Source organism: Orussus abietinus, unplaced genomic scaffold, assembly GCF_000612105.2.
Source record: "Orussus abietinus isolate OABI.00-Male unplaced genomic scaffold, Oabi_2.0 scaffold3, whole genome shotgun sequence".
Classification (NCBI taxonomy): Eukaryota; Metazoa; Arthropoda; class Insecta; order Hymenoptera; family Orussidae; genus Orussus; species Orussus abietinus.
This window is the reverse complement of record NW_019395984.1, coordinates 67,820-189,686: the sequence shown is the minus strand read 5'-3', so window position 1 is coordinate 189,686 and position 121,867 is coordinate 67,820. Positions and strand designations below refer to the sequence as shown.

Sequence of the window (121,867 nt, the reverse complement as noted above, 5' to 3'; positions counted from 1 at the left end):
AGCCTTGTCAGGCCGACATCCGTGGAATTTGACAGCGGCGTAATGTCTCGTTGGCTCGGTAGATGTCGGTGTACTACAAATTAGCGGATTTTCGAGGGCCTCCCAGGGAGACGCGAAATTTATGGTGGATTTACGGCCGCGTTACGGCGGGCCGCACCGACGCCGAGAGCTTACATAAATGATGATCTCTGTCCTCTGGTAGGATTTATGTTAATGGCGGGCCACCTATTATGTATTACCGGAAGAGAAATATCGTCGATCGCGGGAGAGTGAGAGAGAGAGAGAGAGAGCAGGCTAACGATTGACCCGAAGAACTGGGTGACGGATCGCCGATGCTCGGCCCTGTCGACGCATTGAACTGCCACGCATGCGTCGCCTGCACATACGTGCAACTTCCGGGCACGTGCATATTGCAGTGCACGTACGCAAATTTACATATGCGTGCGAACACTCCAGGGTGTGCCGATAAGTGTCCGCTCCTTCAACATCATCACCCGGAAAACCCTAAAAAAAAACAAACAAAAAACAAAATGGCGAATCAGACACGATCTCACCGCAACGCCTGCGCAACGTGCGATGTGATTATTTATTTTCTATTTATTTACAAAGTCGGGAGGAGTCGGCCCTTTTCGGCCCACCTCACACCCCTGTAAGTGGACTTTCGTAAGGGTGGAAAATAATCGCAGGACCAGGGTACATCTCGAATCCACCGCGAATAGCTGAAACGTTCCAGGCTATCGCTCCTTATCGTTAAGCTGGATCATTTCGAAAAGCGTTTCGTTATCAGGAATTTCCGGGGGGGAGGGGGGAAGCTGTCTCGAAAAGTCGCCGACTGGCCGAGTCGCGGAAATGTATTTACGTCACGAGGAAAAATCGATTTTGGGCGGTCGCTCGATGACTTATAATCGTCTGCGCACGCGCCATCTTGGATTGCGAAGTCGGACTCGTCCCCGAATTGGTTCGCCGGGATTTCGGGAATTTCTGGAAGAAGAGGTCGAAGATCCGCCAGCCAATCGGGGAGACTTCCGACTCGAATCGTTTAACACTACCCGGCGCGGAATTAAAATTAATCGTTAACCGAAACTGCCAACTTAATTATTGTTAGAAAGAGGGGATTACACAGCGTAGTTAGTCACGGCGATGGCGGGCGAGTCCGAAATTGGGCGTTCCTCGGGATACATTTCGCGACATTCAACCCCTTACTTCCCGTTCCCATCGGATGGTCAAATGGCGGAGAGCCTGCAGGAGAGATCCCTCGGATTTCGGGGGATTAATCGCCGGCGACAAATGTAACTAGGCTTCGGGAAATCCCCCTAGACCTCCCCTCGTCCCCCACGTGACCGGCGATGCTCGCTCGTCTCGAATTAACAGACTCGTATTAGTAAGCCCCAAGTGCCGTCAGGACGGCCGAAATGGCGCTCTCGATATTAACTTCGAGCGGACTGTCGCGATGAACCTTTTTTATATATTAATTAACCGAGGATATATAAAGAGAAGAAGAAAAAGGAAAAAAAAAGGAAACAGAAGATGAAGCGATCCGAGCGACGCCCCGGAGAAGAGAGGACCTATCGGAAAGCTCGGAAAAGCGGCCGGGCCGACGAGGGGGGTGATTTTTCACGTTTTGCAATAAATTCGACACCCCCGAGCGACAGCCCGCGCATCGTCGAGCGTTGCGACTGGTTAAACAAAAAGCGATAGCAAAAAACCGAGAAAAAAATATGAATGAAAGACATAAGAGAACGTCTGGGAGACCGTGTAAGTACTTGAACCGGGAGTGGACACATTTTCATTCGATTTAAACCTGCCCTGAATAAAAACTAAACGCAACAACTGGCCGGCTTCTCAATAAAATCACTTTAAGCGGTTTCGTGCAATCTCCAGGTACCCAGAAAAGGGGAACTTCGAAATTGCAAAGAAAAATAGAGGAACCGGAAACGCGTTAAATTGCGATTTACCGAGCAGACCGCTACTTCTTGCGTTTAGAGCATTGTGTTCACCGCAAGGTTACTCCGGTTGATTTAATTTCATGGAATTTAAATGTTTCCATCCGCGCACTTAACATTCGTGGTAGTCGGTAAGGACGGGACCTGCCCGTCCTGCAAGAGAAAAATAACTGGCGGCGTTCAAACGGAATAGCGTTAAATCGGCGTAAATCGACGGAGGCGAAAAGGCTCTCCGTCGAAATTGCGGTAATTGCGTAGGATCGCGAGAGAGAGAAAAAAGAGCAAAAATAGCGGAAAAATTCCGCAAGGGGAAAAATCACCCGTTTGAGGCCGGCCAAGAGTAGGCGTCGTTTCTTGAGCCAGGAAAACTAGTAGCTCCACCTGTAACCGTACTTGTACGAGGACTCGATGGACGGTTTAGACCTTAAGTACCTAAATCTCGGAGGAGTCGAGAAAAGAATCTCTGGAGAAGGAGGAGGAAGAGCATCGAGCGTGTCGCACCGAAGATCCACCGACGATCCGCAATACTCGTAATTCTAAGTACTCTAAATATCGTTTGTCACTGGACTAGCCCTCGGGGGTGGTTTTCGCCCCTTCGTTAGCACCCCCGAAAAGCGCCGATCAAGGGGAAATTAATAATCAATTACGAAGATCGATCGCGGGGAGATTTCCCCGCGGTCCAGCGCAGCATCCCGGGGGGTTCGCGTTAAAAGAAAATTGGGGAAAAAAAAATGGGAGACTTCGGTATGCTTCTAATTGACAATTACACAACGACTACCGTCGCAGAGGTCCTTGATTCGGCCGTAGTTCTCGTTAATTCTCGGGAATACGGATACCATGACAGAACAAGGGCCGACTGACACCCGCCATTACGTTTTCCCTGTCTCGACTCTTCGGAACTCGTCCTCTCCTTCGGCCGCGCACCTTTTTAATAATGAAACAACTGTAAACGTAATAGGAGTATGTGAATAAAGTACTGTTACACGACGCTATTACTATTATTACTGGAAACGAGGGAGGGAGTAGAGGGGTGGGTAGGAAAAAGTGGGAGTCATCAGGGGCGAATCGAGACGACATGGATGAGAGGGTGATAGAGACGCAGACAGAGAAGGGACGAGGGATCGAGTCGCGTTTCAAGAGAGTACCAAATTCTAAAATGTATTTAATATTAACCGCATGTAGCGCGTATCGACGTTACCGATATAATGGGCTACCCCCTTAGGCCGCGGGCACCGTCTCGAACAATTATTAAACGTTAGCTTTAAGTCAGCCGAAGCCGACGAGTATCAATTACCGAAGTAATTAAAGGACGTGCGAGAAAGATAAAATCCCGTGCGCGTGAGACTATGTGTGTATGCGAGTTCATGCGAGAGGTTCATTTCTTACGAGGCTCGTTTATCAACGTGTACTAGGGGTTAGGGTTTAGGGGTTAGGTTTAGCGCGAGCGATTCGGAGATTTGCAGCGAGAGAGGCCGTATGTAAGAGTCAGCGAGCGCCTGCGCCTAGGTCCCCATTTTCCGGAAGTTCCACATCCTCAAGGAAAAACTGACCGCACACTTTTGTGGACCGGCCCTCGCCCGAGAGAGGGAAATTATTCCGGAGCCATTCGAATCATCGGATAAAAAATGAAAAATAATCATTTAACGGCTGGTTTTAAAGATGCGCCTCGAAATCGACAAGATCATCCGGGAGATCGACTGGTACCAGAAGACGGAACCAGATTCTTTACGAGGAAAATTAACAAAAGGTCGTGGAACGGCTCGCGAGGTCCGCAAAAGTGTCGTCCGTTCCTCTTAAAGAAAGTAACGAGCTCCGCAAAATGGCCTAGGTGGATTAGAGGAATTAGCCATAGTGATTAATAGCGCACACACGAGTAAAGAGACAAGTACACGGGAGGGCGGATAAGGTGAGAGGGGTAGCTCCTTCGAGGAGCCTAAGCTTTCGGATTTCTCGGAAAACTCAAGGAAAATACGGAGGAAAACCTCCCAAGGAGACCCTTGCACCGCGCCAGACGTTCTCGAGGCCGCCCTCGATATACTCCGCACCATTTTGAATACGCTATTTCCGCTACAGTGCACAATCGCAGCCGACATTCCCAAAGACGATTCACGCTGGAGGGAACCGTGTACCACACGAATCTACACGAGACACACACCCATACAGCCCACACAATATGCGCACATATTCACGTAGGCCCATCGAGATCGTCGCGCAAATGAGAATGAAAGAGACAAACCTGTAGAAAATGCCCTTTCGGTCCGAGTAATCCTGAATTACTTCCTCTAATACCAGAACTGTACATATTAGACTCCTCGGTGACCATAACGCATGTAAAGAGACTCTGGCTCGTCTGGCGCTCGAATAACGCATTTGGCGCGAGACTCAGCCAGCATCCAGCTGACCCCCAAAGTCTCGAGATACGAGCTGTAACTGTTCTCGTCTTCCCTTTCATAACGTTTATTTTTCCATTCCTACTTTTTTAAGTATATAAATAATTTTTAGGATTTCATTTTATATCCCCCTTTCCGTAAAGCTCGATTTTTGCCCCGCGCGGTTTCTCTTTCATTCTCACGCGTGCAATGATCCTTCCCGAGAGAGGCGGTACTTCTCGGGCCTTTTCCTCTGGTTTTCGATGTTTCCAATCGAGAGGAAAACGCCTCGAGGCCGCGAAATGGGCCAGCTCGAAGTCGGGAGCCCGGAAAGAGATATTTCGAGGATCGGCGATCGGCCGGCAAGAAGGGACGGTGATATTTTTATGAAAATCTAGAGAGTAGTCGAAAACTCCGCTATTCCACGAGAGGCTCTGGGAGTGCCTTACCCGGAATATCCCGATTTTATCACGAAGGACTCATTCCTCGGCGAAGTTAACTATTGTAATTCCTATGCGACAGTGAGGCCTCCTACGACGCCCGAAGACGTTGCTCAAATCGCCCTTAGTGGTCGAGTCGACGTGCACCTCGGTATCCCGTGTCGCGATGTCGAATTCGGGCGAGTTCTTTCTTTTTTATTCCCCAGAAAAATCATCCCCAGGAAAGCAACATCCAAAAATCTCGAAAAACATCCCCACGATTTATCTTCATACACCTGACAATGATTCCATAAGAAAAAAAAAAAGAAGAAACAAAGTAATTGGGTCTTCCAATTTTCTCATGATTTTTCGGAGCATCTCCGAAAGACTCGTCGTTCGAGGCGTTCCCTTTGTTCGAGCGTGAGTTGAAAAATCCCTGATAATTCCGTCGTTGTGATAAAATCGCCGCAAAGGACCGCCATGGCGACACCAACGGCGATACCGAGTTGCGCAGTGCGACGAATTAATATCCACCACCGTTACATACCCTAATCTAGTTAAGAGATACAATGTCCAGACTTTCGAGAAGAATTCGATCGCGTAGCTAACTAGCGAGATCCCCGTGAGAGCGGTTTAAGGAAAGAAAAGAGAGAAAAAGAAAAAGCGAAAAAAAAAAAGAAGAAGAAGAAAACGTTTATTCCTCTGCATAAAAAGCACGAGGTACGCGTGGTAGTCCGTAAAGGTACATAACGAGCGTAAAGAGATGCGGGACGCAGAGTCGGATATCTTTTTTCATCCTCCCCGAATTCCGGAGGCAAAAGGGTGCCAGCTTTCACATAAGCTTTCAAAAGCTTAAGCCAGAACGAATCTCCACCACCTATCCCATATTTTGGACCCCCGTTCGTCCATTGTACATACACAAAGCCTACTTTTTCCCTGATGTCGACGAATTCGAATTATCTCTCGTAACTCGCTTCTCTCGATAACCGGAACAATTCCACGACTCGATAAAATATATCTCGACATCTACGGGAAGAGTCTCGCGGAAACAGGCGTCGGAACCGTCGAAAAAAGATATCCCGACGACGTCGGCGAGGAAGCGACAAGCGAAGCCGTTGTAAATAATTCACAGGATGCATTTAAACTATAATAACTATTAAAATTAGAGGTAAACTATAGAGCGCGGTATCGCGAGAGCAGGAAACCTTCGACGAAGCGGGCCAAGAAGCCGGGAGAAGAGAGAAAGATCTATATATATATAAATATAAATATATATATATAAAATATAAATATACTTATGTATATGTACACCACACTGACTGTTAGCGGAAAAGGTTAGGCACGGGAGCGGAGCAACGGTACACTAGTCACTTGCCCATTGAAAATAATATTCTAAATAATACTCGTATAAAGATCGGTGAACACTAAGTACACGTAAGTGTAGGGGTACGACAAGTACGCATACAATGAACGAGTGCGCTGCGCGCCCTAACGTGCGGCCTGGTCCGAGTAAGTGCAGCGACGAGGTTTTCATTTTTTACCGCAAACCCCTTCTTCGAGGACCGTCAAATGAGGTGTACTTAGAGGTGCACGTTCCTTTAACCGGCGCCGTAAATCATCGTTTCTTAATCATTCACATTCGAATTTAATTTCCCCTCCCCAGACTTCAAAGGAATGTCACCCCGTTTGACGGCGCACTGAGGTCTCCGCGCTGCACTTATGGGGTGCACTCTGCACGCGAGTGCGCGCACTTAGGTATACATACATATAAATATACACATGCGTGTAAATACAGCACGCTCCAACATTGTCGCGCACTCCGAGGAGAAGGGAATGGAAGTGATGCCACTCGCAACTCTTGCACCGACGTCTTAACTCGGGTGCATAGACGAGATGCACCGTGCATTCGGGATGAGATTGGAAGGAGCTGCAGGATCCTGTTCTTATGTGCACATGCGTTCTCCCTGGATTCGAATATCTGACCGGCAATTTATCCAGCGAGGGAAATTCACGTGGGTTTACCTGGACAAGTGGAAGGGAATTTTTCTATTATTTTCAAATATTCTTAAATAAGTATTCCGCTAACTAACGAGATGCAGACGCTGCACGTTAGCTCGGAATGGTTCCTTAAAGACTAGAGAATTGAACGAAAAGAAAAAAAAATGAGAAAAGAAAAACTGTCCCCCATTGTTTCTTTCCGTTTCGTGATTTTTAGTGCCAATCGGTGATGGCTTTCGGATATCGGATGCAGCGGGAACAATGTTTAAGGGTATGCAAAAAGGCGAGGCTGCGAGGCACGATCGGACGGTTCGAAACGCAGAATACAAAGAGAATATGTTAGGTAGGTTTACCTAGATCCGACAAAGAGGAGTGTAGGCGACTTAGGGGTTTAGTTAAGAAATAAACACGGAGAGGGGAGTTACGCGTGCGAAGTCTACGGAGAGACATGTCATTTTTATACAAACTAAGGGAGGCGAACCGGCGCTAAATGCGAGTCGCAGATGCGAGGAAAAAAAGAAACAAAAAATAAGGGACGCGCAAATAGCGACGAGCAAGACCGACAAAGAGGAGGATCCTTTAGAGGGGTGTATTTGTAATAACTCTAGCCAAGTCTTGTCGATAAGGTAATCCTCAGAAGTCTATTAAATATACGAACTGTACGTTTTAAGTTCTAACCGATGTATCATAAGACCTCCATTGAGAACGCTAAAAAGATCGTAATCAATTCACTAAGTGTACTTGAATTCCTTCGACGACCCCCACGAAATCCACATCGTCTCTCCGAAATCCGCACTCTGCTCTCTCCCTCGATTTATATCGTTCGGAAGGCCTTTCTTTCGTTTCTGTGATTATTTTTCAGATCGATCTACGACGTGCAGATACGAATTGGACATTTTTCGGTAAGTATGTAAAGGCGCCGGCCTCGAGGACAATGGATCATCTGTATTCTTGATGCATCAAAAGGAGAAGATAATATCGAATAACGTGGAGAATCAGAACAGTGTCGTCTTTGATAGTATTTGGAAACTTACGATTACTAAATAGCTTATATAAATATTCTAACGTGATGTGATTAATACTCGGAATATCGATCTACTCCAACTTCTCTGTTCTCTGCACCGTTTTATCCTTGAAATACTATATATATATACCATATATATAACAATAAATACAGTCTACCACTCGCCAGTACCATGCGGCAGTGACGGTGGTGGCTTACCTACGCTTACCGACACTGCTCGCTTTTGATGGTAAGGGAAGAACACTCGTGGCGCCCTCTTTGACATTACCCTTCACTTACCTTATTTATTTTATCCGCCAACAGGGGGAAAAAACGGTGAAAACTAACGTACGAAACCAGAGGGCAGCACAGGATACGATCGCACGATCCTGCCCGTGAGCAATCTCCCAACTCATCTCTACGAAACTGCAGGTTCCTTCTAAGTGCAATTTTTCTAAATACTTTTGCACATAGTTTGCAGTCGCTAGCACATAGCCTTATTCGTTCTGATTACTGTTAAAAGCTGTAAGGATATTTTATTACATTTTGTCGAGTGAGGCGCAACTCGTCAACGGACCGGCAAGAAACCGTGGTAAGATACCTGTATGTTCGCTGTATCAAGGAACTATGTAGTTTCGCGCGAATATATATATTTTTCGTATTCACGATTCGTTCAGGCATTAAAATCGTAACAAGTTTTTACATGGTTTATACAATTTTTTCTTATATTTCCAATATATGAATTTCAGTTCTACTTCGTCGTCACATGTTTTCCTCTTGGTAACGATGTCACAGGTATTTGTCATTTTATTGTGTAATTTATTCAACGTGTGGATTTGTCCCAAATTATTATACATAATTTTTCTAGACAAGTGAGAAGCGGAATGTTCCTTCGATATTGAGAAGAGTCTTGGCAGTGGATGCTTTTTTAACGGATGTCTTTGCTAATACATTAGAAACGATATTGCCCTTAAGACAACTCAGAATTCATTACAAAGTTCTAGAGGTAAGAATACCAGTGAAAACTTGTAACTCGACTTAATCCATGGTATGATTAAACTTATTCAAGGAACGGGCATGACATCGAACAGAGAATAAATTACTTTTTACTTTATTAGGTATCATGTCATGGAATACCTTGGTTAGCCTGTTGGTTATCGCTTATTTGGATAATGAATAAACGCAGCTGGTACCAGATGCAAACAAATTTTTTAATAGGCAGGTGGTGCTTAATATTATTTTCATACGTTGATCTTTAACGATACACAAATCATTATCTAAATTTAAATTTCAACGTGTACGTTACAGGATTGATCGTTGACATCATCTTCGTAGCCATATTAAAAGCATTTACTCGAAGAAGGCGGCCTCGTAGGAATTCGGATCCATTATTACTAGGTCCAGATAAATACTCCTTTCCATCTGGGCATGCTTCAAGAGCAACATTTATAGTATATTTTTTTCTGAGTATTTGGCCTTTGCATTTTGTTTTCATCCCACCTTTGTTTGCATGGTTAATTTCCATTTGCATCAGTAGAATTTTAATGAAAAGGCACTATCTACTTGACCTCATAAGTGGTGTTTTGTTAGGCATTTTTGAAGGTTTCCTTATAAGCTTAATCTATCTCGATGAAGAAACCTGTATAGGCTTAATTTCTTGGTTAACGGATGAAAAAGTCGAAGGTGGGGATTATCATGTTTGATAGTTACATAATTTTATCTAAACCTCTCTGAGATACTCGTTCGATATGAGCTTATTTTAACTTATCTAATATTTTCGATTGAGTTCATATGGCACGCTAAACTGTTCCTGGAAAGGTATTAATTAACAACTTTAAAACTTGTTTAAATTCATCGTGTATCTTTACCAAAATAAAATGTATACTTTAAAACATGGAGGTATAAATTGAATATAAGTGTTCGACATCGTATCGTGTAAATGCTGGACATCGTTCAACCTACTTTTCCACGCTGTTTCATTGCGATTACATGACCTAATGCATTTAAACATATTTACATTTGAGAACAAGGATGATTGAAGAACTCATCCTCTTACTTCTGTACTATTTATTTCTTCGTTTTACATATTTTTCTGTTAGACTCAATAATTAGACATAAAATGATGCTTTCCACTTGCTAAGGGTAATCGTCAGCGTTCGGTACATCCCAGCCCGGTTCCACAACTCGAGTTAACCGGAGTTTAATAGGCTCACATCTAGTTTAAACCAACCGTAAACCAATTAAACTCCGATTAACTCGAGTTGTAAAACCGGGCCTTAGAGGTCTTGCCTTATACCTTATACCTTTGCTGTGTAACTACTGCTGTTAAGCGTTGTATAAATGCCATTCCAAGTTGATGTTACCGGTAAAATCGCGGTAAATCGGTGTTCACGCCATACTTAACGCCACGAGTTATAAAACCCATTTGAGGTAGCCAGGGTAAATCGGTTTACCAGGTAAAAAGTCTGGCAGTTTAAATTTTAATATGACGTTATTTTTTATAATTTACCTTTTCTTTTTCGTTTTTTTTTTTTTCCTTTACCACAAAGGAGAATGATAAAACTTTAGATCAAGATGACCAGATTCGTTTCCGACCACCTCTTGGGCACAAGACGGTGAAGGTTTCAATTGACTACTGGACCTTTCTACCTCCTCAGCCCGAGGGGGTAACGATTTCATCGGGTTGTTTGTTTTTTCGGCTTCCACGTTAATTGGAACGAAAGATGCATCTTTCTTTGCAGGAATTGTTGAGGTTGGCATCGTGGCCAATTCAGTGGAGCGCTGCTTTCGCTCCTCCTCCGAGTAAAGGCTCAAGGAGCGAGGTCGTTCCAATTTCGGGACAGAAGTCGGAACGTCACTGGAAAATCAAGTCCTTCTCAGTGGGCATTTCTCTAAACATGGCGAGGTAGGGAATAATTCATCGCTTAAATTTTTACTGCAGTAGCGGTTCTACTCCGATCGAAGTAAAAGTGACAACACTGATTGTGCACCTGAATGGTGCTCTGTGGTACGACGGGTAAGAAACTTAGTCGCATCTTTTCCATCGAGAAATTAGAAAAAGGGTGATGGAATAGAGAAAAGGTGTGATCTTGGAAGGTAAACCGCCAAAGCTTAAGAATTTTCTCTTTCAAACGTTCCGGACTAACGGGGTGCCCTAATAAATGTACCTTACAAGTTTAAGAGAGAACCAATGGAATATATTAGAAATGTAAGTACATGTAATTAGAGATTTATCGATTGACATTAGAAAAAGAAAACGAAAGGATGATTACCGATACGTATTGAAAGGATATTCTTAAGCTCGTTTGGGAGCCATGTCGAAACGGAGAAATCAACAGTGAGCGAACAAGGTGATAAAATCATTTTAATAAAATAACGCATACGAATCGATTTACAAATCATAATAATTAACAGTAGAAATAAATAGATCCGCGGCATACTAGTCCAGCTAAGCTCGAGGTATGGGAATGTAGGGCATTATGTGAAATAAATAAATTACACGTGGTCTGGAATGCATCACGACTAAAATTACATCTAGAGATATCTTCGGTTCCTCGACGGACCATTATCACTCTCAAGGGTGCAATTATTGCCTCACGTGATCTTAAATCTTGGGAGACCACTTCGTCCGATAGAATCCTGATTTCTATCGTCAATGGTCACAGCAAAGTTGGCAAGAAATGGTTTGCAAACTGTCCACGAACTACTAGCGAAGCACCTTCTTGTAATAAATTAAACGCCTCCAAACAATGCCATTTGTTCAGCAAAACGTTCAAAGAAACTCTTCATATCAGGGATCAACTAAGAATTCGATAAACGTTCCCTCACGTCAGTTTTACTCACCCGGTACGCTCGGCAGGTTGGCCGAGCATTGCTGTGTTATGAATGATCTAAAAGAAATCATTAACAAAATAGAATTAGTAATAATTAATCCCAATTGATTGTCCCCACCCAAGCTTAAGAAAAGACCGAACCGACTGCCAGTCGTGACTTAATTAAATAATTCCTCAAAAGCCAACAAGTTTTGGTATGCATTAACAGGCATTAATAAACTAATTGATCTCTAAATATTAGGTTGTCCCATAAGTTTCTTCCCTTTTTTCATAGGACATGAATACACGATGCGAAAGGAACTTATGGGACAACCTAATATACCAACAAGCACTTTCAGACCCAGAGAAAAGAAATGTGGACGCGAAACGTAGCAACTTATCTAAGGACATAAAGGACGTTTTAATATCTCCTGTACTCACGTTGGCCATGGAGCAAGGTGGTCGCGATGCTGCGTATCTGCCATAGGAACCGCGAGAAACCGACGCATGTGGAATGCCATTAGCGCTGAAAATGTTATTAATAATGAATGCAATCATTTGGAGACTTCCGCTCGTCCAACACAGGCCCCTTCGTCGTTCACGCACCTACCTGCCTATGTTCTTATTTTGGTTGCCGTTTTTCGATGTGGTGGCATCCAAGGATGCCTTCGGAGGCAGATTGTTATGACTGGTTCTCATGTCGCGGCTCTCTGAAATTCATTGTTTCTATTAACAGTCCGTTATTCGATATACCAAAAGAAAGCATCCCACTAAGGCTAACATGGGATGAATGTCCTCAACCCAGAGTGGATTAAAGTGAAATAAAAGTCCAGACAATGAATGGCTCAAGTATAAAAAGTTTGCCAACCATATAGTAGGTCTGTGAGCCTATCGATCGGACGCGAAGCATTCCGATTATAAGAGCGATATGCCGGCATTTATTTCATAGCCTACCGTCGTCGAAGAACCCTTGAAAGACGACAAACTTGTTGTTCTGGGGAATTACCCTGGAGAGACCGTAGTATTTTTTTAGAAAAGCCAGGAACTTCTCGGAGGGACGGTCGATGGCCAATTTCACAGGTCTGATATTCTCCTCCTGAAAGAAAAAGAAAAGGGTTAAAACAAGATTACTTCCCGTTTCTGGCCGAAACCGCAATGGCCGACTTTGGGTTAATCTCTACTATGGCCAAAGGGTGGATATGCCGCTATCACGCGAGTCGCTCGTTTGTTTCTTCCACTTTTGACCTGTGTCAAATCTTGGAAAACATTCGAGAAACTTACGCAAGGCTTGTCCATTCAGCCGTCAGTCTGAATTCTCCTGGAATGTAGGAGGCGCGTAGATAAAAATGTCACAGAAAAGTTCGTACGAATAAAATAGAAGGAAATTGAATTTTTTAGGATCATAGGTCTCTCTTCTCGAGGTCCCAGCGCCCTCCCTTTTATTGCGCACCCCTTTGCGCGGTAGTTCTTTCCTCTTGGAAAAGATTGACCGCAAACGGAGTACTTCCAATTCGCGATGGCACCCGATGCCGATCAGGAGCACTTAGAAGAAGTACTTAGTTACACGAACGACTTCCTCGCGCACGCGATGCCTTCGTCGTATCCGTTTCCAGTACTTAACTCGCTCTCGTTCGTTAGACAAAGCACTAGTTATCGAGCAGAAGTAGGAAGTACTGTTAAGTTACCGGAAACTTACCGTCAGCATGTGCTGGTACAATACGTTTCCGCAGCCCATGCGTTGCCTGGACTCGTGGACATAAAAGTCCAAGACGCATCGGGGTCTAAGCTGATAATGGACCTCTCTTTCGTCGAACATGAAGAGGTTCTTGGACCCGGTCTTGAGCATCCCTACGACGCATCCGTGACCGCTGCAAATCGGAAAGAGCATGGTCAAATTGTGCCAGGAAGACCGGGGCCTTGTAAAAATGCCTGACTAACGTGGGGTCGGTATTAACTACTTCGGTACGGCACTTACCGGACAGCGGGTTCATATCACGACTGTCGACTAAAGTCGACGCTCGGCTGTGCGCCTTCATATCGCGGCCGTCGACTAAAGTCGACGCTCGGCTGTGCGCGTTCATATCACGGCCGTCGACTAAAGTCGACTCTCGGCTGTGCGCCTTCATATCACGGCCGTCGACTAAAGTCGACGCTCGTACCGAAGTGGTTAAGGGGATGTGAAAGTGGCATCCGAAAGCTCAATCGTTCATAAAACTTTTCTACTAACTGGGTGACGTTTCATACTTTAAAACGTGAATATGGAGACCCTAAGGTAGGTCCTGAAACTCGCAAAATTTCATTTTTTATAAACTATTTTCAAAATACCTGTAAACAAATTTGAAATGAATTGAAATTTCATGAGTTTCAGAACCTTCCTCGTAGTCTCCCTATTTTGGTTGTAAAGTTTCAAACTATTCGGTAAACCGAGTTGGGAGAAAAGTTTTATAAACAAAACCTCTTCGACGCCACTTTAGGGCTACTGCGCGGAACACTATGCATCTCGCATCCCACCGTGCTTCGCAATGTCAGAAACCTTTCTCGAGGCGATCGACCTTCCAAGCGTGAGAAGTTACGTTTTTATTCCACCCCAAAGGAACTTCCGAGTCTTCTCCCTGCTCGTGGGCAAAAGTTCCCATTTGCAAATGGCAAACCCTGGGATTTCACGACTCGGACGAGAACGGTTCCCTCATTGATCCACACCCTCGTGTCGCGGGAAGGCACCCTTCCAGTTCTAGGAAATATCATTTCCTGTGCATTTTGCGCAGTCAACCACACCGCTTCCTGTTCACCCTTCGATAATTACTTGTTACCCTCGCTGTCTACGAGCAGGTACACGATATGGTCGGTATCTCGTAGCTTATGGGCGCTCGTGATGGACTTGTTCAAATCCTGTGCCCTTGCCGAAGCCTCTCCCATCTCGTCCAGGACTTTGGCCAGCTGTCTTTGGCACTCACTGAAACATTTAATGGTAAGAAAGTTAAAAGTTCCTTCTAAGAACCGTCCTGCGATTAGAGAAACCGCGAAGTTATTATCACGGGCTCGTCGAACCACCGTCCGAGCTTTTTGTAAAACCATGAGCCGGCAGTGGCTACGGAGAGAAACGACCTCGGAATCGTGGCATCCGAAAACCCTAGGTTTCAGCTTGTTCACGTTCTATAGAAAACCCCGTCGATTACATAGAATTAATTACCGATCATTTGCGCGACATCGACGCTGACTTTCGCTGCAAGTGGCGTGCACTAAGCATTCATCTACCTACCATCGTTGCACTTGCCAGATAACAGCTCAATGAGAAAAATCCACGTTTCTCCCGCCGATCCGAGTTTGAACAATCGCCCTCTCTGGACTCCTCAACGGGAGAGAACGGTGCCGTTCGTTTTCTCCGCTCTGATAATTTACCCTATCTCAGATAATTCCTAACTGAACGGTCGGCTGATTCGCTTTCTCTCTCTCTCCCTCTCGACACCCGCTAAACGCATTTCTCGCATCTTCATCCAACCCGTTTTCTCGTACTCACTTTCAAATTGATATCGAATCATTTGCCTTACGATTTAAATTCCAATAGCGCGTGCCATAAACAAAAATGTCGGTCTTACGTCGGGCCATTTCACGGTTTGGATGAACGTTCAAAGTCTTCCACGTCTCCCATACGTTTTGTTTACGTTTGCCCCGATTGACGTACCACGTCTCTCACACGTTTTCTTCACGTTTCGCCCGATTGATATACCACGTCTCTTATACGATAGTGTACACTGAGAGACATCAATGCCCTCTCATCCTGCACAGGCGATGCCGTATCTGCAGGGGAGGCATTCATGTCCGCCATTGTACACTGAGAGACATCGATGCCCTCTCATCCTGCACAGGCGATGCCGTATCTGCAGGGGAGGCATTCATGTCCGCCATTCTAGGTGAAGAGGTTAACGGATGCGTCGAGTAAACGGCTACCCGTGCGCGAGTAAGCCGGAGTTGCGTTCCGCGCTGCGGCAGAGCGTGCAGAAGCAATTTACTCGTCCTCGTCATCAGACGCGAACGAGTAAATGGATGCCACCGAGGAGGTGGTTGAACCTTCTTGGTTCTCGGTTCGCCGCGCCTTTCGGCACCTCCGCGAAGAGAGTTTCTTATGTTCCAAGGCGGCTGTGTGAACCTAGAATCCAGTTTGAGGCACAAACAAAATTAACAGACTTATTGGAATGTAGACGTTTGTGTCATGTTGAGTTTTGTTTATGGCATTCTTTTTTTTATTTACAAAAACCAAAGCTGATAAAAAAAACAAATCCCGAAATCGTGGAAATTTGGATTTTTCCACTCTAATGGGTTGACTCTGATGTTAGGAAAATTCAGAGCCTCCCCAAACCTCGAAAACATTAAGATGGTCATTTTCGGAATTTATTTTATTTTTTTAATAGCTCTGATTTTTGTAAAAAAAAATAGCACAAACGTCTACATCACAGAAACATTCCAATAAGCCTGTTAATTTTGCTTGTGCCTCAAACTGAATTCCAAGTTCCCACAGCGACATCCCGAAGACTCGAACACCTCTCCTCCAGCTCGAGTCTTTCGTATCAATTGCTAGGACACTCGACAAGCTCTAATAGTTTACACAATTGTATCTAGATTCCACGGAGAATGGAAATAAATCTCGATAATTTCGTATTCCTAGGGTCCATCGAGGAGAAAGAGAGGGTCACGATCAGACGAGAAATGACTCGAAGGGAGAAAAACGGAGTCTTTTAGAAAGAGACGAAACGAGTAAGGTCATTTTTCGGGTAGAAAGAGAGGGTCACGATCGGACGAGAATGACTCGAGGGTAGAAAAACGGAGTCTTTTAGAAAGAGACGAAACGAGTAAGGTCATTTTTAAACGTAGTAGACCGCTACCCACGTCGGGTCCGACCCGTTCGCCCACGTCCGCAGTTTTGCCGCTCGAAAAGCCGGGAAACCTTCGAAACATGGACGGAATAAGTCCTATCGCCGGTAAGGCTCGGTCGCACGCGATAAAAGACAATAAATTGAAATCCCATTCGATGGGAATTCATAATTCGTTCTAATACGTGGTTTTGGAGCGATCTCGTTTATCCCGATAAGTCGGGGACACTCGCGATGATTCTTTTTTCCTTATCAGGGGCTTCTCATTCGCGGGAGGTCGGAGGACGATAGGTCTGGATAATGACGCACGGTTTCACTTTCGAGCAACCGTGTGTCGAGGACGGAAGTCGATCGAAACGATCGCCGAAGGTGAAAGTCTTACGTGTTCGTTATTCGGATGCACAGACCGATCGTGCACTGGAGGCACTTCTCATTAGTAGTTCCACTCCGCCTGCGTAAACGCAAACCGTAACCACTACTGCCCGGGGTACTCGCGCAAAGAAATTCAAAAGTCCCATAGAAACCCAGATCGCATGTTACCGCTCAATGCTTTAAAAATTGACTAACAAATATTAAATGGGGAGTAAATGAGAGATCGCATGTGTTAGCCAACGAGATATCTCACATACGGGGGAAATAGAGACGCATATAGAAAGGCGAGTATTGTGGGTAAGATAGAGAAAGAGTACAATTCGCTATACATCGCCATAGGATTAATAGAGATGGGGAGATGATTACAGCGCCGTCTGTCGGCCAACGTACGACTTATCGAGCATCGAAGGTCCGTATCCTTCTGGGCTTCTATTGAGACTTCTGAATTCTTTGACTCGCGTTCCGTCGTCGAGACTCTTAAAACCTTCGCGAGGTCGGGATTTAATCGTTGAGGTATTTCTGGAGTCCCCGGGTACAACTAGGCGCCATCCTTGCGGTTTTCCACATTCGAGACGACTCCGTATCGAGTATCTCCGAGTCGGCCCACCTCCAGGACATCCCAAGATGAAACGTTAAACGATCCAAGATTTCCCTAAAGCTCCCTGGCCGGGTCGACGTCTCACAGAGGAAAATGAAACAGGCATTTCGTCCAGTTTCACCCGGGAATGTCCACGGCCTAACCCTCCACCCGGAGCCTCTCCCGGCATCCCTTACCTCAGCTCTCTCCGGTCGCCCTTAAAATCTTCCGGGATGAGTGTATGCGTGACTTTGCTGATCTTCCTCGGAAGGAGCTTGTTAATGCTGAACTTGAACTCCATGTCTCCCGGAAAGCAACTGGCCGAATAATCCCACACCCGCTGCCTAACCTCGTAGCCCCACCCCGATCGAATCGAGCTCCTTCCCGCTCCGATTTCGTTCCACTCCCGGGTGAGCGCCACCTGCGCTCTCGTTATCGGCCCTTGGCACGAAACTCGGCTTCCTCGGTTTCCTCGGCTCTCGGAGGTATATCCCGAATCGCGGCGACGTTCAGGGAGTTCCTCGTCAGCCTTCGTCCAGTCCACGAGTTGGCCCAGGGGTCCGAATCTCGAGTCAATACGGATCTTCCTTCTCGCATACGACTAGATTCGCATGAAAAATCTCGCATACGAGGGTGGTAAGACCAACCCTTGAGGACCTTCGAATTGGCTTAGGGCGAATTACTCATAGGCAATCGTATGCGACCTCGAAGCAACGTTGCCGCTCCTCTGTGAAATGCCCGAACCAATGGAATCTCCTCTTTAGCAATTGTTTCTTTCCTCTCCTCTCATTCCCTATACGGTTATATTGATCTTCGAGCCCTGTATAAAAAGCAATAGTTTTGTATTATTTTCCTATAAAAATCATCTCTCTCTCACGTGCTATATACCCATGTGATGTAATTCACATGGTATTTATTGGAATACGGAACCCCGGTGATTACTCAATATTACCAACTGTTGGAAGTCCTATACGAAAGTGTCAATCTCTTATGCGAAGGTTGATCGTATACAGGCGAGAATCGGGCCCCGTGCTCACGATCGGATCGGCAGGCAAGTTGATTCTCTCTCTCTCTCTACTTGCGGAATCCTCAGGGAAGCGACTCGTTCGGCCGGGCCATGCCCTCGACACGACTCCGAGATGACGGAGATGGCAGCTGATCGTAGAGCGATACTGCGCGGACACTCGCGTTTGGAGTCTGCTAGAGAACTGTAGGGACCGTGGAGAACTGGCCGGGATTGGCCGCAAGCGGTCGTATACTTTTTCACGATGATGCGCGCACCGAGCTGCGCGTAGACACATGGAAAGCCGCGCCATCTCTCCTCGGAACCTACAACTGCGAGTTCGGCCGCGTCGCGATGGCAGCGCCATCTTGCGGTATTCTCCTCAAGGCGGTAGTGAAAACCGTAAATGCGTGACTCTGAAACTGCAGGCCGTATCAAGAAGTGGTAAAAATAAGGAACTTTCGATTTCAAATCGTCCGGTCTGGGTAGAAAATTGAACTACGTATCCGGTTACCCGAACGTTGGACTTCTATCCCCGATAACTGCGGGACATCTTTGAAACGGTTATCGGGAGATCCTCCCGGCGACCGCGATGGCGGCAAGACGTCCGCCATTATGATCGGGGGACCGCGAAAAAGTTGTCGCATAAACTAACAATTGTTTTATACGAAAGCCCTACCGAAGATAAACCAGTGCATTTAAATAACTACACCCAAAACATAAAAGAAAACAATATAAAAACGAATTAAGACCTACACAGAAAAAAAGCACATGGGAGATGTTCTAGTAACGCGCGTCACCACTACTAGCTCCCCATGCCGTTACAACCCATAAAGAAGACGAACTCGAATACAGACCAAAGGAATTACACACAAAACAGTTTAATAGTTGAGTTGGCTACGGTGTCCTAATGGATACTGCAGGCCAAAATAGGTGCTGCAAAGCACCGTCACAGAAAACCAGATCGCGATGGCGGCAAGATGTCCGCCATTATGATCCTCGGGGGACCGCGAAAAATTTGTCGCATAAACTAACAATTGTTTTATACGAAAGACCTACCGAAGATAAACCAGTGCATTTAAGTAACTACACCCAAAACAAAAAAGTTTCCCTGTATTTCTCTCGAAAAAGCTTCGTAATCGTGGATTGGTGTGACGATTGAGCTCGTCCCCGTGATCGTCGAGTACACCGCTTAGACCTGTCGCCAGGTAGCATGTAACGAAGAGAATGTTCGTATAGGACCCTCACCGAGCATAAAATGACACGTGAGGAGTGTGTCAACTACCGAATATTCGAACCCGCGCCCGTTTAGGTGCCCAAGAATCGTTCCGTATAAATGATACCAAAACCTGACGGGAGCTTCAGTCGTTCGTTTTTCCTCGTGCGTCTCATTGCTAGGGGCCATAGGGAGGCTAGGGTGTTCTTACGTACTTTCTCGAGATACGTAAGATTTACCGATTAATCCCCCGGGATTTTCGGCAATAGCTGGATTAGTTCCCATTTTAAACTCACAATATAAATCCCAGTGACTCGAATTAAATGGAGAAATTCGGATTAATGTGATTGAAGGCAGGGCGTATTATAAAACGTGGTATATAAATAATAGGTAGAGAGAATTAACGTTAGGGGTATCGAGAGAAGCCCCTTCGAAAAGTTAGTTAAGTGGCTGGGACATAATAAAGCGGTGATTCAGTTTCCTTTCTCATTAAGGCTTCCGCATTTCCCGAGGCAACTCTAGAAGACGTCAGAGTTTCGGGAAGAAGTCACTCTTTGTTTTGAAAGAAAAAAAAAAAGAAAAAAAGAGGATCTACTTAATTATCCATCGCCGCGCTCTCGGAGATTCGAGGGTTAGTGTTTTGTACCCAAGAAGTACTTAGCATAGCCAACAGCTAACGAGTTGCGCTCAATATTCCCAACGCGTGGCTCAGTCATTTTTCTCCGAGTATTGCGCAAAAGACAAGTTGATGCATTGTTGTTCGCGGAGGCCGTTTTCGGACAATTTAAAAAACGTCCCGCAGCCGAACTGGCATCTGCGTTCCCATCGAGGAGATCCGTCTTACGTTTCGATGGAGATCAAAAAGCTCCTCTACATCCGTCAGCCTTGATGGCTTCTGACCCCTACTTAAATGAAATCGGAGAGGAAAACGGAAGCGATCGAGGCGAGAAACGCCGTGAATTAAATTAACCGGAGTATTTGGAATTCCGCGAAGGAGCGCGACAGGCGGGAACCGATGTGCAATGCCAGTCGTTCAAAGAGCGGTTGCATCTTGAAATGCACGCGCATTAACATTTCCGATTGTCCGGTCGAGTTGGTGGTCCATAAGGATTGACCCACCTTTGGAGGGAGACCGCGGTATAAAAGAGCGCTGTACGAAACTCGCTGAACGTCGTTCGAAAAGCCCAGCATGCATTGAGTGAACTTTCAAGGAAGATCAGCTATGGTGCATACGACGGTGAGTGCAATTAACGTCACCGCAAAAGGCACGGCTGTCGGCTCCACCGACGCGACGGGGAAACGTCCTTTGCGGTTCTCCTCGCAGCCCTTGGTTCACGTGACACTAACAATTAGAGTAGAGTGGTAGAAATACCATCTTCTCGATCGCTATCCATCTCGCCCATTCCGCTTAGTACTTGTGCCTCCGAAAGAATGGCATCGCGTACCGATGGTATACCTTAAAAATCTGAGAATTGACTGATGTCATTCGTAGAACACTCGCCAACGCGAAGAAGGTTTCTCTTTCGTCCGAATTGCTCTCACTGTCGGGATAAAAGGCACTTCGGGTCAAGTAATTCTCACTCGTGGTCTTAGAGCCCTCTTACCTTTGCATACACGCGTCATCTATGATCGCGTGCAAAACGCAGTGCCCGAAGTACCTCCTCTTCTAATGCGAATTAGAGAGAATTCATCTGCACTTCCGACACTTTCTACGTACCCTGGAATACAGCTCGGTAAATTCTAATCCTCTCCTTTCTCGTTCTTCCTTTTGCCCTAGTAATTGTTAAGGAATAATCGATCGTTGGAGGCATCGACCAGTTGGGTCGATTTGCATACACGCGTCATCTATGATCGCGTGCAAAATGCAGTGCCCGAAGTACCTCCTCTTCTAATGCGAATTAGAGAGAATTCATCTGCACTTTCGACACTTTCTACGTACCCAGGAATACAGCTCGGTAAATTCTAATCCTCTCCTTCCTCGTTCTTCCTTCTACCCTAGTAATTGTTAATGAATAATCGATCGTTGGAAGCATCGACTAGTCGGGTCGATTTGCATACACGCGTCATCTATGATCACGTGCAAAACCTTCTCTTCTATTACGAATTAGAGAGAATTCATCTACACTTTCGACACTTTCTACATACCCTGGAATACAGTTCGGTAAATTCTAATCCTCTCCTTCTTCGTTCTTCCTTCTACCCTAGTAATTGTTAATGAATAATCGATCGTTGGAAGCATCGACCAGTCGGGCACTTCGCATCGAGTAATCACCTTAACGTGACGGGTACAATGGACCGTCGAGCTCCTTGCCTCGAAGGCGGCACGGGTGCGGTTACGTTTATCAGCGGGATAGGAAGATTGTTTGTATTTCGAATTCCAGCGGGACGGAGCCATCGGCCACGCGTGGGTCTACTTTGCCGTCCTCGTTGGTGCTTACTTGATTTACCGATTGCGGAATTACATCAGAATAGTGATATTCGTATGGGGCTTGCGCGGACCACCGGCGGTGCCCCTCCTAGGAAATGCAAACGTCTTCTACGACAAGGACGGTACGTCCTCGGTTATGAAATAAACGATAATCTTCGATATGAAATCGATCGTTTGCCCTTAGTGCTCCATAAGATGTCTCACGAGATGCACAGAGACTACGGACGAGTACTCCGAGTATGGATGACTTGCTTCCCTTACGTTATACTGCACGAGCCAGACGACATCCAGATAGTCCTCGGTAATCCTAAGCATACCGAGAAGATCTATCTCTACAGACTGCTGGACAACTTTATCGGTAAAGGTTTGATCACCAGAGAAGCGCGTACTTGGAAGAGACATCGCAGGGTCTTGCAACCAGCTTTTCACCGGAACGTCTTGGAGGGATTCACGGAATCCTTTGGCCGTTCCGCCGCGAGACTGGCAAACAAGTTCCTTGACAGCCACGGAAAGGACGTGAACATTACGTCTTTCGTCAACGACACGGTTTACGACATCCTGAATGGTAAGGGGCACTGGGAAAAAAAAATTCATCAAACGACCGACTTCACGAAAACGGTGGAAATTCGGGGAGCGCTCTCGGGAGATGGGCTTTCCGTTGACGTCCTCGCGTTGGGTCGGCTTATCGCCTCGGGACTTTACCCGGGGAATCTCTTCCCTCGGTCACGAACTATTGATTCGAGGGTAATCGCTCGAGAGGCAGATACGACACGGCCGAATTCTCGGTGGATTGCTGGGAAGGCGGCGACGGGGCCACGCCACTCGTCGCCGGCCTCCTTCGAGAGCACTCCTCGTCCGCGCCGTTTTGTGCATCGGAAAAGGGTCGAGTGGAGAAAGCTTTGGCACTGGCGGAGAGACTCGTTAAAATTTTCGACAAGCCGTTGCCAGTAATGCGCGCTCATATGGCTGCGGACGAGAAAGTTATTACGGACGTCGAGTCCCACTTAGCGGACGCCCGACGTCTCCATCTCGTCCCCGAGCCTAGACCCCTGGGGTCTTCCTGCCGATCGTTCGAAAGGGGGATTTTTCTCAATTTTCCGTCACTTTCAGAGACGGTGCTGGGCCTGACGCGGGAGGGCCGCGAGAAGCAGAGGATAGATGACGCGGACCTACCCTTCAGGAAGTGAGTGGTCGAACCAGCCCGACTGGGCTGTTCCTCGTTAATGGGATTCCCCAGAGCATTTCCTCAGAGAACGTTGACGTGTCTCACAGGGGGCAAGTCTTCATGCCTTACCGCCTGATGCGTCCCTGGCTACTGATCGACTGGGTCTATCGTATGACGGACGTCGGGAAATCGGAGGAAAAACAGCGTGAGAACCTGTTCAGGGCGTGCAAAAGAATGATGGCGATTAAGCGGGAGGTGATGCGCAGCGGCGACGACTCAGAAAGACCCCGGGTATCGTTGGTTGGAAGGGAAACTTCCCTCCTGGAGTACATGGTCGAGATTAACGAGAAGGATCCGAATTTCACGGACGAGGATATCATTGACGAGTGCTGCACCTTCATGCTCGCCGGCCAAGAATCCGTGAGCACTGCCACGGCGTTGACGATGTTCCTTCTGGCCGGTAATCAGGACTGGCAGGAGAAGTGCGTCCAAGAGCTGGAGAAGATTTTCGGTCCCGATTCGAGGGCTCCGAGCATGAGGGACCTCACGGAAATGAGGTGTCTGGAGATGTGTATCAAGGAGACCCTCAGGTTGTACCCTAGTGTCCCGCTGTTTGCGAGGACTTTGGGCGAAGACGTCAAAATAGGTAAGAACATACCGAGTACCTAGTTTCCAAAGTGCTGACTGGATCTTTCATTACGTTCCCCGTGTTTCTTTTTTCCAGAAGATCACGTTATCCCAGCCGGCTGTGGAGTAATCATAATGCCGTACTGTACTCATCGTCTTCCGCACCATTACGACGATCCCCATGCCTTTGACCCTGGTCGCTTCGACGGGGCAAACTCGGAGAGAAGACATCCTTACGCTTATTTACCTTTCAGCGCAGGCCCCAGGAATTGCATAGGTACCGGACATAAATGACCTGGTCAATTCTTTTTTTCGAAGATATCCCAAGATGCCTAAGTGATTACAAAAATGATAAACGCTTTCAGGCTACAAATTCGCATTGTTGGAGATGAAAGCAATGATCAGTGCCGTACTTCGCACCTGGCAATTGGAGCCTGTTCCTGGGAAAAAGGAAGTACAACCCAAATTCAGATTGACTCTAAGAGCTACGGGTGGATTGTGGGTGAAAATGAAAAAGAGGACAGCTACCCAAAACATCCATCCTGTTTAGAGTCCCCGATCCGCGCGTGTAGGGTCCAGGCCCTGAGAAAGCCTCTATCAGAAAATATTATGATTTTCCAGTACACCGATCACCCAACCGTGTTAAAAAAAGAATTTGTATCCTATGTATCTCCCCAGAAAAAAAAAGAAATCCCGACAACGCTCGGCTCAATTTCAATGAAAGGACATTGTCCTTCTGGCTCATGAATAGGCAAATGCGGAAAAAAATCAGCGAAGCCGAGGCAGTCGAGAAGACCCGCCAAAAAAATCACGATCCCCTTGTACTCACCTCGGAAATCGCTTGAAAAGTCGACCAATCAGTTAGCGGGACTTCTAGTCCCGTTTTCGCTAAACGACTACATTGGAGTAAAACAAGTAGAGGAATAAACGGCAGTAGTCTAATCGGCCCTCATACAGTAGACAAGACCGATTCCAAAGTCATTCACCCTAAATCGTCGAAGCTGGTCGCGATCGTATAGTCATGATTCGCTAGAAGGCGTTAATCATGTACGAGTACTCTAGTTCTAAGTAACATCTACACGATAGGGAGGGATCGTCCTCCCTCGAGGGGACATTCGACATGGACCTAGGATAACGAATATTTATTAAATTATCTCGACATACCGCTGTACAGGCTGGCACGAATCGAGGGCGCGGGGAATCGAAAGCGCCGAAACTGTTTTTTTTTTTCTCACACGGGAGCGAAACAGTCGCGCAAATGTCCCGCTTGAGAACGGTTTAACGTCTTGGCATCCTCTCCGTTCCCGGAGGTTTCGCCATTATTTGCACACGAGGTGCCAATTGGTCCCGGGACCGTTTCGCGATTGGAACAACCATCGACCCGGTCGATTCAAATGGAAAATACCCCTCCCCGGCTTTTCGAGCCCTCGCACGGCTTCGTTTATAACTAGGATGTAACGATTGGCGACTCACACGCTAAATTGGCGCACGTGGAAGAATTGGGATAATTTACAAGGGGGGTGCATCATTTCGAACTATCGACTGAGAAGGTAATAAGGGGAGAATCTTAAATCCGAGGGACCGGTTCATCCTCTCGCGATTTTTTCGATCGTCGAGTAGTCCTGGATTCTAAACTCTACGAAAGAAAGGTGGAGCACCTACGCTACGCTGAATCCGCGTTCCCTTTTTCGGGGGAGATGACCTTACGGGGAATGGCCCTTGCCCCCCGCCCCAGGCGACGCGCCCGACGGCACTTCCGGAGACACGCGCGAGGTCTCCGAGTTCGGCGGCCGAGATGGACCCAACTCGCCCCCTTGGGGGCGAGGAGAGGATCCCGGAGTCGACTGCCTCGAAATCTCCCCCGACAGTCCCAATAAATATGGCAACGAGGAAAATCGAAATCCCCCTCCGGGGTGAGGCCGCTCCGTTTCGGGGGGATTCTATGTACAAGGTGAGGGATGCGAACCCCGGGAGTCGTGGGCTTTGATTTCAGCCCTGGTCCTCGGACGGAGCCGTCGGCGACGGGCGCGAGGGGTGTGCGTGGAATAAGATCTCGTATCACAAAGTAAAATGGTGTAAGGCGTCGGCGGACGACGCGAGGACGTCCGCCCGTTTCCCTGGACCGTGTCGACGCGAACCCGGTTCGGGCGGTCGGTCCGACTCGACTCCAGCGAATGTTGGCCCGACCGCGTGTGGTCGGTTTCTCGTTTCACCGAACTCCGATCACCCTCGGGGAGGGTCGCAGTCCCGGTCAGACGTAGACCTCGCCCCTCTTGCCGGCGCCGGCGCCGGAGCTCGGCGCGGCTCCGTTGGGGAGAGCCGGGCTGCTGTAGGAGCCGGTGCTGCTCTTTCTAGGTGCGACGTCCTTCGAGCCCGCCAATCTCAGGGGCTCCTTGCTGACACTGGCGGCCCTGTGCCTCACCTCCTGGAGCGGCCTCTCACGCCGGTCGATCGAGCCCGTCGACCCGAGTCCGGGCACGTCGGGTGCCACCGTCACCGAGGCGGCCCTGCCGCTCCTGTGCGGCAACCCCGGCGAGTGCGGCAGCGACATGCTGCGGTCCTCCTTGGGCAGGGGACCCGGTGGACACGGCAAGGAGGCGCTCCTTTTCCCCCGGGCGTTGAGCGCCTCCGCCCCGCGAGCGGTCAGCACGAAGCCCCCCAGCTTCTCCGAGTCGACCAGGACACGCGACCTGTCGTTGTAGCTGTCGAAGGCTGGGGAGCTACCTTGGCTCGAGCTGCCCACGGGGCTGGCGCGCTCCCCGATCAGGGGAGTGCCCGACGTCGCGGGGGTCGAGCGGCCGTCTCTACGGATCGCGCTCTCGCTGCGACTGCTTCCCCCCGAGCTCTCCTCCTCGCTCGTGTTGACCTCGGTCAGGGTCGCCTGGAGGCCGTGATCCTGGCCCGGCCGCGGCATCGGGGAGGAGGTCGTCGTCACGAGGCCCAGCTGCGTCAGCTGGCCGACAGTGACCGGGGTCAGGGTCATCGGGGCCACCAGCCCCGCGCCGGTCAGGGAAGGCGAGAGCACCGCCTGCGCCAGGGCGGCGGCGCTCGCCTTCCCACCGGCCGACGGCGTCCCCTCGGCCTCTTGGATCGGGGAGAGCACCACCTGGACGACCGTTCCGCAGGCCGGGATCTCCCCGGGGTAGTGGCCGGTCGTCGCCGGGATCACCCCGACCACTCCCGCTCCGATGCTCGCCGCGTTGCTGGCCGACAGGGCGAGCCGCTGCTCGCGGTCGGCCTCCTTCGTCACGTCGGGCGTCGGGATGCGGGGACGATTCTTAAGCGAGACCGGGATCGAGTTCAGCTTGGTCACGGTTCCTAAAAGAGACAGTTTCCGAGGGATTAGGGGACGTGCGTTCGGCGGCAGGGATCGCTTCGAGGGCGCGGCCCAACGACTTACCTTGGCGTCCCATCCGCTGGCTGCGGATGCTCTTCCGACCTATCAGCCTGTCGTAAAGGGACATCTTTACGTTCGGATTGTTGGTTTGGGGCAGTCCTCCGGTTTCCGGACTACTGTAAACGCTGTTGTGCCGATTCCTCGAGAAGAAGCCTCCTCCGCTGCTGTAGGTCGTCGAGGAGCTGCGAACGGACCCCATCCTGGTGATCTGCCGCTGCAGCCAGTTCTTCCGTCGCTCCACCAGGGGTGTGTCCACGCTCTCCTAAGATCGAATAGACCGGTGAAACGTGTCACTCCACTCGATCGGCCAATGATACGCAACGGTCGCCCACTCACATAATCGGCGTACATGTCGTCCTGATGAGTCTTCCGATGCTGGACATGGGGATGGATTTGAGAACTGACCATGACGTTGGCGTAAAGGGCGTCGCTTTCCTTGACTTTGTAATGTTCGGCCGAACCCTTTGGCTCCTCTCGCCTGTACTGTTCACTGGCGACCGTGTAGGGCAAGTCCTTCGGCACGACCTCGTCCCAGTACTGATCCTTCAGAAGCTCGGGGTGTTCCTCGTGCATCTCGTCGACTATCATGTAGCCAGCCTGAAAACGAGGAGTCGATCCTTTCGCTCGATCGGTCCGTTCCTTCCATCCGCCCCGAGGTCTAATTCCACCTACCTTGATGTGCCGATCGATCAGCCAATTGAGCTCGATGTCGTCGTCGTCCTCGCCGAAGGGGTTGATCAGCACTTCCGCTACTTTCAGCCAACCCACGTAGAAGCAAAACTGCGAGCAAATAAAGAAACCGTACCCGCGTAAATATCGGGAGTTCTTTTCCTATGCCTCGAAAATCGTTTCCCTCCCCTGTCCTATCCCAACTTTTCACGTTCTCGAATTAATCAGATATCGTATAAGGCATTCAAACCTGAAGCGCAGTGAAGAAGGGAAAGTACATGTCGGGCTCCTCGTACTTGCCGCTTCCGGTCTCGGACTTGTCGATAAACTGCCTTCCTAGGAGCGCCGAGAAGAAGTAGGCGTACAGAGACAGCGTCACGACCTGCAATCGAACCGATTAAATGCTTTCGGAGAAAATTCGCTCGAGCTCGAAACGCGGATCCTTCTCTCCCTTTCCCTGCCCCGAAGCGGCCCTCCTCGCGCGTGGTAAGCGTCGACGAGTTCCTCTCCCGTTCGAGTGGACTCGGATCGATTGCATCGCCGGGAGAGGGCGATTCGGTTTAATCGGTTTCCGGGAACGTTCCGGCGCGAGCCATTGTTGCACGCGCCCAGGAAATCGCGAATTGTCGCGGGACGCAACGGCGCCGCGATATCGCCGAGTCGCGCGACCGACGAGCTCTTTTCCCCTTTCGCCTTGGAGCCCGCCAGGTTACCAGCCGACCGTTTTCTCTTCCCTTTTCCATCTTCCTTCCCGAGAACGTCGGTACACAGGCACAACGCAAGAAATCGCGAATTTACGCGGGACGCAACGGCGCCGCGATATCGCCGAGTCGCGCGACCGCCGAGCTCTTATCCCCTTTCGTCTCGAATCCCGCCAGGTTACCAGCCGACCGTTTTCTCCTCCCTTTTCCATCTTCCTTCCCGAGAACGTCGGTAGATAGGTAGAACGCCAGAAATCGCGAATTGTCGCGGGACAAAACGGCGCCGCGATATCGCCGAGTCGCGCAATCGACGAACTCTTTTCCCCTTTCGCCTCGAAGCCCGCCAGGTTACCAGCCGACCGTTTTCTCTTCCCTTTTCCATCTTCTTTCCCGAGAACGTCGGTAGACAGGCAGAACGCAAGAAATCGCGAATTGTCGCGGGACATAACGGCGCCGCGATGTCGCCAAGTCGCGCGACCGCCGAGCTCTTTTCCCCTTTCGCCTCGAAGCCCGCCAGGTTACCAGCCGACCGTTTTCTCTTCCCTTTTCCATCTTCCTTCCCGAGAACGTCGGTACACAGGCAGAACGCAAGAAATCGCGAATTTACGCGGGACGCAACGGCGCCGCGATATCGCCAAGTCGCGCGACCGCCGAACTCTTTTCCCTTTCGCCTCGTTTTCTCTTCCCTTTTCCATCTTCCCTTCCCGAGAACGTCGGTACACAGGTAGAACGCAAGAAATCGCGAATTTACGCGGGACGCAACGGCGCCGCGATATCGCCGAGTCGCGCGACCGCCGAGCTCTTTTCCCCTTTCGCCTCGAAGGCCGCCACGTTATCAGCCGACCGTTTTCTCTTCCCTTTTCCATCTTCCTTCCCGAGAATGTCGGTAGACAGGCAGAACGCCCTGGGGGGACGACTTTTCGCGGGTTCGGGTCCCCCGAAAAGGCCACGAGACAGCAATACCATAACGTTCACCAAGGCTGCAACTCCGCCTTCGGCTACCAACCGGCGCCGAAGGCTACCAGGAAATGCGGCAGTCCGCGTTAAAGCCGGTCCGAGCATTACGCAATGCGAGCGTGTCCGGCCTCTGGACCACCGTCGTCGCCGTCGCCGTCGTCGGCCCTTCCGGAGAGACTCCCGGCAGCTTCCGTCGTGTCATTCGACGCCCATTGATTAGTTTATCAGGCCGATACCTCGTCGCGACTCGCGTCCGCAAACCCAAGGATCGTACTTTGAAACGAACGGGTATTCGAGCTGCCGGATGGAGGCCAAATACCGAGAGGCCGATAATTGCGATCGCCGCTTGTAACCCGTTCCGCGATCCGCGAATCGCAGAAATAGCTGCGGCGTCTCTATTTTGCAGGCCGCCGACGAGCGAGTCGAACGAGCGCATCGATACCGATCCGCACTGACTATTTATCGAATGTTAATCGCTGGTCGTCCTTGGGCGATATCGACCGCGATGCACACCCTCAGGCGACGCGTGATAGTCCTGCCGAGCGACGCGCCTCGTGTTAAGGGTTACACGAGTAACACCAGTAACGCCGCAACGTGACTTCCTGCACCGCCTACGTGTCCACGGATCATAAGGTGAAGTGAAACCCCTTTAAATCAGTCAATTTGAATACCACACTTTTTTTTAAGAGTATTCGACCAAACTGTCCGAAACTTTGACACACTTGATCATTTAAGAATTTTCCTGACACATTGAAAATTTGGATTTTTCAAAAAAATTTGTTTAACTCAGCCTAGACCAGAACCAAAATGGCGTCGAGCTCTCATATTTCGATCAATATACAATCATCGAAGGCTCTGATATGAGAATCGAAAAGGTCAGGACAATTTTACGACAATTTAGAACACTCTGGTAGTCGATAAACTCGCATTTGAACGGGATAAAGGCAAAAAAAGTGATGTATGCTCTTCTATGTCAAAACGATGGGAATACGAGATCTCGGAGTGAAAATTTAATTGACCTGGAAGTCACAGATGGCGCAGGGGGTCCCTCCGCAGTCAATTAGGGCCCCAGAAAGCACGAATCCAGAGGATTTCTGGAGTTTTACTTTGATTTCTTTATAATTATTCTACGAAAACGACAGGTGGAGTATGCCATTTGGTACAATACCCAATATAATTCGACACAGCTGTCAATATAAAAACCAACGTCGGCAGCGTAGGCATTTAGAAAAATCTTTTTTATCGACGTCGATCAAGTTCCTCGACGTATTTCACTTCACCTTAACGAGGCGCGGAAACCCTCTCTCGTAGTTTTCAAGCTTCGCGTTCCGGAGCCCGGCCGATCGAACGAGAGAGGCGGAAAAGGCTGAATTACGACAGGCAATTTTCTTTCCTCCGTCTACCCCGCGGTCGGTAATTTTCCTTCGTTGACGTTGCTCCCGGGAACTCCGGGCCGGCCGGTGATCGCAAGGATAACATTATCGGTGAGGAATCGCGCGAAATAAACGGCATACCCGCTACGCGGCAAGACTCGAGGTCGGCGGGATAGAAACGATATGGAAAGACCGGAAACGATTGAACCGCCGCGGAGAGGAACGATCGCCGTGAAGGCGCGAGTCCTTGTCTTTGGTACGTTCTCGCCGTCCCTGAGTTCTCGCGATATTGGTCGACGAAGGGTTGATCCGTTCGGAGCCGTCGACTAGGGGCGAAGGCAACGAAAGGGCGGAATCGCGCCTATCCCCGAGAAGGAAGAGGCAGATCGTCGGGCGTTCGACGAATGCCGTGGAGAGCACCGCGACGCAAGATATGCAAACGATGCCGCGCGCAAAGTGCCTCGTTCTTAACCGGCGTTACGCAACGGCTCGTTCCGGCATCGGACGTAAACGCGGCGTTAACGAGTCTTGTCAGAACGCGACGGAGATGTCGACGGAAAGAACGACTCCTGTCGGCGACGAGCGCCACCGGCCGAGGAGGCGTCCGCTCACCTGGGTGTAAACGAGGGGTACGCAGACGGTGTCGTAGCCGATGAGAGCGCCCAGCCGCTTCCGGATGTCGCTGAGCTCGACGAGGAGCGTCTGGACGACTTGGTCGCTGGTGATCAGGGCCTCCTTCCGGGCCCTGTTGATGATGTTGGTCGCCCAAACGAGCGGCATCCAGTACTTGGACATGGCCGCCTTCTTGTTCATCATCTCGAAGATCTTCTTCTCCGACTCCATCATGAGCCCTAGAAGAGAGGACAAAAGCAGACCGGTTAGGCGGATCGGACGCCCCTGGGGGCTCGGACGTCGTCCGAGGGAGGCCGCGCGTTCGGTCCAGGGCGGCGGGGCCCCGAGTTCGAAGACCTCGGCCTCGGGCAGAGGATCTCGGGGTCGTCGTTCGCGAGGATCCTTGCCCGCTCGGCAAGGTCGCCGCGAAAGTAAAAAATAAGCCAAGCTGCCCACCGGTCCGACCCACGGGGAGAACCAGTCTCCGGGCCGGTTCGGGGGACGCCGGCCCCTTCCCCGCGGACGGACGAACGGACGGCGGACTCGCGGCCGCGGCAAATTCCTCGCTTCCGTTCCCCGCGAGCGACCCGGACCCGCTCGAGGCGCGGTGGATGAGTATGTAGACGGCGTAGCCGCCACGCGCCGCGCCCCGGCGCTCCGGCGCCCCGCCGCCGGAGAAACCGCCCGATTGGGAAACGTGGCCGCGTAATTAGACGCGAGCGAGTTCAAATCGGTCCGCGCGGTCCCCGTGCCGAGCATCGAGAGTCCACCGCGGCCAGGCCGATTTCTCCGCGCAGACGAGAGCGAAAGCGTCCGGGGCCGCTTCGCCCCCGCGACGCTCGCCCCCTGCGGGCTCGCCTCGCGGCCGCGGCCTCGGGCAAGGCCGTTGCCGACGAAAAGGCGCGACCGACGCCCGGTAACGGACCTCGGCCTGACCCAGAATCCGAGGAGGCGAGGAGGCCCGCGATCGGCCTAACTGTTTCTCCAAGCCGGGTCGCGCGCCCAAGGCATGGAGCCTGGAAATAGCTCCTTGCCAAAGGCCGGCGATCGAGGAGAAACTACCTTACAGCGGTTTACCCTAAATATATCCCGGCCGGCGCCGAGGAGGAGGTGCCGATTGCCACCTGCCCCGCGAGACGGACCGCATCCCTCCACGCCCGCCCCGCCCCGGCTCTTCCCCCTTCCTTCGACGTTTCCACGGGCCTTCTCCGTCGGCTCCGACGGCGCGATCCCCCCCGAGGCGTCTTCCGGGTGTTCGCGGCGGAGGAATGCCGGCTGACGTCTGCTCGCGCAAAAGGACCGCGACGAGTCCGGGGAAAAGGACCAGAAAGGAGGAGGCTCTGGCGCCTGGCGCCTGGCGCCGCGGCGCCGGGGTTTCTATTTCTAACCGGTGGAAATTATCCAGCCGCGGAGGAAATTACCGTCCAGCCGACTCGCGGTCGCTCTCGACCCGATTTCCCGAGGAGATTGCCGCGAGGAGGCGGCCTTTCCGGACCGGAAGACCTCCTGGAAACGCTCGAATCGAGACGACGTCGACCGAGCCAGGGTCGCCGCTCGCTCTAAGCGACGCCTGGCGCCGATTACTCTCCGCCTTTCTTTTCGTTTTACCGAGCCACCTTTGTGGAAATCGACGGATACCCGGTGGAACGCGTTAACGGTGTCAAAATCGGGCGGTGAACAGCGGCCGCTCGGCGATCGGACCGCTCGTGGCGTGGTACGATGCACGATGGCGCAAGACCGAATCGGCAGTCGACATTGCATCCGGGTCTGTCGCAACCGCATTCCTCCTTGCCTCCCGACGCATATTTTCAAAATTCCCCTGGCTCTCCTCGAGGCGCGATCGCGGCTCCCGGCCTCCGTAATGGCAGTAAGTAAAGAGAATCCAAGAAAATCGACGATAACCGACCCTCCTATCTTTAAACCTCATTAAACGGTGCCTCGAAGATTTCTCAATTTTTACCTAGCGTTCATCCGCCCGCCTAAAGCCATCGTCCTCCTCCTCGGCCCAACCCGTCGTCGATCAATTTCAGGAGAAATATTAATATTAATCGCAAAATGGCGAGGTGCCTCGCGCTTCTCCGAAGAAGTTACGTCGCTCCCTCCGGATCGCGCTCGGACCCCCGCTATCAGGACGCCCGTGTTTTCCTGCCGAGCGACCGATCGAAAAGCCAACGTGCACTGGGAGGGGACTCCCTCCGAGGCCGCCCTCGTCGCTCGGCCCTCCGACTTTCGATAGACGAAGAAGGGAAGAGCGTTAACTCACTGACCCACGTCGACGATGTGCTGGAGCGTGGGGAATCGCCTCTTGACGCGCAGAGAGATCCTCTGCAGGGTGATTACGTACGCCAGGACGGCGTACCTGACGATGTTCCTCCTCATGAGCCGTCCCCTCTCGTCCTGGAAGAGTCAAAATATGAGAACCGCGTCCGGGGTTGATTCTGGACGCGCCGGCACCCTAGCCGCTACCGGACCCGTCCCGTCCACGAGTAGACTCGACACTCCATACCGCGTTGGCTCTCTTTTTCGTCTTCCGGCGCGACTCCCACCTCCCACGTCGGCCCCCCGAGGTCCCCTGAAAACCCCCGAACGCCGGAAAGTGCCGAAGAAATCGATCCACGTGGTCGAGAGGAACGCGGCGACTCGAAAAACCGAGTCGTCCGGACGGGGCACATTTTCATCGGACTTCCGGACGGATTCCGGACACGTTTCCGAGGAGACGGGGAAAGTCTCCGGATACATCTACTCGCATGGCCTCCGTGCATATCTTATGCGCGACTCGTTGGCCGAGCGATTCGTTTTCAAGCTAATCGCCCATTGAGCTCGCTCTGAAATTTCTCTCGGTACTCCCACGCGTCGTAACCGACTCGGCCGACGATTTTGTAACGAGCGAACGCCGTCCGGGAGTATTTTGACACGCGAGGAACGCCGAGGCATCGACGATCCTCTCAACGGACGAAGTGGGGCCGGCTCGCGGATTCCCAACTCTCCCGGGCGAGTCGAGATGCTAAGCTTGGGAGCGACGGCGGAGGGGAGCCGTCCTCGCTCCGGGGCCTGCATGTCAATAAGGTTTCAATGAAAGGAATGCCTCGATAACTCCGTCTTCCATTCACGAATCGGACGGCGCGTGCCGGCTCGACGAATCCCAGGTCGAGTCGCCCGACCCCTCGAGACCGAAGACCTCCGGTTGTTCCTCGCCCAACTTTCGCGCTACGGAGAAGAGAATCGCGGATAATCCCCTTGAGCGCCGTTCTCCTCGAGGCGTGGCGAACGAATAGACGGCACGAAACCCACTCGAGAGTAACGACATCGAAACGTGTCACGGCGACTCGACGCGCCCGGAACGCGTCCGGAAGGTGGGTGGCGAGGCCGCCCGATGCGTCTCGCCCCGTCCGAGCAAGCGTCGCTTACGTTTCCGGGGATGGCGGCGCTTATGAAGAGCGCCAAGTTGTCCGGCCAGGGCAGCAGCTTGTACTGCTCCCACCACCTCTTCACCACGAGGCTCACGTAGAAGCCCAGGACGAAGGACATGGGGATGGACTCGCTCGAGTTCCCAAAGTAGTACCGTATCCTCTCGAAGATCCTGCAAAGGACAGGAGTAGTAGACTCGTCGACGCGGCCAAGTTAGTTGTGGCGCGGACGCGAGGGACGCTAACGACGCGGCGTCGTGGTGCGGACGCGGCGTCGTGGTACGGACGCGAGTGACGCTACGACGCGGCGTCGTGGTGCGGTCGCAAGCAACGCGAGCGACGCTAACGACGCGGCGTCGTGGTGCGGACGCGAGGGACGCTAACGACGCGGCGTCGTGGTGCGGACGCGAGTGACGCTACGACGCGGCGTCGTGGTGCGGTCGCAAGCAACGCGAGCGACGCTAACGACGCGGCGTCGGCGGCAGGCGCGAGCGCGGCTCCGCCGAGCGATTGCCAAGTGGAGCAAGGTTGAGGTGATACCGTCACTCGGCGTTGGTTCTACCGGTTTAGCGCAGGTGCGAGGAGCTCGGGATCCCGGACCGACCGGGGAAACGAGGCGATCGGCTCGTCCTCCGATCCTCGGATTGCGTAAGGACGGGCCGATTACTCCGGCATTTGTCTCGAAGCGTCGCCGAAGGAGAGGGGAAAGAAGTCCGTCGCGTTAAAGCACGAGTTAACTCCTCGTAAACCTCGTTCCTCGGACGCGGCGGGATCTAACCACCGTTCCACCGGTCGCTCGAGAATACCGATTAACGAATGCGGAAAATGAGCGGAATATCCGCGGTAAATTGAAAATTAAGTATCCTGGACACGCTCTGGGAAGAGGAGCGTTCACCGCGACTGACTCCTTCCGTGGATCTGGCTCTCGTTCCGTGGAGAACGCACTCGCGATTCGCGGCGCCCTTTGTCCGCGAGTCCGGTATCGCGCGATTCCGCGTCGGCACGGGGAAGGCCGCGGGACCTCCGCGTCGGCCGATATACCCGGTGAGGTCCAATCGGACACTTTTCGAGCGCGAACTTCACGCTGAGCCTCCAGGCTCCGAATTTAACACGTTCCGTTCCACGTGTACTACTTGTGGTACACGCAGCATATACATAAAATGCGCTGAAAAGATACGTTTACGACAAATTTTATTCTGTAAAATATATTCTAAACAAAATATTCTACTCTACAAGATAACTGCGTATGGATTGATAATGTAATGAAATATTGTGTGATAATATATGAATCTTTAGTCGAAATATCAAATGGCCTGGACGACAAATCAGGCAAAAAGGGCTTGGCACGGAACGCGTTAAGCGGACAGAAATGGCTCAACCAATTCGGCACCTTTCTCTTCCTCCGAGTACCGCCAACCGAGCACTCACCTCTGTTGTTGTTCGTTGAGGGCGTATCGATAAGTTAGATTGATTAAATAGTACACGAAGAGGTAGGCCAGGAGCTCGCGCCAGATCAACTTGTAAACGGACCCTCGCCATCTGCAATCAAAACGAAGATACGGTGAAAATCGATCTCCCCGGGACCCTTTTCCGCACCCTTTCCCACACCCTTCCCAGGACCGCGAACGACGCGGTCGAGATTCTCCGCACTCGAGAACTCGGTTCGAACTCCGGCCGGAGCGAAATGCGCGGATTCCGGATCCCTCTTCCCTCTTTCGATCCTCTTCCGGGTCTCTTCCGGGTCTCTTCCGGAGGGGGAGGGAAACGCGATGCATCGGCAGGAGTAAAAACGCGACCGGATATCCGGAGCATCGAGAGAGTTAACTCCCGTGCGCGCGACACCGTGGCGGAACCGCGACTCGTCCGGGACGGAAAAACGCTCCTTGCGGTCCGGATGCCGGAAATCGACGTCGTCGGGGAATCGGTGCGGATCGGTGCGAACAGGACTCCGCGGACGTCGGGAAGGTCGAGGGGGTCGAGGAGGCGACGATCGGAGGCGATATCGAGAGGCGTGACGTCAGGCCGATGGAACTCGTCGACGCGCTTCCCGATGCGGAATCGCCGCCTCGACCTTCGGCGCGTCGGACACCTCGGCCCGTGCGGGAAACATTAATTTGCATGCTAGAATGAAAGAAGAAAAAACGCGGAACGTTTCTCCACCCTCCTGCGGGCCGGATTCCTTCCGCGAAGGGCTGGCCGCGAAAGACGCCCGGCTCGGCAGCGGTTTCCGGGCCCGGCAGCTGACGTCCGCGTTGTCGGCGACTCGGTGACGTCGGCGAGCTCGAGGTCGGGGAAAAGACCGACTCGAGCGAACGGCGAGCCGAGAACGCGCTACCGGCCAGATATGTCGAGCCAGTTTATGCAAGCGAACGTTACGCGGTAACCCCGGTCGGTAATTCAGCGGCGAGAGAACGCGCGCGTTTCCTTTTCAGGCCTTTCTCCGGCCTCTCGGCCGGCCGCGGTTAATTCGCCGTCTCCCTTTGGCGCTCCTCGCGATCGGGGAAATCGATCTCGGAGGCTCCAGGAAGGCCGACTTTGATTAGAGGATCGATATACCGGGAATTACGCGCCCGGTCGTAAGACCGAATGTCGCCCTCTCGATCGGGGAAATCGATCTCAGAAGCTCCAGGAAGGCCGACTTTGATTAGAGGATCGATATACCGGGAATTACGCGCCCGGTCGTAAGACCGAATGTCGCTACTCGATCGGGGAAATCGATCTCGGATGCTCCAGGAAGGCCGACTTCGACTCTACGAGCGATATATCGGGAATTCCGAACCCGGTCGTAAGACCGCATGTCGCCCTCTCGATCGGGGAAATCGATCTCGGAGGCTCCAGGAAGGCCGACTTTGACTCTACGAGCGATATATCCCGAATTCCGCGCCCGGTCGTAAGACCGAATGTCGCTACTCGATCAGGAAAATCGATCTCGGAGGCTCCAGAAAGTCCGACTTTGACTCTACGAGCGATATACCGCGAATTACGCGCCCGGTCGTAAGGCCGAATGTCGCCGTGGACTGAGTCATCAGCCGTCCGCTCGGAGTTCGCCTCGACGGCTCGGCGGAAAAGAACCAAACAACGACGCCTTCCGTCCGAATCTAAGATGTATTTCTCCGCCTCGGCGATCGGCGTCGTCGTCTCCGCAAGGAGAGACCCGGTAGATCGAGTGGTTTTTCTCTCTTTTCCGCTCGAACTGCGCTCGCGACTCCGCTCGTGACTCCTTTGCACCTGCACAAAGCGTATCCGGGATATTCGGTCGGTTATCATCGAGGTTACGTGACACTGGCGCATCGTCGACGCGGCCTCGCGGAAACGTACTCGTGGAGCTCGGGTTTGGCGAGAACGTTGCGACCGATCGTAACCGGGGATCTCGCGGTGGGGTCCATCCTAATCTTTCGAGCCGACGAAATAGTCCGCGAGAGAAACATTCGCGGTAACCCCGGGCAACGGAGGACGCCGAAATGACATTCGACTCGTTCCGATTTACACCTCTCGGACAGGAACGACCCGGTTCGTCATTCAAGCTCTCTTCGTTTCTCCGCGATCCCAGCGACGGACCTCTCCGAGCCGAGACCCTGAAACTAATTAATCGGGGGAACGGCGATCGGCGCTTAGACGAGCGTCGAACATACCGATGAGCCCGACCGACAGTGACACCGATTCCAGGAGCCTTGGCCACTTCGGCCGAGGGTACGCGTCATCGAAAACCGAGGGAACGAGCTCCTTTTTCGTCTGGCCCCTGGCCAAGGCGCCGAGGAACCGCGCTCGCTGAAGATCGCTCCCCTCGCGCCGACCCGAGCTTTCGGAAGCTTTTGATAGTCCCCTCGAAGACGCGACCTCGGAGGTCGATCCTCGATTTCCTGTCTATTCGACTCGGAGCGCGGTCGTACGCGGAACGAGCAGGCCGCGGCCGATCCGAAGGCCGGCCGACCGATCGACGAGGATCGGTATCGAGCGTCGATTGGTAGGTCGATTGGTAGGTCGATCACGTACTCCCGCAGCCAGTCGGCGTCGGAATCTCCGTCGGACCGAAACCGCGCGACCGTTCGACCGACCTCGAGGCGAGCCCGACCGGGGCGAAAAGGTTCGCCCCTCTGCCGGTCGCCTCGGAAGGGGCTGGATCAAGGCCGACGACGCGAGGGTCGTCCGCGGAGAGAGGGCCAGAGAAATCGAAAGGTCGCCGCGGGATTTCAGAAAAGAGCCCGGTCGGAATACTGATGCGCCGATCGGGAATGCGCGTTCCCTTCACCTCTCCGGTTGGCAACATCAAGGCAACCGATCGTAATCGATTCCTTCCCCGGACGGCGAGATAACACGCCTCGAAGAACAAGGTTGCGAGGCAAGGAAAGGTTGCATAACTAACGTCGGTCACGCTCCGCGGATCGAGGCGTTTCGCCGCGTCCTGCCCGGAGAATCGCGACTTTTTTCCCGTTTCCCCTCATCCTCTCGGGTCCTCTCGCGCGGTCGTCCCTTAGGTCCTTCATCGCCGGCCGGTCGAGGATCTCTTCCCCTCGAGGAGGCGATCCGGGGGGAAAGCGAGGACGAAGGCGAAAGCATCGGGATTCGACGAGCCAGGAAGCCCGAGCGCGACCGATCCTTTCACGGAAACGAGACGGGACTTTGGAATCGGGATTTCGTAAGACCTCCAGGAGCTTGACGTTTCTCGAGGCGGAGACCGAGAGTACCCCGGACGCCGGGGGAGAAAGTGCGAATTCGCCGACCGCCGGAGAAAGGAGGATGGCTCCTCCGTCCCACGGATTCGGATTTCTCGCGACGCGGGAAATCCCACCGTCCGGTCGCGAGAAGCGCCCGGACGGTTTCCCGGACCCCGAGAGACTCGTCCCGGTCGCTCCGGGTTGTCCGAGGGGAGGAACGGCGAGCGGCGGAGCGCTTTGGAAACGCTTTAAACCGGACGCACGTGTCCGGGTGGGCTTTCCAAACTGAGCGATGCCCTCCCCCGCAGGAGGCACCGTTCCCTGGTCGACCGAACTCGCGTTCCTCGTTCTCGCGTCGCGTCGACGTCGTCCACCGGGTGTCGCGTTTCCTTTGCGCAACGCCCGCGCCGAAGCAGCTCCCTCTCCGACGCTGGCGACTGGGCCGGAATTCTCGCCGGCGAGAGTCCTTTCCTCAAGGACCCTCCGCAGTCGGTTTCACGCCCGGCCGTCGAAAGTCCCCGCGCTTGCCCAACGAGAGGCTCGCCGGAGCCTCGGCTTCGGGTCGACCGGTCGCGCGGCCGCCATTTTGGACGACGCGCCTTCGGGAGGGTGCGGAGAGGAGTCCTCGCCCGTTGCCAAGGCCCCGACGGTCCTCTCTCGGGGGGCCGCGGCCACTCCGCGCGTTCCGGACCCGCCGGGACCGTTCCCGGAGGCCGCGCACGCGCGCGACGTAACCTACATTTCCCCGGCCGCGGAGGGAAGCGTAGCGAACTCACTTTACGAGGATCCTCCAGAAGCAGCCGAAGCTGGACCCGTTTGGCACCTCGCTGGCGTAGGAGACCGTCATGTCTCCGGACCCCTCCGGGTCCCGGCGCGGGGGAACCGGTCGCCCTACGCCCGAACTCGCGACTCCGCGACGCGCGGACCGACCATCGAAACTGACGCGGGACCGACCGACCAGCGACTGGCGGGTCCGGCGGCGCCGCCGCTCGGGCCGCTCCACCGGAGCCGCGGGACTGGCCGCCCCTCCCCTCGTCCCCCGCGGCCAGTCCCGCGCCGAAACGGGGCCCGGGCCCCCGCCGCCATCTTTCGGCCACGCCGCGAGGCTTCCGCTCTGGTTTTCTCGCTTTGGCAGACGATCAACTTTATTCGAAAGAAATCTCGTACGCTTGGGACTCATGACTTCGTCTTGACGCCCTTCTGCACGTTAAAGACGGCGTCCGCCGACGTTTGGAACAGCTTCTTCTCGTGCTCGGTGATGCGCATGCGGATCACCTTGGTTACGCCGTTTTCGCCGATGACGCAGGGTAGGGAGAGGAACGTCTCGTGGCAGACGTCGTGATGGCCCTGAAAGCGTTCGCTCGACGTCACGTTTCTCCTCACGTCGACCTAGGGCGAAGGGAGACTCACCTGGATCATGGTGGAGACCGTCTTGACGGCCTGGCTGTCGCGCAGGATCGCCCTGGTGATGTCGGCCACGCATACGGACACCGCGAAGCTGGAGGACCCCTTCAGGCACCTGACGGTGGCCCCTCTGAGACGAAAAAGGGGTGAGATTTACCGGGACGTGGCGAGACGGGATTCCACGACAAACCTACGCTCTGATCACGTCCTTGTGGATCTCGTTCCACTTCTCCTCGTCGGTCTCCAGGCCGATGTTCGGCAATATGTCCCGGAACTGGATCCCGGCGACGTTCACCCCCGACCAGACCGGGACTGAGCAGGGGGAATCCCCCGTCCGTTAGTGTCCCCGATCGACTTCCCCGCGACCGACCGGGCCTTACCCTGGGAGTCGCCGTGTTCGCCGATGACGTAGCCGTGCACGGCGCTGGGCGCCACGCAGAGTCTCTCCGCGATCAGGAACCGAAACCTGGCCGTGTCCAGGTGGGTCCCGCTCCCGATGACCCTGTTCACCGGAAGCCCGCTCACCTTCCAGGTGACCCATGAGAGGATGTCCACTTAAACAAAGGTGCGCTGATAGAGAGGAGGCAGGGGGAGGAAATGGGAGAAGCGAGGCTCACCGGGGTTGGAGACGATTACGAAGACCGCGTTGGGGCTGTACTCCACCAGCGGGGGGACGATGTTCTTGACGATGTCCACGTTCAGGCGGACCAGATCCATTCGGGATTGGCCCCTCTTCTGACGGGCACCCGAGGCTACGATCACGACCCTGGAGTTGCTCGAGACGCAGAAATCTGCGGACAGGGCGACTCGTCGTCGGTCCTCGGGCGACCGACTCTCGGTAAGGCTCTCTCCCTCGGCTTACCGGTGTCGTACTCTATGCGCGGGTCCCGCAGCAGCATCGCCGCGTGGGAGCAGTCCATCCCCTCGCCTTCCAGCTTCTTCGGGAACGCGTCGACCATCGCCACGTGGCTCGCGATGTTCTGGGGGAGACGTAATCATTGGGAGCTCTTTGGTAACCCTAGGCGGGGTTACCGATCGCGCCAGACTTCCGCGGGTTCCGATCGTCTCCGTCAGGCGAGCGATTCGCTGCGATCGAACGCGGTACCTGGAGGAGGATCGAGCTGACGCAGGCCGCCCCCACCTGGCCCGCTCCCACCACGGTCACCTTCCCTCTGCCGTCTCGGACGGGATCGGACACCTTGCAGAAGAGCTCGTCCCTGAGGCACCCCGGCCGCGACCTGGAAACCACGTGTCCTTTCAGTCTGCCGAAGCCGCTCTTCCCGGAGGAGGGGTACTTACGCGGACGAGGAGGACTCCCTGGGGCGCGCGGACTCCGCCGAACTCCGGAGGGCTTCTCTCAGGGCCGAGGGCGGGAGCGCGCTCCGATGTCGGCGTCTGGGCACGAGGTACCTCCAGGGGCTCCGGCCCGTGAGTTTCAAGACCATCTTGCCGGGATCTGGCCTCCTTTTGTGCGCATCCCTCGCGCTTCCGCGCGCTAGCTCGCGCAGCCGCCGATACCGACTACCCTCGAGGGCCTGGAGTAAAGACCCGGTCGGGACGACGGAAACTCTTCAGGGACTTTTTGCGAACGAAAGCCACGGGAGCCCTTTTGATATCCGACCTGGCGCGGCTACCAATTGTCAAACGATCTCGTGGTTACCGATGCACTCGGTGGCTCGGGTCTTTCGGATCGCGCAACCGATACAAGAGGTACCTCTTTTTGCAACACTTTATTTAACACGACGTACTCAAATCGGGCACGACGTCGCAAGAACCTTTACAGCCTTCATACACACGGGTATACATCGGGACGAGTACGAGAAGAATGGCATCGAGCCAGCAAGGGAAGGTTTCAAAGGACAACCCCTAAAAAAGGTAAACGTGGCAGCAAGACCAACCCCGTTCCTTTGTCCCTGCCGTCCTCGCCTCACCCAGAGGATGATTACCGTTGGTACTCGCATTCGATTAACTTACTTTACGGTAACGCTTGAATTATTTTGGTTTTGGGAATACTGTCAAACGCTATATAAATGCGAGCGAACGCCCGTAATACCGGCAGCGAGTAAATAACTCAAAAAACCCGCCCACGTTAATATCCTTTCTTTTTTACGTTCTCTCTTGAAATACGTGGAAAAATAGAAAATGGACTCAGTCCCGGAAGGTGTAGAAAAATAGAGAGACCGCCGGATGAAGGAGATCAAAGTTTGCGGAGGTACATGCATACATACCCTAGCTTCCTCGTGTATATGGCACTGCCAGGTGGTGGGGTCAACCCGCTAGTACTCGACCCCACCACCTGGCGGCGCCATATACACGAGGAAGCCATTCATGACCGCCAGGATACCAAGTGCGGTGGACGACATCGAGTCACACAAAACACTGGACGAACGTTACGACTGGCACGAATACTACCTCCACTTTTCTTAACCGCTTTCCATTTAACAATAAGTCTTAGAACTTTAGGCCCGCTTGCACCTCGTCCATGGTTCGAGCGGATTTATGCAAAAGTCCCTTTTCCTCGTCGGTTAGTTTCTGCTGTACCACGTAGGTGACCCCGTCCTGACCAAGGGTACAGGGTAACGACAGGAACACTTCGTTGGAAATACCGTGCAGATCCTGAAAATTTAATAGATAAGATTTCACGCGAGACGTCAAGAGACCCGCGAAAATGCTCGGAGTTTAAAGTTTCCCCGTACACATCAGCAAGGAACGACGTTCGTGGGGACGATCGCATGGGAAGGAAGAAAGAAAATCATCCTCAGGACGCACGTACCTTGACCATAGTGGAGACGGCGTGGACCTGGTTAGAGTTCCTCAAAATAGCCGAAGCAAGATTCGAGACACTGAGACCTATTGCCCAGGACGTGTATCCCTTTAGCTTGATCACCTCGTAGGCGCTCTGCACGACCTGCTCGTGAAGCTCGTTCCAAGACTCTTTGTCGTTCTCGGTTCCGACGTCCTTGTCCAAATCGCGCAGCCGCACTCCAGCGACGTTCACTCCGGACCAGACTGGCACTGAAAAAAAAAAGAGATGGTTTAACTCAACTACTCGTGCGTACGGCGTCAAAAGGTGAGAAAACGGAGCACCGCGAAATCCTCAAGGGATCCTCGACCGTACCGCTCGTGTCGCCGTGTTCCCCGATGATCCACCCGTGACAGGACGTCGGTGCCACGCCGAGTCTCTGCGACAGCAGGAAGCGGAACCGCGCGGAATCCAAATTGGTCCCGCTACCGATCACTCGATTCTTCGGCAAGCCGGACAGTTTCCAGGCGACGTAGGTAAGGATGTCAACAGGATTCGAGACGATCAGGAGGATCGTATTCGGGCTGTGCTTTACGAGCTGGGGGATGATGCCCTTGAAGATGTCGGTGTTCCTCTGGACGAGGTCCAGCCGAGTCTCCCCCTCTCTCTGTCGCGCCCCCGCGGTCACGATGCAGATGCTGGAACCGGCCGTAATGGCGTAATCGGTGCTGGCGTTGATCCGGGCATTCTTCAGGAATGCACTGCCGTGCTGCAGGTCCATCATCTCGCCCTTCAGCTTGTCCTCCACGACGTCCACCAAAGCAACGTCGCTGGAGACATTCTGAGACCGACGAACATATGAGAAGTCGTTAATAGACGAGTAAAGACATGACCGACGATTTTCAATGTTCCTCGGAGCTTACCTTCGTTAATATTCCAAACGCGCAGGCCATGCCGACCTGGCCCACCCCGACGACGGTTATCTTATTCCTGCCGTTAGGGACGGGATCCGTCACGGTCTTCAACAGTTGCTCCTTCACGGAAGTCATCCTTAATGGCCGGAGTCAACGATCTTCCGATAACTGAAAAAGCAAACCGACGTTATTACCCTCGATCGACCTTCGCCCGAAAGTTTTTAATACCACGGGCTCTCGCGAGCTCCCACGTGGGGATGGAGACGTTTATTTATATCGGCGGGAACGTCCTCCCGGAGACTCTCTCCGAATTCGTTCCCTCCGGGCGATCGACGCGATTCGCCTCGTGGAACCTCCCGACAGACATCGAGGGGACGCCGAGTCCCGGCCAGCCGCGGCAGATGTCGCCACCGTGCCGGCTCGAGGAGCGCGTGTCCTCCACCGGCGCGCCCTGCGATGTCTCTCCCCGATCGACCTCGATCGACCTCGATCAACCGCGATTAAGGGGATGTGAAAGTGGCATCCGAAAACTCAATCGTTCATAAAACTTTTCTACGAACAGGGTGTCTCAAATCGTTTCATACTTTAAAACGTGAATACGGAGACCCTAATGTAGGTTCTGAAACTCGGGAAATTTCATTTCTTTATAAACTATTTTTAAAATACCTATAAAGAAATTTGAAAAGAATTGAAATTTCATGAGTTTCGGGACCTTCCTTATAGTCCCCCTATTCACGTTGCAAAGTTCCGAACTATTCGGTAAACCGAGATGGAAGAAAAGTTTTATAAACATAACCTCTTCGACGCCACTTTCACATCACCTTAACGTACTCGGCTTCCTCGAATCTCGGCCAGTACACGACTGGCCTAAGAAATGCGAAAACGCGATTTTACGCCCGCGACGAGTCGGTCATAGGAGACGAGAGGAAACGAATATCTCACTCCGGCACCAGACTCGAATCGTTAGATCCGGAAAAAGCAAGGACGTCGGAAGGGCACGAGGACGAGACGCGGTAACACTCACTCTATGCAGGACTTCCGGGAATCCGCGAACCTTCTTAGCCTCCCGCTGGGTCCGTCGCGTTTGACAGCTCAAAGGCGTATGATTCCGAAGGTGACCTTGCTCGCCCCTTTTATAGAGCCGGCGCGGCCTGGAGAGCCGGTAGTCCTCCCTCCCCGAGGAGGATTCGTCGGCCCACCGGCCGCGAATCCACGACCGAGGAGTCGAATTCGTCACCGTCGAGGCGAGTTGCACGACTCCTGCGGTCGGGCCATCGATCCGGTTCTCCTGGAGCCGGCCAATCGCGGCCCGTCCTTGCGCCGTCCTCGCGGACGGGTGACTCCAGGGCGCCGACCATCGGCGCTGACGCCAAGGGTCTACGCGAGTCGGTTCCTCCAGGAAGTAGGGGCCTATCGATTAGGAAATCGTTTTGCCACTTCTTCTCGGAACGAGGGAAATCGGTAAAGGCCGCAGTCGTAACCCGCGTTTACTCGACCTCCGAGCGATTCCGCTTGCGTTCCGCTCGTCGACGAGGACTGCGACTACGGGAATTTAATCGGTCGACGGTTCGTCACCGACGGTACCTCTCGACGCAACGCGTTTATCGCCAAACGGAGATCGCAATCGCGGAATTCGGAGAAGTTGCGTCAGCCCGAGCGTTCGCGTCGCTCGGGCTTATGCAACCGCCCGGTGCAATTAACTAAACCACCTTTGAAATCGAGGACTCCCGACTTCCTGGAGGAGGTGAGATGTCGCCCCCGCCACCGAGACGTGACCGGCCACACGCGCGGAAGCGATTCCGCGAGACGCGCCGCTCGTCACGTCTCCCTGCAAGAGGGGTCCTGCTCCACCCTGGGATTCTTACCCCCGCGCGAGTCCGACCGAGTCTAAATACCTCAGCGGCTATTTTTGCACGAGTCGTTCGATTCATCGCACGGACGATTCCCTAGTAGCATAGAATAATTTCTAAATATTTCTTCCTAATCTATGCTAAATATCTCAAGCGACAGATCTTTTAAGATTTCCTTGTAGACTTCATTTGAAGTATTTCTTGAAATTCACAATGACATATTTAGTTTCAATAATTTATAAACATGGAGAAATTATATTTTCTAACTCGTGAACATAAGAAAAGTACATTTTTTACTTCACGACTATTATCGGACATTTCATTATGGGAGCAAAACGTGTGATATTGATTTTAAATATTTTTAAAACGGTTATAATGTATTCGGGAGATAATGTGTAAAAAATACTTGTATTAAAATGAAACGAAATGTTTTCTATATCTGGTGGAAAAATATTATGAAAACACATGGAGCTAATATTATATAGAGATAATATTCTGAAGTAGACGTTTTGCAAATATTTCAAATGTCTGGTCAATATTTACAAAGTGTACGATATTCGTTAAATACATAGAAAATATAGGACAAATATTTTGTGCTACTAGGATTATTTACGGGAGCCGCGAAGGGAACCCTCTAATTCCCCTGGTGGTTGTTAAGTTATTGGTTATGGCTCCAGAGTCTTCATCGCGCAGACTCTATTAATGCTGGCTTATTTACCGACGGGACTATTTCCAATATGAAGAATGCAACGGATGGGCGATATACGCCTTCTGCTAGGTTATAAATGTCTTTTATCACGTATGTAAACACGGAAATATTTTAAGAAAGAATGTATTATTTTGCCACTTGTATTCAAAATTCTTTAGAATTTCACGTTTCCAATGTGGCGGATGCCGTAGATGCATGATATATGTATCCGCTAGGTTAATGAACGTCTTTTAGCACACATGTAAACCTGTAAAAATTGTTAAGAAATCATTAACTCGGCCTCTGTGTTCATAATTCTTTCGATTTAACCCTGTTTAATGTCAAATTTCTCCCCAGAGCTATTTTATATTTAGAAACAAAAGGGCGTAATATACTAAAATTAGGGACGTATTATCCGTTATAATATACGCATAGGAAACCACGTATATTACATGACGTATTATACCTACCCAACCCTGTGTGTACAGCCCTTACGACATACCCAGCTGGGAGCGATTCCTTAACGTTTATCGATACGATTCAGAGATGGCGCAACGAGTACTTGTCACAGGTGTCCGTGAGTAATCGGTTTAAACGAGAGATGGCTCTTCGTCCTTCGTCCCGGCGTTGAAACGGCTCGTCTGGTACCTCGATCATCCGCAGCAAAAGTGGCGCTCGTGTCGCAGAAGAAATTTCATAGCTGTGCCCGCGTCCCCAAACGGAGGCTGCTTCGATTTTTTTCCCTGTTCCGGGTAAACGGAGATAATCGCCCGTGTAGCTATCCTCCGCTAAAATATTAGGAAAAGAGAGCTCGCGTCATCGAACGCGGCCAAGAGACAGAGAGAGAGAAAAGGAGAACTTCGTTCTCGGTGGTTTACGAGTAAAGCGGCTTCCGTGATTAAGCGATTTTAATTAATCGTTTCTTCCCGGCAATCGAAGAGACCCGAGTCCACCCGGAATACCGCTCGCCTCCTATCGCGAACGAAATACGTTCCGCGACGATCCGACGATTCGAACGGAGGGAATGGACGAAATCGAGCGAATCGATAAATCCCGGCTAGATCGCGCGTCGCGATCGTTTGCGGCTCGCGCCTCCCCCGAGGAAACGGGACGCGTCGTTCGTTTATGTATACGAGAGCGCGTCCCTCTCGCGCGCACCGGCCACTCCGTGTACGGTCGGAGGGGATCGAGGGGACGCGGTCGATCGGCGCGAGCGAGATTCCAGATTGCCGGCGATTATGCCCGATTCGAGATTTACGGGGCTGTTTGGCGCGGCCGGGACTTATTTATAGGCCGGAATCACTCCGGCCGGACTGTCGGGTCGCGGTATTCGGCGTTTCGAGGCCGAGGCGAGCGACGAGCCGGTATTTATGCGCGCCTCCGAGAGAGGGAGAGACCGCCTTTCAGCCGGCCGACGAGCCGCCTTTGTCGCCGCCGTGTCGCCCCTCTTAGCCCTTTACTCCCGACCGCGGCTCCATCGAGGACCCGAGGCCGGAGAAGGAAACGCGCGGGGCTCTCTAAATCGAGGAGAGGAGAGGGGAAGAATTCGGAAGCGGTAGATTAGCGGATATCTTAAGGTGAAGTGAAACACGTCGAGGAACTTGGTCAACGTCGATAAAGACGATTATTCTAAATGCCTACGTTGCCGACGTTCGTTTTTATATTGACGGCTGTGTCGAATTATATTGGATATTGTACCAAATGGCGTACACCATATATCGTTTCCGTACAATAATTATAAAGAAATCAAAGCAAAACTCCAGAAATCCTCTGGATTCATGCTTTCTGGGGCCCTAATTGACTGCAGAGGGACCCCCTGCGCCATCTGTAATTTCCAGGGAAATTAAATTTTCACTCCGAGACCTCGTATTACCATCGTTTTAGCAAAGAAGCGCATACAACACTTTTTTTGCCTATATCCCGTTAAAATACGAGTTTATCGATTACCACAGTGTTCTAAATTGTCGTAAAATTGTCCTGACCCTTTCGATTCTCATATCAGAGCCTTCGATGATTCTATATTGATCGAAATATGAGAGCTTGACGCCATTTTGATTCTCGTCTAGGCTGTTAAACAATTTTTTTGAAAAATCCAAATTTTCAATGTGTCAAGACAATTCTTAGATGATCAGGAGTGATGTGTCAAAGTTTCAGACAGTTTGGTCTAATACCTTTAAAAAAAAAGTGTTGTACTCAAATCGACTGATTTGAAGGGTGTTTCACTTCACCTTAATTACCGATTGAGAAGTAAATCGAGCCGGGCAGGTGGGTGGATGCGGAACCACGATCTTATGCCGTCTCGCCCCGGGACGAGCCTTTGACCAAAGTCGACGACGAAATGACCAAGATATCAACGAGGTCGATCGGTTTCCCGAACTCAAGGTTTATTTCCGTTTGGCGAGGTTCGCGGTCACTCCAGCTGGTCCATTATCGGCTTCTGCGCCTCGTAGATCGCCCTGCAGGACGCGGTCGTCAGGTCCTGCTCCTCAGGTGTGTAGAGGTGGCGAACGTAGGACTGGACGCCGTTCCTCCCCACGACGCAGGGCAACGACGCGAACACGTCCTTTTCCAATCCGTGACGACAACCCTAAAAATCGCTGGTGGATTCGTCGAGTCTCTCGTGGCCGGGCTTCCTTTCCTCACCTTGACGAAGGTGGACACCGTCAGGCAAACGCGAGTATTCCGGATGACCGCGTCGACGATCTCCCCGATGCAGATCCCGATTCCCCAGGGACAGTGACCCTTCCTCCGGGTCAGCTCGTCGTTGCTGCGGACGACCCTGGAGTGGAGCTCTCCCCAGGCCTCGGGGTCCGACCTGGAGCCGATCTCTCCGTTGACGTCCCGCAGCTTCGTTCCTGCCACCGTCACGGCGGACCATACCGGCACTACGGACAGAGGGGGTCGTCAGGGCGGAGGCGCCGGAGCACCGGAACTTCGATCAAGAGTTACCGGAAGTGGGTCCGTTCTCTCCGATCACGAAGGCCTGGACGGAGCTCGCGGAGATGCCCAGCTTCTCGGCGATGAACCACTGAAACCGGCAACTGTCCAGGAAGGTCCCGACGCCGATCACGCGGTTCGGGGGGAACCCCGACAGCTTCATGGCCGCGTACGACAGGATGTCCACTGAACAACGTTCCACTTAGTCGTTAGCGTCCTGCGGGATGGGACGGGACGGAGATCCTACCGGGGGTGGTGGCGATCACCAGGACGCTGTTCGGGGCGAACTTGCAGACGCTCGGGATCGCCGTCCTCAGAACGGCCAGATTCCCGTCGAGGAGGGTCCTGGGATCTTCATCGGCGGCTGGACGTCTTCCGCACGCGATCACGCACACGGCAGCCTCCCGGGCGGCGGAGAAGTCTGCGGGATTCGTCGAGCTCGCTTTCATTCCGTATCCGGGACTCGGTTCGAGAGAACCTGCGGAGGAGCTCAAGGGAGGTCTTACCTTTCGTGCCGACGATGGCAGGATTGCCCAGGAAGCCCGCGGCGTGACCGAGGTCCTCGGCCTGCGCCCCTGCAAGGTCCCCGTTCGCGTCCAGGAGCACCAACTCGGAGGCGAGGCGCTGATTGAGAATACGACCGGGCGACGATTAACGGATCGTCGAGATCGCTCGTCCCCCACCGACGCCTCTCCGACGCCTCTCCGACGCCCGAACCGTTCGACGGTTTCTTTCGCTTCGTTACACCCAATCGTTCTACTTTACGGTTCCCGGAGAAGGTGTTTCCATTTGCACTAGTTTTTTAACCACGACGTTCGACGGATGGGGAACATCGAAGAATCTCGCCGCCTCCGGTGACACGACGACCTCGTCGACATCCGTGATCGGGGTGCCACCCGTCGGATCTGACGGACGTCCGGCAAACGCAGGCGTCGACCTTAACGAATCTGCTCTTGAACTCTCTCTCCAGATGCGCCGACGAGAACGGCGGATCGTAGTCTCGAGGAAGACCCGGCCCCTTCGCGGAGCGGCAGCCGCTCGGGGCGGGAAGGTCGACTCCAGGAGGGAGACTCCCGAGACGAGGAGGGCGGGACCACACTCTCCAACGCAAAAGCGGGAACAAGGACCTCGTGTTCCAGGGAACCCCGAAAGGGCCACATCCCCTTGACCAGGGGAAGCGAGGACCCCCCCAGGGGGCGAGACCCGGGGTCGGAATCCTCGGCCCGAAGATTCCCGGGACCGGGCCGCAACGCTGCACCGGGCGACGCTCGTAAAGGGACAGGCGTCCTCTCAGAAACGGACACTGGCCTTTCCTCGCGAGGTAGCGTAGGAGATTCGGTCCCGGGTGGACCGGCGGGCCCTCGAAGGGGGACGGCAGTCGACGGTCGACGGTCGAGCCGGGGCACTCGCCCAGGGCGCTCCCGAGGGGCGACTCGTACCTGGCGACGATTCGGTTGATCCTCTCCGAGAGGGAAGGCCGCGGGACCGGGAGGCAGGCGCGGAACTCGCACATTTCACGGGGGCATTTCGCTCGACGCCGAAGCTTCTCGCTGGGAATTTTCCACCAGGACTAACCTAAAAGGGGATTTCGGACGGCAAGGTCGGGAGGACCCGCCCGGCCTCCGCGCCGAGACTCGCCCGTCCTCTTCCCTCGTTTCATTTGTCGGGAACTCGTTTCCGCGTGGTCTCCGCGGTACCTGGATTCGATCGATCGATTCCCTCGAGAGCAGCTTGCCCGCGTCGAGGCCGGCTTCCGTCCGGTCGGGCCCCGAAATTGGGCCCGCTCCCGTGGAAGGAATCGTCCGGTGTCGACTTACTGGGGCGCGCCTCATTTTCGGCAATTCCTCGCGTCCGTTGGTCGGTCGGGGTGCGGAGAGGCGAGGCGGATTTCGACGAGGCTCTCAAGCGTTTCCCTATCTCGAGCCGATGGGTCTCCGGTCGACTCGGTACCCTCTCCGGGGGTATCGGTATTCGGAGTGCACTGTTCCGGGGAGGTCTAGGTCGCCGGCCGATCACCGGCCGAAAAGAGATTACCTTGAAGAGGATCGCGATCGCCGCCGATACGCCGACGCATCCGCTGCCGACTATGACGATTTTGACGCGTTGGCCACCCTCGAGAAAATCCGCGGGTTTGGTCATTAGATAAGCCGCCGTGTTGGCCCGGGTGCTCCGGGGGGATCTCGACTCGGCCATTTCGCGAAAAGGCTCCCCCGATGGGCACCGACCGCGATTCCCGGCTCGGGAGGAGGACTCTCCGATTTTGGACCGCGGAATTTCCTTTTTAACCCCCGCGGGCGGACCGAAAAGTTGAACGAATCGCTTTGAAGTCGCGCGACTTCTCGCGACGTTCCGAGGTAGCGGCGTTGCTTTGCCGGTTAATCGACTCGATGTCGACGAAGCTGCCTCGGGACTTTCGAATCTCGCGGGGGAAAGTCAGAACTCTGCCTCCTCCTGGACGTCTTGGAAGATCCCGGACTCCCTGAGCACTCCTCGAATGTTGTCCGCGCAAGTCTGCACCGCGGATTTCTCCGAGTCGGTTAACTTTTGACGCAGAGTGCAGTGGACTCCTTCCCGGCAGACGACGCAGGGAACGGACATGAACACGTCCTTGTCGGTCCCGTGGGAACAGCTCTGGAAAGAGACGAGAGGTCGACCCGGTCCTCGGAGAGACTCCTGGAACATTGCTTACGTGAACGTAGGTGGCCACGGGGAGAACGACTTTGGTGTTCCTGACGACGGCGTCGACGATCTCGGCCGCGCAGAATCCCAGGGCCCAGCAGCTGGGTCCCCGGTCGCCCATCCTCTCGTCCAGCCTGGCCTTCCTGAAAAGACGGGCAAGGGTGAGGACGGGGATCGATCGGGACCGGTCTCGGAGAAATTCGGTCCACTTGCGTCTCGGCCACTTCCTTGGCGACGTCCTGCCACCCCTCAGGGTCGTCGTCCTCGCCCATCTTGGGGTTGACGTCTCGCAGCCTCGTCCCTGCCACGTGGAGCCCCGACCACACCGGCACTGTCGGGGACGTTCCAAGCGGTTCATCGGGGAGAGTTTACCGGGTAAAAAGGGGGCGAGACGCACCGGAATTGACGCCCTGGGCCCCGATGCTCGTGCAGTGGACGGCGGAGGGGGCGAGCCCCAGCCTCCGGCCTACGAGGCTCTGGAATCGCACGCTGTCTACCAGGGTGCCGACGCCGAGGACGCGGTTGCGACACAGCTTGGAGAATTTCCAGGCGATGTAGCTCATGACCTCGACCGGCGGGGTCGCGATCACCAGGACGGCCCGGCAGGCGAACTTGACGATCCCGGGGACGATCGTCCTGAAGATCTCGAGGTTCTTCGCGACGTCCGGCTTCTCGCCAGGACGGGGCTCGTTCACGGAGACGACCACCACGGTCGAGTCCTTCACCGAGCTTATGTCTGGAGAAGATGCGTGGAGCGACGGAAGTCGAGAGGGGCTTCGGCCTCGCCTCGCCGTAACTCGGAGGGTATCTCGCGCCCCTGACGCGTACACGTCGGCGATCCGGCGCCCGATAAATAAATACGCGAGATTTACGGCGGCGATCCCTCGGGGGAAGTCGGGCCCCGTGCAGGAACGCGTTCCTGCCCGGGACGAGATGGGACCCCGAGATACAAGAATCGGAGAATTCGACGGAGAGCCACCGTCCCCGGGGCCTGACGAGGAGGCGAGACGACGGCTGATCCTTTAAACGCGCCGATCCCCCCGGAGATTCCCCGGGAAAAGACTCCCCCGCGAACTCGACGAGATGTCTTTCCAGAGGAGGGGGCCCGGAGTGCCCGAAAGTACCCGAGAATACCTGACCCGCCGACGACCAGCGGACAGCCCAGGAAGACGCCCGCGTGCTGGATGTCCTCGGCCTCGGCCCGGGCTCTCTCCTTGTCCTTGTCCACGAGGCACACCTCGCTGGCCGTCCTCTGAAACGAGGGACGAAGGAGCGAGGGGTTCCCTAGGAGGTACTCGGTGGAGGGACGTACTCGCATGAGAATCGCGATGGCGCAGGCCATGCCGACGTTGCTGACGCCGACGACGCTGACCTTAACTCGGTGGGGGTAGGACTCGCAAGGGCCGAGCTGGGTGGTTATCAGGGCGTTCCTGGTCGTCGTCGTCGTGACGGGGATCTTCTCCGCCTGAAAGGGTGAATCGGTCAGTCGAAACCCGAGCGATTGGAGTGGTACTCACGTCTTCGCAGTCGTCGTCGTCTAGAGGGCCGGCCCCGGGCTCGTCCCTGGCCGCGTCCTGCATGACCGGTCCTTCTTCGGGAACCCAAGGGGTTTCGGCTCCGTATCTGCGAACCTGGAAGGTCGGAAGCGAGAGTCGGACCTTCGATCCACAGCGAAGGAGAGAGAGAGAAAGAGAGAGAGGGATTCGCGACTTTCGGCGCGGGAGAGCGTGAAATGATCGCCGTCTCGGGTTTCGCCAGGGTGTGACGGCGAGTTCGTTCGGACAAGAGCGGATCGAGAACCCCGACGACCGTCGAGTTCGCTACGCGTTCTCCTTTCGGTCGCACTTTTTACGATCTTCCTTTCCCTAGCCGACGAGGGGTCGCGGCGACGGGGCGGAACGGCCGGAAGGGGCCGGAAATTATGCAGAAAAGTGCGATCCTCCGCCGCGTCGGAGTGGAAAGCTAGTCGCGACTTCGGGACCGAGGGCCGAATCGTCCTCCTGGCCGATCGTATCGCGGTCGGTCCAGGTCGGCCCCGGACCGGTCCCGGCCTCGGAGGGTGCGAACGGCGCGCGGGAGCGAATTAATAGCGCAGAGGGAGAACTACCGAGCGAGCTATCGCGCGTCGAGATCGACTCGCCGTTCCTTCGACTCTTTCCTTTTGCGCTGGCTCCTCTCCCAGCCGGTCCCCCGTCCCGCGCGCGAGATCTCGCGGGGTGCATTCAATTTTAACGTTAATAATCCCGGGGAAAAATGCCGCGCGCGCCATTCATCAGCGCCGCTCGATATCGCGAATGCGCGACTTAACGACCGAGGGAGATACCATCGACCGGGACGGCGCGTCGCTTCCTCCTCCTCGCGCCGGCCGAGGGACTCATTGAATCGCGGCCAAATAATATACGAGCCAATAACGTACGAATAGTCCTACAATTATGGCCGAGCGATCGCTATCCGAGCTCGCGCGGTGATTTAGCGGCGCCGCGTCGAAAATCGGTCGAGCCTCCCTCCCCTTCCGGGTCGCCCCCGGCCGGAGTCCTCTCCGCGCCGGGAAACTCGGAAAGCAGAGGCGACCCGGGGGTCAAGGTCGGCCTGTAGAGGAGGAGCGGCTGGGCCGTTTCGTTGCGCCCATCGGAGGGGGCGAGGCCGACTCGCGATCGTTTATGCCCGAGTCCGACCTATCGGACGCATCGGACACCCGCGAGTACCGACGTTCCCGGCCTCGCGGGACTCCGCTCTTTGTTTCGCCACTATGAGATTATTAACGACCACCGGCGCGGTCCGGCCGACCCGGGGCGGGACGGGAATCGTGGGACCGGCCGGGTCCCCGGAAGCGCGGGGCGGAAATTCCGAGTCCCGCGTCCCGACGTCCAGGGACGCCGAGCGGCCCGGTCGGGGCCGGCAGGAGCCGAGAGCGAGACCGGGCGGGCCCGGTGATTTATACGGAATCGTATCTTCATCCGAATGTCTTCATTTTTAACGCACGGCCGGCCCTCCGGCCCTCTCCTTTCCCCTCTACCTCCCGACCCTGGCACGCGATCCGTCCGAGCCCTCCTCCCGGCGCTCCGCGTTCCCCGAAACGCACCGTCGGCGTCGGCTACGCGAGAGGGTACCCTTAATGCGCGACGTCACGCTCGCGCGGCCCATTTTGCACGGTGCATTCGAGTCCGCGCCGATCTCCGACGATTCCTCGAGGCCGATGCACCGGGGTGAATTATCGGCTACGCTGGACGCCGTCCGGGGTCAAGGATGCGAAAGGGCGACGAGAAGGGACTCCTTTCCGCGGCTTCTTCGATCGACGTCGATTTCCCGAATGCCGGAACGGCGACGCTCGACCTGCCGGAGAGGACGTCGGCAAGGTGCCGGACGAGGGCGTCGGCCTTTGCTTTACGAGGAGGATGAGCGACGTTTAATGCCGCCCGGCGCCCTTTGGCGCCCTTTCCGGCCTTCCCGGCCCTCCCGGAGGCTGCGCGCTCCCCTGGTGTGGTAATTCCCGACCGACGACGCGCCCGGTCCCGGTTCCGCCGGACGCCTCTCGGGGAATGAATCACCGAGAGGCACGAGCGTGCAGGATCGCGCCGACACCTTTTACGCGAGTACCCGGCCAAAGCCGGAAATTCGACTCGCGAGCTCGTTTCCGCGAGTCTGGCCGTCGTCTGCGCCTTCCTCTCGCCGAAGGACCTTTACCCAGAGCCTTCGAAGCTCGTTTGTCCCGCAACCGGAGGGTCCGTCCTGCCGCGCCGCCGTCTCGGCTCATGTCCGTGTAGTTGGTCCCTACTTTTCGAAAAAAGTCGCAGCCGCTCGCGCCAAAGACCAATTTAAAGGGAGGAACCTTCCCCTCGGGCTGAAGCGATGGCAGAAAAAAATGGAGGAAAAAATCCCGATGGCGAAAAAAATCGACGTAGAAGGGGGTACAAGAGAGTACGAGCGGTTAAAGTTTTTCATTTTCAATCCAAAACTTTTCCGGGTGGGGAAAAATGGGGAGCGCGGAAAGAAAAACATTTTTCTTTACATAACCTCCTTTTTACATTCTCTAAGGTGTATTATATTTATATAATTTTTTTTTTCAAACGTTTGGTACAACCAGTACAATCCGGTATAACTAAAGAAAAAAAGATCGAGTTTCAAGAAAGTAGGGGCTAGCTGAAAAACTGAACATTTCTTCATTTTCGATAAAGTAGTGGCCAATTTTCCGGACATTCGCGGCCCGCCACCTCGGACGAGAAACTCGGAAATTTCGATCGGAATTGCTCGAAAATTTTTCTTTACATAACCTACTTTTTATATTCTCTATGATGTATTATTTAATTAATTTAATTAATTTTTTTCCAGAGGTACAATGTTTGGTACTACTAGTACAATCCGGTACAACTAAAAAAAAAAGAAAAAAAGACCGAGTTTCAAAAAAGGTAGGGGCTAGCTGAAAAACTGAAACACTTTTTTATTTTTGATTAAGTATGGGCCAATTTTCCGGACATTCGCGGCCCGCCACCTCGGACGAGAAACTCGGCGACCGCGACCGGTCGGATAATGGGCAATCAGGGAGGCCGCGAGTTATCGCGCTCGACGCGCGAGAGAAAGGCTCGAAGCGATCCGGGGCTCTCGCGACCGATCTCCCGCGGCGCGTCCCGCACCCTCCGCTTCCTCTCCTCGCTTTCACCGTGGAGGTCGCGCGTCGATCCTCGGACGGCCGCGTAGTTAGGCCGATTGTTCGGCGGTCTCGACTTCTCGACTTTTTGTCTCTCCTAATGAACCATTGACCGGGCCGCGAGACTCCGGGTGAAATTTCTCGGGCTTCGATCCGAGCGAGCCACGCGGGAAGGAGAAGCGGGGGGGGAAATTTTTTCCCCGGCTCCGGGGAGCGCGGAAGCCCTCCGGAGTTCCAGGATATCGAAACCTCGTAGAGGTTGCCGAGGTATGCGCGGGTGTACGGTTTCGCGAGAGTCCGGCACCGGTGGACCGGCAAAGAGCCGCAACTTTTTCCGTCGACGTTTCGTTCCTTCCCGCGGAGCGGAAAGAACCGCGTCGGCCCGGCAGAAAACGGGGGATTTCATCGGGGACAAAAACGCGGGAGAATCGACCTCCTCTTTCCCCACGTGGGCCGCGAACCGCTCCGAGGACGACGACGCGCCGTAACGGGGATTCGGGAACGCCGCGAGGAACGCTCCGAGGAAGCGTCGAGTCAGGCTTCGGGCTTAACGAGCAATTATCGATCGATCGGCCCCTCGATTTTCTCCGACACCCCGGGCGATGGGTCCCCTCCGGTCGGGCAGGGACGCGAGGGGGAGGGCGTTTAAACGATTCCCGATGACTTTCCGACGGACGCACCTAGGCTCTCCGCCGGGCGGTCGTTTCCCGGACCGCCTAGACAATGGGACGTTAATCGGCGAGCATGATTCCTTCGACCGGGGCACGTCCTTCAATTCCGGAGCCGAGGAGCCAGTCGGAAACCGACCTGGAGGAACCGAAGGAACCCCCAGCGGGGTCGCTTGCGCGACGCTCGACCCCAGGGGGACGGGAGCCACCCTCGGATCTCCAGGCGATCGGCGCCGAAGCGTCCTCTAATTTCGAGACCGAAGGTCCCACGAATATCCCCGGAGTGCCGGCCCTGCCCCTCTCGGGGCCTCGATCGTAATATCGAATATATTGGATAATGATAAAGCCGCGAGCGCGTACACCCTCTCTCGGGCCGGTGATTGGTTATTAGTTTTGGCCCCTCGATACGATCTTAATGGGAATACTTAGGTGGGAGGCTCCGAAGACATCGAGGATGATCTACGCTCGGATCGGGTATACGTTCCGTCGGTCTCTCCGCTCCCTGCAGCCGCGCCGAGTACTCCGGGCGGACGACTTCGGCGGCGACGACGAGGTCAGGGGGACTCGCGGCCGCCCTTGACCGAGTGCGCGGTCCGCGCCGGTCTCGGGTGGAGGTGCTCGCTCCGGAGAAGCTCTTCCTTCTCGCCGGGGCGGGACCCCGCGACGTGACGCGACGCGACGCAGCTCGGGGACGTCTTTTTTACCAAATTAAAATGGCACCGGAGCATTAATTAATCAAACGCGGACGGAACCCGGCCGGCGAGGGGGGTCGAGAGGAATATCTCTCCGATTAAACTGCGAAGCCGCTCCGGCGCTCCCGGCAAAAACTGGACCCCGCGCGACGCCCGCTCCCATAAACGGCTTTTTTCCCCCGGAGACTTTGAATATTCAACGAGTGGTATGGCGCGCAGTGCCCGACCGGCAATTAATATTGATTTTATTAAATCGCCGGTCCTTTCTTGCCGTCGACCGGCGACTCGCATTCCCGGCCTTCTTCGGGACCCGACCCGGCCCGACCCGGTCCGACCTCGCCCGGTGTGCCGGGTCTTCGGGCTCCGGGCGAGTCGGACGCGCTCGGCACTTCGGTATTCGATGAATCGCGCCCTCGACTCCGGGGACCTTCGGGGGACTCGTCGGGGGGGCCCCATGAAGGGCCCTCGAGAACTCACGGCCGAAACATCGGGGCCCCGAACAAGAAGGAGGATTCCTCGGGACGTATCTCGGCTCGGCGCGCGGTAACGTTGATTGCGTGGAATCCGGCTCTGCCCTCCTGGACGCCTAGGCTTCTTGTCGTCGACGTCGGCGTCGGCGTCGCCACCCACCCTCCCTCTGGCAAGCGCCGGCCCCGAAAAAGGGTCGTCGAAGGGCCCGGTGGCGGCTTCCAAACTCGTTTGAAACTTACCCCGACCACCTCTACGCCGGCCTGCCTTCCTCGCCACCTCGCTTCTTATGCAAACCGGCTTCGGCTTCGACCGGGCAAAACAAAGAGAACGAGGGCCACCAGGAAACGATCCTCCCCTCCGCCCTTCGGCCGCGAGACGGTCGCGGAAAGCGGGACCGTGGGACTGGCTCCTTCCGGACTCGCGCAGCGGGGACGAACCGGGTCGGACTATCGCGACACCTGACGCGACCTCGACGCCGCCCCCGGCGCGAGCGACTCTCGGCCCCTCGATTCTCTGAACCGACGCTCGAGATAAATAGACCCGAGACAATGGGCCGCCAAAGGAGGGGACGGCCGAATTTGCATGCGTCCCTGCCCCCTGCTCGCTCGTAAATCACCCGGCTCTCCTTCGGGCTTTTCCTCGGAGATCGAGCGGGCCCGAGGTGGACGCGAAAACTGCGCGCGTCCCGGCGTCGAGATTACGCGCCCCGTCCGTTCTACGATTTTATCGCGCCCACTTTTGTCCGGTCCCTAATTAATGGGCCGTAAATTAGGAGCGACGAGTCGTTAACGGCAAGATGCTCTCCGGCGCGGACCTCGTCCCCTCCCGAGCGATTTTGCCCCGCGGAGCCGCGTCCTCGCGCCCGAAAGGCGAGGACGTCCCTCCGGACGGAACCGGACTCGGTCTCGGCGGAAACGAATTTCCCGGGCAGAGAGGTGACGGGACCCTCCCTTTCGTCGGTGCGGGTGAACGCGCCGGAGAGAGGAAGGCGACTCCGTCTCCCCGATTGTTCTTGCCAAGGGGAACGAATGCCGGCCCGAATAATGCCGGGGCGATGTTTGTTTTGGGTGCAGGTTGCGGCCCTTTGTTCGGGCCCGGGCGGCGTTTTCGACGTCGGCCGAGCGATCCTGCCGAGAAATCCTCCGAGCTTCTCGACGGACTCGTCGACGGGGGATGACGTCGACGGTCCGGGGGACCTCCGCTTCGCGTTTCTCTGACCCCACGAGGAGAGGGCGTGCTCCAGAAATCCAGGGGCACAAAGGGCCTGGCCGATTTCGACACGCGATGCCGGTTTCGCCGCTCGATAGAGACGTTAGGCACGCTCCCCGTTCTTCCGCCATTTTTCTGCCCTCGGCCCCGCGCGCGGTCTCGGGCCTTCCCTCCACTCGCCCAGGGAAAACTCCGCGCCGACCGGATCACCCACACAGGGACGGGAATTTTTTCCGCAGCCGGGTCCCCCCGATGACGGGCCCGTGACCGGTCCGTGACGGACCGTCACGGTAGATCGATTCGGCCTCGCGGCTGAAAGTCGGAGAAGGCTCTCCAAAGACCGCTTCCGGTTCCTCCGGTTCCTCGGTCGGAGAGCCGGCCGCCCCTTCGGGATCTACCCGGGGTCCACTGCGGGTTGTTATCGTCCTCGCCGTCCGCGAAACGACCGCGAGGGGACATTCCAAACCAGGAAACCCTATACCGACTCGATAACGTACGACCTCGCCGAGACTTTCGGGTGGACGGGCCCGAGGATGCGACCGTGGCCGGCGAAAGATAAATCCCGCCCGGCGAGAGCAAAAGGATCCCGTCGGGCCCGACCCCTCTGGGAGGTCAAGGAGGAGGACCGCGAGGAACGACACGAGATTCCGAGGGTCGAGGCGAACCTAGGCGGCGAGTCGGGAGATTCGGCGACACCTGGGGCTCCCGCGGCACCTCCGGCGACCGTCAAGCGGAGGAGTCGGTGCCGCTGCTGTCGTCGAGGAACTCGGGCTCGCGAATCCTGCCGGCGAGGGCCGCGGGCCTCTCCGTCGTCAGCACGTAGGTGCCGGCCCGAGTGCGCTCGATCTTCCGCAGCGCGATTCCCGCCTTCAGGACCCCGAAGACCTCGTGCCGAGCCCTGGACGCCGGGAGCCTCGTCCGTCTCAGGACGTAGCCCACGATGCCCTCCAGAGTGGCGCCCCTGGCGACGTCGGCGCACCTCCCGGGCGGCATGCCGGCTCGTCCGCTGCGGAAAAGAAGCGATCAGCGCGGTCGAGACAAGTCGGCGCGGCCGCCCCGGGAGCTCGCGTCGACCCGTCGGTTCGGGCCCGGACGATCCTCCGCCGAGGCGGCGGACGGCGATCTCCGCGGCGAGCGAGGAATCAATATCGTTGGATCGACTCGATAACGCCTCGTAAATATAATAAAGCCTCCCGCGCTCTCGCGCGAGATAACGGTCGAAGCCTTGGGCGGTCGGCCGGTGGAGGGGACCGGCAGGAGAAAGGCAGGGGCGAGGGCCCGGTGAGTCCCCACCCGAGCCGCAACTCCACGTCGAGGGCTCTCTCAGTGGCGTCGTGCCTCGGGACCGTGAATCTCGCCGCCAGTCTTGTCTCGCCTCCACCCGTCGGCCGCGAAAGGAGTCGCCGAACCGCGCAGGAGTCGACGAGCACCAGGGCGGTCATGCCCGCCGTCGGCTGACTCCGGGGACTCGGACGCCGCGGGCCGGTCCTCGATGAGGTCTCGCGAGGACGCGCCGCCCGCCTCTCTTGCGCCTCTTCGTCGCCCGAGGGACCCCGAGGAGCGGGGATCGGTGGCCGGACCCGGGCTTCCGTCGCGCGCCCGACATGACGACGCGGGGCGTCGTCGCGTCGCCCGGAGTGGCCCGAAACCTCGAAGCGGCGACCGGGGCCGGGATCCCCGAGAAACGTCCCCGACCGAGCTCGCCCGAGTGGCGGTGAACGCGTTATCCGGCCAGGGATCGTTCCGCGCACCGGATATTCCCGCACCATGGAGGATCTCGGGGTGAGTATCTCACGGCGTCGTTTGCGTTTACGGGACTCGACGTAAATCCTCGTCCACCTCGCGGCCCGACGCGAGACGTCCCGCGAAATCCCTCGAACCGATCCCCTCGTCGACGTCCCTCGATCGTCCCTCTCGGGGGGCCACGCCGTCTCCGATGACACGGTGGGACAAATTATCGCGAAACCGCGAGAACCCGCAAACGATCCCTCCTCGGCGAGCCGCGGAGTCGCCATAAATCACGGGGTTTGCCTGCGAGAGCGGGTATCTCCGGCCGCGCGATAACCCTTAATTGGTCGGCGCGAGAGGGAGGGAAAGACGCGCACCCCCCTCTCGAGAGAGCACGATTGACTTTATCCCGCGCGAAAGCGAGCCCGCTCCCGCCGACGGCGATGTCGATGGGCCGGGTTCGCGTTTCGTCCTGGGGAAGGGAGGAGTCCTCCCGGCTATATTTCAGGAGGCAATTTGGCGGCGCCGCCGAGAGCAAATATTAATTTGCCGCGCTACCAGGCCCCGGCCGGCCGGGAACTCGACTAGGCCCTAACGAGGGCCCAATCCCGCGGCTCCTTTAGTTCCTAGTTTCGGGAATCGAAAGGCGGCGGGCGCGCCCCGGCGCTGCCGTAAAACCGCCGTAAAACGGCCCCCTTATAAACGCTCGGGCCCGTAAACCCTCGAGATTATCGCGCCCGAAGGACTATCGGCGGAGGTGCCGGGAAAGAATCCCTTCGGATGATCGGGTTCGCCCTGAGGAAAGGGCCCGACGTCTCCACGTGTAGGCGCTCGTGCTCTACCGTGGCCAATCGCATCGATCCATTAGGCGTTCGATTAACGAGCGATCGGCCCGGTTCGTTAATTAAACCGAGTGTCTCTCTCGGCCGAGGGGCCCGAGGGGTCCGGGGTGGAGGGACTCCGAGAACGCGGCATTAACGCGATGCTTTCGAGTTCGGCCGCGTCGAGGAATAAATTGGCCGATTTGCATGGAAATTAGGAAGTCTCGGAACGAGCGTCGGTCCGACCGATTTCGCGCGCCTCTCCTCCGAAGGCCCCGGGACCGACCCGGGCCCGTTAAGGTCGCCTCTTAAATTAGGACCTGCTTATCCGGACGCGAAATCTCGTCGGTAGGCCGCCTCTCCGGGTTGCCGCGGTCCGTTACGGCAGGGACGTCTTTATTACGAGAACGGGTCCGTCGCGCGATCGAGGCGGGATCGGCCGCGGAACCCCGAACCTCCGGACGGCCGGCTTCGAGGAATCGACGGCTCGACTCGATCGAGCCCCATCGATCCTCGATTCGCGACAGCTCCCGAGGGGCCCGGTTCCACGCGAAGCGAAGGAGGCGGAACGCGGTGAGTGGAGGATCGACGGGACCGGAGGGGAGGGCCGAGGGAGAGGGAGATTCGGTCCCGCGGACCAACCCGGACCAACCCGGACCGCGACCCGAGATCGAACGCGCGATTGCGTGTGTAAGTGCGAGCGGGCCACCAGCAGAGCGGACCACCTCGGTCGGCAGCGAACCGGGCCCGAGATAAAACGGGGGCCGGGCCCTAACGATTCGGACTTTGTCGGCGCCGCGCTCCGGCCGCGGGTCGGCCGCGGTTCCGCCGCGACCGCGGCGACGAGGTCCGCCGCCGAGTCGAGAAGCGGCGGGGCCTTCTTTCGGGCCCCGTCGACGCCGCGACTCGGGGCAGGATGAAGACGTCTGGAGGTCCGTGGCAGCTCAAGGTCTGCCGCTTCTCCTCCTCCCGGGAGGACGCTTCGCCTCGGCAGCTTCCCCGCAGGTGCACGCACGCACGGACAGGTTCTCAACCGACGCTCCTCCGGCGTCTTCCGTCGCGGCCCCTCCAGGCGGAGAGCCCCGGCTCGGGGAAAGGCCCGACTCCGCTCCGGTCGGCCGAGGTCGGGGGGAGAGGGGCACCGGGCCCGACGGGCTGAAATAATAGGTTGCGCCTGCGCGCTCATTAACCTTTGTACCCCGCCGACCGCCCTCTCCCCCTGGGGCCCCGAGCCGTCCCCGGTCCGCCGATAGCGGCGCTTATCGCGGGGCCCGAAAAGGACCCGAGTCCGGACCGACCGGGCGCCGTTCCTCCCCCGATCTCGGAGGAAATTCGATCGAACGAAATTCGGCGCCGATTGGCCCAGAGGAGTGGTGGCCCCGAAGGGGGACGAGGGGGAGAGCGAGGCAGCGATGAAAATCGCATCGGCGCCGGGAATGGCGCGCGAAGAAGACGTCGGACGTATTTCACCCAAGGGGTTGGCGGAGGGGCACGGAGGGGCACCAAAGGGGACGGTGGAGGCCGAGCACGGAGGGGGCCGGGAAGGGGACGGCGTGACAGCGTGTAATCTCCGAGTCTCCGAGAGGGCGAAATAACAGGTTCTCTCTTTCGCGCCGACTGGCCCCGGCCCTCTCCCTCGCGCAAGCCGCGGCTCTTCCTCCTCGTCTTTTCCTTTCCGAGATAAAGCCCGGCCCGAGGACGCCGAGTCGAACGACGTCGGCACGCGCCGTCTTGTTCGCGAGACTGCAGGAGTCCGTGAAAACGACGGATTTTCCCCGCCCGGGCGCTCGGTCGACTCTCCGACTCCCTTCCACCCTCCGCGGGGAAACGAGCCGGAGACTCGTCTCTCCCGTCCCCGGAGGATCCGACCGATCGAATCGTACCCGCCATCGGACGTCCCGAGCCGAGTCCTACCCGGGACGGCTCGACGGAGGAGCGGAAAGCGGCTCGGGCGCGCTTCCCGGTGGCGGCTCGGAGGGAAACGCGCCGACGATGCCGAGCTCGGCAAGAGGAAAGGAGAGGAGAACTCGACCGAGATCGTGAGGGGCGGAGGGAAGGTGGCGCGGTAATCCTCGAGGCCCGAACAAGAGGTGGAGAGATTCCTCCGGTTCTCCGAGGGGGGATAAGAGGGGAAAGCAAGCCAGATCGCGGATTGAGTCATTATGCTCTCCGCGGACGAAGACCACAGGCCTCGATGCCGAGAACGGCTGCCATCGGGCTCGTGAAAGGAAACCAACCCGGTGATTCAGCTCTCGCAAACGGACAAAGTAGTCGCTCGCTCTTCGCTCCGCGCTCGACCCAGCGAGGGAGCGGGGATTCCGGACCGAGAGGGACGTTTCGATCGGCGCCGAATATCCTACCCCGGGACCGGCTCGAGACGTCGTCGCCTCGGTCGGGTCCCATTTGCTCGATCTTCGCGGGCGAAATCGGGACGACTCTCGAGACGAGGGACAGTCGCGGCGATTCCGCGCCGTCGAAATCGCACCCGATCCGCGGGCAAAGTCGAGGCGAGTCGCCTCCTCGAATCGAACGTCCATGCAAAGCAAACTGCTGCCCGGTCGGCTGTCAATTATCCGTTATATACGGCCGGGCCCTCAAACCTAACTTAACGACCGGTCAAACCGAGGACGGGCCCTCGGGCGTCGAAACCCCGGACAGGAGGCCGGGGCTCCCGGGCAACCGGCGGTCGCGGGCTCCGAAGAGGCGGTGCCGAGGGGATCGCGGAAATTGAGAAAGGAACGGAGACTCCACTCACCGGTTCGACGCTCCTCTCGTGAACTCGGTCGCCTCCCGGGCTCTTTCCGACTCTAGTCGATCGATTTTCCAAACCCGAAGACCCTGAAAGAAAATCCTTAGGCGAAGCTAACTGGCACGAACGCTGGAAATTTTCTCTACCGTGACGGCGCGATTCCAAAATGGCTTTCCGAAATGACAGCGCACGCCGCTTGTTTCGAGCCCCGACGACTTGGCTAGGGCCGGAGCGGAGCGTCGGGACGCTGGGTACGATAAAGCGCGTTTCGTCCGGCTTCGAGGTCTCGGCGCGGAATATAATGGCGTCCTGGAGGACGCGACGAAAGGCGCGCTCCGACCAAAGCGACCAAAGCGACCAGAGCGACCGGACCAAAGTCAGGCTCGGTCTTACAACGACCTTTAATTACGCCGATATCACGGTAATTAAGCCGATCGATACGAGCCATTGTGTGGGCTCGTCTCACCTCGAGTTCGGCCACGTTACCTTCGACTTAATGGGCGAGCTCCAAAGGAGGCTCGCGTCCGAAGGACCGATCGTTCACGAGGGCGTTTCCTCTTTCAGATGACCGCGAGCACCTCGAGCGGCCTGGGGAGCACCGTCAACGACGTGGACTGGTTCGCCGGCGTCGTGGAGGAGGAGCTGTTGCACTACACGGGGACCGGAAACGACGTGGACTCTTTGTGGACGGTGATCGGCAGTTTCGTCCCCCCGCCCCCGCGGCCCCCCTATCTCCCGGAGGACGGCGTCTCCACCGACGGCCTCACGACCTGCGACCTCTGTTCCTGGGCCTGGAGGAACGACAGGCACGGCTTCTCCCTCGACGGCGCTCTGGGTGATTTTCCCGCTTTCCTACCGTACCGTCTTCGTCGCGGAGACGACCGGCCAAATTCTATTTTTCCCCGATTTCCTGCCTTTACCTCTCCCGTTCCGTCCGCCCCGAGAGAGGGGAGACGTCTTCCCTCTTCCCGACGCCAATCAAAGCGGAACTCGACGTTCGAGGCCGAGGCAGATTTCATCCGAGATCCGCCGACGCGATCCGAATCCGAGACCTCGGTTCGAGAACCTCTCGGACGAAAACGCCAATAACGCCGCGCCTCGGCGAATCGCGAAGGACGACGCAGGGGATCGGAGATCGAAGATCGGCTACGATAAGGGGACGTCGAAAACGTCCGGACGAGAGAAATTCAATCGAGTTTCTCTACGGCTGGCACCTCCGCTCGAACTCCCCGCGACCGATCTTTCTTCGGTGGGAGAAAAAGACCACCGTTCGTTCCAGGCTCGAAGGATCCCGTCGAGACGGTGGGCGAGGGTGCCGACCGAAATCGGAATCGTCCCTTCCGCGCGTGACTCCGGCTCCTAGGCCGGGCCTAACGCGAAACCAGTTCGGGGCCTTCCGCTACGGATCGCGGCGAGACGTCCGCGGGGATTTCGCGAGATAAAATCGCCGATCCGGATCGCTTCCAGAGCGGAATCCGGCCTTTGGAATTTCGGATTCGAAACTCCGGTCGCCCGGGTCGCCCCGCGCCCTGGTCGACTCGTTCCCCCGGGGTCTCGCGAATCTTCCCGCGAATCAGCAAACGGGCACGGCGCGAGCTTTTTCGCAGCACCTCCAGGGGGCGATAATTTACCGGGAGCGACGGGGGCCTCGAGGCCGAACCGAGAGGGGCCCCATAATTGAGCCATCTCGCGCGATCGCCAAGCCGGGGACTTTTTAATCGCGGCTCCCAGAGAATTTTTATTCCCCCCCGGATCCCCCCCGGCGCCATCTCGTAGGCGTATTTCGCCATCTATTTGCCGCGTCCCGCCCTTCTCTCCTCTCCCTACCGCCGAGCGGACTTATCCCTTGTCAACTCGGCGATCTGCGCCGGTTCCTCGTTCGATGTCTCGATTTGGCTCCCCTTTAATTACAGGGAGAGGACAGTCGCCTTGGGCGACTCCACTTTCGACGCGAGAGCACGGACGACCGAGGTGCGATTTCTAGAATCGATACCGAGCGGCGAAAACCAGTCGCGGCGGTACTCGGAGCGAGCCCTTTGGTTCTCCTTGGTTCCCTTTGGTTCCCTTTGGTTCCCTTTGATTCCCTTTAGTTCCCTTTGGTTCCCTTTGGTTCCCTTTGGTTCCCTTTGGTTCCCTTTGGTTCCCTTTGGATTCCTTGTCTCCGACCGAAGCGCCTCCCCGTCCCAGGGCGCGGCGAGTCGTGGACCGACCAACGGCGATAGGCACCGACTCATCCGGACCCTTTTTTGCCTTCCAGAAGCACCTGGAGAGCTCGGCTGGCTTCTGACACTGGTGATAGTGTCGCTGGTGTCCGCCGGCATCGGCGCCATCGTCATGGTGACCCTCCTCCACTGCAGAAGGTCGGTACCAGGATCTCCCTGCTTTGCTCGGTTCGCGGCGCGAGAATCGACCGGAGTCGGTGGTATTTCCTCTTGGAAGCGATCTACGAGTGAGCACTCGTTGGGATGCAACCAAGCCGGTACCATTGCACGTGGCCGACGTTAACGTCCCTAAGGACGCACTCGTAATCTCGAGAAGAATCCGCCGGACCGATTGCGTCTCCTCCTCGAGGACCGCCGGGCGGAAGCGCGACCGTTTCTTTTTCCCGTCCTCCTCGCCCCATCTTTCGACGCTGGATAAATGGTAACGGGGACAAACGCGACTAAGGGATCGTCTCGTTTCTTTGTTTCAGGCTGAAGAGTACAACCGGCAGGGGTAAGGGCACTCCCTTTAAAAACGATCGACTTCTGCATGCGCTCGCGTTAACGGTTCCTCTCCTTCTTTATCTCTTCCTCCGCGCCGAGACGATACCGGAGACTCGTCTAATTAACTTTCCGATTAAAGTCATCCGATCGATACGATCGGCGACGAGCGACACCGCGGGGTCACCGGCGCGCTCGAGTGCGAGGATCACCCGAATTAATTACGGTTCCCTCTCCCTCCCTCCCTCCCACCCTCACGAAGGGAGAGACGGAGGGGTCGGCTTCCTCGCGGCGAAAACTCTAGCCTTTTGTCGTCGGTCCTTAGCCGGTTGCTGTGGAGTCTCCATGGACGAGTCCGGCCAGGAGTCGGCGCCGCCGGGGAGCGGCGCGGGCACCGGGGGAGGCGTCTCCGTCGTGCCCGAGCGGTCGTCCCTGGAGCTGGACAAGCTGCCGCCTTATCACGACGTGGCCCCGAGTCCGGGTAAATCTTGTGTGAACACTCCCGATCGCGAGCCCTTGCCTAACGAGACGCGTCTCCGGCCCACAGGACGCAACGTGTGGTCGTGGCTGGGGTCCCGCAGGGGCGGCGGCCCTGGAGGGACGGGGGGTGGCGCCGGCGGCGGCGTTCCCGGCGTCCTGACGACTCCTCTGTCGCTGCCCCGACACAGGAGGGCGATGAATCTCCCCGTAGAGAACCACTACACGCACATGCAGACCGACGAGGCCCTCTACGCCGAGCTGGACTCGCAGGCGGCCAGCTACGCGAGCGATCCGCGGTCGCGGACCCGGGGAAGCTCGACCTACGGGTCCGCTTCCGGCGCGCGCGACGACGAGTACCATGAGCTGGACGTCGCCGGACTCCACCGTCGCTACGGGGACGACCCGAGGAGCGACGCGTCCCGGCTGCGTCGGAGCCAAAGGTAACCCTCCCTCGCGACCCCTCGGACCGCCGGCGGCAGGCCGATCTGTACTCGCGACAATTCCAGGTTGCAGGAACCGGACTACGAGATGTACGAGAACGGCCCCTCCACCCCGAGGCCCGGCCAGGCTAGACGCTACCACGCTCGGCACCTGCACCACCACCACCATCACCACCATCACCACCGCCACCGCCACGTCCCGGGGGACGGCGAGGCCCCGGAGCACCCCTCCTACCAGAACACGGCCTACACCGGAAGCGACGCGGAACCGGACGGTCCCACGCTGAGCAGTGCCCCCAGCAGTGCCTACTACAGCGACCTGAGCTCCACATCCGCGAGTCAATCGACTCCGGCCCCCGCGCCCCCTGAGGTCGCCGGGCCAACCCTAGACCCGGACCACCACTTGGCGGCCATCGACGAGAGTTCCGCGCCCTCGGACTAGGTGTCGGGCGCGGACCTCGACCGAGGACCTGGCCGGCTCGGCGGATGCATCGATGAGCTTCCTCGGAGGCACGCGATAATTAATCGCATCCTCGCGACCAGGATGCCGAGTCCTTCTCCCTCTCCCTCTCCCGGTCGAGGCCTTGTTGCTTTCCGGTAAGAAAACGAGGAATCGTCCGCGGTCCTCGGAGGACCTTTTCCGTGGAATTCCCGATGACGGTTCGGTTAAACGTTTCCGGGAACGATCCTCGAACCGCGGAGAGGATCGAGCGGAAACGAGGACGCGGGGTCGTGGGCGGTAGACGCGGAACGAGGATACGGCCGCAGGGACGGTGCGGCCGCTACCTTCCTCTCTAGCTCGGTATATAAATTATACATGTAAATATACGAGCGGCCACGCGGAGGAGATCGAACCTCGCGATATCGGAATACGTGTTGGCGGTGAACGCGCCCGCCGCGCGGAATAATATTCCTGCAGGGTGTTCGCACCCTTTCCCTCGAGCGTTCCTCGAGACGTTCCTCGAGGAACTCTCCGGAACGCGCGGCCGTCCGGGGAGAAGTTGGATCTTTCACGGCAAGCTGCCCCACTCGGATACGGTGCGACGTAATTGCTCCGAACGTCGCGTTCCCTCCTATCCGGCAGAGGAGAGGAGGGTTAATTCCAACTTTGCCGAGGACCGGCACGAAAGGGTCCAAGCGGAACGTAAACGTTGGATCTCGGAGGGCTCGGTACCTTCCGGGAGCGAACGCCTCGACTTGTATGTACATAGTCATTAGGGGCCGTTACCGTTTGTAAAGACGCGACTTATCGATGTATGTACATATCGTACTATAACGTAATGTAATGTAATTAACGAGCTCGAGATCGGTTAGCGAGGGGCGTGCGTCCTGACCACGCGACCTGCTTGCCCGGAGTCGGCACGGCTGGATTCGATTCAACCGATGCGGTCCGTTCGAATCGTTCTCCTATGTCCGGGTAATAAAGGATATGTTTCGCACGTTCCGTGCCTAAATTTTTCTGTTTCGTGTTCGTCAATTTTCAACGTATACTTTTGTACACTGGGAGACATCAATGCCCTCCCATCCTGCACAGGCGATGCCGTATCTGCAGGGGAGGCATTCATGCCCGCCAATGTACACTGGGAGACATCAATGCCCTCCCATCCTGCACAGGCGATGCCGTATCTGCAGGGGAGGCATTCATGTCCGCCATTGTACGTACAGTCCAGTTAGAAGTTGTTTGACCCTTTCATTGCACATTTAAATTGTAACCTAAAATAATGTGGATAGTAATAATATGATCTTATGATTCAAGGTTAACCTTTATCTGGCAGATATCTTTATACGAAGGATAGCTATCCGGGAATATGAAAAAATCGGGTCTCACTAGATTTTGAGCGACTAGGATGCAAATCATACAAATCTCTCCCTCTCTGAAACAACTTTACCGCCTACATACGCTTAAGCGAGGCGAGTGCAGAATTTCAGTGGCATGGCCGCTCTCTGCTCTCTGCTTTGTTCGTGGCGATCCATGACGGTGTTGTCAGGTGTTGTGAAAGCCTTTGTCCGTACTGATATTGGTAAATCGCAGAGCACGGTCAAGAGTTTATTAACCGTTAAAGAAATGTTGAGCTTTAATTGTCTGTGCATTTATTAACTTGTAGTCGACTAAGTTGCCCAATTACCGAAGATGTCCCGACATCGAGATGTTCGTAGTATGAACTACTCCGACGGTAGGTTAAAGTTTTGTTATGTTAGGTTAGGTTATCTATCGACATGTTCTTTTCGTGACTGGTTCTACATTTCCTTAATAATTACACTATTACGTTCCTCGAATGGGAAGATAGTTTATTAAAAGCATTAAATAACGCTTCATTGTCTTACATATGTTCAGAATACGACGGTTACGATGACGTGTATGGACACTCTGTACCAGACGACGACTACTGTGTCTCTCCGGGTGGTAAGTTGCTCTTCCCGAATTAATACTATAAAGACACGACTCAACATTATGGGCATTGGAACAAATATTTGGTTATTATTACAGTGGAGCAATTCTTATATGATCGTGCCAAGAAACAGGACATATCGTCATTTCTTACCGAGGCGGATATAGAGGAGGGCAACGAGGATGCGCAAGAACTGTCAACGGGAAGATACAAGACTCTGCAACTTTCGGATTCAGACAAAGCTAAATTATTATCATCGATTAAAGTTATTAGAGATATCGTTGGTGACATAATAAGCGATTCGGTTCTGTCGCGACGGCTTATCGAAACCAATTTTAATACGGAGGTTGTGCTGGATGCAATTTTAAAGGAATTGCCACCTAAAGGTGAAGTTATAACTTTTTGGTAAAATACTTTTTGTAATTCTAATTTGATTAATGATAAAAGAATATTTTGTAGGTCAAACACCTTTGAAAAAGGAGCTAAATACTCACATAGGTATGTTTGAAAGATTATACATTATAAGTATATAACAAGATAGGCTTCTTTTCGAATGTATATTTACTTTCCTTTATTGTTAAGAAATATTATACATTAGCATTTTTGACCATGGAACTTTTCTGTTTTTTTTCCATGTGCTGCTATACTCCGTCCGTAAGGTAAGGTTCCTCATTTAATTCTTTTCCCAATTTAATCACATTTCCTGATCAATCGAAATGGGAATTGTCAAGCAGACCGTGTAGTACACACGACCGAACAAGTGAAGTTTCTTTAAAAGAGTCTTTGACCAGCTCGCAAGATTCTAAAAGTGATGCTAGTAGTACAAAATCGTTTTCTTCCCTTTCAGACATGATAGCTAACCATGCTAAATCTTTTTCTCCTCTATTAATTGCATCCCCTAAAAGTACCACAAGCATACCATCTTTTGGGACATTAGCAGATCTTACATCACATCATTTAAAAAAGTCTAGCAATTTGAGTGACCTTTCTGGTTCACCTATGAATTCATCAGCCCCAAATTCTGGTTTTTTTATTCCAAAACTACGTACAAAAAGTAATTCTGATAGCACTCCTGAAACTCTGTCGTTAAAAAACCTTTGCACCGAGAATCCAGAAAAACCAAACGATAATAGCCAAATACAAGTGAACAGAGACCAGGAATCATCAATTGATTCTATCAGAAAGAATTTCTCCAATGTGTGTATTTCTCCAATGGCTGATATCAGCAGTGTTGATGCAAGATGCGAGAACCCAACGGAAGAAACTCTTAATCTACCAAAGAATAGAAGTTCTTCACCGGATGAGTGTATCATTGATCTCAGTACTGCATTAATCACAAATTCTGAGATCGCAAAGCCTGCCGACAAAGTTGATTCGTCACTTGTAGATCATTTTCACATGGACATTGCCCTGGACTTGCATTCCGACTCGGTGGAACTTGACGATGCAATAATAGATACCAAGTATTGGTATAATTTGGATTTAAGCAGCTTACAATACAGCGACCTTAAACATTCGAGCAAAATGGTCTCACTGTTTGGCAGAGTGCTGTGCAGAAAGTGGAAAACAAAGAAACCATACTTGAGAGTTCAGGAGTCAGAAGTTCATTACGTTAAACCTTTTGATTTTTCTACACCGTCACCGGACAGTTTAATCCTGGCGAGATTAAATCGAAGATAATCGAAAGAATCCTTGAACGTGCACCCACTGTTCCTTTACCTTGTTTTTTCTGTCTTTTATTTTTTATGAATTTTATTGTTCGAAAGCCCAGAATTATAATGAAGAGATTTTCACCAAGTTTACAAATTCACAACCTATTGTATACCTCTAACGTAACAATAGGAAGAGACTTAAATATATTTTTTATTCTTCTGACATACGAAGTACATATAAAACATTTTTGGAATAGCACGAAGCTGACTCGTGAATTTTAACGAAGCTTCGTGAAAAGTGACTGTGACGTTACTCGTTATCCTTTTATTATTATATGAATTTGTCAAAATGTGAACTCTATTTTTATCCATTGTACGGACATTTTGTGTCCTAGGAATCATGTTGGTTTATCCAATACATTTTCTGAGTGCACCCACGAAATTATTTCTTGCAAATAATACCCCTTGAATAATTGTAAAGTAATTTTATGGTAGGTAATAAGATATCAACAAAACCAACGATCCAGCTAGCATCACCAGGAGTAAAAGTCGTCCCCGCAGCTACCAAGACCATCGTTAAAGGATTCGACCTAAGTGGATCGGAAAATCCTGATCTGCTTTATCCAAGACTAGAAAGCCCCAGAGCGCAAAGTCCCGCCTCGGACAGAAATTCCCCTGACAATAGGAGAAAGAATGAAGGTTTTCAGAAAGAGAAGAAGACGTTATCCTCGAAAGCTGGGACACCGAGGCGTCGGTCTCCTGCTTCGGGCAGAACCACTCCCGAATTAGAGTCGAAATCTAAATACTCAGACAATAAAACCGATGTCCTGACTTTGTACAAGAGTAAGCGAGCGACTAGCAAGGATCAACTGAATTTGGTGGTAGTTGGACACGTCGACGCCGGGAAGAGCACGCTACTGGGGAGACTTCTTTGCGATCTGGGCCAAATTCCAAGTAGAGTGATGCACAAGCATCAGCAGGAAAGCAAAAAAATAGGAAAACAGTCCTTCGCCTATGCTTGGGTTCTCGACGAGACCGGGGAAGAGAGGTACGTCGTCTCTTTTTATCATTTTCTATTAACACATTCGCGATCGCTGACGTGGATTCACGTCTTTTTAAATTCTATTCCTGATTGCCGCTGACGTGAATCACGTCCATAACGATACACGATAGAAGTTTACGGCAACCAGTTTCAGGATTTCATTATTTTCGCCGGTACTCAGTATTTGAAACGGAAAAAATTTGGCGGTCGTGAATGTGTTAATACTAATATCCTTTATTTATTTTTTAGAGAGCGTGGGATCACAATGGACGTCGGACACTCCAAGTTTGAGACGGAGACCAAAAATATTGCACTCCTTGACGCTCCCGGTCATAAAGACTTTATACCAAATATGATCAGTGGGGCTACCCGAGCTGACGTAGCCCTTCTGGTAGTCGATGCGACCAGAGGAGAATTCGAAACGGGATTCGATAGCGGTGGTCAGACGAGAGAGCATGCTCTCCTGCTGCGATCACTTGGTAACTTTTTATCAACTTATTCATATTTTTATGGACTTATCCCGATTGAATTCGGTCTCGTATGTCGTTATACCGATGCGATATATCTTAATTATGCTTCGTAGGAGTCAACCAGTTAGCAGTAGTCGTTAATAAACTGGATACAGTCGACTGGTCTCAAGATAGATTCAACGAGATCGTTGAGAAGCTGAGCACCTTCTTGAGACAAGCAGGGTACAAAGATTCTGTTACTTTTGTGCCCTGTAGCGGATTATCCGGAGAAAACATTGTCGCCTCGCCGACGGCTGAAGGCCTCTCGAAATGGTCCGTCATCTTGGAATATTTTATTTAACTGTATAGAAATTTATTGCAACTTTGTCTCGATTAGTGTATTTTTGCAAACTGTTCTTTTAGGTATAACGGACCAACTCTCATAGACGTTATCGATAGCTTCAAGTGTCCTGAACGTCCTATTAGCAAACCGTTTCGTCTGTCCGTTAATGATATATTCAAGGGAACGGGCTCTGGATTCTGCGTCTCTGGCCCAGTTGAAACTGGGATAGTCTCGATCGGTGACAAGGTATTGGTCATGCCACACAACGAGGTTGGCTCTGTCAAAGGTTTGTCAAATCATTGATAACGAGGAGCATGCGAACATAACAGAATTTATTATTTTCTTTATGCAAATAAAAAAAATATATATATGATTAACTTGTAGCTCTGCAGATGGACGACATTTCTATTACAAATGCATTCGCTGGAGATCATGTAGCGGTGACGTTATCAGGCATTGATCAGCAAAACGTCGTGATAGGAGATATTCTTTGCCATGTACAAAATCCTGTACTAACGACAACATGTTTCCAAGCACATATTGTAACATTCGCTATTGCGATACCCATTACAAAAGGTCTCCCAGTAGTGGTTCACCAGCAATCTTTGGTCGAGCCTGCTGTCATAACAAAATTGATAGCGCATCTTCATAAAAGCACGGGGGAAGTTGTCAAAAAGTATCCCCGATGCTTGGCAAAGAACTCTAGTGCTATAGTTGAAATCAGTACGCAAAGACCAATCTGTATGGAGTTATATAGAGAGATTAAACAACTTGGTAGAATCATGCTCCGGGTAGACGGAACCACTATTGCAGCTGGTCTTGTCACGAAAATTAAGTAATTTGATTAATTAGTGAGTTATCGTTAATAAAACATCATGTATTCTTCTAGCACATGGTGCTGGCTTGCCGATAAATTACACTGCTTTGTACAGAGGTGCAGTAGGTATCTTTATTTGAAAATATAAAAGATTCCTTAATTAATGCAATCTTTTAGCATGGGTCATTCTCGATATCGTAATCGTCTCAAATGAAGATAAAATTAATTTTTGAAATAAATCCATTTACATCAAAACTTCCATTATTTTATTATCATTATCATTTCATCATTACAGGGTAATTAACAATTTTATTTCATGTAAATTGTGAAGATATTATATTTCATATGCATAGATTATCATTAAGACTCAACATTTATTTTTATTTCTTTAACCAGCACAACTGCGACACCCACCAAATGGAACACTTACAGACCCTGTATTCGGTCTTCCCATTCTACGCGTTGGTGGACGTGGAGGCCTTAAAACAAAGATTTTTTCAAATATATGCTACTAACTAAGGTATTAATTAAGAATTGCTTTAAGGAATTAACTTACCCAGAGCCAAGTCTGTAGTCTTGAGTGTACTGAATGCCACGACTATTTAAGCTAGGGTCAACTAATGTTCTGAAACTAAAAGAGATTTGTTAAGGCATTCTAAAGGAGTAAATAATCCACCTTGATGCATGGAAAAAATGTTGGATCTTGAACTGTCTACGTTAAGATGAACACTTATCTTGAAAGGAAATAAAGTTGTAAAATATTAACACACGAAATACTTACAAAAGGAAAACCGTATTAAGAATGCCTATAGGAATGGACAAAATTCTGCCAAGTGTCCAAGGTGTCGACTCCAGCACTTGTCCTTCTAAAAAACAATACAAGATAAGTATCATATACATTCAGAATGCTTAGCTCACAGTACGTACCGTCAGAGATGTATACCATGTTTCACTACTTAATAAGAATTACGGTAGTGTAAGAAAATTAACGTTACGATTATAAATTTGACGTTTCGCAAAGATACAAGCTCATCGCCCCATTGAAAACTACTGAAAACTACAGATGCTGTTGAAAACATTGATCATGTCTCCATCGCACCCCTAAATCCGGGATTTATCAGGCGCGGATCCAGTAAATCACACGTCTCCATCGCATTAATAAATACGCATATTCGATTTTGAGCGTCTCGCTCGACACTTAAATTCGGATTTACTAGGTTTGGACCCGATAAATCCCGGATTTCGAGTACGGTGGAGACGTCATCACGTTCTGGTTAAAATTTCTCTAAATAAGATGGCCGACGCAAATCTACACGGAGTATAGTTTTGCCGACATATTGCTTTGACTACTCGTTCTCTTTAGCGTAGATATTCATCCAATCGCATCTCCTAACTCTTGGATCCGGCCAATGAAATGCCTGTATTGGTAAACGAATCTTCGGCGACGGTATTCGCCCACATTCGCCAGTGGTCCGTTTTGGCGGACGACCGCAGACGGCCATCGACAGGATCAGAGAGAATCTAAAAGAATGTAAGAATATGGCCGACAATACCGTAACGAGAAAAGGGAGAAGCTGCGTCCTCGCATTGTCTGACGGTTTCTGAGTGCCTATGGAACGACAATATGAACCGTGATGCCGTATCTGCAAGGGCACCGACTTCCGGATCGCTTTTGAGGTTAGCAGCAACCAGGGACTCCATTCCACTGCCCTGAACTCGAGCAGGTAAAACGAATTTCTTCCGGAGTGGTTCTTGTCCCGTTGCCCGTTGGGCCTGTTGGACACCCTGTCGTATCTTTTCAATTAATGCGGTATCAGTTATTACCCGTCGGTCTCTGTCGGTGGTAATTTAACTCCGATTCCACTGCGCGGCGTCAACTCTTACAACCTGTCTGAATCTGAAATTCTAGATTCAGATTATTTTATCTCTGGAAGAATAATACTAATGTGTACCTACAAAATGTTGGATTATTTCATGCAAATTAGAAAAGAAATGGAAAGTTGCTACAAAACGTAAGCAATGAGTAACAAAGATTAGACCACTAATCTCTGTGGTCAGTTGTTTCTTAGGCTAGGATGTCATATTTGAATGTAACATTTTTTTTAGTTGAAGCAATGGATGGGACGAGAGCGGCAGAGGTTCTTCCTCTGCTCCAGGAACGTCTTGCCATACTCCCTGGTGGTCGAGACCGGCGGGGAGGTCCAGTGCTAGTGTTTCCAACCACTTCTAGACGCGAACGGGCCAAGCCAGAAGATTACCGTCGTCTGTTGCAATATCTTCTAGCCATTCCAAATGACGAAGCCAGAGGCCTTCGTTTCACGGTTATCGTGGATATGCGAGGTGCAACTTGGGACTCGGTAAAGCCAATTCTTAAGGTCTGTGGAGCCTAACGCTGTGATTTTAGTTACCGGTAATGGATGTTAGAAGTATAATTTATGGACTACGTTTATCACCTAGGTGTTGCACGAACATTTTCACCGGTCCGTGCATGTGGCATTCATCATCAAGCCAGATAATTTTTGGCAGAAGCAAAGGACATCTCTGGCGAAGCAGAAAAAGTACAACTTTGAGGTAAATAGAGCAATCAATAGCTGTAGGGGATAGAGCAAATATGAAAGATATAGTAATAACGGTATATATGCATGACCTTGGCTCTACAGACCCACCCTCCTCTGCCCTACTTTAGCACAAGGGGCTTTTGACATTCATCGAATACAATCAAGTAGGATCAATGCAGGCGCAACCATTGCCGCTAAAAACGCTACTGAGAATTTCTCAGTTTTCAAGTCGTTAATACGCGATTAATATTTCGAGTGAACCTGCATTCGTATATTTTTATAGATGGATCCCACTTTTAATATAATTATGTATCATATGCGTTTTGATCCACAGATTAACACGATTAGCTTGGAGGCCCTTGCAAAGATCATTGATCCTTCGCAACTGACTTCCGATTTGGACGGTTCTTTGCAATACGACCACGCGCAGTGGATAGATACCCGATTGGCGGTCGAGGATTTTACCTGGCAAGCGGCTGACCTTTTAGATAGATTAGACGACCTACAAGAGGACCTAAGCCGTAACGACTTCGCCGACGACGTTGGCGGGGCTAAGCACGGTATCGAACTGCACAACGAGATGAAGAAGAAAATCATGAAAGTTCCTGTGGAAGATGTCGAAGCGGTCGGACAACGTTTGCTTCAACGCTTCAACAATGGCGAGTGTTACATTTTTCATTCGTATCGTCCTATAAATAATTTTCTTACGCAGCACCTAACAACCTTTAATGGATTTTAGGCATTTCCGCAAACTGTGGAGAAGGTGGTAGTATCGAGAGCGGAGCATCCGGCGGTGCAGATCCAGATGGTAGAGCATTGGCAGCCTTGGTTATTCAACATTTGGACTCGGTACACGCGGCGCAGCAACATCTTCTGCAACTCTGGCACATCAAGAAGATGAAGTTAGACCAATGTTTCCAATTGCGCCTCTTCGAGCAGGACTGCGAGAAGATGTTCGATTGGATATGTCACAACAGAGAGGCATTTCTAGCGAATTACGTCGAAATCGGCCGCTCGTACCAGCTAGCTAAGAACCTCCAGGAGGAGCACAAGCACTTCACCATGAGCTCCATGAACGTCTACGTAAACATCAATAAAATCCTGACGATGGCGGGCAGGCTGTTGGAGACGCAGCATTACGCAGCCGGCCACGTTCGTGCCGTAGCCGGTAGATTGGATCGAGCTTGGAAGGAGTTCGCAGCTGGCCTCGACGAGCGCACCGCCGTTTTAGGGCTGAGCGTGATGTTCCACCACAAAGCCGAGCAGTACGTGGACAGCGTTTCCGGGTGGAGCCAAGCCTGCGACTCCACGAGTCTACCGAACGAAATCGCCGTGCTGGAATCCCACATCAGGCAACACCAAACCCTCTATGAGGCTATGTGTCAGGCGTACACCGAGGTAAAGTGACATCGGTTACGTTTCCATCCTTCCAAAGATCTTCTCCCTAAGCGAACGGCCGATGATCAGTTCCGTCCGGGCGAGAGATCGATTACCTTACGATAAGAAAATGGTATTTGGCAGGTGTACAACGCCTACCAGGCACTCTTGAGCGGACTGGGCTCCATGCTGCAAGTTTGCCACAGTCCGAGCGGAGTCGGCAGCACGACGGGCAACCCTGTCTCAGCGGATCTATATCGCACCGATTATGTACGGGATATATTTCGTATTTTTAAGCGGTTCCTGCCCTGGGTGGTTGAATGCTGGAATGCTCGATGCCTGGGTCTTAAGGATACCCTCGACTAACTTCACGGCGAAGACCCTTTACTCGTTTCAGGGTTGGCGTTGCTAACGATGGGTGTCGGACGATCTGGCTTCGATTCCTTCGCTTCCGGTCGTCCTCGAAACCGTCGTTACTTCAAATCGAAGAAACCTAGATCGTGTCACGGAAACCGATCGTATCGGAAGATGCGGAAGCGAAGGCGTCGAATCACCTTGTAATAAACTTGTACAGTATTTTATCGAGGCCTCGTCTTGATAGCGACATACTTTCCCACCGGTTCACCGATTCTGTCGAGTCGGTGGCACCGGAGGGAATAAATCCGTCTCTTCCTGCCTAGTACGAAAACACTAATAATCGGGTTTGGCTGATACCGTTGTTTAGGTACACAGTACCAGTAAGAAGCTTCTTTACCAACTGGATCATCTGGTGCAAGTCTGTAATCAACCCCAGGGGATTGACCACGCCGCAAGAAAACACGTATGTCCATCCGTCCGACCGCCCTTTCCTACCTGAGTGCGTTGACCTTGAACCTGCACGTTGCCTTCGCTCCGACCTCGACCCTCGTAGGTTTCCTCGTAGGATCCCCCGCCGACGACGGAGTCGGCCCGGCCGCGGTTCCTCGAGGCTTCGGCCGGGTCCGTCTCCAGGCTCCCGGTCCCTAAACAAGTACTCGCTTTGGCTCATGCGGCTCTGTCCTTTCTTCGTATATCGTCTAACCGACCCGGTACGGGGTGCACGCATGTTAACCGTAAAAAGGAGGAAGGGAAAGGTACCGTCAACTTTGCACGCCCTAGACGTGGAAGGATATCGTGAAGGGCCGCGAGGCCGACGGTGCCCGGGATGCGTTTAAATGCCCCACGAGTGCCTAGACACGCCTAGAGGTGCATAGAAATGCATAGAAATGGATTGGCTTGTCCCTGGATAGAGTCAAGAGGGACACGGAATGGACGGCGGCCGCGGCAGTGGCGGAGGAATGAGCGGGAACCCGGCTGCGGATTACAGCGAAGGAGCCTCTCATGTCTTGGCCGTCATTCACCGAATTCTCGGCCATCACCGAGCCCTCGAAGCTCGCTGGCATGCCCGTAAAGTCAAGCTTCATCAGCGTCTCGCTTTGAGGTATAAGGCACGATATATCCTTGTGTGCCCTTTTAAACTTTTTATTAACTCGTAAACGCCAAGTTTTACCCCGTGTATCTCTACCGCGATATCTGTGTCGTGCCCCGATTTCATGTTTTAGTTTTGTCGTTGCCTGAACTCCAACGAAACACCGATTCACTCTCCTCGAGATACGCCTAGGACATTCCACCTTGGCTTGGGACTCGTCCGACCGTTCCGAGCGTTTCACATAATTTGATTAGATTCGTTGAAGAAGGAAATACCGTCCTTTTCGCGAAAGAAAGTCGTTGCGTTTCGAGGCGCGTTCGAGAGGCGTGCCCGTCGGTGCCCCGACTCGGGGTGGAGTGGCCCGAGTACGTCTCTTTGGGTCTTCGCGAAGACTCTTTCGCGAGCGCACCATGGTACTCGCACGATGTTCATAATTATCTGTCCGCCCCCCGTCCGCTCCACTCGGATGATTTAAGGCACTCTCGAAAGCGTTGGCGGATCGACATTTTTCTCCTACCGAAATAATTATATTTTCAGGCTCTTCCAGGAGGACGTGAAGCAAGTGCTCGATTGGCTGACCAATCACGGCGAGGTCTTCATAAGGAAAAACACCGGCGTCGGTCGGAACCTCCAAAAAGCCAGGGTCTATCAGAAGAGCCACGAGCACTTCGAGAACGTCGCCCAGAACACGTATACGAACGCGACGAAGCTGTTAACGGCCGCCGAAGAGCTCGCCCATACCGGCGAGTGCGCCGCCGATGAGATCTACGCCGTGGCTCAGGAACTGGAAGCTCACGTGAGCAGTTTCGCTGCCAGGGTGGAACAGCGTCGTCGCAGGTTGGACTTGGCGGTCGTGTTTTACACCCACGAGAAAGAGGTCCGCTAGGATGAGTCCGTCTTGCTGTAATTAAACGTGCAGCCGTGTATTTCACTAGGTCCAAGTACAAACGTGTATTTCCAGCTGAGCGGATGGGTCGACGAGTTGCGGCAAGAGTTGCAGCAGGACGAGGTCGCCGAAAGCCTGGACACCGCCGAGAGATTGTTGGATCAGTGCACTCAGCACCGAGCTTCTTGCCACGAGGCTTGCGCCTCGACCATCGCTCAGGGGGAAGCTTTGCTCCAGGAGCTGAGGGACTCGAACGACGGCCCGGACACGACCGGATCTGTAAGTAACGATTTCTATCCGTCTTTTCGTTCCAGCGATCCGGAGACTGTCGATTGATCCGAATGTATCTGGTTCGGTCGACGAAGGTTTCCGCAGTGGAGGCGGCTCTGGACCGATTGGCGGGTCTTCGCCAAGAACTCGAAGACCTTTGGGCGACCAGAAAGCTGAGGCTGGAACTATGTCTGCGGTTGCGCGTCTTCGAAAGAGACGCCTTGGAAGCAAGCGGCCAGCTGGAGATGTGGGCCCAGGAGTTGCAGGGTTCACCTCGGGAAGGCTCCCCGGAGCAACTGCTCCGCGTGCACAACGATGGGGTCGCCCATATGCAGAACACGGCTTTCCAGGTCCTGCAGCAGGGACAAGAGCTGGCCCAGGTATCGACGGTCTCTTCCGCTTAAGACGTTGAAAAGGAAAAACGGCATCGACTCTCGTTTTATCTCGTGATCCCGTGATCAGGTGTTGGAGCAAGCCGGCGTGTGCATCATGGCCGATGGACAGCACAGCGCCACGGCCAGAGTCCAGGTTCTCCTCGAGTTTCTGAACGAACGGGAGATGGATGCAGAGGATCTTGCGGAAATGCGGCGCGTAAGACTCGAGCAGGCCGCTCAGTTGGTCCAGCTGCAGTCGGATGCGACTCACGTGGCCAACTGGATCAGAAACGGCGAGGCGATGCTCCTGGCTTCGCTCAGAGTTCCCGAGAATCTGCAAGACGCCGAGCAGCTACGTCTGGAACACGAACAATTCCAAGTGGCCATAGAGAAGACGCACACTTCCGCCGTGCAGGTAATCATTCTTCTGACGAATTCTCTCGGTCGGGTAGATCTCTTTCAAGAAGCAGATCATAGAAAGAGACCGATTGAAAAATTTTTCCTTGACCCTAGGTAAAACACAGGGCGGATGCTCTCGTCAGCGCGAATCACTACGACCCTAAGAGTATACGCGACGTTGCCGAGGACGTTACAAAGCGGTGGCAGCAGCTGGTAACGTGCGCCGAGGAACGGCACAAATTGGTCACGGCTAGCATCAATTTCTACAAAACCGCCGAGCAAGTGCGCTCCGTTTTGGACAGCCTAGAAAGAGAATACAAGCGAGACGAGGACTGGTGCGCCAGCGGTGAAAAGGGCGGACAGGTCCCGACTCTCGTAGGGAAGCACCAGGAGCAGAAGGAGGCCTTCTTGAAGGCCTGCACCTTGGTGCGGAGGACTGCCGAGACCTTCCTGAAATACACGAATCGGAGTCTTCAGTTCTACAGCTACCAGACGAGCAACGCCGGCTCGGAGAACAAAGTCAAAAGTGGGTACTTCCAGCCGGTTCGGCGCTCGTTGATAATTTCTCGAGATTCGTTCACTCCATCAAACGCTAGTTGTTTCTCTTGTTGTCGGGTTGCAGATATTTTGGAGGAGTTGTTGAGCAAGGAGAACAAGGTACTCGAGTATTGGACTCAGCGAAAGAGACGGTTGGATCAGTGCCACCAGTATGTCCTTTTCGAACGTACCGCCAAGCAAGCCTTGGAGTGGATCAGGGAAACCGGGGAATTGTACTTGGCTACTCATACTAACGTCGGAAAAAATCGGATGGAAAACGAGCACCTTCTTCGGGAACACAACGAGTTCAAGGGAGCGGCTAAGGTACGTTCGTCGATGAGTGTAGGGAGGCAAATCGATTTAAGGTTCTCGCGGTTTTGTTTTCTTTTTTGAGCCGTTAATCATTTTGAGCACTAAGGGTTCACAATTGGTTTATAAGAGACGATTTTCCGTTTCCTATCCTTGGAGCATTCCTTTGATCTCTCTTTGAAAACCCTCACGCGTCGATCGTTGCTTTCGACTTCGATGGACGAGAAGTCGTAAGCTCTAAAGAGAACAACCCACGTCACCGGGTTGCACAATCCTAGGAGTGTAAGAACCTCTGCCAAATGGCACCAAATCGTTGGACTGTTACAATTATATTCACGTAGCTTCGTAGTACGATGGTTGTGAACTCTGGCGGTAGATAACACTAGGAAAAAAATTGCTAACCGAACGAAACCTTATTGGTGAAAGAAATTAACGTATCCAAATGATTCTTGTAACCTGGTATTTTCGAGGGAAGAATCGATTTGCATCATTAGGCTCCTCCCGTTTATTAAGTTACCTGTTGAGCTTTTCGTCGAGTCTTTTCGAACGAATGTTAAACATTTGACACGACGACAGGAAACTCGAGACCGAGTGAAGCTGCTCATTCAGCTGGCCGATAATCTTGTCGAAAAGGGGCATGCTCATGCCGCAGCCATCAAGCAATCCGTTGCCGAGGTGGACCAACGATACAAAGATTTCAGCATGCGAATGGACAATTACAAGACGCAGATCGAGGATGATCTTGGTATCCAATCCGACGAAGTACATAAAGACTTGTCGATTGATCGTAATTCCGATCCTCTCCTCGAAGAGAAAATCAAAGGGAAAGATCTGAAAGAGCTAAACGAGGAGAAACGGAGATCCGCACGTAGGAAAGAGTAAGTTCCCTGATAGTAGATGGTAACTTCTGGCGTGTCTCTACTTATTCTAATTAAAACAATATTTCAACTTTCCAGGTTCATTATGGCTGAATTGCTGCAAACCGAGCGCACCTACGTGAAGGACCTGGAAACTTGCATCCGTTGTTTCCTCGAGGAGACTCGAAACGGAAAGGCTGCCGTTCCACAAGGACTGCAAGGACGCGAATCTGTCATTTTCAGCAACATGGAAGAGATCCATCGGTTTCATTGCGATACCTTCCTACGCGAGCTGGAAAAATACGAGACTATGCCCGAGGATGTTGGACACTGTTTCGTCACCTGGGTGAGAGATTAGGCGCTACCATTCGAGATACCTTGTTAGTCGAATCGTAAATCAGATAAAAATGTCCGTGCGTTGCATTTTAGGCCGTTAAATTCGACATGTACGTCACTTACTGCAAGAACAAACCCGAGAGCAATCAATTACTGGTTGCTCATGGTGGCACTTGGTTCGAAGAGCTGCAGCGAAGACACAGAGTCGAGCATCCCATAGCTGCGTACTTAATCAAACCCGTTCAAAGGATCACGAAGTATCAACTCTTGCTCAAGGATCTTCAGGTACTTAAAGAGAGAGCGTTCAAGCAGTCCCGAATTTCTTTAGATGCGTCATAAGAGAAAAGTCGTTTAACTTGGAAATATTTCCTACTTTGCGATCAGGCCTGCTGCCAAGAAGGGCAGGGTGAAATCAAGGACGGATTGGAAGTGATGCTGAATGTGCCTAAGAAAGCAAACGATGCCTTACACTTGAGCCTCCTCGAAGGCTGCGACGTCAGGATAGATACCCTAGGGGACGTGGTTCTCCAAGACTCCTTCACGGTCTGGGACCCTAAACAGCTAATAAGAAAAGGCAGGGATCGACACATATTCCTCTTCGAGCTATACCTCCTCTTCAGTAAAGAAGTAAAGGATTCCGCTGGCAAGGTGCGTGCTCGCCTCGCATTGGGTCATCCCGTAACCGAACGTAAATCCGCCTTGCCCTAACAAATCCAATGCTCGTTAATTTTCCTATTCGTTTCTTCCCGGTCGATCCAACCAGGTGAAATACATCTACAAGAGCCGTTTGATGACCTCGGAGCTCGGGGTCACGGAACACATCGAAGGAGACGAATGCAAATTCGCGGTCTGGACCGGGCGAGCACCCACGGGAGACACGCGCGTCGTTCTAAGGGCCAACTCTTTGGAGGCGAAACAACTCTGGGTCAAGAGACTCCGCGAGGTCATTCAGGAAACTTATTTCAGTTTGAGTATGCCGAAGAGCCCCGCGAAGAAGAGCTCCAGTCAGCGATCGAGCCGCGACCTGGAGGAGTGCACGTCGCTGGACGACAGCGTGGAGAACCTCGACAGGAACTCCCTGGCCTCGTTCGGATCCACCAACACCACGGATTCGGATAAGGTAAACGATCTTTAAGATAAACCTCCAGAAAAAAAAAATATTAAACGTGCTCGTCGAGTGCGTAGATTTATGGGCGCGAGGTGCATCGGAACGTCCACCTCTAAAAATCTGCCGATGGCAAAATGGACGCGCTACCGGATACGTGTGCCCGCGATTACCTACGCGAATTCCCTTAAACCTCGAGTTATTCCTCCACCCGTCATTATAAATCGCTCATCCTCGAGGCAACGAGTCTCATCTCGAGTTACCAACAACGCGGTACAACTTTTATATCTCCTAAAAACTAGAAAAGTCGGGATGTCGATCGTCCGAATTAGGAGCGATTGGTCGCGTCGCTAGAATCCTCCTCGAGTGATTGCTCGACAAGGAGAACGGTATGAAATTCCGGGAGAAGGAGAACTCGAAACCCGTAAAGCCGTCCTGTTGCCGGAGGTCGGGGGGACGCCTCCAAGGAGTCCTCGCTGAACGCGGAGGCTAAGGACCGTCATCGATTCGGTCCGAAGCGTCCCTTGATCGGCGCGTAGTCGCGCAGAGGTCAGTGGCGCAGGGTCGATTTTTCGGAGCAGACGCTCGAGTGCTCGCGAGTCCTTCGCGAGCGCAGCGTCCGCAGGGCGCAGGCGTTGCACATGTTGCCGTTGATGCCCTTGTCGACGGACGGGCGGATTAACCTTGTACGTTAATAACTGGGATGGCGACCCCTCCTAAAAGTTGACCGGAGGCCTCGAGACGACCGCCGTCCGTCGATACCGAACGGCAAGGTTCCTCGATCCCCGAGAGTCCGGTCCCGTAAACCACTCGCACCCGTAGCTTCCTTGGCCGAGTCGACCGTACCCCTTGGCAGGCCACGGGGGAAGGATTGAAGCTCGCGAGGGGCGTAACGTAGGGGGTCGCCGAAGGAGGCGCAGGCGTCGGGTGGCGTCGCGCGCCGTCGACAGAGGGACAAGGAGACGGAGAGAGAGAAAGAGAGAGAGCGCCTCCACCGCGAAGGCGCGCGACAGAGACGGGCTCGCTCGGTCACGGGAATATCCCCGGCGAGGCCGGCCCCTCGGGGTGGCGCATCGAGGCTGCGGACCCGAGGACCAGTACGGAGCCGACTCTCGGGTCGGCCGGGCTCCAGGCGTTCTCCAGTCCGGGCTCGCGCCAGAGGATGGTCGCTCCGCCGCGCCTCCGCCCCGAGGTCGGCGCCGACTGAGGCATCGAAAGGCATCGAGAGTCATCGAGAGGACACGGCCGAGAGGCCTCGAAGCAGGCCCCGATGTCGTCCCCGGCCGGCAAGCCGGCGACGATCGTGCAAAAGACCCGTAGGAAGATCTCGCTGCCCTGGTTCCGACAGACGTCCGTTGCCCCGCCGCATCACGCCCTGGCCAGGCAGCACACCATCGACACCCCTGGCTCCTTCCACGCCAGGCTCAAGAGGCAACCCTCCCTGGCGCAGGTACCTTCGGGGCTCGAGGCCCCGCGCGGTCAGATCGAACTCGGACCTACCCCAACCGTGAGTCGACGAGGGTCGACGCGGAACCGAGCCCCGATCGATCGGCGATCGTCTCTCGGTCCGGCGTAGGGGGCGAGTGCCCTCTTGGCCCGGTTTACGTCGGCCGGACTTGACCCCGGACTCGGGTCGTTCGATCGATTCCCACGCTTCGTCCACCCTCGGGCCTCGGTGGTTCACCGGATGAATCGACGCTTCCGGGCCTGCCGCGCGTCCGGATCGGATGGGATTCGTTTCTCCCCTCGCGCAGCCAGGTTCGGCGGCTCGCATGGACCGTGACCCAAACCCGAGCGATCGCGCTCGCTTCCCTTCTATATTTGATTCCCCTAGGAGGCGGACCGAGCTCGAGCCCATCGGGGCGGCACTAAATCCCCTAGCCGCTCCGCCGGGCCGCGAAATTCAAAGGCGGCGGTAGGTCGCGGGCTTTCAAAAAACCCAAAGCGTCGTCTCTCTTTCTCTATAAATACGTTCCCGCGTCCGTCTCCTTCCTCGACGGCAAGAATGCGCGGAATCGATCGGGTCCCGGTCGACCCGGACGATTCCGGATCGCCACCGGACGGTCACCGGCCCCTTGTCGTTGCAGACCGGAGTAGCGGAGATGACGTGGGTGGTGGCGGACCACTCGGCGACCCCGGGCACACGGGAGCTCACGGTGACCAAGGGCCAGCAGGTGGAGGTGCTGGAGAACGGCGGCAGCTCGACGTCGGCCGAGTGGACCTTGGTGCGCCTTCCGGGCCAGGCCGATCCCCCCGCGGAGGGCCTGGTGCCCACCAGCGCCCTCAAGCAGCCCCCGGCGCCCTCCTGCAGGACTTCGCCCTCGAGGAAGGCGCCCTCGCAGACCTCCAACGCCGCGGCTTCGGTCTCCGCCTCGGCGACCGCCGAGGACATCGGTAAGCACCGTCCCTCTTCCGCCGGGAAGCCGGCGGAGACGTCGACCTCGACCTCTCGCGTCTCCGGGCCTCGACTTCGATCGGCTCGGACGCGCACACCTACGTTCCTCGTTCGGTCTAAAAATACGGATGCGGTCTGTCGACCTCGCGATGCATCCGAGGTGGTCCGAGGGAGGGAGGGAACCGTTCCTCCCAAAGTCCTCGGATCGTTGCCGCGTATCTCGTCGTCGGGAGAGGCTCCCGGAATCGCCTATTTTTAAAGCGGTCACCAAATCCGGACAAACTCGAGCGGCGCCCATTTCCGGGGCCGGTCTCGCGGAACGCGGATCTCCGATAATCCGAGGGGCCGGGGTCGCGGGTCGCCGAGCTCGCCTCCGGGTTAATATCCACCGGACGACTCGCTTCGCGTTACAGAGACCCTGGGCAGCGACGGAAGCGGATCGGCCGGCACCAGCTCCCCCGGGAACAAGAGGCGCGGCTTCGCCGGGTAAGTCGGAGTCGAGGACTCCCGCTCGCTTACGTGGCACTCCGTTCTTGGCACGCGCGTCTCCCGATCCCCCGCATCCGCTCGGCCGCGGCCGCGGTCGCGGCCGCGCGCGAGACGAGTGTTAATCGCGCGGCCGGTTGCGGCGCGGTTTGCTCGCGGTCGCGAAGTCGCTCCCGAAGCCGTTCCCGAAGCCGTTCCCGAAGCGGTGCGAATCGGTTTCCGGGATCTCGAGAGGGGAGGACGGGCGGCGCGTGGGCCGGTTCCAATTTCCGCGTCGATGCCGTCGATCCGTGGGTCGGGCGCGCAGGTGTCCGGCTGACAGTCCCGGTCGGGCCGTGCTCGCAGGAGGAAATGGCTGCCGCCGCCTCTCCGGAAGCTCAGTCAAGGCAAGGTCGAGAAGGCCCCGGCCGCCGCGAAGAAGGCCGCCTCGGAGAAGAGGTTCGAGCTGCCCGCCGCCGATAAGAACACGCGGCCGCCCTCCGAGGGCGAGGAGGAGGAGGAGGAGCCCTACGAGGAGGAGGCCGAGGAACCCGAGGACCTCGAGCGACCGGCCTTCCTCGAGCAGAACGGCGGCGAGGACGCCGAGGACGATCTCGAGTTGCCGCCGCCCATGAAGCCCATCACCGAGCCCATCCTCAACGTGCAGACGGCGAACGCCCAGCCCGGCTCGGCCATCCCCGACCAGTTGCCCGGCAAACGGGTTAGTCCGCCTCCGTCGAGTGTACGCCTTATCTCCGATAAGGACGGAGCGAGCGCTCTAATCTCGCCGGCGGCGATTCGGTACGCCGATGACGCGTCCCGCCGCTCGGCGTCGCGTCGACTCCCGGCCGCGCCAGTGACCCTTTTTCCTCGTTCGGCAGGTGTCGGAGCGCTCCATCGAGACGTTGGACGGCGGCGCGAGTGCCGACCTCGCGGAAATCGAGCGGATCGTCAAGGAGAGAATGGTAAGAGTCCCGAGAGCTCGGCGAGTCCCCGGGAGTCCCTAACGACGATCTTCTCCCCCTCCCAGGAACAGCACTCGGAGAACCGGGAGAGGCAGAGCCTACTGCGCGCCTCCGGACGGCCCCCGCCGCCGCCCCCGTTGCCTCCGCCGCTGCCGCCCGCAGTCGACGACGGGACCGCTTCCGGTTCCGCGGCGAGCGGAGTCCCGGACGGCTCGACCGACCCGGAGGCGGCAGCCCTGGCCAAGCGGCGCTTCGTCGTCAGGGAACTCGTTGACACCGAGCGGGACTACGTCAACGACCTTCGCCAGATCGTCGAGGGCTACATGGCGCTGATGAGGGACCCGGAGACGGACGTCGTTCTCCCGGAGGACCTCCGAGGCGGCAAGGACAAGATGGTCTTCGGCAACGTCGAGGCCATCTACGAATGGCACCGAGAGTAAGTCGTTAGGGCAACGCAGTCGACGCTCGAGAACCGTCCGAACGCTTTCCGACTTATTCGGCTTCGCAGCTTCTTCCTGAAGGCGCTGGAACGTTGCCTGGAGCGGCCGGAGGAATTGGGGCCCCTGTTCAAGAGGTACGAGAGGAAGCTGCACATGTACGTTGTCTACTGCCAGAACAAGCCCGTGTCCGAGTACATCGTGTCCGAGTACATAGACACGTACTTCGAGGTGAGCGCGGGAGAGAGTCTTTGCTTCGTTCGGTTAGGGCCTAAAGTGTGGACCATGGTGATCGAGACGAAACGCGGTTCCAGGATATCAGGCAGAAGCTCGGCCACCGGCTGCAACTGTGCGACCTGTTGATCAAGCCGGTCCAAAGAATCACCAAGTACCAGCTGCTCCTCCGCGAGGCTCTGCGGCTGACGGAGCGCACCCAGAGGATATCGGAAATCGAAGGGCTGCGGGCCGCGGTCCACGTGATGAGAGTCATCCCCAAGGCAGCCAACGACATGATGGACGTGGGCAGACTTCAGGGTTTTGACGTGAGTTTCTTTTTGCTCCTACTCCCGGTATCTTATTTCGCGCCTCCTGCCGACGTGCTCCTTCGGTACAAGATGCGAGGAAACGCGTAATTTCCTCTTTCAGGGAAAAATAACCGCACAGGGTAAGCTTCTGCTGCACGGTCCGCTTCTCGTCGCCGAGGTAGCCAACGTGCCAACCCGCGGCAGAGAGTGGCAGGTCTTTCTCTTCGAGCAGAACGTCATATTCAGCGAAGCGGTCGGGAAAAAGACTCAGTTTACCAGTCCTGCCTACATATACAAGGCTCACATTCAGGTAAATCGCTACTCGGTCCTTACCTCCCTCGTCCTACGTGCTCCCCGGGAAGATGCTCCTTCCGAGTTTACCTCTCCGGTCCCCCTTCGAGAACGTCGTTCGAGTCGGTCGGTCTGACTCGTCGTCGTATGTCCAGGTGAACAAAATGAGCCTGGAGGACTCCGCGGACGATCCGGAGAAGTTCGTCATCCGGTCGACGGATCCCCGGAAACCCGGTCTAGGATTCTCCTGCGCTGCGGTAGAGGACGGCGGTCCTCGGAGGCAGGAATGGGTGGATACCATCACTGCCATCCTGCAGACGCAGCGCGACTTTCTCAAGGCCATACAGTCCCCCATTGCCTACCAAAAGGAACTTACCAAAGACCCACTGTAAGCGTCTCTCTACCACTGACTTTACACCGGTCGCTCCTCTCGCTCCTATCGCGCGAGACCCGCAAGACGGACACGGGCACGGACACACGGATACATACGCCTCTCGACCTGTGAATATATTTGTTCCGGCATATTTTTATATATTTTATAAAGGACACGATAACCGCGCGCTGTAACCTAGACGTTAACGGTAGCCGCGCCTTCCCCGCGTCCGTCCCGCTCCTCGATTTCTGGCCCGACGCGTCCCGGTAGAAACGTTCCAAGCTCTGTCCGTCTGACCGTTTGCGTCCGCGTTTCGCCCCGCGTCCAGCGCGACCCCCCGGCCTTCCCCGAGGACGCGGTCTCGGTTGGTCCCCGTAGAGCTTGTAAGAAGAGGCAAAACGGAAAAGCCATCGGCTCTACGAAGGAACGGTTCCTACAAGCTCTATGGCCGGTCCCTTTGAACGTATCCTCGATCTCTTTCCAACTTAGCGATTACTCGACTATTTACCGTCGCTCTTTCGCTCTCTCTCTCTATCTCTTGGCTCTTTCTCCCTCTCTATTTCTATCCCTATCTCTGTCGCCACTCCAAAGCCTGTATAGTGCGTGCTAATCCGTTCCAGTATATACAAGGGCACCCGCCGAGGAAGTACGGTATTAATGTTATTGACGATACGAGGAGAAGAGAAAGAACAAAAACAAACCTGTACGATATATTTATAGTAATTTTAATAACATTTATATAATGCGGCCACACTCGAGAGCTACAGGCTACAGTGTATGTACATACGAACACGTATTACTGGAAGATACTTCTATGCTATTAATGATATCGACTCGTGAGAGCGTAACATCCTTGTCCTAGAATAAATCGTAAGTCGATCAGGAGACCGATGGTGTTGTCCATGCGTGTGCCGCCCCCGACTAACCGCTCTTTTATCGTTTCTCTTCCCGTATTCCAACTAACCGGACGCCTCACCGGCCGCATCCGAGTCGCTCGTTGCAGTCTGCAGAGACGGGGCCAACGTCCTGAGGATAACCCTGAGGAGGCTGGTGTACGCTCCGTAGGTCTCGCGATCGGCGCCACCGAGCGAACCGCTAGCTAACCTGCCGGAGTCGTCGACTCGTATCTTTTTCCCTTTTTTTCATTTCGTTTCGCCTAGTTCCCTTTCCCCTTTTTAACGGGCGAGGATCGAAACGTTTTCCCGCTCCCTCTGGTGTTGGGCAGCCTCGAGCTTCGTCCTCCGGTCCCTTTGCTTCCGTTCCTGGGGGATCTCGCGACCGACTTCTCTGTCCACGCTCTCGCTGACGCAGGGGGAAACGGAAACGAGGGCGTAGAGTCGCGCAATTTTGGGATACGAGACCAGGTAAGGCTCTCGGCATCCGCTCGAGAGGCCCCGGGATGCGGCGGATATTCGGAAGCGGCGAGAGTCCCCGCCGAGATGCGGAATATCCCCGCATCGCTGGGCCAAGGCGACCCCTCGACCGGGAAATGTATGATTTGCTGGCGTGCAGCCTCGGCCGGAGCGCCTCCTCGGACGACGCGGGACAGCGGGCGGCCCGGGTGCCCTGCCCGCCCTGCGACCTGCCCGCCAAGGCCCTCACCAAGGACAAGGCCGAGTCCAGGAGGAAGGCGGACTCCTCGGGGACGACCAGGACCCCCAGCCCGACCAAGAGCAGGCTCAACTTCCTCGAGGGGTTCCGCAACACCCTGAGGGCCCGCTCGCCTGTCCGCCCGAACCCCACCCCGGTGAGAGGCATCCGCGTCCGTGTCGCGAACCCCTCGGCTCCATAAGAGCGCCCTCGCTGACGACGATTTCTTCAGGTCGCGCCGGGCGCCAGGGTCCGACTGGCGGCGGACTGGGGCAAGCTGCACGCCGGGGACGAGCTCGTGGTCTCCCACCTGGACGGACCGGGCCTGATAGTCTCGCCGGTCGACGCCAAGGAGGAGCTCTGGATCCCGGCGAGCCTCGTCCCGAATTCCTCGACGAGCAGGGCCTGGTCCTTCCGGCCCAGGAAGGCCAACGCCTCGAGGAGCCTGGCCGCCTCGGAGAAGCTGCCCCCGGAGGTGACGGGCGGTGCCTCCTCCCCGATCAAGGTGGCGGCCGGCGAGGTCGCGCGGCTCACCCTCGAGGCCAGAAGGACCGACGGGGCCTCGGTGTCCTGGTGGAAGGAAGGCGAAGCCGGCTCTTGGTACGTGAAGGAGGACGAGCGGCACCGGTCGCGGCAGAACGCCGGCGGGATCGTCTACCTCGAGATCTCCAGGTGCCGACCCTCGGACTCGGGCACCTACCGCTGCGACCTGCGGACAGAGAACGGAGCCTGCTCTGCCACCGTCGCTCTCGACGTCACGGGTAACTACCATCCAGCGGTCGACCCCGTCGACCCTAGCGATCGGCATAACCGGCGAGCCTTCTTCCTCGGCAGGAGCGAGCGGCACCACCTGGGCGCGTGTCCTGGGCTCGGACAGGGTCGAGGTCGACTGGGAGCCGGGGGACGTGCCCGGGCCCTGCACGGTGGAGCGCCGGACCGTGCCCTCGGCCAACTGGCAGGTGGCGGCCGAGAGGGTGGCCGGCCCGCCGGTGGTGCTGCGGCTGTCCCCGGGCGCCTCCTACAGCTTCAGGGCCGTCAGTCGAGACGGCAGCGCCAGCTCTCCCTCGACCGTCGTCGCGCTGCCCCTAGACGACGGCACCGGCTGGGAGGCCGAGCAGTTCGTCGGCCGCTACCTCGAGCTGGACGAGCTAGGCAGGGGCCGGTTCGCGGTGGTCCGCAGGGCCAGGGACCGCGGCACCGGCCAGGAGGTCGCCCTCAAGCAGACGCCCCGGCACAAGCAATCCCGGGCCTCGACCAGGGCCGAGTACGAGCTGCTGGCCTCGACCCATCACGCCAACGTCGTCAGGGCGTTCGCCCTCTTCGAGAACGCGCCGCAGCCCGGCGTCGACACCATCGTCCTAGAACTGTAAGTACCCGCTCCGCCCCGCCCCACCTCGTCCCGTCGCTGACTCGGCCCGTCGTCGCCTCCGCAGAGTCCGGGGACCCACCCTGTTCGGGCACTTGAGCGGCCAGACCGACTACACCGAGGCCACGGCCAGCAAGTACGCGAGCCAGCTACTCTCCGCCCTGCAGTGGCTGCATCGCCGCGCCACCCCACACCTCGACGTCAAGCCCGAGAACGTGCTGGTCGACCGGGAGACCGGCGTAGTCAAGCTCGTCGACTTCGGGGACGCGGTCACCGTGCCGAGCGGCAACGAGGTCCGCCCTCCTGCCGATCTGGAGTTCGCCGCCCCGGAGCTGGTGCTCGGCAGGCCGGCCGGCGCCTACACCGACATCTGGGCCGCCGGCGTCTTCGTTTACGTACTCCTCAGGTGGGTACCCTTTCGCTTTCGGATGCGATCCTCTCGGTCCCGGACCTGACGTCGCCGTTCGCTTCCAGCGGTCTCTCGCCCTTCCTGGACGACTCGGTCGAGGAGACCACGTCCAACATTCTCAACTGCGACTTCTGCTTCCTGGACGAGTACTTCGAGGGCGTGTCGGAGGACGCGAAGGAGCTCCTCGGCAGGATGCTGCTCCTCCCGGCGGAGTGGCGGGTCGACGCGGAGACTTGTCTGTCCTCGCCGTGGTTCAAGGTGAGTCGGGCTTTCCGGGGGTGGCCTCGTCCTCGGGGAGACATGCTCACGGTGGCTTCCACGTTGCAGGTGCAGCGAGGCGCCACCATTCCGTCCGGCAGGATGGCGGCCTTCATGGAACGTCGGGCCCAACGCTCCAAGTCGCACCGGGACCACGAGACCTACTATTCCTGAGGATCGTCCTCTTCTCCTCGACTTTCCTCGAGTCGACGACCCATGGAGACGTGCCCGAGGGGAATCGTCCGTCCTTCCTTTTTTATAGACACGTGGATGCATATGAAATATTACACGATTCGTAAATCCCGACTTTTTTTTCCATCCGGTGCCGTGGCTCCCGCGGTTTCCCTTCCCAGCCGAGTGTGTCCGGTCCAACGTCCAAAGATGGCGGTAACGTCGTCTCGAGCGAAAATTCGGCCGACTCGTTGACCTCGGAAGACCTATAGGTTGTCTGCCTTGTCGACGAGCCGATACGTCCGCTGTTGTTTCGATCAGTTGCCGGTAATCCGCGAATCGATTCAGTGACGGTCCAATTATTTGGAAGAGATCAAAGGTAAGCCTTTTGAATAAATCCATGGGGAGACTCTCGATCGCGATATATTTGCCCTCGTTCTGGGTTACGTCTTACGGTAAATACAAACTGTTTTGGAATATGTCGAAGTAGTTTCACCCATGCTTGGCTCGGTTGGGTGTCTGGAGGGGCGCTATCGGATTCGTGGATAATATCAATTCTAAGAAAATATGAAAGGCACTAATAATGACGATCCCGACCGGTCGGTGAACGCTGGTAAACTATAACTAAATTAAAGATCGTCCTCGTAATACTGTGCGTTAAAGAAAGCTTATGTCGCGGTTCGGCATTCGACTAGAGTACAGTCTTCTATCTCTTCGATCGCTTCCTTCGTTCCTTCGTTTACGCAAGATCGTTGAAATTAAATCGCCTGTAGTCTCCTACATATTTACACGTACAATTCCAAATACTCGTCCTTTCCTAAGTTTACGTCGAAAGGATACCTCCCAAGCATGAAGAAAGTTGTGGGAAAAGGTCTTTCTGGTGTTACGATTTCTGCGTACCATGTGGTAAAGCAATGTCGAATACGATTGGAGGATTACTTGGTAAATAATTCAAGTCACAAGTTGAGGCGTTTACGAATATTATCTTTCCATCCGATGATATTCCGTAGCCTGAAACCAAAAGACAATAAATAGCTGGCTATCGTAATAGAATTGTTACCGATCGATTTACCTTCGTGTATGTGACCGAACACGTGATATTTTGGTTCGACACGATTTTGCACGGTTGACAGTAATTCCACGCACCCAGCTCTGACTCCGCTGCAACATAGATCTCCGTGACCAACCGGAGGCGTATGGGTGACCAATATATCGGTGTCCGAAGGAATCATATCCCACTTGGACAAGCACGGCTCTCCTCGGGGAACGTTAAAAGCCCACTTGCAGAATTCCGGTTGCCTGGAACATACGACTTAAACCCATTATCCTTCGAGAACTTTGCCAAGAAACGCATATATTTACCATGGTGTTCCATAAATTTTAATCCCATGGAGAATAATTTCGGAATCTTCTAAATAAATGCAATTGGTTAGATAATCCTTGACGTTAGTAGTTTCGATAGCTTCTGCAAGCGTAGCCTTGGACATTCCTAAGGTAGGGATCTCGTCTAATATGCGAGTTCCTGTATGTTTCTGACGCCCCGAAGACTGCGTCGAGAACGGATGAGTAAAGGTAGGATCGAAACTGAGCTCGTGATTGCCTGCTATCACGATTTTGTGTTTGTGGGATAAATTACCGATCCAGTTATTGAACTCCACCACTTCTTGGAGACTACCGCACTTTGTGAAGTCTCCGGCATGGATAAAAATATCTCCATCAGGTATATCAAACTTTATAAACGGAGTCAAGGAATGAGTGTCGCTCATACAAATTACTCGGAGCTAAAGTGCAATTAAAAACATGACTTAAGTAACGGCAACGAGCGGCCTACGTTAAGATCGGTGCCGCATACCTTATCACTTGGAGGACCTCCAGTCGGAGGCTTGACATTGATTTTAAATACTTTCTGCTGCTGTGACAGTTCTTTCCAAGCAGCGGTAGGATTACTTGTTAGAGGATGAATAGCTATCTTCATATTTCGGTATTAGTTGCCAAACTGTCAATTGCTAAGCACTTCAGGAAACTGTGGGTCTAGTGATGTTTAGGTTAACAGATCTTGTCATGTTTCAAGTCAGAAAAAATTCTGTGCAACGACTATATCACTATTGTCACGACACAATGTTTGGTCCCCACGATCCTACGATTAAAATGACATGAAATTTCGGTAAATAATTTACATTTTGTGCTAAGGATAACAATCCTGTAACCGGTACGAGCTCGAGTTCATAGCAGAGATGAGTTGGGAGATTGCTCACGGGCAGGATCGTGTGATCGCATCCTGTGCTGCCCTCTGGTTTCGTACATTAGCTTTCACCGTTTTTTGCCCCCAAGGGCGGCGCATCGAATTTCTGGTAGGGGCTCGCGCACGATGGCGATGCCATCTACCAGTCGCTGTTGGCAGCTCACGTACTCGTGATTGTAATATCATGCGGCAGTTGACGGTGGTGGCTTACCTACGCTTACTGACTGCTCGCTTTTGATGGTAAGGGAAGAACGCTCGTGACGCCCTCTTTAACTTTACCCTTCACTTACCTCATTTATTTCATCCGCAAATGGGGGGCAAAAAACGGTGAAAGCTAACGTACGAAACCAGAGGGCAACAAAACTTGCGATCGCTCAACCCTGCTCGTGAACAATCTCCCAACTGATCTCCGGCTTCATAAACTACTCTTTTAAATAGATTTTAATAACAATCGTATCTATTGATTCAAGTATAAGTAAAAACATTGCAGTATTAACATTCGGCACAATTTTATCAAAATTTTTTAATGATCATCATTGCATTATTTTTTTATGAATTTTCGTGTTCACAAGTTTTGATAGTCAACGATCATCTCAAATTTGGTTGCTAAACTACTTTGTTTAATACAAAATAATTTGCAAAATTGATGTATGCTTTTTTTTAGATATACTGAAATATATGGAACACCAGATATAATAATTTCATCGGATAAGTATTGTTCAATTATAATGTTTATAGAGTGAAATCAGCGATAATCATACCGGCAATCTTTTTGCAGATCGCGAAGAAGGAATATTTACCGCGTAAGTATTTATCGTCCGCGGAAATCCTCGACTCACGACGAATTCATTTATGATTCTCGTCGAAGTTCTTATCGAAGACGGATGTCGCGTTTCCTTACGTGAGTACTGGGCTGGGTTACATAGCGTTAAACTAGTCATTTCGGTGAAGTCAACCATCATACTGGCCACTAGACTACCGAGGAAAATACTACATAATATTACTCAACGAAAAGAGTATCAATATGTGCAAAGCGAAGAGTCTATAGAAGGAAAAACGTAAAGGAATATAAGTCTTCAGTAATAGGCTGGGATAAACAGCGTTAAACTAGTCATTTCGTTTAAGTCGACCATCATACTGGCCACTAGACTACCGAGGAAAGTACTACATAACAAGTGCAAAGAAAGTACTACATAACATAACAAGTGGAAAGTACTACTTAACGAAAAAATATCAATACGTGCACAGCGAAGGCACCTTACAGAAATAAAAAGAGAAGATAAATCTTCAGTAATGGAGGGAGAAGTACAACAAGTGGATTATCGCCAACTTTATCGGCAATCTTCGATAGAGATTCCTTTGAGGCCTTCAATTTCCTTCGATTCTGAATCCGATGAAGACGATTCAGTGCCTAGAATTGTTGGCGTACTTCCTAAGCAAACAAAAAATGTCACCACGGACGATTTTAATAAAAAGGAAACAGTTAACCGCGAGTGCATCGATAACGTGCCGAAAAATTGCGGTGGCGAAAACGCATCGACTAAGGTTGACGAAACGACTGGAAATAGTTTAGGTAATATTAAACATTTTATTTATAAACAAAGAGAAAGGTGTCTCTGCTAGAAGTCTTATGGAAGTTTTGTATTTATATATTTTTAATATATGCATATATTATAAATATATTCTTCGTAACTTGCTGGCTCAAATGAATACTCGTATTTATATTATTTATATAAATTTTCTGTGTTGTACCAAATGCGTATTATTTTCAAGGAGGAAATAGGTTTCGATTCACGATTGATGTAAGCATAGAAATTCCAGCATTGCTATTTTTACAATATCTTCCTTCCATGTTGCGTGTATTTCTTATCACACCTCTCTTTCGATTATTATTACTAGATAGTGTTAGTATTATTTACGTAAAGTCAGTTTCTATTTCGTCCTTACTATTACTACATTCCAAACATGCGTGTACGAGCCGTGTATTTTTAAACATGACGCATAATTGCGCATATTTTTAAACGTGATTAATACAATTTAATTTCCGTACTTCCATCTTTCATTCACTTTCGTAACCACTTTTCAAAGAATGTTTAAATATTAATGTTATATATTCAAGCTTTTCTTCCTAATCAGTAGGTGCGTGTTAATTTTACACGCGTATATAGGAGATATGCATTTTCGAATGCGAAAATTCAATCGATGATATATTTTATTTAATTATTGTCAATACCATATGCACTACGACTGGATCGTGACTCATTTATGGCGTATCACTCATTTAGTTAAATACATTTCTCCCACTTTTGTGTGGATTTTTCGATTTTTCGTCCATATTAAATCTCGGGGGATCATTTGCATGTGTCGGGCATCCTTAATAGTGTTGGTGGAAGATCTCACACGTATTAACACATACAAGACGCGTATTCTTAATGGTGACGTATCGCGGTCGCAGGTCTGGTAAACATGGCGTCCCCGCGTCCGAAATCTCCTCGTCCACCAATTTCGGCGAAAAAGGACGAGAAGGAGGCAGGATTTTGGGACAAAATCGGTACCTTGGGACGTAAGAAACGAATAAAGGAAGGTAATATTTATTAATACTTATTACACGTCCTAAATCGTTTATTTTTTCGGCCTCAAAGCCTCAAAAGAGTACGACTCCCTTATAAGGGTAGCTTCCTTGTGACTTGGAATTGTCAACAATGTTGCAATATAAAGTAGTTTGGAAATTATACGAATTGCATTGTGGCAAACAATTATCTCTTTAAAGAGTCTAAAAGGCAACGATTCTACTGATACGTGTTGAGATTGCCTGTTCGGTGCTAGTTTTGTTTTGTTTTTTTATTCGACTGACAATGTTGCGAAGTAACTAAAATTTTAAGTAGCTATCAGGAAAAAAGGTATGAATATTAGAAGGTTTAAAGAAGGTCTAGGAAATACTTCTGGAGTTTAATAAGAGTCATGATATATTAATATTCTAGAAATTGATGTTGAATTTAGTTGAATCGTTGGAAAATAATAGTTCTTGGTGGTAATTTTAAAGAAGTGGTACAGATTTAATAACTGTTTAATTTGGTGTATTTACATCTGAGCGTTGGGGGTTAACTTGTTTTTCTGTCTTAGTTCAAGAGGTTCAAGAAGAGGGTAAATATGCGATCGACTCGCCTGGATATGCTGCCAATTTGGACATGCCACCTGAAGAATACGCTTTGGATGAGAACGAGGAAAGGTCCATGATAGAACCAAGATCTTTAGAGGATCCAAAGTTACAGGAACTCCTCTTCGTTCTGATAGAATGGATCAATGATGAATTAGCCAATCAAAGAATCATTGTAAAAGACATTGCAGAAGACTTATATGATGGTCAGATTCTACAAAAATTATTAGGTCAGTAACAAGATATTAAAGATTTTTGATAAATGATAAGGATAAGATAACATTAATAAAAAATGTTCCACCACGATACACTTGTTGGTAATAACATTTTTTATCAATGAACTGAATTCAATAGATATCTGTTTACAGAGAAATTAACGGGTGAAAAATTGGATGTACCTGAAGTGACGCAGTCAGAAGAGGGACAAAAGCAAAAATTGGCAGTGGTACTCTCGGCTGCTAATCGAGTCTTGGGTCGTTACCCCCCTTATAAATGGAGTGTCGAGTCGATTCACTCCAAGAATATTGTTGCGATTTTGCATCTCCTCGTTGGCTTGGCTCGTCAGTTCCGGGCCCCTGTCAGACTCCCTGAAAGAGTCGCAGTACAGGTTGTGGTGGTCTGGAAAAAGGATGGTCAACTGAATCACAGAACTATCAGAGAAGAGATTACATCAACGTATGATGATCTTGGAATGCGATGTGAACGAGATGCCTTTGATACACTCTTCGATCATCCCCCTGAAAAATTGGCTGTCGTCAAAAAAGTAAATAGTTGCACTTTTTATTTAAATTGGCTTAGGCTAGAGGTCACAACTAAAGTTGAACTAAATAGTATGTTGAATTAGGAATAATTTGCTGCATGTTAATACCAACATTTAATGATTCCCCACTCTAGTAAGGAAATGATTTCCTGTTCTTAATTAAAATATACTGTTCCAGTCATTGATTAATTTTGTGAACAAACACCTGAGTAAGGTGCATTTGGAAGTGACAGATCTGGACTCACAATTTCATGATGGTGTGTTCCTGACCCTTCTTCTGGGATTGCTCGAAGGTTTCTTTGTTCCTTTGGGCAGTTTTCATTTGACGCCGAAGACCCACGATCAGATGGTCCACAATGTCTCCTTTGCTTTCGATCTCATGCAAGATGTTGGCTTACCTAAACCAAAAGCCAGACCTGAAGGTTTCTAATTCAATATTTTAATTATTCATTGTTTCGATATTACTCCTAGACTAAATAGCTGTTTAGAATAATTTAGTACAACAATTTAGGTAGACGGTTTCAAATCCTTTTTATCATAAAAAATTCAATAATTTAGTGACATGTATAATACAATATTTAACAATAATAATTTAACGTATTGCGTTCTTTTCAGATATTGTCAATTTGGATCTGAAGTCAACATTGCGAGTATTGTATAATCTTTTCACCAAGTACAAGGAAATCAATTAATTTTGTCAATGAATCCTGTACATTCTGGGTTTCGAAGAAGAATGACGTTTCCATTGACGCTACAGTTTTCACTTACTTTGATGTATGTTTTATATACATCGATGAATGTGACTGGATAATCCCAGCAGCTAATACTTTTAATGAAAGTATAATAACTGTCACAGAGCGCGATATATATTTATTACAAAAGCTGTGCTATATAATGGTATATAGTTGGGAGGAAATTTGTCACATGATGACGCGTCGAGGTGTCATCATTTTGCCAATCTACTGCCATTTATTGTAGACTTACGAACTACAATATGCTTTACAACGTGTTAATTCAACAACATCGCGCAAATATTACATTACTAGGTTTACTAGTCACTGACACAATGTTTTTTTAGAAAACAAGAGCAACCGAAAACGCTGATTTTATAACTGTTCGTACTTCTACAATTGATTGTTATTAATTATTATATTTTTAATGGTACTAACCAAAGAGTACATCTCATTTACAATAAGTTATACTGAGTTCGTTATTAAAAATCGCAGGGAACGTGCCAGTCTCTGATTAAAGGAGGACTAGGGGAAATGTAAAAGGTCCCGACTTCCTTTTAATTAATTTATAAAACATTTTACCATTGTGTTAAATTATATTTTTATCGCTTTCCACCGAGTGTAGTCTTCCTTTTAATGGCCCGCAGTAGAGACCGAAAAACGCCCCGTTACTATTTATGCAACACAATGACTTAACATTCACCGTAGTCGAGTGCCTTCTTATCTAGTACGTTAATCACGGCATAAATTTATTTTTAAACTTTTTATTAGGAATATTTACACGTCTAGTTGTTATATTAATATTTATACTGAATGTACAAATAGGCAACCAATTGCGTCCTGTTGCTTACTCACATTTCTACTACTGAAGAGTTTAATAAACTATTATGCATAAAATATGAAATCACGCCTAGCTGGTCTCTTGCAAATATACTATTTGTACGCTTTGGTATTACTCGTTAAATCAGATTAGAATGACATTTTGCGACTTCCGTGAAGGAAACCTTCATTACAGATAATAACTGTTATTCATAATACTGGCGTCTCCAAGAAGCGTGTACAGCGAATGCTCTTACGTCTCACGTAATTGTCCGTAAATCATTCACGAATGTAATCGGGGTATTCAGGACCATTTCTTGTAATTATGCAGCTGCTGAATTTCCGATTTGCCGGTACTTAGACATTTCCTGTTCATCGATTTGCCATAATTTCGCGCTGTATGACCGGAGCAATGGTGGACCACGACGTAGCGAAGTATCGGAAATTCTCTCGCAATTTGGCATGGATATTGTACTTAACGGGATTGTGGTCGAACGAGAAAAGTTTAGGCATATTTTATCGTTTCGTTCGAGTCATAGTGGGTTTAATTTTCTTCTTAATGGGGCTCGTCATTTTAAATTTCTGCCATTTTCATCGGTCGAACCTTAGCCTTATGCTAAAAGGGCTCAGTTTGTTTCTCAGTACAGTTTTAATTGTCTTGAAGGTATTGTAAAATGACTATTTCCTTATTTCACGGGTTTCTTGTATCGTTTAACGCGTTTATTATGCAGAAATGTATTGTTTATATGTACACGAGCTGTTAAGTTAGACGTTGCCTGGGCTTGTTTAATATTTTTTTTTTATTCCGAGTCCCAAAGCGATTTAATTAAGAAACTGATAGGACGCGCGAATTCCATGTAAAAAATTCTAACAATGTAAGTCGAAAATTTCTGACCCCGGCATCGATTTAATCCAAAACTGCAAAATGGACAGACAAACAAACATTGCTGTTCAGTAATTAAATTAATACCGTGTGTATCTAAGACGCTCAATCTGTTCCGGATAAAAAATATTAATTATTGTATCAGCATCTGTGTCAATGAGGACAATATTTTTCTATACAGACCATTCTTGATCATACGATTAGACGTGCATTGATATTTATTACGAAACGTCTGTATCCTTTTCGTTCCGTTTAATTAGAAAATAGTCCATGGGCAGCAATGTTTATAAGTCCCAGAACTTATTAAGGTGATGTAAAAATGGTGTCAAAGAAGTTGTTTATGAAACTTTTCATCGAATTGGGTGTACTGAATTGTTTCAAACTTTACAATGTGCATCTGAAGGCTATAAGGAAGGTCCAGACACCCGTGAAATTTCAATTTTTTTAAATTTGTTTATAGACGTTTTGAAAATTTCATAAAAAAAATGAAATTTATGGGTGTCAGGACCTTCCTTACACCCTTCATATTCACGTTGTAAAATTCGAAAGGATTCGGTGCACCCAATTAGTAGAAAAGTTTCATGAACGATCGACCCCTCGGATGCCACTTTCACAACCCCCTTAAGCCCAACAGAGAATTTTATTTATCCGTTCCATATTTATAATACATAAGCATTGTTTTTTGTTAAAGATCGTATGTTTTACGGTGAACCGAACCTGCCTGGTGGACTTGTACAAAGATTTGGGAAAAGTCTACGACCAAGATTTGGAGGACGAAACCTTAAGGCCGTACCTTTTGGCAGACCTGACATTGACAACTCGGTCTTTTCGCATTTCTGCCCTAATGGTGTTTGGCACTCTGTCAAGCTACGTCGTCCCAGCGGTGGCCTTTATGTATTATCAATCAAGAAATCACATAAACCCTGTAAAATACGTCCTCCCTTTTCCCGGGGTTTATCCCTGGCCTATAGAGACAACCACGATTTACATTCCACATTTTCTTTTCGAATTATTCGTGGCTGTTGGCATTTTCACGACCACCGTAGGTGTCGACTCGACATTTATCCTCTTCGCTATGCAAATTTGCGGCGAAACGCGAACCCTGGCTTATCAATTTCGGCAATTTTCCTTTGCCGAGGATCAAAGACTCGCTCTGAAGAAATGCCTCGCCAGACATCTTCTCTTATTGCGTAGTCGAAACAATTTACAAACACTCTTCGGACCGATCGTGTTCTTCCTTTTCTTATCTAGTGCCGTAATTATGTGCGTTTTGGTATTTCAACTGGTACAGGTAAGAGTTAACCATAAGAAAAAAAAAAAAACGAAATTAAATATTCAAGCATCTTTATTCACCGGATATCAAATCAGTAGCATTCTTAAAAATAGGGAAACAAATTTCAGAAAATATTGTAATTAATTCTGTAAAATTAGAAGAGTATAGAGTATTGGGTCGTTGAATTAATAATTTGCGGTCTTTTGTTATTGGTAAGTAAGTAAGGAAATCTTATGAATGATGCAGTTTTTTTTTTTCTAATTGGTAAAAATGAAAAAAGAAACCGCATTGTTGATGTGACGATCTAATATGTTGAATTGAAATTGCTACTCTTTAACTGTCTTGCGTATCGATGTTTTGTTATTCACTTTTTAGACGGTAAATTTGAGCCTTGGGAAAAGCATATTATTCGCACTGTATTTCATTGTCAAAATTCAACAAGCTCTGGCTTATGCTTGGGCCGGGACTTTATTCACATCAGAGGTATGCATTACTGTTAAATAATTCTTTCTCAAATAATTGTTCAAAAATATAGTTTGAATTTTTCTTCAGTATGCAAAATATGTTTAGAATAATTATTTGATTTATCTGTATATAGAGCAATGGGCTTCTGGATTCACTGTATTCGAGTCAATGGACGGACATAACAGATTTGCGAATCCGAAAAAGCATTCTCATAATTCTCGGTCAAAAGCCAATGATCTTAAGAGGGTCAGGATTTTTCGACGTGTCGGTAAACACGTTCTTGTCGGTAAAAAAAAATAAAGTGCTACAAAGTTGTCAATCATAAACCAGATTTAGGAATTACTAATGTATTTCAGATGCTGCAAACGGCGGTCTCCTACTTCTTTCTACTGCAAACACTGGAAGGCAAAGATGAAGAATGTAAACTATGATCGTCACCCTCACCGCATATCATAAGTATTAAAGAGATGTCGAAAATGGTTTAATGGGAAATTTATTAATTTTTGCGCGGTTTTGTCTGCATACCGTACACAATAGAACTGCTAAAAAATCGTTATCCATGAAATATAATACAAAATGGTCACTATACGTGGGGCGTTTTTAAATATTGGATATTTCAGTCAATAGATGGGCATTTAACAAATTTATATCTTAATAAATGAAATTATGAATATATGATTACCAGAAATACGAGTTAGTTACATGATAATTGCAGTTTTTAAGAGTCCTGAGAATCAAGAGTAAAATTCGGTTAAGATTGAAGTTTCTGTGAATTCTATGAAAGGATGCTTATTATTTCATTTTAATAATTACTTGACTATCATCTGCAATTTGGGTCTTTCTTTTGTATAATGAAATTTCTGAATTTATTCGATGTTAAACTTTTGATAAATACAAATTAGTGGCTTTGAGTTGCACGCGAGAATGCGATAAATGATGCCTCGACAGTTTCGCCAAACTTATATTTTGCATTGGTATTGCAAGTGTCGGGCAAGTCGATAATAATTCAGTGTATACAAGAGCGATGAATCTATAAATCGTATTCTGGAGCACAGTTGGCCTGATCGACATGCAGGACACGATTGCAAAAGATGTCTTCAAGGCACGCGATGTTGTCGACTCGTCCCGATGTTTCTTCAGTTTCTCTTCGGTTTCCATAGTGTTAAAAGGAATTTAAGCGGCTAAAAAGGGACCTTCAAAAAAGTAGATTCAAAATGTTTCATTTACGAAATAACGTAAAACCACGATTTTGTTTATATTTACTAGTCGAGAAAAAATCCCTTCCCATGATGACGTATTTATCTATCGACCGGAGGTGAGATTATACTTTTTATAAATATTACACTTTGCAACAACATACATGTTTCCTAAAGTATTAGCGCATCCAAGATTAATTCCCGAGAAATGTTATTGAAGAAATGAGCAAATGTAATAGTCTTGCGAGAAAGATTCTCTTTATTATGAAGTTTAGTGACAAAAATTAATACAATTAATTTTTCAGAGGTATGAAATAATCTTGCAGAATAGGATGAGGGAAAGCGAAACATGTCGTCGAGTTTTTCCAAGCAAAGCTCGAGAAGATCTAAGGAAAGCTTTCTCGACTCGATGGAGGATAATTACGAGATTGATATCGTTGATAACAAGACGGGGCGTAAGGCGAGCATTTTTACGATTTATGCAAGAGTTTTTCGGGTGTTGCTCGCGAAATGGATAAACGTCGTCGGCGAAGGGGAGGAGAAGAAACGCAAAAAGGAATTAGATGATCTCGTCTTGCCGAGTAATGAGGAATGGCGACAACGAGTTTATTATCGACTTGTCGATTTGCAAAGAGGACTCGCTACTTCAATTTCAAAAAAGTGAGTTTCCAAATGACTACAATTACGCATAATTAAATTAACCAGTATTTATATTTTTCTACTAAATTTTCTTTATGCAATATCCAACCGTAACGGAATAAATCTTCTTAACACTGATATTAAATAATATAAATGGACCTGTGGATATTTAAATTTGCAGAGTGAATATTATTGTTATCTTCAATTATAACTAAAAATAGAAATTGGGCTTAAAGATGATTTAGATGTGTAAAATTGACAAAACAGAACGAAGTATGCCACCATTGTCAATTCATCGAAAATCCCAATTTAGAAAAAAAATATTTTACAAACTCTTGACCTTAAACCTTCCCTGTCTGATAAGAAAATATTATTTAAAAAAAGTGGTAATTTTCATTGAAACAAGTTGAAGAATCACACGATGAGGAATAAAGTTGGAAAGGAGATGTTAAAATGTTTCCTAGTGATACCGAATCCTTAAGGAAGAACCAATCAAAAGGTTATTTTTACTGATCTATACTTAAGGAGGCTAACTGACCTCTGTTAACGGAGTTAATGTTAATATACATTTACAGTCCGGTTTTTTAGAGCAAACTTCAATGAGAAAACCATTAACATCGATCAAACAGTCAATTTAAACATCACTGTCTTTCTTCGTGATACTTTACAGAACTCGTTCGCGAGATATAATTATTTAATCGCGACCAATACAGCAACGAAAGTTCGTCCGAGTTTCTCTGAATAATTCTAATTAATATCAGTCGATGATCTTAAGCAATTATTATCAAGAACAAATAAACCAATATTTTGACGATCTAATATGTTGAATTGAAATTGCTACTCTTTAACTGTCTTGCGTATCGATGTTTTGTTATTCACTTCGTTATTAAAAATCGCAGGGAACGTGCCAGTCTCTGATTAAAGGAGGACTAGGGGAAATGTAAAAGGTCCCGACTTCCTTTTAATTAATTTATTTTAATGTTTTAACTATATATTAATAATTTCATTTTAGAAATAACCCTTGATTTTCTATTAATAGGAGAGCAACGTTTAAACAATTTTTAAAAATGTATAGTATGTAAATATATGTACGTGGTAGTACTCAATATAACGTAGTCATTTTAAATGTAACACTATTTCGGTGTATACATATCTTTATTTGGATTCGTAAAAGACCAAATAATCGTGTTATCAATTCATCACTTAATTATTCATCTAACCATACAATTTATCGATCAACTAATTACGCAATCAATCAGGAAGCTCGGTAGAGTTTCGCCCCAAATACATTTATAAAAGCATGCGCGAACGGTCCCGAATACTTAACGCCGATAATTCAATTTTTGATTTGATTTCTGACGAAAACTTCAATTTGATAAATAATTATTTCTCAAATATGAGAACTTATCATGGACCCATGTTAGGCATAATGAAAGTACGATCGGTTTTGTAGAGCCCGTAAATTTTCAGACTTTTTAGAACCATCCGCTCTACGCCACGCCAATTTAATTTTCTTAGTTCTTTTTTATAAAATTAATTTTATTTGCAGGATGGACTCCGAACCAGAGGCTAATCTGAAAGAGACAAAAGTATGGGAATGGGAGCCAGATTCGCGAATATATCCTCTACGACCTCGAGGCACCAGAGATGATTCCGAGATATTTATTGCAGTCAACGGAATTGAAGGTTCCATGACCGAAGCTTGCATCGAGCCAGGATGGAAAGTCGAAGATATCGTGTTGGCAGGAAAAGTTCTTCAAAATGAGCAACCTGTTCCTTCCTACAAAGACGAGGCTGAAATGAGGCGCGTCTTCGGACTGGTTTATGACGTCCTAAGATGTAAGATAATTTACCTTATTTTCTCATAATTTTGTGCGTTTCTACTGTCTATATGAAACAAAAAATTGTACAAAGCCTTCTTCAGGTAAATATTAGAAAAAAGGAATGTTTGGAAATATTTCAAATGTCTGCTAAATATTTACAAAATGTACGATATTCGTTATATATATAAGGGATATAAGTGAAATATTTTGTGCTACCAGGGGCAGAGAATGTTTTTTCCAAAAGAGTATCGAATTTTGAAATTGATGGGGAGAAAGTCCTTTTTTTTTCCCAGATAAGAAGATATTAAATCAAGCCTTGGAGGATGTTGACTTCTGGTTGCACAACCCAGAACTTCGAGATCGCGAAAGGATCGTATGGCTGTTATTGTACGATCTTCAGGGTAGGAAATTTGCTAGAATGGGGGAAATTGATGCTCTGGAGGCACGAGAAAGAGTTTTCCGAGCTGCAGGGTTTAAGAATGTCGAAGATGCACTTTTTCAAACGAAAACTCGACTTGCCGCGAGTGTATCCAGATTAAGAATTGGAGGATCGGCGCTGACTCTTGGTATTACAAATTTAAAATTCATATGATATAATATACTCAGTATATATACCCATTGATGCCCTATTAGATGAACTGTTGCCTACTCATTTGAGGATCGTCGAAGGAGTAACTTGGGGAGAAGAAGGCGCAGTCGCTTCGGGATGGGTGAATACGATGAAAATAAGGAATAAATCGGAATTCGTCGGTGAAATGTCAAAATTGGGACTTCAGCTTTGTCTAGACTGTAGGAAAAGCGATTTGCAAGAAGATGACTATGTCTTTGACCCATTATGTCCAAAAGTGGTGAACATGCACGAAAAGGCTCGCGAAAAAGTCGCCATGTCCGATTTAGTACGCAATCACGTTTTCATCTTTCTAGTGAGTATGGATAATTATTTAAAGAAAATATTTATTCGTTAACTACGTAAGATTGAATATTTTACAGGAGATATGAAAGTGATATTTTACCACTCCTGTTTCTCTCCCTATTTTTATTGTTTTTAATGCAAAGAAGAGCAGCAACGAATACTTTTTTAATTACATGGCTACTTCTTTTAGTAATCCTTGTTGGATGCAATTTTATTACAAGCAAAATATCCCGGATGTACCTCACCGATTTCGTTGGTTCTGATATATATTGTATGAAGAGTGTCTTTCTCGTCTCAGAATTCCTTTCTCTTTTTTTAAATTGGGTGTTTCAATAGCAAAATAGTATACGATTGGAAATTTTTAATAAAAGTTTGATTTTTTCGGACTTGTTTAAGGAAAGATCTTTGTGTCTGGGAGCTGCAGCTTTGGCACAAGCAATTCGTTCCGGTAAACTTTGTGGCCCTGTTGTCTTGACACATTGTGTAGCTCCTCGTCACACAGGATACTTGGCAGGACTTTTGGCAGATATAGAGGATGCCGGAAGACTTTTGGCATTTGGCGCCGGCAATTTGCGATGCGAATATGAAGAGTACCTAAAACATCTCGGAGTAACGTTACAACAATGCCGAATCTACTCAGAAAGGTAATTGCCCTTTTTCTAAACTAATCCAAAAGGAGAAAATAAATATTATCTAGTTGCGTATCCGTATTACTAGTTAGATTTAAATTAACTGGTTGTCGTACCTTTTGCTATTTTATAAGTATGTAACAATCGAAATCACCAAAAGCACGTCACCGCAAATCGAATTACAGGGTATGAGCAGTTAATGTTTCTTTAAAATACATTCTCATAAAGTTTGGTATAATGTTAAATTTCAAAATACGACCTTACGAAGCGCCAATTGTTAATCAAATGAAGAAACGTAAGAACGGTGCTGCTTGAAATATTGTACAAATTTATTGTACTTTTATTTCAAGTAGCGCTAATTTTGATTTTAACCATTTATATAGTACGAGTAGATTTTTATTCTGAATGATATTATAAAGACAGGATTGTTTAAAATTTAGTACACATTTGTTCTGTTTTTAATTGTAGAGCAACTATTCTTTAAGTTATACTTCTTATAACACTGTAGTACGTGTAAGTTCCAATGTATCACAATATCGCTTTTTTTTACAGATACATCTCGGCTCCGGCTTCTACAGAGCTGGAACGACGTTTTGTAATATCGCTTTTTATTTCTACAGATACATCTCGGCTCCGGCTTCTACAGAGCTGGAACGAGCAACCGTGGTCCTTGCTACTCCTCCTTGTAGTTATACAGGAGTAAAGGACGCCGTGGATTTAGCAATTGCCAGAGGCGGAGACACGGCTCTTCTGGAGTCCTTAACAAGCGACGACGATGGTGTAAAAAGACCACGAATGCATTTAGCCGAACAATTAGAGACCTTGAAATATGCCTTGATGAGACCGCATGTGCAATTACTGGTTTATGAGACTCATAGCGTTCTTCCATCGGAGACGAAAGAAATGGTCCAGCAAGTTGTACAGCACGCGAACAAAATGGCCGCCGAGAAACACTCGAAAGACAATCCAGTTAGTAAGGGTTAAGCTTCGTCTCCTTGTAATTAACTTTAAATAAGCCTAGGCAGATTCTGGAATATTTTTTAACTTATCTGCTGATGTTTCGGCTAAATTATGACACATGCTGGATATTCTGAATCGTACGGCAAGTCAATAAAATGGCTTCCAGGAAAGTAGAAAATTCATCTAGTTTTCGAGGGTTTGTCTTTGCTTTTGGTGGACTCGATTTTCATTTACTAAATCTGTGGGTTCTGGGGGGCTTTGTTTATTACGTACGAGGTCTTTTTTTCTTTTATGTGAATTATATGATACATATTTTTATTTTCTCAGTCGCGAAAAAGATTGGCCAAGGATCTTGGAGGAAGAAGTTCCAGATCGAGCAGAGCTTCAGGAAAGAAAAGCCAAGAATCTAAGTCCGTCTCGGACGATCGTCGCTCGAATTATGATGACGACGACAGAGCCTCCACTATTTCGATAGAAATGAATGTCGGCACTTTTTGATATTAATTTGGATAAGTAAATGTCTTTAAGATGTTCATAATAAGTATCTACGGAGCAAATCCATTTTTTCAGATTCCCGACAGCGACCTCTTCGAGATAGGAAACGCCACGGATATATGGCCGGAAGTTTCGGACGATTATTTCGACAAAGGGACTTATTTGGCTGTGATAAAACGGAAAGAGATGATGCAGTTTAACTCCCTCTTCATGATCAAAGTCGCCGAGTCTAAAGGCTTGTTTGGAGAGCCGAATAAACAAATAAAAATCATGGAAGCGCAACCTGCTCCGCAAACATCGCAGGCCGGTCGGAAGAGCTTCAAGAAAGCCAAAGTGCGGTTTACTCTTATTTCTTTTTATCCACCGATTTGCGTATTGATACTGAGTAAAGAAGCGTTTTAAAACAGGCAACTTAGTTTAATGAATGTCAATTAAATTTAAAGCTAAAGAAATAAACTATATGGTTAAATTTCGAAATAAGGTAAAGGAATTAGTAACGTTCAAAAGACTTGAAAAGGGATGCAAGAAATATAACTTGAAAACACTATTAAAAATGCCTTGATATTTCGAATACAAATGCATACTCAAACCAAATCAATGATACTCAGAATGAAAAATACGATATAATAAGAAACTATATAATAAGAAAAGAAATCAGTCAAATATTAATAAATGTAATGCAATGTGCTTATCTGAAAACACGTACAATTGTATGTGTGTATGAGACCAAAAATTAGTATACAAAAGTACTTGACATTTCGTTTACATGTCTTATGATAATCGTACTACCGTGTATGTTCCTTGGAATACAATTACTTCCTTTACCCTAATTTTTACAGGGGTGATTAAAAATTTATGTGTGATTTCTTTCTTTATTTTATATATATATATGCCCTCTGAAATTCGTATATTTGTATACTAAGATCCCAAATACAGTTCACGAAATTTCTAAACGTTATGTCTGGGAAAACTTTGACTATATGTATATATTATATTTGAAACAAATATTGTTAACAGGGTAGAGACTAGGGAATTTTTGCTTTACTTTGTATAAAACATGTACAAGGATGTTATTTTTAATAGGGCTTTTTAGGGATACGTAATTCGATGAGACGTATTTAAAATATTTTATTCATTTCTATTGTTTGCAGATCGAAGTGGACAGAATAGCGGCTCCGACTCATTCTTTCATGACAAAGACTTCGAAGCGAGCTCAAGGTTGTCCTCGGCACAGTCAACATATTTTGCAGGATAAGAGATTAATAAATTCCCAGGTACAGGAAATTAAAAGTCGCGACATTCGCAGATGGTGGATGGATTCTGTTGGGTATTTGTTAGACCCCGAGAAACTCGAAAACGAGCGATTTCAGATTTTGCGCACCGATCCTTGGACGCACAAACCTCTTTACTTTTTGCATGTTCAACAAATTGATTTCTCGGAGGAAGACAGAAAAGATCTTACGATTTAAATTGGTTCTATAAATTTATGCAACATACCTAAACGTGGATTTAAGGTGATGTGAAAGTGACGTCAAAGAGCTCTCGTTCATGAAACTTTTCTCCAAATTGGGTGTTCTTAATCAATTCAAACTTTACAATATAAATATGCAGGATATAAAGAATGTCCTGAAACTCATGAAATTTCAATTTTTTTTTTAAATTTGTTCATAGAGGTTTCTAAAATTTGTTATAAAAATTGCATGAGGGTCAGGACATCCTTATAGTCGTGTTCATGTTGTAAAATTTAAAATGATTCGGTACAACCAATTCGGAGAAAAGTCATGAACAATTGACTCTTTAGATGCCACTTGCACATCACCTTAAAGTAATGAAGTATAAATAAATGATTACTCTAAAAACGTAGGCACATGTAAGTAATCATTTGAACGTGTCTTTCAATTAGAAACGTTTTCTGTTTCTATGAAAAACTTATGCGATTGCTACAATTAGGTATAGAATGAAAAGCGATATAAATTTATATTTTGGAGGTTGAGTATTAAATATGAACGAACGAGATATTGTAGGATTTTAAACAATTGTTTTAATTTATTCCCCAACGCTTCATTACTGAGTCGGTGAAAAATGAACGGATTATTAAATTATTAATTTAAGACGTGCTATCAAGGTGTACCTTCATGTTCACATATTACATATAAACAATTTATCATAGAATATCTTGTGTTATCTTCCTGTTGTTCCATTCACCTATAAAGTAGATATTCAGGAAAATACATTTACATAAAAATACATTAGAAATAAATATGGAATAAAATTCAACCCTTAGTTTCTCCGTCTAATTCCAAAATATCAAATCCTTAGTCCTATCATGTCCTATCCTTTCCTTTTGATCTAGGCAGATGCCATGTCACCAAACTATCAACAAACTACTTACATCCATGGTTCCCCAAATTCATCCATTGACGTTTCGAGTGATATGATAAAAGACAAGATATCAAAAGGCGGTCGCTTAAAATCTCTCGAAGCCCAAGAAGAAAATGTACGACGTTTAAGTACACCGACACGAGCCAGTAGGAACAAAATAGTACATCGAAAGGCGAGTAAAATCGAAGAAATTTTCCAAGACTTCGGTGTCACCTGGATATCTTTAACATTAACTAATCCTAATAATTTTGGTTGCAAATGCTCGATTTGTACGTACGAGGCACCTTCTTATGGATATAAAATATGGAGTTGATATTAGAAAAAAAACTGGTCGAAGCAATTTTGCATTCCTCCTCTTTTTTTATAAATAATAAAATTACAAACTATATAATTAATATTTGAATATGACAAATAATGTGACAGATGATTTATGTACTTTACATGTAAGTCGACAAGATGTTTAGTCAATTTTGCCAGAGACTTTAATTAATGATTATTCCATTGTGTCATCGAAATTTGTAGTCAGCTGATTTTGACATCTATATTAAAGAGTATCCGAAAAAGAAATTTGTTATTAACTTTCTTAAGTAAGATCAATTCGACGTTTATTCAGGAATTCGAAGCGATTTCGGAAGATGAGACTTCTTCGGAAGAAAAGGAGAATGGGATCTTTTCTATTGAAGACAATCGATCGATTTTGCATGCGAGGGATGCGACAATATATGGATCAACAATTTGGCATCCATCGGATAGGTAATTGAATAGAAAAAAAAATCCTTAAATAAGAAATTAATCATTCGGCATTAGATAGACATAAAGTACAGAAAGATATTATTCGAATTAATGTGTAAAAAATGTACAAGCGTTATGAAACTCTTCACGAGTTCAGGTTTATAGGGAAAAAAAAAATAGTAACATCTTTGAATTTTTCTAGGTTTTCCCAAATTTCGTCTTGGCTGGATGGAAGGAATCAAGATTTTGTACCGATGTCGACACAAAGAAGTGCATTGAGAACTTCTGCAGTGATTCGGGAAACTCAAAGGACTCGTTTAGACATTTCCGATAAGCCTGATAAGGAAACTATGAATTTTTCGAGGAGTCGAAAACGAAATGTCTCGATATCGTCTCGTCCTGGAGAAACGTCAAAACCTTTGCGTTTCTTTCGGGGAAAACATTTAGAAACTGTCTTGGAAAATCAGAGATCTCCACATTTGTTTCCCGGTACAAGAAACGCAGAGGCAGAGCTCGACGATAACCCTTAACTACGTATTTTTACCAAAAACTGAAACACTAATTGGAGATAAAAATGTCCCTTCAGGGCAAATTGATAAAATGATTGGAGAGAAAAATCATTCATTATCAAAAGTTCTCAAAGATCTGATATTTGTTTCCCAAACCAGAAAGAAAACGTACAAGAAAAACTACTTTTCTATACAACTGAAGTATCAACTTAAAGAAGATAATTTATTAAAAATCGTAAAACTCAGAATAAAAAAATGGTACAAACGCATGGTACTTGTTTTATTTTCAGACGTTGGAGTAGAATATTAATTCAAAATGCTTAATTATATTTCATTTCGACAGTGAAGTTTCAATCGGACATGGATATGTTTCAACAGATAATAGGAATTAGCTCATAGTTTCTGAATTTTTACATGTTTTTCATTAATCGGAGCGCAGTTAAAATATCGCACCATTTATTTGTTTGTTTCATGCAGCAAAAGGTGGAATGCTTCATATAATTCTCATCGACAAGATTTCTCTATCATTTAGAAATTTCATTTAAATTTCCAATAGTGCCGAAACAGATTTTCAGCTGGCTTCCAAGATTTTACTCAATTAGATTGTGACATTTCGAGCACCATAAAAATCTTCTACCGCGGCATTCATAGATTCCAAAAGTCCGGAAAAGGTGCAAGTTAAAAAATTGGATTCTACGTGGCAAACATTTTTTGCAGCACTGCAGCAATGCTCGGTAAAGTTCTTAACTTGTTCCAGTTCCATAGAGCCCGAAAGGGAATTGCTAGTGTTCCAAATTTGATTAACGAGTATTCCAAAAACAAGGCAAAAAATATTCGAAAACCGAGAAATCCTCCTGCGCAGATGAAAAGCGACCCACCCGAGGCCGGCCGCAAATCTGACGAACATAAAGAACGTAACGAGGGAAAAATGACTGGTAAAATTGCTCATTAGAGCGATAAATTTGCAAACCGGGAGGACAATAACATGGACTACTTTTGAACGGGCTAGTAATATAAAAATGGACTTTAATCCCGCAAAGCTCGCACCTAAAGAGGCGGAAAGAATCGTCTTCGAGTACAAAATCGAGTTTCTCATTGCACAGTGATTGAAAAATCCGGGAATTAAGTGATAATACGTGACTACGTTCTTTGATAGGGACCAGACCGTCTTGACGAACGAAAACGAGCCAAAAAGTGCCCCCAAAGACGCGACGTGAGTCGAAAAGAATCCGAAATAATGCTGAAGACTCGAAGAGTACCGAAGCAATTCAGGTTCGAGATTTTCGTAAAATTTCCGCAATCGGTCCAACCCTAAATCTCGAAAATCTCCGAAATTAGGAGAGTTTTTGCAGAAGTGCACGATATAGGAAAGGAAGACCAGAAACAAAGCCAGGGACCCTATCAGTAGGTGTCTTCGTTGTTTCCTAACAATTTCTTCCTTGTCTTCATTGACTGATAAGCTGAAGATATCTTCCTCTGGTGAGGGTAAAAATTTCCAAAATTCGGAGCGATCTAAATCACTGGTCTTTCTGCTGAGCTCAGGATTGGCAAGGCTTTCCAAAATTCTCTCCGTACGCAAAAGAGTTGTATCTTTCTTCAGCTCTTCAGCAAGGGCGACTATCATGTCGTCTTTGGCGCGGCACTTGTTTTGCAATATTGTTATAGTCGCCATAAGACCACTAGTTGTCGGTTTAATTGGAATCTGGAATTCTGAATCTTGAGAAGATGACTTCTTTTCCAGGGGAAATATTGAGGGTGAAACGCTGATATCAGTCAGACATCCGCAGGTCTTCAGGATTTTACTTATCACTTGATCGTCTCTTTTTGGGAACTGCCGATCCTCCCGAAGATTTTCTACGATGCAAACCTACATGAAAGGAAAACTTTTGAAATAATTTCTTGGTCGAGTTTGAGATGTCATGATTACATAACTATTGCAGTCGATGTCGTGCATATGAGGAAAAAAAAACAAGGTTTTATGATGCTTCAAAAGAAGGCAAATATCCACAAATGAAAATTCAAGATCGTTCTTGGGACAAATATTGAATAATAATTGTACACAAATATGACAACATAAAAAAGGCTTTCAACTCCTGTATAAAACTATGTATTAAATTTAAAGAAACTATGTTGGAAGATGTACGTTTTGAATTATTGAGGGAGTTTCCAGGGTCTTTTCTGAGGGAATTATTTTCGAGATTGAGCACGTGTTTTGGGAAAGAGTTTTGCAAAGACAAAGGAGTTGTGATTGTCTTTCCATCAGTTTCTGTTGACAAATGTTGCATTCACAACCACAAGGATGGCAGAGAGGGTCTTTTTGTGTGTCGTCGTCTTTAGACTTCTCCTGCTTACAGTTTTCACGAGTTTTCTCTTTAGTTTTCAAGTTTTCTCTTTTTTCTGGACGTTCTTTACAAACTTCAAGAGAACTTCCTGCTTGTTCTCGGGCTTTGCTACACGAGCAGTCAGAGACTTCATTGCTTTTCTTTAATGATTTTCCCCGTTTACAACCTTCGCAGGTTTCCAAATTTTCCGAATTTTCCTGACCAACATCGCAGGAAGTAAATGGTGCATTTCTTTGACATCCTTCACAACTACTCAATTTTTCAGGATTTTCCTGACAGACATCACAAGGACTTAAGGCTATATTTCGTTTGCATCCTTCGCAAGCGTTTAATTTTTCAGCATTTTTTTGACAGACATCACAAGGACTTAAGGCTATATTTCGTTTGCACCCCTCGCATGTATTTAATTTTTCAGGATTTTCCTTACAAACGTCACAAGGAGTTAAAAGGCCACCTTCTTTGCATCCTTCACAAGTATTTAATTTTTCCGGATTTTCCTGGCAGACTTTACACGGAGTTAAAAATTTGCTATATTTACACCCTTCACAAGTATTCATTTTTTCAGGATTTTCCTCGCAAACTTCACAAGGACTTAAGGGTATATCTCGTTTACATCCTTCACATGTATTGAGTTTTTCCGGGTTTTCCAGACAAATCTCACAAGGTGGGAAAAGTGCATTTTGTATGCATCCTTTGCAGGTATTTAATTTCTCCAAATTACCCTGATACTCCTCGCAAGGAAAAGGAGGCGTTTCTTTTTTACAGCCATCGCAAATTTTCAAATTCTCCGGATTTTCCTGGCAGACTTCGCAAGGGCTTTTTTGTGCATCTTTTTCGCAATCGCACGTTTCTAATTGTTCCGGACATATATCACATGTTTCATGAATTTTGCCGCGATTAATGGATTTATCTTTTTTAGGAATGCTCCTTTCTTTGCACCCATCGCAAGGTTCATAAATAATCATATCTTCGTTCTCTAATTGAGAAGACTTGCAGGTATTTTTTACACGACATGGGCAATGCATGTAACGAGGGGTTTTTCGATGTTCATTGACAATTGCACTTTCCACGGTGGATGGTATCGTAGTAGTTGTGATAGTAGAGATTTCCGAAGGCGATCTTATCATACCGTACCTACGGGAATTTAAAATAATAAATTGTATAACAAATTAAAATAGTAAATTGAGAATCATAAAAATGTTAATCTGTATAGAAACTATGCATAATATAAAAAAAGACAAAAGCATACCTCGAGGAATATTAAATTATAGTTATATTAGAATCGATTTCTTTTGGGGCTAAAACGTATAAATACAAAATTTTCTCTTATTTATCGTGATTTTCATTTCGAGTAATTATATGAACTTTGTAATAGTTTATCTATACAGAAATTAATGTTTTTCATGCATACCCAAAATGTGGTTCTTCCACATTAACACATCCACAGAAACATTCAGATTCGGACGATGTATCGTAACACCCGCAATGACATTTTTCAGAAGGTACATCTTCTTCAAGAAGCGTAGGACAAAATTTCGGAAACTTTTCATTTTCCTCAACACCCCCAAGATCCTTTTCCCACTCGTCGCAACTGCATACAATGCAACTATCGCACTACATATACAAGTATAAACATCATCTCTCCACGTAAAAAATATAAATTACGATTCATAAATCAAACAATTAAAGGAAAACCTTAATAACATTCCCACAAGGACATCCATTTCCATCACTTTTCGGTATTTGTCGTGGTATCCCATTTTTTATCGACTCCTCGTCAACCCAATTTTGTTGCTGACCCTGCACAACAACATAAAACAGAATCAACCTAGAAAAATAATCAGGAATTTCTCCTATACCAAACTATCTAATTTCCCTCTGTCATACATACACTTGTCACAAAATTAATATCCCTAAATAATATTAAATACTCAATAAATTCTACGAAAATCTTGGAATATCTACAAACTCCAGATATTTTGCAGTAAACCTACTTTCATAATATTCCTATCATCTTGAAAGATATCGGGTAAAGTCTTAGGGCCATTACGACGTAAAGGGGATTCCCCACATTGGTAATTATTTTCTACGGGACGAGAAATTAAATCCTGCGAGGTCTTTGGTCCATCATAAGCGTCGCTACTCAATCCTAATCCTTTCCTGGTGGAGTCCAATTCCCTCGTCAGCATTTCCGCCTCCATCGTTAATTCCACACGATCCTTCTGCAGATTTCTTAGACTCATGCACAACTTTTTGGTGTAAGCCTCCAGGCGAGAGATTTTCTGCTTTGGTCCATTGTCTGGATTTTCCTGGCCACCAGGAAAAGCGCAAGGACCCTCGCAAGCAAGACTGCTGATGTCGGACATCCGGTCCAGCTTTTTGTCGGTCTCGCCAAGAGCCTTCATGTACGCCTTCTCCTTGCACTCCATTTCATATATCTGTGCCCTAAGTAATTTCTGCTTACTCGCCAAGGTTAGCAAGGTGCACTGTCTGGCGTCATTTCCCTGGGAAACCTGATTTTCTCGACATAGTGAAACGTCTCCAACGGCACCAACATCATCGGCCATCCGTTGGACACTTTTCCTCGACTGGGATTTCCCCGTTCCAGGTATTAATCCTTCGGAATCCCCGGGGAATTTCTGGAAGTCTGGGATTCCCGTACCTCCGGGTGTTCCTGGTTGTTTTGCGCATGGTAATTTGGACTCTAGATGACTTAATCTGCCGTGGAGGCATGTTGCTTTCTGTTCCAGATCTGCGACACGTTTTTCTCCTTCAGCAACGTACGTGCCTAGGCCTCCCCAACAAGCTGTCGTCTCTGGTCCCTTTACTCCCATCCTTCGAATTTCGCAATTTTACATAATAAGTCAATATCCCAAAGTAAGATTATTTGATTAAGGCACTTGACTTGACATGTCATAGGTGGAATCCACAGCTGTGCTTGAGGAGGAATCTCCTTTTTCTATCTGAAAACCTGAATTTTTCGCAGCTCCTTCTTTACCAGAAATTTGGCCGAGGTCTTCGTCGAATATCTTCTAACCTTCGCAAAAGTTATTGGTTATATGCCAGAAAACATTATGGGCGCTTTGAAAGAACTCGAAATTTAAAATGGAAGTTTCTGCCATTGACATGACTCA

General features: G+C 50.7%; 16 protein-coding genes across 20 annotated transcripts; 8 read left to right on the top strand and 8 right to left on the bottom strand.

Annotated features, from left to right (window-relative positions):
* The first annotated feature begins 8,104 nt into the window (after positions 1–8,104).
* On the top strand, positions 8,105–9,626 carry LOC105699184 (inactive phospholipid phosphatase 7). 2 transcript variants are annotated; one of them, XM_012423988.1, is made up of 5 exons: positions 8,105–8,335; positions 8,482–8,527; positions 8,601–8,738; positions 8,851–8,950; positions 9,041–9,626. In XM_012423988.1, the coding sequence occupies exons 2-5, from the start codon at positions 8,519–8,521 to the stop codon at positions 9,433–9,435; spliced, it is 642 nt and encodes a 213-aa protein (XP_012279411.1). In that variant the 5' UTR covers positions 8,105–8,335; positions 8,482–8,518; the 3' UTR covers positions 9,436–9,626. The 2 variants fall into 2 exon arrangements, with proteins under 2 accessions (XP_012279411.1, XP_012279410.1); XM_012423987.2 differs by having other exon boundaries at positions 8,106–8,324.
* A 61-nt stretch (positions 9,627–9,687) lies between these two features.
* On the bottom strand, positions 9,688–17,794 carry LOC105699183 (alpha-tubulin N-acetyltransferase). The gene is made up of 8 exons (XM_023433883.1): positions 17,559–17,794; positions 14,348–14,497; positions 13,241–13,412; positions 12,499–12,640; positions 12,155–12,254; positions 11,986–12,070; positions 11,576–11,622; positions 9,688–10,589 (listed from the first exon to the last, which is right to left on the bottom strand). The coding sequence occupies exons 1-8, from the start codon at positions 17,660–17,662 to the stop codon at positions 10,271–10,273; spliced, it is 1,119 nt and encodes a 372-aa protein (XP_023289651.1). The 5' UTR covers positions 17,663–17,794; the 3' UTR covers positions 9,688–10,270.
* Positions 17,795–20,738: 2,944 nt separating this feature from the next.
* LOC105699182 (probable cytochrome P450 4aa1) lies at positions 20,739–24,749 on the top strand. The gene is made up of 7 exons (XM_012423984.1): positions 20,739–20,817; positions 21,962–22,130; positions 22,193–22,573; positions 23,119–23,191; positions 23,281–23,819; positions 23,898–24,077; positions 24,166–24,749. The coding sequence occupies exons 1-7, from the start codon at positions 20,803–20,805 to the stop codon at positions 24,348–24,350; spliced, it is 1,542 nt and encodes a 513-aa protein (XP_012279407.1). The 5' UTR covers positions 20,739–20,802; the 3' UTR covers positions 24,351–24,749.
* A 178-nt stretch (positions 24,750–24,927) lies between these two features.
* Positions 24,928–40,515, bottom strand: LOC105699244. Its single transcript, XM_012424101.2, has 10 exons — positions 40,348–40,515; positions 36,345–36,455; positions 34,918–35,089; positions 33,777–33,906; positions 31,510–31,748; positions 28,117–28,248; positions 27,870–27,977; positions 27,534–27,794; positions 27,201–27,459; positions 24,928–27,118 (listed from the first exon to the last, which is right to left on the bottom strand). Exons 1-10 carry the CDS (start codon positions 40,416–40,418, stop codon positions 26,052–26,054), a joined length of 2,550 nt encoding a protein of 849 aa, XP_012279524.1. The 5' UTR covers positions 40,419–40,515; the 3' UTR covers positions 24,928–26,051.
* Positions 40,516–40,747: 232 nt separating this feature from the next.
* On the bottom strand, positions 40,748–42,420 carry LOC105699017 (L-lactate dehydrogenase). Its single transcript, XM_012423714.1, has 8 exons — positions 42,275–42,420; positions 42,081–42,213; positions 41,838–41,955; positions 41,593–41,766; positions 41,356–41,529; positions 41,170–41,287; positions 40,982–41,105; positions 40,748–40,918 (listed from the first exon to the last, which is right to left on the bottom strand). The coding sequence occupies exons 1-8, from the start codon at positions 42,418–42,420 to the stop codon at positions 40,748–40,750; spliced, it is 1,158 nt and encodes a 385-aa protein (XP_012279137.1).
* Positions 42,421–42,690: 270 nt separating this feature from the next.
* LOC105699225 (L-lactate dehydrogenase) lies at positions 42,691–46,130 on the bottom strand. Of its 2 annotated transcripts, none has more exons than XM_012424063.2 (5): positions 45,657–46,130; positions 44,642–44,800; positions 44,094–44,559; positions 43,749–43,990; positions 42,691–43,591 (listed from the first exon to the last, which is right to left on the bottom strand). In XM_012424063.2, exons 2-5 carry the CDS (start codon positions 44,765–44,767, stop codon positions 43,427–43,429), a joined length of 999 nt encoding a protein of 332 aa, XP_012279486.1. In that variant the 5' UTR covers positions 44,768–44,800; positions 45,657–46,130; the 3' UTR covers positions 42,691–43,426. The 2 variants fall into 2 exon arrangements, with proteins under 2 accessions (XP_012279486.1, XP_012279487.1); XM_012424064.1 differs by lacking the exon at positions 45,657–46,130 and adding an exon at positions 44,861–44,960.
* Positions 46,131–49,580: 3,450 nt separating this feature from the next.
* Positions 49,581–52,513, bottom strand: LOC105699053 (L-lactate dehydrogenase). The gene is made up of 6 exons (XM_012423755.1): positions 52,142–52,513; positions 50,614–50,731; positions 50,355–50,528; positions 50,120–50,293; positions 49,814–50,055; positions 49,581–49,757 (listed from the first exon to the last, which is right to left on the bottom strand). Exons 1-6 carry the CDS (start codon positions 52,298–52,300, stop codon positions 49,581–49,583), a joined length of 1,044 nt encoding a protein of 347 aa, XP_012279178.1. The 5' UTR covers positions 52,301–52,513.
* A 5-nt stretch (positions 52,514–52,518) lies between these two features.
* Positions 52,519–54,386, bottom strand: LOC105699016 (L-lactate dehydrogenase A chain-like). The gene is made up of 7 exons (XM_023433912.1): positions 54,304–54,386; positions 54,099–54,251; positions 53,921–54,038; positions 53,184–53,522; positions 52,996–53,117; positions 52,797–52,925; positions 52,519–52,738 (listed from the first exon to the last, which is right to left on the bottom strand). Exons 1-7 carry the CDS (start codon positions 54,364–54,366, stop codon positions 52,541–52,543), a joined length of 1,122 nt encoding a protein of 373 aa, XP_023289680.1. The 5' UTR covers positions 54,367–54,386; the 3' UTR covers positions 52,519–52,540.
* Positions 54,387–62,154: 7,768 nt separating this feature from the next.
* Positions 62,155–70,786, top strand: LOC105699052 (E3 SUMO-protein ligase CBX4). 2 transcript variants are annotated; one of them, XM_023433896.1, is made up of 7 exons: positions 62,155–62,253; positions 66,334–66,604; positions 68,030–68,129; positions 68,462–68,484; positions 68,797–68,952; positions 69,019–69,391; positions 69,458–70,786. In XM_023433896.1, exons 1-7 carry the CDS (start codon positions 62,239–62,241, stop codon positions 69,831–69,833), a joined length of 1,314 nt encoding a protein of 437 aa, XP_023289664.1. In that variant the 5' UTR covers positions 62,155–62,238; the 3' UTR covers positions 69,834–70,786. The 2 variants fall into 2 exon arrangements, with proteins under 2 accessions (XP_023289664.1, XP_012279176.1); XM_012423753.2 differs by having other exon boundaries at positions 68,027–68,129.
* A 583-nt stretch (positions 70,787–71,369) lies between these two features.
* Positions 71,370–76,339, top strand: LOC105699231 (HBS1-like protein). Its single transcript, XM_012424077.1, has 9 exons — positions 71,370–71,565; positions 71,727–71,795; positions 71,880–72,167; positions 72,241–72,279; positions 73,929–74,481; positions 74,725–74,954; positions 75,059–75,257; positions 75,348–75,553; positions 75,652–76,339. Exons 1-9 carry the CDS (start codon positions 71,523–71,525, stop codon positions 76,104–76,106), a joined length of 2,082 nt encoding a protein of 693 aa, XP_012279500.1. The 5' UTR covers positions 71,370–71,522; the 3' UTR covers positions 76,107–76,339.
* A 64-nt stretch (positions 76,340–76,403) lies between these two features.
* On the bottom strand, positions 76,404–77,295 carry LOC105699232 (selenoprotein K-like). Its single transcript, XM_012424078.2, has 4 exons — positions 77,012–77,295; positions 76,866–76,950; positions 76,641–76,715; positions 76,404–76,563 (listed from the first exon to the last, which is right to left on the bottom strand). The coding sequence occupies exons 1-4, from the start codon at positions 77,028–77,030 to the stop codon at positions 76,473–76,475; spliced, it is 270 nt and encodes an 89-aa protein (XP_012279501.1). The 5' UTR covers positions 77,031–77,295; the 3' UTR covers positions 76,404–76,472.
* A 271-nt stretch (positions 77,296–77,566) lies between these two features.
* LOC105699015 (triple functional domain protein) lies at positions 77,567–95,913 on the top strand. The gene is given in 36 exon segments (XM_023433884.1): positions 77,567–77,808; positions 78,191–78,459; positions 78,542–78,655; positions 78,977–79,301; positions 79,382–80,040; positions 80,164–80,289; positions 80,744–80,839; positions 81,288–81,478; positions 82,004–82,343; positions 82,428–82,631; positions 82,718–83,002; positions 83,085–83,411; positions 83,510–83,921; positions 84,018–84,256; positions 84,818–85,119; positions 85,198–85,444; positions 85,528–85,719; positions 85,819–86,082; positions 86,198–86,554; positions 88,627–88,933; positions 89,348–89,420; positions 89,766–90,120; positions 90,281–90,364; positions 90,430–90,800; positions 90,873–91,032; positions 91,116–91,343; positions 91,447–91,635; positions 91,772–92,004; positions 93,215–93,353; positions 93,502–93,639; positions 93,641–93,736; positions 93,812–94,340; positions 94,414–94,945; positions 95,013–95,351; positions 95,420–95,612; positions 95,682–95,913. Coding segments are annotated over 35 exon segments (9,012 nt in total). The 5' UTR covers positions 77,567–77,808; positions 78,191–78,198; the 3' UTR covers positions 95,787–95,913.
* A 277-nt stretch (positions 95,914–96,190) lies between these two features.
* On the bottom strand, positions 96,191–98,026 carry LOC105699156 (metallophosphoesterase domain-containing protein 1). Of its 2 annotated transcripts, none has more exons than XM_012423938.1 (4): positions 97,636–98,026; positions 97,146–97,564; positions 96,856–97,082; positions 96,191–96,794 (listed from the first exon to the last, which is right to left on the bottom strand). In XM_012423938.1, the coding sequence occupies exons 1-4, from the start codon at positions 97,756–97,758 to the stop codon at positions 96,667–96,669; spliced, it is 897 nt and encodes a 298-aa protein (XP_012279361.1). In that variant the 5' UTR covers positions 97,759–98,026; the 3' UTR covers positions 96,191–96,666. The 2 variants fall into 2 exon arrangements, with proteins under 2 accessions (XP_012279361.1, XP_012279362.1); XM_012423939.1 differs by having other exon boundaries at positions 96,930–97,082.
* A 213-nt stretch (positions 98,027–98,239) lies between these two features.
* On the top strand, positions 98,240–103,577 carry LOC105699237 (beta-parvin). Its single transcript, XM_012424087.2, has 7 exons — positions 98,240–98,265; positions 98,690–99,598; positions 100,481–100,609; positions 101,149–101,412; positions 101,551–101,945; positions 102,121–102,364; positions 102,558–103,577. Exons 2-7 carry the CDS (start codon positions 99,319–99,321, stop codon positions 102,632–102,634), a joined length of 1,389 nt encoding a protein of 462 aa, XP_012279510.1. The 5' UTR covers positions 98,240–98,265; positions 98,690–99,318; the 3' UTR covers positions 102,635–103,577.
* Positions 103,578–103,632: 55 nt separating this feature from the next.
* Positions 103,633–106,550, top strand: LOC105699013 (odorant receptor 4). Its single transcript, XM_012423710.1, has 5 exons — positions 103,633–104,156; positions 105,067–105,666; positions 106,024–106,131; positions 106,247–106,399; positions 106,470–106,550. Exons 1-5 carry the CDS (start codon positions 103,893–103,895, stop codon positions 106,542–106,544), a joined length of 1,200 nt encoding a protein of 399 aa, XP_012279133.1. The 5' UTR covers positions 103,633–103,892; the 3' UTR covers positions 106,545–106,550.
* Positions 106,551–107,658: 1,108 nt separating this feature from the next.
* LOC105699012 lies at positions 107,659–114,237 on the top strand. Its single transcript, XM_023433898.1, is given in 9 exon segments — positions 107,659–107,969; positions 109,498–109,787; positions 110,065–110,337; positions 110,405–110,694; positions 111,081–111,328; positions 111,934–112,302; positions 112,612–112,756; positions 112,844–113,101; positions 113,920–114,237. Coding segments are annotated over 9 exon segments (2,502 nt in total).
* The last annotated feature ends 7,630 nt before the right edge of the window (positions 114,238–121,867 follow it).

Bases quoted from the DNA above. Each gene is read 5' to 3' on its own strand.
- LOC105699184 (XM_012423988.1), top strand. The intron at 8,739-8,850 runs GTAAGAATACCA...TTACTTTATTAG, and splicing joins TTCATTACAAAGTTCTAGAG to GTATCATGTCATGGAATACC. The intron at 8,951-9,040 runs GCAGGTGGTGCT...TGTACGTTACAG, and splicing joins GCAAACAAATTTTTTAATAG to GATTGATCGTTGACATCATC.
- LOC105699231 (XM_012424077.1), top strand. From the start codon at position 71,523: ATGTCCCGACATCGAGATGTTCGTAGTATGAACTACTCCGACG. The intron at 71,796-71,879 runs GTAAGTTGCTCT...TTATTATTACAG, and splicing joins CTACTGTGTCTCTCCGGGTG to TGGAGCAATTCTTATATGAT. The intron at 72,280-73,928 runs GTATGTTTGAAA...ATTTTATGGTAG, and splicing joins GGAGCTAAATACTCACATAG to GTAATAAGATATCAACAAAA.
- LOC105699052 (XM_012423753.2), top strand. The intron at 68,130-68,461 runs GTCGGTACCAGG...TCTTTGTTTCAG, and splicing joins ACCCTCCTCCACTGCAGAAG to GCTGAAGAGTACAACCGGCA. The intron at 68,485-68,796 runs GTAAGGGCACTC...GTCGGTCCTTAG, and splicing joins GAAGAGTACAACCGGCAGGG to CCGGTTGCTGTGGAGTCTCC.
- LOC105699237 (XM_012424087.2), top strand. From the start codon at position 99,319: ATGGAGGGAGAAGTACAACAAGTGGATTATCGCCAACTTTATCGGCAA. The intron at 100,610-101,148 runs GTAATATTTATT...TTTCTGTCTTAG, and splicing joins TAAGAAACGAATAAAGGAAG to TTCAAGAGGTTCAAGAAGAG. The intron at 101,946-102,120 runs GTAAATAGTTGC...ATACTGTTCCAG, and splicing joins AATTGGCTGTCGTCAAAAAA to TCATTGATTAATTTTGTGAA.
- LOC105699232 (XM_012424078.2), bottom strand. The intron at 76,716-76,865 runs GTAAGTATTTCG...AATCTCTTTTAG, and splicing joins CTTAATACGGTTTTCCTTTT to TTTCAGAACATTAGTTGACC. The intron at 76,564-76,640 runs GTAAGTTAATTC...CTTTGTTTTAAG, and splicing joins GACTACAGACTTGGCTCTGG to GCCTCCACGTCCACCAACGC.
- LOC105699017 (XM_012423714.1), bottom strand. From the start codon at position 42,420: ATGGTCTTGAAACTCACGGGCCGGAGCCCCTGGAGGTACCTCGTGCCC. The intron at 42,214-42,274 runs GTAAGTACCCCT...CGTGGTTTCCAG, and splicing joins AGGGAGTCCTCCTCGTCCGC to GTCGCGGCCGGGGTGCCTCA. The intron at 41,288-41,355 runs GTAAGGCCCGGT...CCCCCTGCTCAG, and splicing joins CGAACACGGCGACTCCCAGG to TCCCGGTCTGGTCGGGGGTG.
- LOC105699156 (XM_012423938.1), bottom strand. From the start codon at position 97,758: ATGAAGATAGCTATTCATCCTCTAACAAGTAATCCTACCGCTGCTTGG. The intron at 97,565-97,635 runs GTATGCGGCACC...ATTGCACTTTAG, and splicing joins GAGGTCCTCCAAGTGATAAG to CTCCGAGTAATTTGTATGAG. The intron at 97,083-97,145 runs GTAAATATATGC...CGTATGTTCCAG, and splicing joins AAAATTTATGGAACACCATG to GCAACCGGAATTCTGCAAGT.
- LOC105699013 (XM_012423710.1), top strand. From the start codon at position 103,893: ATGACCGGAGCAATGGTGGACCACGACGTAGCGAAGTATCGGAAATTC. The intron at 104,157-105,066 runs GTATTGTAAAAT...TTTTTGTTAAAG, and splicing joins CAGTTTTAATTGTCTTGAAG to ATCGTATGTTTTACGGTGAA. The intron at 105,667-106,023 runs GTAAGAGTTAAC...TTCACTTTTTAG, and splicing joins TGGTATTTCAACTGGTACAG to ACGGTAAATTTGAGCCTTGG.
- LOC105699225 (XM_012424063.2), bottom strand. From the start codon at position 44,767: ATGACTTCCGTGAAGGAGCAACTGTTGAAGACCGTGACGGATCCCGTC. The intron at 44,560-44,641 runs GTAAGCTCCGAG...CGTCGGTCTCAG, and splicing joins CGTTTGGAATATTAACGAAG to AATGTCTCCAGCGACGTTGC. The intron at 43,592-43,748 runs GTACGTGCGTCC...TTAAATTTTCAG, and splicing joins CCGTCTCCACTATGGTCAAG to GATCTGCACGGTATTTCCAA.
- LOC105699244 (XM_012424101.2), bottom strand. From the start codon at position 40,418: ATGACGGTCTCCTACGCCAGCGAGGTGCCAAACGGGTCCAGCTTCGGC. The intron at 35,090-36,344 runs GTGAGTGCTCGG...TGTCCTTTGCAG, and splicing joins CTCAACGAACAACAACAGAG to GATCTTCGAGAGGATACGGT. The intron at 27,795-27,869 runs GTAGGTGGAATT...CCTCGTTTTCAG, and splicing joins TGATCGATCGGCACATCAAG to GCTGGCTACATGATAGTCGA.
- LOC105699183 (XM_023433883.1), bottom strand. From the start codon at position 17,662: ATGGAGTTCAAGTTCAGCATTAACAAGCTCCTTCCGAGGAAGATCAGC. The intron at 14,498-17,558 runs GTAAGGGATGCC...TAAATGTTTCAG, and splicing joins GGCGACCGGAGAGAGCTGAG to TGAGTGCCAAAGACAGCTGG. The intron at 12,255-12,498 runs GTAGGCTATGAA...AATGAATTTCAG, and splicing joins TCAAGGGTTCTTCGACGACG to AGAGCCGCGACATGAGAACC.
- LOC105699053 (XM_012423755.1), bottom strand. From the start codon at position 52,300: ATGGCCGAGTCGAGATCCCCCCGGAGCACCCGGGCCAACACGGCGGCT. The intron at 50,732-52,141 runs GTAATCTCTTTT...ATTCTCAATCAG, and splicing joins CGATCGCGATCCTCTTCAAG to CGCCTCGCCTCCGAGTTGGT. The intron at 50,294-50,354 runs GTAGGATCTCCG...AACGTTGTTCAG, and splicing joins GGTGATCGCCACCACCCCCG to TGGACATCCTGTCGTACGCG.
- LOC105699016 (XM_023433912.1), bottom strand. From the start codon at position 54,366: ATGCAGGACGCGGCCAGGGACGAGCCCGGGGCCGGCCCTCTAGACGAC. The intron at 53,118-53,183 runs GTGCGTCTCGCC...CGTCCCCGACAG, and splicing joins GGCCCAGGGCGTCAATTCCG to TGCCGGTGTGGTCGGGGCTC. The intron at 52,739-52,796 runs GTAAGCAATGTT...GTCTCTTTCCAG, and splicing joins CCGTGGCCACCTACGTTCAC to AGCTGTTCCCACGGGACCGA.
- LOC105699182 (XM_012423984.1), top strand. The intron at 22,131-22,192 runs GTACGTCCTCGG...GTTTGCCCTTAG, and splicing joins CGTCTTCTACGACAAGGACG to TGCTCCATAAGATGTCTCAC. The intron at 23,820-23,897 runs GTAAGAACATAC...TCTTTTTTCCAG, and splicing joins GGGCGAAGACGTCAAAATAG to AAGATCACGTTATCCCAGCC.